A 144,179-nucleotide genomic window follows, 5' to 3' on the forward strand; every position below is an offset into this window, starting at 1 on the left:
GCCGGAGACTGAGGCAAGGCACAAAGCCCGGAGCTGCTCCCGATCCATGCAAGTGCTTGAGTTTGTGTCTCTCTCTGTGTGTTTCTTGTTCTCTTGCAGGGTACAATGTTAAAAAGCCACCGCTAGTCGCCCCCAGTGCTCCTACTCTCTGGGTCTTTTTGTCTCTAGTGCAGATTAAACGTCACGTCCGCACTTGAACTTGAATTTTATCCCATTGTACAGAGGCAGCCCCAGCCATAGAGAGACAGAGCGCTCCCAGAGAACCAGGACTCCGCCATCTTCACATTGCAATATATAATAGTAATAGCCAGCACCAGCCCAGCTGCACTGGGGGCTTCCTTCCTTCCAGTCCCAGTGCCAGGCGAGGGGGAGCAGTGCAAAGTGGTGCAGAGGCATTGGCAATCCAAAAGCACTAGGGCAAAGCAGTGCCACTTGAACTGGGAAAGAGGAGACACAGTTTTGGCTACCCCTTAAAAAACCCAGCAAGGGTCAATCTCTGAAAACAATTTTTGGGGGCATTTTTGTGTGTGTGGGCAATCCCCATTCTGTACTGAGAACAAAAATTCCTGATTTTTTTTTACCCTCCTGGTGGAAGAAGTGCACTTGCCAATTTGCCAAGCCCTCTGGAGAGAGAAAAAAAGTGTCACTGGTGGTGCAAATCCTCCTAAGTTCAAGAAGAGATTTGGAAGTCCAAGTGGCAGAAGCAGTGGAGAAAAGACAGTGAGAAAGAGAAAGAAAAAAAGAGCTTTTCCTGATGATGATGATGCTGTTTTTTTAATTCAAGGGGGACATCCCACCAAGTGCACCAGACCAACAAAAAAGAGGGGGTTTCTTGTCTCAATTTTATTTTTTTTAAAGAAGAAGAAATCAGTAAAGAAGAAGAAGAAAGAGTGAACGAAAAAAAAGAGGAGGAAGACCGCCCCCCATACATCCCCCCCAACTCAGTACAGCTCTCCGGGCGATGCCAGTGTAAATGCCAGGGCAATGTCCCGTCGCAAGCAGGGAAACCCGCAGCACTTGTCACAAAGAGAGATTATCACACGTAAGTTTGAATTTGAAACAAGAACGATCAGAAATCAAGGCTCAAAAGGGGGAAAGTGTCCAGGAAAAGCCAAGTCTAGTAAGTCACTTTAGAGCAAGAGGGGGGGGGGGAGGAGAGGAGAAGGGAATTAAAGGGGGAGGGGGTGTGGATGGGAGGAGGGGGAACTGGAGAAAAGCAAAGTTTGCAGCGAATTTGCAGGCTGTGACGGGGCGGGAGGGAGGCTGCAGGCGGCGTGGGGCAGAGAAGGGGCTGGGGAAGGAGCTGGGTGTTTTTGGTTTGCAAAGCGCGCGTGCTGGCGGCAGTGGGAAGCGCCGAGGAAAGTTGGCGAGCACACGCGGCCGTGTGTGACAGCCGGCCGGGGGAAATGCCGGCAAGGGGAGCCGGGGGGAAGGCGGGCAGTGGAGGAGAGCGGCGGGAGGACGGAGGAGGGGGGGCCCCACGGAGAGGGAACTGCCGGGGATGGGGGAAACCCCTCTCGGGCTCTGGCAGGCGAAGCTGGGACCGTCTCCTGCACCAGGCGGGCAGGATCGCCGGAGATCCGGGCAGCCCTCGGGATGGGGGGCGGCTGGGGGGGGGGGGGGGGAGAAGAGCAGGGAGGGAGACTTGCAGCGGCAGCAGCAGCGGGAGCTCGGGGCGCTTGCCAGGCTCCAGGTAGCTGGGCAGGCGGCTGCCTTCGCCTAGTCCCGGACAGAGGGACCTGCCCAGGTGCTTGGGGCTCCGGCCAAGGTACCGGGCGGAGAGGGGGCTCCTGCCTCTCCACCTAACAGGGCGAGGAAACCGGCCCCCGAGCCAGGCATGGCAGCCAGCGGCCGGTGCGTGCCGCTGGGAGCCGGGACCCCCTTTGCAAGCGTTACCCCACGAGGCGGCGGCTGCAGCAAATAATACTAATACCCAAGCACAATAAAGCAGGCGCTTGGGAGCCACACTGGGAGCCCAGCAGAAAGCCCGGGCAGGCGCGAGAGCTGCACTTTGCAAAAGCTCCCGTTGCAAATCAAAAGCAGCGAACGAGATGTCACAATCTCTGCGAAGATCCGAGGGACGGGGCAGTCGTGTGTGTGTGTGTGTGTGCGTGTGCGCGCGTGCTACAGAAGCGGCTGCAATTGCATCTTCTGTGTGCACGTTCCCTTCCCCCCACCCCCGCTCCTGGTTTTAGCGTTTATTTCCTTAATTCGCCCCGCGCAATTGTAGTGCACTGAACATCAAACCGTTTCTAAGCGCAACGAAGACTGCAGGCAGGTTTCACCCTTGCATGGCTCTCCGAAATCCTACCATCTGATGTGGGGGGGAAAAGGGAGCCCAATAACAAAACAAACAGCAACAGCAAACATAAGTCCCGAACTTGCTTTTATAGGTGTATTGCGCAGGGAGCAAGCCAGGGGCTGAGCGTGCAAAGCTGCAAATCCGAATATTGATGTTAGATTTTAAAAAATTTAAATAAATAAATAAATAAATATATACCAGAGTCTCCCCTCCCCTGAAAACCAAGAATAGAAGCCATCTGCCAGGAGCATTTGGTGGTTTGCTTTCTCTCCTTTGTTACAGCTGGTAAATTTTGTTTGTAAGAATTTGTTGGAAATACTTTTTTCCCCCCTCATTAGCTATGTTGGGTGGCATTTGCCTTCTGACATTCCAATTTTTAATTTTTTGTAGCTCATCTGGTTACTTTATTTTTTACCCCCATTAATCCCCCCCTCACCAGCATCTGGTGCAACACAAATGAAGATGCACCAGATATTTGACTCTTTTTTTGGGGGTGGGGGTGTTTTTCATTCATTCATTTAATTCAACCAGATTTGCATGCCCATAAAAAGGCGACTGTCTTCCCCTTTTGTTAACTGGATTTTTTTTTAAATATCTGGTTTGGAAATTGCATTCTCCTTTTCCTTTTTTATGAGGGGGTGGATGCTTATTGATTTTTAAAAACATCTGTATCATCTTCTGCAATTTCTCCTTATTTTCTCTCATTTGCAAGGAGATATTTGGTTTTGAAAGGGGCCGTGGACTGTGTGGATAATCTGGTTTGTTGCGCACGTTTGAATTTGTTTAAAAGGGCGAAACACATTTTTGGGGAGGGAAGGGAGCCAGGTAGGTTTGCTCTTCAATTTAATCTTGTTTTCTGATCGTTTTACTTTAAAGAATGTATCGAGGAGGGGAATCATTAAAATGGGGGTTCCAAGAGCAGCGGGCACAATGGGGTTGGAGGGGAGCCTGCGAGGAATGAAGGCAAAGCTGCATACAGTTTCCCTCCCTCCCCTCTTGTATTTATCTCTCCATCCTGAGCAAGCTGGCGGAGAAATCAGGATGCATACTGAACAGTGGCAGAAAAAAATAAAGGTATCAATTGGAGGAGGGGTGGGGGAGAAGCAGGAAATGCAGGCATTTTAGCACACATACACTGAGCCTAAGCTGCAGACTTTCAGAAGGGTGTTTTGCCAGACAGGAGTAGTCCTACCAGTTTTCAGGAGGCTTTAATTCATTATTAAAGAGCCACTGTCTGTCCTGTGAAAAGGGGAGTTTAGAGAGTAGCTGGAAAAAAAAATCTAAGCCAATAACCAAAACAACAGCAACCCAGAATAAACTTGATATTGTTTACTGAAATATGCATATATTTGATGTTTAGCTCTGGCTGTTTGGCATCTGTCAGGAGAATGCTTTGCAGGGCGGGTTGGCGTTCTGTGCCAGGCAAAAAAAAAAAAAAAAAAAAAAGATTTTCTGACATTGTTCCTCTGCTGTTGATTAGGTTTAACGTGCCATAGCGTTCAAAGAAACATTTAGACAGTGAATGTAAAACAAGAAAGCAGACTGCAGTATATACACATTTGTCTATTCCAGAAATGGAACAAATTTATTATTTAAAATCAGCAAAATTGAGTGGCCTATTTACTTCTCTCTAGGTTCCTCCTACCTAGAGGAATAGCTGTTGCAATAGATACACTTGCAATGAAGAAAAAAAAAAGTATTCCAGACCTTTATCCAGTGATGGAGACAAACCCCCCTACTTTGTACCTGTACTAGTTACCTTTATAGACAAAGCGAGAAAAGTGTTATATAGAAGAGGTGATGATATACTGCAGAACTGCTCCATACCAAGGAAGATTATTTTGGTTTAATTCAAATTGTTTTCCAGTGCAACATTTTTTAAAAATTAGGTAAATGTGTTTTCAAACTTGACTATATTTTGGAATTGAAGGAAATGTGAAAGGACAATTCACGCAAAAAGCATGCTTCCTATCTGTTTTGCAGAAGAAAGCAAAATAAGTAAAATCAATAAAACAGTAGGAAGTATGGAGCAGAAAAGCACAGTAACATGATAAAATTCCAGTTAGGGAGTTTGGGTTTCTCAATAAGATTTCTTGAGTAACTGGTCAACAGGTTCCCTCAAATGATTAATAATTTACCATATCAATTCATATATGTACAAAGTAATTTAAGCAAAATAAAAAAATGATAAAATTTCCAGTAAGTAAAAGTTTTGCAAATTGCTTTTCTAAGTGCAAAGAACTCCACTCAAAATGCGTTTAGATTTGCTGCAATTAATGCACTTTTTGCCATCAAAGAAAACAGTTTCACCTGGTGTCACTCATTGAGTATGTAAAATATTACTAAAGAATTAGCTAGGAAATGATTTTTCGAGCTGGCTGTCATTTTTTTAAAACCCGCATAGCTGTGCATACAAAAGCACAATGTGTTTTTTAAAGACATGTTGCATGACAGCTTTAAATAAGGCAATACAAACTATGTGTTCTTTGTCAGTCTCTGGGATGCATTTTATTTACATTTATTTGTAATTTGTTCATGAGATAAAAGCACATTTTCATATCCTTCCTGGCTTTAAAAGATGCCATATTTTAAAACGCCAACACTTTGTGGCTGTGTATTATGAATCTGCAATGCTTTCTAGTTTTTCCTTGATTGGCTTAGTGATTTAAATAGCTGTACAATGGATACGAAAGTGTTTCATGTTGTTTTATTGGTAGACAAATACGGAGAATATTTTGTCAAGCTTATTTAAACATTTAGCAAACAAGTCTAAGATTTCCCTATGTGGCTGTGTTTAATAGTAATGGTTTGTTGAATCCTTGTCTAGTGCAAAATGTGTCTTGCTACATTGAACAAAGGGATGTCTTGTGGCATATTTGACAATAATTACGACTTAGATGAGTGTGTGCTAGGTAAAATAGTACAAATTATAGATATCAATGACTGACTTCCGTTGACACCTATTCTGCTGTTTTTATCAGAACTGAGTTTGCTTTTAGCATTATCTTTTTGTTTAAAAATGCTCTGTACAAGGCATTTATTTCCCTTTCACATTTCCTATATAGATTGCTTTGCACTGTGGATTGTTTGTTGATATAAAATACTTTCCAAAATAAACTTTTCTGGCTTTTAGTTGAATTGTAAGTCTCAATTGTGCCCTCTGGCTTTAAGTGACATGTGTTGACAACTAGGGGGAGCTCATAGCCTGTATCATAGTAGATTATGGTTTGAATCATCCAGTAGTACTGGTGGGTGGAATACAATAGCTTGGGAAATAATAGCTGTATCTGAAGCAGTTTACGTTACTGCAAAATATTTTAAGTGTAAAGTTGTAATATTGATTTTCATGCAAAGATCTATCTGCTTCTAGATGAGTGGGAATGCAACTTAGATAAATCTGCTCTTAAAGAAATCATGACTGATTAACAGGCTTCTGCTAGTGGAAGTCTTTAATTAAAATTAGTTTTTTTTACAGTGTCTTTTATCATCAACATATAATCTTTAAATTCTCAGTTTGTTATTGTCAGATAGTGTCCAGGCTGATGACAGCCACAGGTATAGATTAATTTAAAAATACATGTGCATCTGTTTGTCTGCTTCCTGTGTATGAATAACATACAGCGAATGTTAGATAGAGAAGATTGTGTGCATTAAAAATGCATATGAATGTTCATACAATTGTATGTGCTTATGTGTCAGAAAGCTTGAAATCCCACTCGATTGTATCTGATTTTGGGTTGCTTATATTGTTTTTGATCCATGAGTCCTTTTAACATACAGGCTGCAGGTCCTGTAAATAAAAAAACGTGTTTCCCTAAATAAATAAACGTAAGTCATATACAATGTGTAAAACTTTCCTTGGAATGAGTGATAGGCTACTATATAGGGCTTTCACCATTCACTGTTTTAGTTTGCCTCTGCATTGTTGATAGACTCTAGTGGGACACTTTCTTGCACACACATAGCAAGCGTTGATCACTGGATCTCAGGCTATATTGTTTACCTCACCAAGTCCAAGAAATTTGTCAAGTTATAGTTTTATTAACATAGCAATGTCTTATTCTTATTTTAGGGCACATTATGTGGGTGGAGGTTATCCCGTGACAGGAAAGAGTGTTTTATTGTAACCTGAAAGAGAAATAAATTAGGTCAGACAAAAGATCAGGGCTGTCATCAACTGTAGAAAAAGCCTTCACTCTTGAGTACAGAGGGCCAGCAATTTATCTGATGATTTCTCTACTTCATTGAATGTTTGAATTGAGCTAGTTGGAAGCATATAGACAGCAGCCAGCTCATTTGACAGACCTGGAAGATGAAGAGCACCGTGGCTCAAACACTGATGATGCTAACATTCTCCAGCTATGGGAAAACCTTTTCTGCAGAAACCTCAAACTTCGTTGACTGTGGCTTTGCTTCAGTTCCACGACTAAATTTGTATTAAGAAACATAATACCTGCCCTCCCTCCCATAACAGTTGGGTTCAAGCTCTGTGAGATTGAAACCCGTTTTAAAAAGTCTCGCTGAAGAGACTTACTACAACCAAAATGGCTCTTCACTTCCGCCAACTATTTTCTTCTTTTGGTTGTTATTCCGTGGCACAGCAGTCGTCTTTGCTTCTTCGTGCCCACTACGCTGAGTTGGAATTTTCTGTAGAATTTAGTCTTTTGAGGTTAAGAGTAGGTGGTCTCAGAGAAGGCTAGAGGAAAAGTAAGCTGCCTTTAAGGGCCGAATCAGAATGCATAGCAAAGTTATGAGTGCCGTAAAAGTGCCTTGCGAAGTGTGTACCCACATTATATGCAGATAGATGTATATATATATTTTGGAACGGGGGGGTAAGACATCAATAAGCAAGTGTGAAGCATTGATAAAAGTATGATTCATTCAGCTGCTGCTACTACAGCACCTTCCTCTTTCAAGTTTATTTACTTTCATAAATTGTGTCTATGCAGGCAGCACACTGCGCACTGCTCCTTTGCACCCTCAAAGGCAGTTGTGTATTCATAGTAAGTTACAGCTTCTAAACATCAGTTAAATTTGCTCACTGCTTCCCTCCCCAAAAAGCTGTTGCCTACTCTATACTGTATCCCCTCGCTAAAGCTCTAAGCAGCAGCAGCTTTCCCCAAGGAATATATAAAAAATGCCTAAAGCAGGCTATTCGAAAACAAATTAAAGCAGAGGGACGCACTTCACGCATCGCAGGCACGCGCCAGTGGAGGGGGTTAGAAGAATACCATCATTTTACTGGCAAAAGTGACACCAGATCGGGGATTTGATTAATGGTATGGCATTCACAGGGACTGAGTTCTGTATTTTTGACATATGCAAGTCTTTTGTGTAGTTGCCTCAATGGAAGAAATTCAATTTTTTTTGTCTGAAGCAGCTGATAATTTGTGTGTGTGCTGTTATGTGACCAGGGTACTTTCCAGAGACTCAGAACTAGACAGCACATTATAAAAAAGGGAATCCAAAGTTAAGGGGGAGAAAAAAAATCACTAGTTTACTTAACTTTTTCATGACCCTTTCCACTAAGCCACTGGCATAAGCCATAAATTCATCAAATGTTATAATGAATATGCTTCCATGAAAGTCGAAAAAATGGCTCAAGAAAGTTGTATATGAATAACAGTGATTTATGCCTCATTCAGAACATACACTCTTTGGAGACTGAAATAAAAACAATATAGTTATGTGTTTAAATCAATACACTAATCAACACTAATTTCAATCATGCTTTTAAAATATTTAGCTAAGAGTTTGTAATTCAGGGATTCTTTTCCAATACAGTTAAAAGATTGTACCTCAGTACAGCTTTTGACACCTTTTGTGTATCCAGTATTTTTTTGTATGTGTATTTAGTTTTAAATAAAACAAATATATTCACTTGGGACTAAAGAATGCTTTTATATCACATCATCACAATCTCTGTTTTATCTGTGAAGATTTACAGCTTTTGTGGTCTATAAAAGAACTGATGCATTTTAGGCACTCAATAGCAGTAAATCTTTATCTTTTTTAAGAGCATCTAGTTTATTTAGGAAAACATACATCGCTCCTTTCTGTAACATTGTATGTGTAATTTCTGATTAAATAACATCTGAGAAATGCCCAGGATTCAAGTATACAATTGGATATGCCTGGCTTTTGTTTTGTTTGATATATACGTTCTTATTAGTATTTCATTTCCAAATCCATTTTTCTTATACTATAATCCTTATTGCATTCGCTGCAGTGGAGGAGAGGTTTGTTCCATCTCAGGTGTGGACTGAGGGTTAAACTGCATTTTGAGAGGTTTAGGATACTTCGAAAATAGGTGTTTGATATACTGTGTTGCAGAAGAGCCCTGAAACTCACAGCTGTGTGTTCTGTTTGCTAATGCATTTGATCTAAATGGGTTATCTCCCTCTCCCCTCCCTGCATCCTAGTCCCTGCGCTGTCTAGTGATCGAAAATCATTAACATCTGAAGGCTGTGCAGTGGACTATGTGAAGTGGTGGTCTCTGTCCAGTACCTTAGTAGACAGGTGTTCACATCCTAGCAAAAAACCCTTTCTCTACCACAACTGGAACTAACTGGTATGCTTGTACGACTGTCTTAGCAGAGTGAATGGGCTAAAGAGATAGTTCCTACAGGTCAAGGTTGAGGCACATCGTCCGGGCAGTTTGGGGAAACTCATATAGCTGCTGCCTGTGCTGTTCTGAGGATAAGTGGAGAATCTCAATCTCTTGGGCTGTCATCATGCACTTTTCACAAGCATGAGGTTCACTTAAAAGTAATATAAAAATATGAGTCTCCCTGTCACTAGAGCTTTCTTCCCGATCGCTGTTGTTTTGCTCTTTGCTAATTCATCCTCAGTTTTTTTTCATGAAGAATTGATTTTTAATCGTGCGGATCAGAAAAATTAAATATTGATGGCAACTAAAACCGGCCAAGGTTGTTGGGTGTGATGTTGGTGCAATTTAGACATAATACAATATCTACACACTGCAATTCACAGCAGTGAAGATGAAAAGACTCTGTATGCAGAATATTGCTAGTCTTTGGATGGTGAGGTGATGAAGCCCCCGGCATTCAAAAGTATTGGTTGTAAGCAGGTGAAATCAGAATACTGGATGCTTGTGATAATCTAGCCAGAGTGTGTGTTACCTGTGCTGTTTTTCTAAGAACATTAATATTACAATGAGTGTGACATGCATGTGCGTGTTGTTAGCACAGCATCATTGTAAAGTCTAGTTTGTCAGCAACACCCCAAGCAGTGATTTTCAACTGTTTTTTATTTGTGGACCCCTAAAAAAATTCAGATGGCATTGCAGACCCCTTGGGGGTATTTTAGACATAGGCTGTGGTTCCCTAGGGATCTGTGTACCACAGGCTGTTAACCACTGTTGTGTGGTAATGACTACTTTTTTTTAACCTCAAGTTGAGGTACACTGACCTGAGGGACCAGTCTTTTCTTTGTGCCCTTTTATTAGAAGGAGGGATAAAACATTAAAAGCAGAGATTTGGTTTCAAAGCACTGTGGAGTTGCCTGTGTTTCAATGCAGTGCCTGGCACATGGATAAGGGTGCCGGGTAACTCCAAGTGCATGGGACATAGGCGGGAGGGAGCGTTTGTCACATCCTTAAAGGTAGAATTTTCCTATAGTTGGGGGCAGCTGGCAAATGCTGCAAGATTCATCAGTTCGTCAGTACAAGATGCAGTCAGATCTGGTTAATCTGTGTTCTGCTTATTTGAGACTCTGGAAGATTTACATGGTAACCAGTCTCACAGTACCCATGGAAATTGGGACACCCGTTAGCGCCTCTATAGTTAAGGCTGTGGCAGTGTTTCCATCAACCTTAGTTTTTATGGATTTCCATAGGAATGGTACACGGGAAGAAATTTGATATGCAGAATCTTGATCCGTGATCAGGTTTTTCCCCCCTCACTTCCTTAAATGAATTAAAATATATTAATATTTCTTGTGTTTTATGCTGTATGATAAAAGAAGGCAGTTTATTGATTTAGGGCTCTTTTGTATTTTTAGTACTTCAGTAAAACTAAAACAGAGAATGAAATGTAACATTACCTGTTATAGACGTCACCTGAAGCTCATGGGAGTCTTTCCATTGAGTTCCCCAGACTTTGGATCTGGCCCAGAGTGTGCTAGCTGAAGCTTTCTTGGTATTATGAATGAGCTAGAAACACCTGAAAATCAGAAACCATTGCAGGCGTAGTAATTTTAATATTGTGTATGGATAATATACAGATATGCATAAATATTGCAATGGTGTCCCCATGCTAAGAATTGTAGTGTAAATGATCCTCTGACAGAGCCGTTATAGCCTTGGATGAAAAATCACTTGATTTTTAATGCAGATTGGTGCGATAGATAGTAACAGTGCTTAGGGATGCCACTAGGAGTCTGACAACTAAGAGTGCTTTGAATGAACATTGTCTAAATCCATTAAGCACATGAAACCATTGAATGACATCAGTTTCAGTTGGTGCCCACTTTGGACACTATCTGTGCTCCATGGATTGCAATATTCCCTGTGAGCAGTTATTGATGCATTGCTTGGAGAATGCATTGGGGTGTACTGAGAAGCTGGGTATATCTTGGACCACCTGGCTGGAAGCAGTTAGTTTTCACTTTGCCCTTCCCAACAGAAGAAAAACAGGCTTTTTTAGATTCTTTCTCTTTTTGGTGGTTCAACTTTTCTTCCTTTTTAACATTCTGTTTTAAATACATAATAATTAAAAAAAAAAAAAAAACCTCTAACGATGAAGCCCAGCAGCCCAGCAACAGAAATGAAACCACAGAAAGTGAAGTTCAAATAATGCGAAGGAGCCTCTCATTTGAAACCCACACGCACAAGGAAAGTCAGAGTTTGTATTCAGAGTCTGGCCTAAACTGCCCACTTGAAACTGCAGGGATCTCAAATGCTGGAGGTTTTTACCTGAGGTGTTATCCAAGCTTAGCACATGAGTTAAGGCTGGATTTTTAGCCTTTTCTATACTTTCTTTTGTGAATTTGCATCTGTGTCCTCTAATGCTGTTTTAATGTACATTTTCAGTAACTTAACTGAGTTGTTGAGAAGGAGCTTTTTCATCTTTTCAGAGTAAAAAAATAATATGCAAATTTATATGGATAAAATGCATTTGAAGATATAGTCATAATTTTGCCTGACATTATTTTATGACCATTTCCCAGGCCCTGGCAAAATCTGCGTGTGTGTGTATGTGTGTCTTACATAGTTTTGGATTGATAGATATCAGATCGATCCTTTTCTGGATGATTTGTTTAACTTAAATCAGAAATACAGTGAAGTGAAAATCTTTGAATACTTTGGAAACCAATTACTACTGAGCATAAGGGCTTAATGCACCTAGAAAATGAAAAGCTGATTTTCTGTTATGTCAAGACTACCAAAGTATGAAAGAATACCAGATGTTATTTGAAAAAATTCTAGTGCAGGATTCTTGGGAAAAAGAGACATATGTGGACGTAACTAATATTCAGATTAATTGTAGAATTGAAAAGAAGGAATTTTGAACAAATGTAGTAGCTATCATCTAAAAGATACTTCATTTCTTCTACCAGACATAGTCAGAAATCCTTATCCAATGCAGTTTTGCTACATTTTCTGAAACATCAGGGAAAAATAATCCTGTACATCAAAAAGATAATAGAGTTGAGATCTATATGTGTTTTTATTTATCAGTTACATATACATATAACAGAGTTAAACCTTTGTAATTTGAGAGGCATATTTAATCCGAAAGCTGAACAGGGATATTTTATGAACCTAATAACAAGCATTTTTTCCTCCCCTTCTACTTTTCTTTAGCTCAGTTTAGCTCTCGTTTTCATTTTATCTTTTCTAGGTCTTTGTCCCGTCTACTTTTAGTGTGTCTATGTTTTAATATTTTGACATTCTTCTCCCGCTGACTAGGAATTCTTTCCAGAACTGGTGCACACATTTCTTAAAGACCTTTTTCACAGTCCTTTTCGTTTGGCTCTAAAATTATGTATATGCAATTGGTAATTAAAGGTGCAACCTTTCTTCAATATCAACAGTATTGCTCAATGTTAGATCATTAATGGGAACAGAAGCACTAAATAATTACCTTTTGCATTCTGACACACTGTTCGCAGAAATTCACTCTCTCCCCAGCAATCTTTGTTCAGCACAGGGTTATGATTACATATTCACTATGGCAAAGCATCTTTTCAGAAAATAAATTGGTAAATTAATTATGTAGCATTGTCTTCAAACTCCTTTTAAACTTAGATTAAGGGGGGGAAGTAATTAATGGTTTTCAAAACATGTATTATGCTTAGAGTTTAGTTACCTTGTAGATTTATTTTGTTATAAGTTAGTAAATTCAAAGCTTTACAGTCTGTATCTTCTGTCGACTGGATGTGACTTGCTCAGACACTGGTTTCATGGGATGCGAGTCCCGTTCTTCCTACGGTAAATATAGGAAGCATGATATTTTTTCCTTACTTTGCATACTCTAGGCCAGTGGCTGTTAACCTTTTCAGACTACTGTACCCCTTTCAGGAGTTTGATTTGTTGTGTGTATCACCAAATTACATTTCATTTAAAAACTACTTGCTTACAAAATCAGTCATAAAACTACGGCAATGTCATAGCACATGATTACTGAAAAATTGCTTACTTTCTCATTTTTACCTGAATTGTAAAATCACTTGGAATATAAATATTTTCTGTACATTTTAGTATAGAGCAGTATAAAGTCATCTGTATGAAATTTAGTTTGTACCGACTTCACTAACGCCTTTTATGTAGCTTGTTGTAAAACGAGGCAAATATCTAGATGAGTTGATATACGAGAACCACTGCTCTAAGCTTACAGTGAGTACTGATGTAACTTGCAATACAGGTGATGGAGGTACTCATCAGCAGTTTATCTTAAAAGGAGAAGGCAGGGGAGAATCCTCCTCCAAACTTTTTCTGTGACTGAGAATGGTCAATAACTTCCTAGCTATAGAGTGTAGTGTATTTCTCCCATTTTCCATCCCTTTTTGTATATTTTTTCTGCAGTTTGCTATATATCTGGGCAAAACTCCCACTGACTTCAAGGGAGGAGGATCTAATTCTACATTACTACATGCTGTTTACCCACTGCTTTTGAGAACTTTGCATGCCTTCCTTTCTCCAGGAAACTGAAAAGTAGAACCACTGATGCGAATGTAGAACTCTTTCCATGCTTTTCCCTACACCAGATTCAGTCACCAGATTCAGTTGTCTCTCTACTCACTGATTTCCGTACAGGTTGTTCCCTGTGTACTGGTTGGGCCAAATACTATCATCCTTTCTTAGGTAAAACTCCCTCAGGTAAAAGTCAATGGAGATTTTGCCTGAGTAAAGACTTAGGTTTCTGAGATTTGTCAGTTTGGCTGTAGAAAAACAACAACAACAAACCAAAACATTTTGCTCTAGAAATGGCTTGTGAACTACAATTATTCTATATCTATATCTATTAATAGAATATTCATTTTTAACATAGAATACTTAGTGATTGATTATAAAATTTCCTTTGAAACTGACATGGGTGTTCTGATAAAGAAATATTTTCGGAGGATGAAGGTTTTAAGTTAATTATTAGAAACCCTTCATAAGAAAATATTCTATAATCTGTGGAATGATAACAACATTTGGTAGAAATAATGAGCAGAAGATTTAAAGTCTAGCTAATATTCCTGCATGGAAATAAGTGAGTCTCTCTCTCTCTCTCTCAATGCTTTTAAAAAGTCCCTGACTTCACACCACAAAACATATCATCTTACTCACATGAGTAGGTTAATGTAACTAGTGCTATTTTGTTGCCACTTAGTCTTGCTACTATATGTTTGTATAAGTGCTATTTTTGTGTGCCATATGAAACCCGACTATGCATTCCTCAAAGCACCAAAAACACCCATGGAAGTCAAATGAGAGTTTTGTGTGTGTAAGGATTGCTGGATCAGGTGTGTGCTGGATGGCAGTAAGAATGAGAAGATGGAATAAACTTTCCAAACGAAACTTGAGGACCGAGCATTGCGAAATGGCTCGTTGCTGGTATTATTGCAATCCTGGCAGCAGTTAGAAAGAGCTGTCAGGAAAGCTATGCCAGGTCAGCCTATCGTTTTGTTTCACAGACAGTCTTGGTTGCAAAATATATTGAAATCATTATGGGAAAGGGAGGAAGCCATGGAAAAGAAAAGAAAGATACAATCAGGCTGTTTTGGCTGACCTCATGGTACAACATTCAGATTCTGTGAACATTCAAACCAATCTCTCTCTCCTCCCCACCCCCTTTCCCTCTTTCTTCTTGTCCATGTAAAGCAGAGGCTGACCATGTGGAAACGGTGCTTGCCGATGAAGATGAGAGCCTGGCAATAGCGGAGCCGGGTGGCATCAGCATCGCCCCAGGTGGGACAGACCCCGATTTGTTAACCTGTGGACAGTGTCAGATGAACTTCCCCCTGGGAGACATCTTGGTTTTTATAGAGCACAAGAAGAAACAGTGCAATGGCACTGGTGGTGCCTGCTACGAAAAGAGCCTGGATAAGAGCAGCCCTCCCCCCTCCTCTCGCTCCGAGCTCAGGAAAGTGTCAGAGCCCGTGGAAATCGGGATCCAAGTCACACCCGATGAAGAAGACCGTCTCCTCACGCCTACAAAAGGAATTTGCCCCAAGCAGGAGAACATTGCAGGTACAGCATGTTTTACACTCACTCAACTGCCTAGGTAATCTTTTATAGCAAGCCCTCTAGAAAGTGCTGTGAAATAAAGTGTTCAATAGCAGGTCTTTATAGGAGCCATTTGCCTGGAGCAACCTTGCTAGTCAGAGCTGTGGCATAATATTGACCATTTTTTAATATAGTAGTACCTTTCTGTGACGGGCCAGATGTCAGTGAGTAATGGCTGTTTTCAGGGTTTGAAGCTGGTCTTGTGGGATATCTATAGGAATAGTCTGTACACACAAAAAAGCTCAAGGCTCAGAGTCAGAGGGGCCATTTTGATGGTGTCTTTCCCAAGTCATAGGGCAAATAGTTATCTAGGAAAGACAACAGAACATTATGCACTAGGAAAATTCATCCCTATACAGAGGCCCTATGCAACACTTAAAGCCCAAGGATAGGACCAAAACTTAATCCCATTGAAATCAGTGGCAATGTTGATTTTAATGTTAGGAGGATTTGGTCTTGAAGGATAAAGTGGAGCTCACCTAGTTTACGGGACCCTCTTTGCTCCCTCTACACTGAGGTGAATTTCAGTCTTATTTTCCAAATGACCAGTTGATGGGGCTGTGGTTACTGATGCCCTGTATATCTTGAATTTTCATACGTAGTCTGAAAGGAAAGAACCTGTTCAAAAGCATGCTCAGAAAGGGTGTTTTGAAAGTAGAGATGAACACAATCTGGCCTGGGTTAGTAGATTACAGGCCTTTTCTTTTTTAAAATGCTTGGATTTCTTGGAGAAATTGCATGTGTAGGTTAAAGCCGCCCCAAGGCCAAAACTTACTCAGTATATCTATCCCTAGTGGTCTCACTGACTGGGGCAATACAGGGGACCGTATCCAACTGGATGAGCTGTTCTGAAATCTTTTCTGCATGATACATGTCACAGATTGGTCTTCTGTAGTATCAAATATACAGTAAATTCCTTTGCTCTGCACCACTGCTTTCCCCTGTAATCAAGCACATGCTGCTTATGACAGTTGTCTGACTTGCTCCTTCTCTTACTGTGCGGGTTCCCTATACTCTCTCAACATCGACTCTTGAGTCAGACTTGTCAGTGGAATCCACTTTCTCCATGCAGGACTGAAGAGCAACAGGATGTGATGCTTGCTTTCAATATGCTGGTTTTTCATAGGAATTAGAATCATAGAACCATAAAGCTGGAAGAGACCTCAGGAGGTCATCAAGTCCAGCCCCCTGCCCAAGGCAGGACCAATCCCAACTGTCAAACTAGATCAGAGCCCCTAGTCCAGTATCCCTTCTCTGCTAGTGACCACAGTACAATCCACTGGTCAGTGAGTGTGACATGTCCTCAGCTGGCCAGATCTGCACAAAACATGTGTCGGTGGCATCCACTAGCTAGAGTGGCTGGCTATTGAGTTTGAGCTGCAAAGACTCATGCTGTTAGCAGTGGATGCTGCTGGTTTAGTCCCTGGTGTCTGCTGTTGCATAAGTGGAATTTGAACTGCTCTGGGCATCAGACGCTCCAGATGAGCTTCGTCTGTTGAGAGGAAGTATGTAACCACTACTGGTGTGTGCTCAGGCCCCTACCACCGCGTGACAGCATCTACCTTGGCTGACACACGAGAGAGAATCAGGAAACCTCCAGAGCTAAGTGCCTGAGTCTCTATCAGTTTATCTGAAGAGCCAGGTGCTGTAAAAGACACACGTCTTCCCCTCAGTTCATGCATTTAGCCCCCAAGTTTGATCTTGAGCAGGTACTATTCTGTCTTTCCTGTTGGAATGTGATTAGACAGAAGATGCCCTCGCCCCATTTCCTCACAAGAGAGCATTGGCTTTTGAAGTGGAGCAGTGGCAGTTTTCTGAGCGTCAGAAGTGGGAGCATCCTAAGCAGGCCTCTGTACAGGCATTTCCTGGCAGAGAGGGTGTTTTTGTGACCTCATACCTTATTAAAGAGCCAGATCCCATTGAAATCACTCCATTCAGGCACTGACTCTGACAGGAGCAAGAGAGAGCTCAAAGTATGCATGTGGCACCCGATTGTGCAACCACTGAACTCATATTGCAAGGTGCTGAGCACTCTCAACATTCACTGACTTCTGTGGGAGTCGGAGGAGTTTAGAACCTGGCAGGAGGTGCATTGCTTGACAGGATTGGCCTAAAGCTTTTTCTGTAGCTGTATGTTGCCAAATGCTGTGCCCAAACGTAAGCTGTAGTTACAACACAGCATTGGCCAACCCCAGACCAGAAGCTAGAGCACCATTTCATGATGTGTTGGCTATTTTTGGGGGCAAACTCAGGGCAGCTAGAGCGTTGCTACATGGAAGATCTGCAGAGGGAAAAATGCTCAAACATAAGTGAAAGAAGTTAAAAAAAAAATCCAGAGCTCCTAATCTCTGTCACACTAACCTGAAGAGATCAAATGGAAATGTGCATGAGATACTTTGAATTTACCAAAATGAGTTTATAGATTGATTGGGATTTTCTCTGCACTGCATGCAGATAGGGACTCATCACTAAATACTGCGGTAATAATGCTTTCTCAATTAGGAACTGAACTCTTAGATAAAAAGGTGGTGTCCTTCTATTTTTTTAAATAGCAGAGGATAGTTTTCAATAGTAGGATAAAAGCTTCACATTACAGCCATGGAGGGTAGCCATGAAAAACCCACAGAAGTCATTCACTGGAAAGGCTTTAGTGGGATATACCAGGCCCCTTATTTATATTTCAATAGAAAGGCTTTCTGCATTAGCCAAGAAAATCAGAATCTGCATTTAACATTAAAGGTATTTCCCAGTGAGAGGCTGTAGAGCATTGTTGTTAGATTTGTTAAAAAAAGAGGCTAAATACGATTTCATAAAAGGGAAACTTAATCTCTAAGGCAGCTTTCCGCCACCCCTGTCCCCTCACGTTATTTTATTTTATTTTTTTTGGTAATAATGCAGCAGCCTATAGTACTTTTACTTTATATGTGACGAAAGATATTCTTAGCCCTTCTGCGCTGTGACAGGAAGAATGAATTTTTTTATTCCACCAAGAAATATGTAAAATAATCCCTTAGAAGTATGGGGAGATATGTTTGTTCAAAGCATTTAAAATGCTATTTTAATCAAAGGCACAAAACATTCTACATGCTGTGTCAGCTAAAGGAGACCATTACATTTTAACAGCAAATCATGCTCCTTTTTTTCTCCTCTAAACCAACCCCCCCCACACACACTTTGAAACAAACTTTTTTTTTATTAAATAAAAAGGAAAATATTAAAGAATAAAAACTTCAGTGGCTCAAATGTATAAAGTAATTTAATATAGTGGAAGCATTAATTATTTTAGCTTAATTGAATTCTGAGGACTGCAGTAGTTGCATTTTTGTAGACAAGCTCTGTTTATTATTTCTTTGTGTAGATTAACAGTAAAGGAAACATAGATAACTTTCAGTTATTGTAAAATAAATGTGTCAATTCATGTGTAAAGCAAGTTGTTCAAAGATAACTGAGTCTTTATATTTGAAGAGGGAAACCAGAAATCACCCACTCGCCACTTGGCTCCCTGAAATATGCTGCCACCACTACGGCCCTCAAATAGGTTTCTGGACTTTCCTTAATCCCGTGTTGTTTTCGTAGACCTTCTTATTCAGTTGAAATGATTTGTGTAGCCTTCTGCTGTGTGACTAAGATGCACAATGTTACAGCCCCCATGGCTGAGAATAGCTAAGGTAAGTCAAGCGCTGAGCTTGGCTGAGCCATAGAACCCTTTTACTCTCTGGGTGCGAGGGTGTTTCCTCTGGTGTGCCGGAAAGTAGCACATTATAGAACTTTAATCCTAATTCAGGGTGCTCCGCAGTTGTAAGATTTTTTTTTCTTTTTTGGAATGGTTGGGTTATAAGGCTTCATATTGCAAATTCCCAGCTGGATTCATGACCTCAATTGCCAAAGCCCTGAATTTTGTTCTTTAACATTCCATGACTTAGCCAAGTTCTTCTTTGATAGACTCATGGATAGCTTTCTTTCATTCTTTCTTCACAGCCTTCATCTGAAGCCAGGTGTGACTCCACTTAATATGCTCAGTGACTCCTACCTGACCACATCATTGGTGGCTTTACAATATTTACATAACTAACAAGAGACAAGTGGATCTTGAGCTCTCTTTCTCTCTCTCTCTCTCTTTCTCTCTCTCTCTCTCTCTTTCTCTCTCTCTTTGTGTGTGTGTGTGTGTGTGTGTGTGTGTGTGTAAAAAACACAAATCCAGAACTGAAATTTCTAGACTTCAGTAGAAGAGGAGATAACTTTTCTCCGGAAGCAGGATTAGATTTTGAAAACCTTCTGACATTGAAGACCATAGTGTTCTCTTAACTTGTAATTTGCTAGGCCACACTTTGGCTGATCAAAGAACTTTCTTTTTGTTATTACTGTTTATAAGGTATGCTTTTTAATGTTACTTGGCCAGTGTAAAGTAATGACTTGACTGCGGGCAGTTTATTCTGCAAACTATTTGTTTATTTTAAATAGGCCATCCTGTTTGGAAACCCGTTCTCGTGCACCTCCAGAAAGCACTGTATTAACAGATGCTTCAAACTGAAAAAATGAAGCCAGACCAGTGAATTAGCTAAGAGTTGTCAATCACTGTTGCATGCATTTTATAAATATCAGTTGTTTTGGAAGAAGGAGGAGAAATACAGTGGCTTTTTGTAGCTTGTCTTACCTTCCATGGATAGGTTCTGTGAGCTTTGTCTCTCGTTCACAAGTGTAGACCAGGAGCTATATATTTGCAGCAGTGCGACCAAAACAACAGCAGAAATTCATTAAGCCAGAGAAGTTAATTTCTGCAAAGACAGTACTGTGAGTAGGAGTTAATTTGAATTCCTCATTCATTAAGATCAGGCCACCAGTGCTGCACTCTCTCCATTATGGACTTGAGCTAGATGTACATGGTGAAAAACCCCTCCCTGGCAAATGTAGGATTTAACTGTAACTCCTGGTCCATGAATGTGCATTCCAGGCTTTTAAATGGTAAAACTGCCTGTAGAGAAACTAAATAACCGGCATGTGCTGGAAGCCAGAGATAAACACTGCCGCAGGTTGCCATGAAATAGGCTATTTGATATATTTAGAATTGTTATTTTTCTCCAAATTAAGATTAGTTAAATCCATGTGTGTTGTGTGAGTGATTGTTAACTCAATGGCATGGATTATCCTTTTTTCAAATCATGACAGCTAATTATTATTGCTGTCTACTCTGAGACATTCCCTTACAATGTACCATTATGGGCCTGTGCACCCATATTAACTACAGGACTCAGCCAGTCATCACAATGCCTTAGTACACCAGCAAAGGAAAATACAAGCTGAGAAACCCTAGCTTGATTGCCGTGATGTCAGACAGGTTGGGAACAAGTGGTCTGAGCAATGCTGAGCTGGCAGACGGCACTGGAAACAAGTCAGCATTGGCTGATCTTCTCTTTAGGAAGTCTGCTGTGGCACCTGATCTTACCACCAATTGCTCTTCAATACAATAGCTGTAGCAGGGATAATTTATCAGAGTGAGGAAAGGAGATGGCTAGAAATAGTGTTAAACAGGAAGAAAAGGCTTTCTAAAGTAAATAATACGAGGGCCTAAGAAAACCTACCTTCAACAACCTGAAGGAGGGTTCCAAAAAGGATGGGGTGAGGCTGTTCCCAGTTGTGACAGATGACAGGATGAGGAGCAATGGCCTCAAGTTACAATGGGGGAGGTCTAGATTGGACATTAGAAAAGACTGTTTCACTAGGAGGGTGGTGAAGTACTGAAATGAGTTACCTAGCGAGGTGGTGGAATATCCATCCCTATCAGTTTTTAAGTCCCGGCTTGACAAAGCTCTGGCTGGGATGATTTAGTTGTGGTTGGATTTGATGAGCTCTTGAGATCTTGTCCAACCCATGATACTATGATTCTAAACTGCTTAGTGTAGGAACCTGTTCCGTAGGTGTCTAGAGAAAACATGGCAGGTTTGATCCTCCACTAATTTTTTGCTGTCCCCCCGGTGTGTTACCTTGATCTTCCCTCCTGTGAGATAAGAGCCAGGTGTTTCATTTTATCCAATATTTATCAATATATATGTGCTAATTTGCATATCTAACACTGGAAAACAGAAAAAAAAAAACCAAATTGAAAAAACAGTTAAACACCCCAACCCTATCAGCCCCAAACTCTCTGAGAGCAAGTGAGTGCAATGTAGTAATGGTACAATGAACCAGTCTTTTGCCTCCGTAGAAATCAGTTGAGGTTCTGTCTTGGGTTACATGGGGAAAAACAAAGAGGATGATCTCATCCCTGTTTGTGCACATCTCCAGATGAGTCCAAATAAAGCATGTCTCTCTTGTCCAGCATGGAGAAGAAAAAATCAGCCCTGAAGTGCATTGCTACAGAAAAGTGAGAAAGATTGCACAGTATCTGCCTGCATTATTCTTGGCTCTGCCCAACACCATTGGTTCACTTGTCCATAAGCTATACACACTAACTGGGTGGAGGATTTCTCTAGAATGAGGGGCAGTATGCTACAGCATTAAGGGGTTTTAAATCAATTTCTAATTCTAATTAGACCTATGTGAGAGGGCAAATTATCCCACTTCTGTCTGTTGTGGGGCTCTTGCACTTTTCTCCATAGTCTGGTGGTGGCCACTGTCAGAGAGAGAATACTGGGTTAGATGGACCTTGAGTTTGATCCAGCAAAGCAAGCCTTGTGATTCTAGTAGATTTCTTACTAGGTTATCTTTGGCAGGTTAGCTGCTTAACACTATAAAGAGTTTTGCCTGGGTCAGTTTCTGCTGCTGCTGGCTTGGTCGGGAATTGTAAACTTCCTGTTGGATGGGTCTCCACAACACAGAAGTTGTCCCTTGAGGGGACAGGATGGCTAATGGGGGAGGTTCAGAGATGCTCTTGAGCTACTTTCTGCTGTTGAAGTGGTGTGCTACGTTTGCCACAGCTTGTAAAGGAAAAGCTTATGGCTGGTAACAACAATCATGGTAGTGCTTATAGCATAGGAGTGCATTGTAACTTGGGGGTGGAAAGCTGTGTGACAGCAGAGGCACAGAGAGTGAGAGGTGGATTTAGCAGTGGACAAGGAAAGGGAAAAACAGGGGTGACAAATAAAAATATTAACCTACTGCTCCTTAATCCTAAATCTTCCAAGAAATATGCAGACAGATACACATCTAACAGTTAGCTAGGCACACATGTGCAGTTGCATGGTAGTGCTATAGGTGTAGTGCCTTGGACAGGTGTTTGTATGGGGAAATACATACACAGAACTCCAGGGAGCTCCAGCCCACATGATTACAGAAATAATTGCTCTTGTTTATTTGTCAGTATACAAAGTGTCCTGCAAAGTCACAACAGGCAGCATAGAAATCCTTTGAAGAGCTAAAGGTGAGAAACCCACTTATTGGGAAACCTTTTCTTTTCCCCTTTCTTGAACTTCTCTACACCCATTTGACACTATTCTGATAGGCTACGTCTACATTGCAGTGCTATTTCGGGATACCGGAGATACCCCGAAATAGCTATCCCACATCTTTCAAATGCATCTGTTACTTCAAAATATAATGGGCTCGCTATTCTGTTGTCCCTGTAAACCTCATTCCATGAGGAGTAAGGGATGTTTCAGAATACTGATTTATTTTGAAATAAGTGCTGTGTAGACAGCGCCAAATTTTTAAATAAACTATTTCAAAATTACCTCGAAATAAGCTATGCAATTTGCATAGCTCAAATTGTGTAGCTTATTTTGAGTTCTGGGTACAGTGTAGAGACACACATAAAGTCTTTGGTGGTTGTTTTTCGGCCATCCCATGGACAGATTAGACACCCTCTGCCCTGTGAATTGTGCTCAGTGGTCAGCAGTTTCACTGTGCTCAGTAGTCAGGAGTTTCACTGGTGTTTTTCCAGTAGTTCATCCAAACAAAGCAAAGAAGGAGGCCAAAGCGTGTTCACCTTACTCCTCAAGTTGACCTCTCTTGATATCGATAGGAGCTGCTGCTGAGTAAGATGAGGAGGATTTAACCTAGGTGGCTGAAATTTCATTATATAGATTCAGTATTTTGGAGGAAACAATTCTTTTTTTAAAAAAGGACACCGCTGTGTGCCAATTTGAAATCTAGACAAAATAAAAAGAATTTCAGTAGTTTCAGGTAAAACACCCTACCACTTTTTGTAGTTTTACAGTCACATTTTCCTATATTTCATAAATGTTTTTGTCTCCTGTTGCAACATGATAGACCACACAAATAAGAGGGGAAACTAGCTATTTAACTGACTGGGCAGGAGAAGCAATGATTACTCACAAAGGACCAGGTACATGGCTGCGTTACTCCACTTTCACAACAAGGTAACGCTGTTGAAACTGGTGGCGTTACACTGAACTGAGTGGGATAACAGAGCAATGACTCATGCCCAGCATGTTGCCAAATGCACAAAGTAAAAAAACCCCGGGAAAAACAGGAACAAATATAGTTTTCCCCTCCATCTCTTTCAGCTACAGTCATCTTGCAACAATACTTGTTAAAGCTTTTTCAGACAGAAATATGATGTTTCAAGTTGCAAGAAGGTTGTACTGTATAGGTGGTCAAATTCTCTTCTCATACTCATGTAAAGTCTTGAGTAAATCCTCTGACACAGATGCCAGAGAAGAATTTGCACATTCTTTTAAAAAGCAGTGGGCTTGAATCTCCCTAATTTACATCAGCTTTATACTGCTATTACTCTCTCGATTTCAGTGGAATTACTCCTGTTTTGCCCAGGCTTAAGCAAAAGCAAAATCTCCTCCATTAAAATGTGTCTCTGCCTTCGCTGGGACCTCTGTTGCAGTTACATAATATGTGTGTGAGTGAGACAAGTGAGCATGTCTGATAATTATTACTATTGACAGGCTGATAGATTTTTAATGAGAGTATGATGGCAAAAGATGAACAAGCACTGGTCATCTAATCATAAGTCATTTTCTTGATGTTCTTGAAAAACAAGTGCATTGAAAAATAAAAAAGAGTCCAGTAATTATTAAAAAAGCCTATTATGGCATTTGTTGCTGTGTGGAAAATAATAATAACAATACGTTGTATGATTAGTGGACTATTGATTGTAGAAGTGAATTTGCCTGGAACCTAGTTGGAAAAGATAGTTACATGCACATCTTCTATTGTGGAAAAGCCAGCCTGAGAGTACAGATTACTGGACCATTTGAGAATGATGGATGATCAATAAAAGTTACGGTTACGGCTTTACGATAAATACATAAAAATAGATGCTTCTTTGCAGGACAGAGCTGCCATACCATGAGAGTAGGCTCCCATTATGTCTTGTGAAAGATTGTTGTGATTTCTTGGCCCACGTTTGAACCTGTGCTGCCTAAACATACTGTGACCAAATCAGCTTGTGACACAGGTTGCCCTTGCTCAGGATGTGAGATTGGAACATTTTTCTATCATAGCTAAAAATCACAAAGTAATCATATATTTTGTACTAGAGAGATTTAAAGTTCTCTGTCTTGTCATCTCACAGAACTCAGAGGGCATTGATTTTTAGCTTGAATTTCAGATCCATGAGCATGTAGACAAGGAGGAAGCTGGGGGCAGAGAGGCAAGAAACACAAGGAAAAAAGTCATATATGTGAAATGGGGTTGCTTAATTGACAAGACTGGAAATAAATGAAGAACCCCAGAGAAATTTGGGAAGTTTGCAGTATAAGAGACATGCTCATTGACTTCAGCAACAGCATCATCTTCAGAATCACTTCTTGTCCACATTCCCTCCCACCTTCAGATCGGTAATTGGTGGGCTGTGCTGTATAAATTTCAAAAAAAAGAAAAGAAAAGAAAAGAAAAAGTGGGTGGGGTATCTGGGGACTTAGTGTCTAAGCTCAGGAGCTAAGCCGGAAATCCCAGAGATGTAATGAAAACAAAACGGACTTTTCACTCGCGCTGTGGCATTCTGGCAGTGAGAACGCTTTCGTGAGCCAATGTTTTCATTGTAGGTTTTCTCGAGAGAAGTAGTGGAAACGAATCGTTAACCCCTTAACAGGAATAAATGTGGTTGCAGCAGAAGCAAAGCATTCTTGGCTCTCACTTGGCATGTTGGAGGGCTCTGGGTGGATGAGGGAGTTGGGAGGAGACACCACTTGTAAGAAATTTAATATTCTTAACGGCAGATGTGAAGTAGTTTCTTGGTGGTTGCTGCTTTTCTTTTCATTTTGCATATTTGCTTTGCAGAATATTCGAACATGCTCAGCACAAACTGCTGCTGAGACAACATCTTGGAACCTTCAGTATTGTGTTCTTGTGCTTGTTAGCGTATTTCTTGAGTGAGAAGAGGTGGGGGCCGCTGCTTGTTGGTCTTTCAGCAGGGTCAGGAAAGTCACAGATGGAAAAGACCAAGCTGTTGATCCTTATCCCCTTTGCGAGAGCAGGATGTCTCTATCTATTGCATCCTTGACAAGATTACAGGACCAAGCACTTCTATAAGAACACATTAGCAAAAGAGAGGATTTTTTTTCCCAGTAATTAAGCTAATTTACCTTAGCAGCTGTTTTTTGTGAAGAAATCGTTCTCCCCTCCCCCCCTTAGCTGATTGTACTGCATTTTATTTTGATATTTTCTTTCACCTTTTGATCACGGGTGGTACTTACCATACTGCTCTCTCTCTCCAGTCTCTCATTAGGGTCTTTTATCTGCATTTATTCTTGCAAACAGTGTAGAGCATCAGACCCTTTTCTAGCTAGAGAGCATCTAATCTAGCCTTTAGAAACTTGCAGAGCAATTAAAATCATTAGACACCTCATTCCTGCTGTCCTAGATCCTCCTGTCCAACCTCGCCATGCAGGTTCTTGGAAGCGCAGTGCCATGCATAATTTGGGCATAATTGCACAGCTGCTGCAAGCGGACTGTGTCTCTGCAGCTGACCTTGGTCAGTGCGTCTGGCCTCTGAATAGATGTTCGCCTTCTTTTTTTCCACTTTGACAGCTCCCCTCTCCCTTTCCTTCTCCACACTCTTCCCCCAGCCCACTCCTTGTCTGTTCTCATTCTATAAACACCCCAGTGGAAAGGTATTCGTGAACAAAACGGCTTTTGCAATGCACAGGGGTGGCTGGCGCATGGAGAGTTTCAGCTTGCGCTCTCTCTCTCTGTACTTCCCTTTGGAACATTTTAAAAAAAGAATAAATGTTACTTAATAAATGACTCATTTGGATTTTTACAGCATGCTGATGTTTTTTACTGGTCATTTAAAAAGGGTGAGGTGATGACGGAGGAGCGGATACAGTACGATAACAAACAGGGGTTATTCTGCCTGTCTTCTTTTAAGACATTTTTTATTTTCAGAGTCAAACCCATAGCCAGCTAATATAACTGTAAAAGTTGTCATGTGAATTATTGGCTAGTAGAGTCCTGAAGCATTCTGTTATCGCTGTTATTATTCTGCCCAGAGAAATCCAGATTAGAAATGACCATTTACTTGTTTTGTTTTATGTATTAAAAAGACGCTGCTATTTTTTCCCCTCGTAGCCCCCCCTCCCATTTGCTCGAATGCCCTGTTACTAGCTCATACAAAGAGACTGAAACTGAAGCGAAGTTTCCTGAGCAAGATGGTTTTCTTTTTCTTTCTCCCCACCCACCCCCATGGTGGTAACTAGACTTGGCCTGGTGCCAGCTTGTCTTTCAACAAGGAAAGAGCCATTCCAAATTGAAATTTATAGAGCAGAGTCCAGCTTCAAGGGCTGAAGCCCGCCAACAGCTCCAGCCTCTTTTGTTACTGATTAATTCTGCAAGCAGTTCAGCTGGTTTGCTCACTTTTGCCTCCTCTTCACAGCCCTGCTGCATGGCTTCCTAGGCAGCAAGGCGGCTGCTGCTGCTTCCCTCCCCCCAACCTTTTTCAGCAGCGATTCCCCCTTCTCTGCTTCGCAGTTTTAACCAGTTGAGGGCTGAGTTGTGCAACAATGTCTTTTTATTAAAAAAACTAAATTATTTGCCTCCTCTTATTTTACCGCAGCTTGTTTTAAGTTTCTGGGGCTTCCCCTTTCCCATCAGCTCCCTTTAACAATTGCTTTTTGTCAGCATTTGAACCCAAAGTTCCCATGTTTTAATTAGTTTACTCAAACACACACAGGAGGTGGGGGTAGGGTGTGTGAGTGTGTGTGTGTGTGTGTGAAATGGTTTCTTTCAGCTTTACCTGCAAAGGATGTTTCCTGTCACAGCAAGCGGTTTCCTGCATGGTGGGGTTTTAAAGACGGGCCTCAAGGTGGGACAGGGGCATAGGTCAAAACAGCAGCAGCGGAAGGACAACTTCAGAAAGGTCGCTTATGGTTATGGCTTCCATTCTGCAATGAAAACCAGGCCCTTGTGAAGTCAATGAAAGCGTTGCCATCAGCTCCAGTGGGGCCTGAGTTTCATCCTTAGTGTGCACTTAGCTTTCTGAATGTGAGCAGCATCACTGAATTCAGTGCGATTACTCATGCATAAAGCTAAGCACATCCATTAAGTGCTTGCAGGATTTCTGGCCTGAGTTTGTATTTTCAGTCCAAGTGGACTGCATGTGGGAAATGCATAGGGAAAGATAAGGAAGGTATAGTGGGACTGCTATGTTTAAGTGCCTTGGGGAAAAACTTCTGCTGCTGTTACAAATATCCTTGGATTAATGTGTTGCTAATTGTGACACGATTAAGTCCTTAAAAGTGTCCCCAGAAAATAAAAGACAGAATGAATGGCTGGTGGTCATTTTTTCGTATGTCTTTATTACTTCCAGTCACAAAGTGTGTGTGTGTGTGTGGGTGTGGGGGGGGGGGTATTTTAAAATAGTTATTTAAGGAACTCAAAAGTCCTTAAAGAACCAAACCAAAAAAAGAAAACCCCCAAAACCCCACCATCCCATCCTCCAATCACCACCAATAAAATCAACAAAAAACTCAATCAAACAATAGTTTTCTGAATCCCCCGTGTATGTCTTTACAGTGAAACTCTTCAATTCTTGTTTAAACATTTCTCCAAAACTATTTCTTAGGAAAAAAGGTACGTTGTTTGCCTATCGCAGATTAAAAGCTTACCTTTAATGTGACAGCTACTTAAATCTAGTGTCGGAAGCATGTCTCCATTTTATGATATTGTGAAACAGGCCTGGACCAGCCACAGTGCACTTAACTATGAGAGAACAAGGTAGAATTTGTGGGCTTTTTTTTTCATTTTTATGGTTTATAACCAGAGACCTTTTCTGTGTATGTCTGTCTCTTAAAACTTTTAAGTTTACAAATGGCAAGCACATGTAAACCACACTTGGAAATTTATGAACAAATAGTTAACCTTAAAAATCTCAAGTTCACCAAAACTGAATGTTTTTTTTAAGTCTAAGGACTGTTCTTTTTAATGTCCTGGCAGAGAAATCTGAAGATGGATTTTTTTTACTTTATAAAACATTTATAATTTCAGCCCTGAAAACTCAAACACACACAAACTCTAAGAACGCTTTCACATCTGTCTCAGCCTGTGTGCTGATTCCCTGGGGTCCCATTTATAACAATCTAACAAGATAGTATCTGCCTTTGAATATCAGTAAATATGGCTAAAGATCACAAAACTGTACTCATAATTGTTCGAGACTAAAAGGAAGAATATAGTGTTTGATTAATGCTTATGGTACAGGATTTCTTTGCAGAAAAAGATAAATCACTTAACCAACCTCCCCTCCCCCATCCTCTCTCCCTCCAGACTCCACCGCAGAAACCCTATCCCATTTCTTCATCGTTCATCATTTATGGAGATGTGCTTTATTTTAGATTTTTAAGATGATCAAGGATGCCTAATTATATGGGGGATTTTTGCTTGAAATAGAGGCATTATGTGATTTCACTGATACCGTCCAGGATCTGGTTTATTAATTTGAATTTGTTTACCACCAAAAATTATCCATCAGTGTTTCCTCTGAGTCAGGGTACATTGGCAGAGGAAGCCTGCCCTGATGCTGTCCTTGCTGTATCTTCCCTGTGGATGTCTGTCTCCAGCGCTATAGACCAGACCCCTAAAATGCACTAAAAATATTAATTGGGGGAAAAATGCATAGAAATGGTCATAAGAGGTCATGGACAAGGACACTTGTTTATGTTTGAAGGGTTAGTGTTTGTTATCTGAGCACTTATATAGTTGCAGCCTGTACAGCTGCCATCAAAGGTTGTGATTGTTCAAAGGGATTGAGAACTGTAGCATTAGCTACTTGGGGTACTGTACCATCTTGCATTCTGTCTCTCCTCTGGCTTATTCAGTGTTTCTCTTGGGATACTTGGGAATTGATTTCCATTGTCTCCACTGATCATCTAAAATGTTGTATTATTTAGGGCAGAAATGCAAACTATCTATCTATCTATCTATCTATCTATCTATCTATCTATCTATCTATCTATCTATCTATCTATCTATCTATCTATCTATCTATCTATCTATCTATCTACCTCTGCTAGTTAGCTCTTCTGAAAGTGTTCTTTAAAATGGTAACTGAGACATTACAATAATAACTGTATTGGTGTTTAAAAAAATGTCATTTCACAGAGGGAATGAGGAGAGGACCCAGAACCCTGCTCCATTATAAATGCTGCTCTAGATTCCCTGGAACTGATTTGATGAAGTGGCAAAGATGGTTTGCCCTCCAGAGATGCTGTATAAGCCAAGGGTGGTGGTGGTGGTAGATTTGTGCAATAAGATGTGCTAATGTATATTTAGTGCTATTCTCTCTCACATGCTTCTGCCTGTGCAAACATAGGTGCGGGCCTTACCAGCAAAAAGTCTGCCTGGAGGAGGAGTCAGGGGCTTTAGCCTGGCACAGGCTAGAGGCTGCCTGTTCAGCCCAGGAAGCGGGAAGAGCCCGCTGGAGAGGGGTGATGAGGTTACCCAGCAAATGAGCAGACTGATCCATGATGAATTTAACAAAGAGGAAAGAGTGTTCTAGGGCTTAGGGTTAAGGGCAGAAGTAAAGCCTGCAGGGAAGAGGTGCACATTTCCCAGAAGAGATTTTCTCCAGTTAGGGTTGCCAGGTGTCTGATTTTGAATCGGACAGTCCAGTATTTGAGCTTTCTGTTCGGGAAACAAATTGAGAAAATATAAATGTCTGGTATTTTCTAAATAAGATGTAATGTAGATTGTGATGTAATGTCAAGTGTGTCCGGTATTTTTGTTGAAACCATTTGGCAACCATATTTCCAATAAAAAAAAAAAGTAGCCCTTACTGATGAAATGGTAACTAATATGCAGACCACCTTCATAGCAGAAACTCCTTCCCCAATATGCAATTATGTAGGAACCTTTGCATTTTGAAAATCATTCATGAATATCTCTGCTTAGCACTTGCGGCCATTAAGATATATTGGCCAGCTTTCCTCACTCTTGCTGCAACCCAGGCAGTTCCACTAGTACCAGTGTTGGAAGCTCTAGTGTAGAGAGCTTCATACAACCCAGTTTACTCTCAGAGAAGGATTATGTGGCCCTATGCTTTACAACGTGGGAGGCCACTGGTCCTTCTCCGCACTAGAGCTGTCCCTGGTAGAGCACGGGTGAGACGTTTTTGCAAGCATGACTTTACGGTGCTTCTTTCCGTCCATCTCTTTACAAACATTGACAAATAATCATGGCTGCCCACATGGGGAAAGTATTGGCATCCCCATTTTACAAATGAGACAGCAAGTTGTTAATTGCTTGACTTTCAGAGGTGCCCCCCTCCAGAGTGAAATTCAGTGGGAGCTGCAAGTACTCAGTAGCAAAATGTTCAAAGCCACAGAAGGCAGATGGTGTCAAAGACAGGATTAGACCTCAGGAGTTCCTGGCCTTCAGTTTGGTGCTCACACTGCTAGGCTTCTCTGCATGTTTTGCTATTTTTGAGCAGCAAGACCATATCCTCCAGACAAACGCACACACACGAACACACACACTCGCACTCAGGTGAAAAAAACACAAACTGAAGTTTAAGACCTTTTCTCTCCTCCCCCCCTTGCTGTCCCTCTGCTGGTTAAATGTGTAGGATGAATGCTGGAGGGTGCTCGATGTGTCACTTCTCAGTGGCACAGCATTGTTGCTTCTGTGGGCTCAAAGCCAAGAGATGGTTGCTGCTACTTAATTGAATAAGGATGTAAGTAAATTTCACTTGGCACCTTTTGCAATCAAAGGAAAAAGGAATACTTTGCCCGTATGCAATCATTTTTTCCTCTTGTAGCTGTGGGCTAGATTCTGCTTCCCTTGAAAACACTGGGAATTTAGCCATTAAGTTCAGCAGGGGCAGGACTGGATTCTCACCTCTGTCACATACACTGATACAGCACTTGAGTCAGGATTCCTGCACTGTGGATACTCACAATTCATGTGCTAAGGGAGAAAGTGAGGGTTGGGTGGGGGCGGGAGGGGGGGGGAGGGAGGAAAAGAAAAGATCGTGGCAAAATTGTGCGACGCCCACGTAAATATTGTTTGTATGAATTGGGTCCTTCATCTTTTGTTAGCAGCAGCTTGTTAATTAACAGCAGATTAGTGCTGCTTTCTTCTGACACATGAATATATTTTGGGTTAGAAAATACTTGTACTCAATAAAACTGTGACTGAACAATTCAGAAAGTACTAGTGAAACTCTGTAATGGATTCCCTTTTTATCCCTCCACAACTCCCCTCCTTCTTTAAATGCAAGCAGATTTCTGCAGTCTAGTGCAGCAGAGATACGTTAAACACAGCTAAATAAATCATGTATACTCTTGGCGTTCTTGGTAGTGAAAAATCTATTGGCTGCTTTTATTTCCTTATTTCTCAGCATTTGCTTCCTACCTGTTTTTGAGTGAGTGCCCAGAAATAGTAGTTTTGTCAAAGGAGTAGATTATGCCAGCCAGCAGTTCGCTCTGCCAAGTAAGCTGCTGGATTGAAAAACCCAGTGACTTTTTTTTTCCCAGTGACACTGAGCTGCCTCCCCCTCCCTAAATAAATGAGAATGTAGAATATGGGTATTAAAACCTGCAACATGGGGAGATGTAACTAGATACTAGCAGTTTGTGAGATTAGTTTAAGGAAATTAGAACATTAGAAAATTGGTAAACAAAATTAATTTATTTCTTTGCTTTACTTAGCCAAGGAATGATTGATCAGTTTCAGAACAGGAGGGAAAATAAAACAGAATCAAAATTTGCATGTTGCGATTCCTTCAAATTTTTTTAAAGTAAACTATTTTATGTGTGTGAAGGTGAAAGGATTGGCAATAACAGTAATAAAAACCAGACATTTTTTCCTTCTCTTGATCATTTCCACCCCTTAGATAGCCTCTGAGATGTGAGGATAAGGTGACTAATCCTTTATTTTAACTGAGTTTTGACTCTGTCCTCTCCTCATACGCTCCCCTGTTGCGGAGGAAGAGGGCTGTTTTTCTCTGTGCCTGTTAGCGTTATGAGTGGTAACTGCCGTTCCTTTCCTTCTGGATTCCAAATGTCAGGCCAAGGGCTCCTGTAGTCTGTCTTTATTTAGGCAACACTTCCAGTGATTTTGACAGGGGTTTCACCTGAGTAAGGACTGTAGAATGGACCCAGGGCTCACACCCCAGAAGTGGAAGGTAAATGGCTTTTTTTGAAAAGACATACAGAGCCATATTCATCATTCATGCTACTTCATTGTAGCTGGAGAAATGACATTCCGTAGAGGCCCTCAAACATGCCAATGTCTCCAGACGGTGGGTCCAAAGCTGAACAATCATTTTAGGCAAAGCTCCGACTGATTTGGAGTTGAGATAATTGAACTGCAGAGCATGATTCTGCATTCCTTTTATACCATCAAAGCCACTGTTGAAACCAAAGAGTGCTTCACATGAGCTTACTTGGGCTAGGCCTACACTACAAATGTACATTGGTATAATGATGTTTTTCAAGGGTGTGAAAAATCTCCCCTGGCTCCCTCACTGATACAGTTATACTGACCTCATCCCTGGTATAGATGTCACTGTATCTTGCTACTGTTAACTTAGCTATTGCCTCTCACAGACGGGGATTAACTACACTGTTGGAAGAAGCTCCCCATTAGTGTAATAGGATCTTCATTGAAGCAGTACAGTGGTGCAGGTGCAGCATTTTAAGTGTAGACTTACCCTCACTTGGATTGAAAAACTAGAAAAATATTCCTTTCCTTCCCACCAAAGCCTCAAATGCAATTCTTTGGTCATGCAGGCCGGGTCTGCCCCTTTGTCCCCACGGGAGCTGGTGGAAGTTTTACCTTTGGTTTTAATTGGAATGGGATCAGGCTCTCGATGAAAATAGTCCTTTCTGTGGTGTATCTAAAAATCCATCACTGTAACATTCACCCCAATATGGAGGTTCCAATAACATTCACTCCAATATGGAGGTTCCTATGAGGCCCTCTATACCCAACAAGCTTTTTGGGCAGAGAGCACAAGAGGAGTGGCTAATGCTTTTGGTGCATGCTGCATAATAACTCTGAACAGGCTGGTCGAGAATAGGGGTAATACTGAGAGCAAATTAGATTCAATGGCTGGGAACCCAACTCCATTGCTGAGAGACGGTGAATTCCTTATCCCCAGTTCCAACTCTGTTCCCTGCACAGTGCCTATTAACTCTGGCTTTGTTCTTACACCTTAACTGAGCTCATTATTCACAGTAGATTATTACTGTAAACAACCACATGTCCTGAGAAGCCAAATTAATTTCTTCCTTTGCTTTACTAAGTCCAGAAACACCTGATCAGTTTCAAAATGGGAGAAAAAATAAAACAGAATCAAAGTTTGTATATTATGATTCCTTCAAATTTCTGGTGGGAATACGCTGTGATCAAAATGATATTTCCATAGAGGCTTTTGCTGCCAGTTTGTTTAATTACATTAAACAGCGGTATAAACCTCAGCAGAACAGAAACCTCTCTTACAGCCAGGCACTAGAATATTAAATCATAAAGAATAATGATACTAGTGTTAACGGGTTATAACAATCTTTATCAAATTAGTGAGCTAAGGTGTTACTTTGTTTTACCAGTTCTGATATGCATACACATTTTGCCTTATCGCCTATTAAAAGACCGGAAAATGGATTGAGTTTTGTTACAAAAAAATCAAGAAGTTGTTTAGAATGATACATCGGAAGACTTTTTGTGATTTTGCGATCGTGATTCCACTCATCCATTCATCCTTTAGGGAAAGGTTTACAATACATATATTGAAATGCCATTTACATGCAGAAAATCAGGGTTAAAAACACTATCGTTGAAACTAATTATAGTTCAATTTTTTTTAGTCAATGACATTTCAGAAATTTGGCTTGAAAGCTAAGAGGCCATAGAGAGATATTGTTGCAATGTGATATAAAGCAATGAGCACCAGTTTGAGTGTACAGAAACTTTAATAAAAAACAAAACAAAAGCATCCACAAGCTTTTATTTTGCTAGGACAATCTAGATGAATTGACTATAACTTCCTAGTGCTGAACATGGCTAAAATGGTGGTCTTTTGCTTGCCCTCTGATGGCTGCTGTACTTCCGTCTTATTCTCAACTTGATTTTTTGTAAAACATCCTTTTTGAGAAATCAGTTTGGCTTCAGTTTCACACACACATACTAAGAAAGGGCCTGATTTGGCCTTACTGTCAGTGGGGCTACTTGTGGATTAAAGGCACTACTCATTATAACTAAATGAGGTAGAATCAGGCCCAAAGAGAATAAAAGTACAGCTGTTCTTGTTTTCTTGAGGCTGAATTTGCTGGTGTCCTTCTGCACTGGTTGCGAGGAAAAAGGGATTGTTTCTTCATTGTGCTTGTCTTTTACTTTCTTTTATAGAATTTGATTATTAGTCTTCATCTAGTCAACATTCCTCAAGAGCCTGATGGTGCTACAATTATGTAACACCAGAATTGGGTCCTTTTGCAAATAAAATGTGATTCAATCCTTGACTATTTCACCTTTCACAGTGACTATAATAGCCTTTTCATGCCTTTTTGGTCCACCTTAGATGGCTAATCAAAACCAAGCTGTTTCATTAATTTTCTTTCTATTCATGTATCATTCTGTTATTTATTCTGATTTATTGGTTGACCACTGAATTGATAATTAAGTTTAAGATCCTGCTAAAATCTTCAGGACTTTTAAAATTCTGTAGATTGTGTCACTTTACTGACTTCATTTGTACATTCATGGTATCAAACTTTGGCCCATTTAAGTCCTTACTAATGAGGTTTCTCCCCAGAGAGATACACAAAGTCCATCCTTATTTTTAAAATCTTTTCCCCTAACTACTTGCCACTCATTATTATGTTACAGTTTGCTTTTGTGAAATGTCATTGTGATTGTGTATAGTATTACATGGGGGTGGGGAATTGTGGTTACAAATTTGCATGTAAAAAGTCAGGAAAAGCAAAAGTGAAATTGCTAGTGATGTAATTGACTTATTCACATTGTATATGAAGCAGTTTTTGATGACTAGAGAAGCAACAAAATGTATAGCTTACTATCCAGTATTTTATAATGTAGGTAAGTTAACATTGCTATCAGCAGGAGACTAATTGTAAAAAGAAATATGTGGTACTCTCCCAGACTTTGTCCACAAACCAAGTTATGCCCATATGCTAAGTTGGTAGATATCAATTAGAGAGACTAGCACAGATCTTGTGTATGTGCCCTGCATACAGTGATATGAGCTGATTGTCCTCTCTCCACTTTCTTAAAGTAACAGTGAAACAGTTAATATGGTTGATATTTAAATAGTTATCATTAGTCTTCAGAGTTAACATTTGCTGAAATGAATAGGGCAGTTCACAGCTCTCAAACAAGTTCTGCATGAGGATGCTGGTGCGCACTGCAATATGAGTAGCCGAGAACAAATTTTGGTCCCAAATGGACAAGTGTAGAAGCCGCATGTTCAGCACAATTGAATACTGATTAGTCCAGGCTGCTCCTCTGCTCTATGCATGTCCCTTCATTTTTAGATCTTAAAACAAGATGAGCTACCAGCTACAGTCTCATATATGTTGTGTGTGTGTGTGTGTGTGTGTGTGTATGTGTGTGTGAGTATTTTTGTATCTTTGCCCACATGCAGTCCTGATTTCACCTCTTAATTCCCTTTGTTAATTCCAGGGCATGTTAAATTGCTCTGATCATCTATTGGGGTTATTATATGTTTTAATTATGATTCTATCAGGAATATTTGCTGAATTTTCAGGACTAAAAATTTCAATCCCCACAAGGATTTGTATAACCATTGAAAATCCTCAGGACTTAATTATGAGAGCTGGGGAATGAAACCAGGAGAAAATTCATGCATTGTTTTTTTGTCAATCCTGTATATATATATATAAAAAACAAACCTTCCAGAACTGGAGTGATTATTTTTGTTTATTTCTTTATTTCAGTAGCACCTACAGGCGCCAGCTGAGATCAGGGTGCCACTGTGCTAGACACTGTATGTGCACATAGTAAGAGACCCTGAAGAGTTTACAGTCTGAATAGACAAGACAGACAAAAGATGGGAGGGGAAACAGAAGCAGAGAGAGGTGAAGTGACTTGCCCAAGGTCACAGGAGGTTAGTGGCAGAGCTGGGAGTAGATCTCCACTATCCTGACTCCCAGTCCAATGCTTGCTTTCCTAGACCAGACCAGGTCAAATGAGAAATTGTTCTGATGTCCTGTTTGTTAATGCTAGATACTTGAGGCCTGATTCTGTCTTTACTTGTTCTCCTCTCTTTCCCTTCTGCCCCTTCCTGATATTTAATACACTTTTATGGAAAGGTAGGCAGATACCCATAATGCAGACACTTTTGTCTTGAGGCGGAGGGAGGATAGTGTAATTTGGACCATAATTGCCTTGGGTTTTGGTGAGTAATTATTTTCATATATTTAATGGCAGTTAAGTTTAAAATAGCAAATATTGGTTTATTTCTTAACTTCTTTGCATTTTAACCATGAGCAATTAAAATAACAAAGAGAAATTAGTGGGTTTGGTTCATTGACCCAGCTTTGACATTAGACAAAGCACTGTAAAGTGTTTGGCCTGGTTCTCTAGTCATGTCTCTTGATTGGGAAACAGGAGCCCCTGTATGAGATCCAGAGTGTCTTTTATATGGATACTGATGAGTGGCATACAAAATATGCAGTGTGATATCACCTGTTGCCAAATAGTGGGACAAATCAAAATTAACTTGCCTGTCTTCTAAAGGACAGGTTTTGGCAGTCCATAAGCAATCTTCAGGGATATTAGGGGTCATCTGTGAAAAGTCAGATGGTTTGCCAGGTAAGTAAAAATATCTTCCTCCTTCTCTTTATCCATCAACACCCAAAATAGAACACATAAGTATAAGGATGTTCAAAAACATAGAGGATTTGCATGCACAAAATGGATATTTTTGTTATTTAGTAACCTCACATGGGGTGTTTTAAGCTTAGTTTATTTATGTTTTTAAACTGTTTCCAGAGCCTTGTATGGAAGGCATTAGTGAAATGAAAGTTGTTTGTTTATTTATTTATTTATTTATTTATTTATTTATTTATTTATTTATTATTATTAATGACACATTAATTCCTTGTACTGAATGCATACTCGGCTGATCCATGAAAGATCATTTTCTATAAGTGAGTAAATAGGATGCCTTTTAAAGATAGCTTCAGTAAATCTTCACCTTACATATAAATATGTGGTCTTATGATACAACATAAAAGCTCCAAAGACAGGGCTGCAAAGGCACTGACTATATGAACTTAGTTGCTTCCATGTTTTTTTAAAGCTACCATTAAAACAAAACCAAAGAATTGTACAGACAAAAGACAATGTTTACATTGTGTTAAGGATATGACATAAACTAACAAAAGTCAGGAAGTGTAAAACTGAGCCTCACATTCACTCTTCTTAACCACTCTGTTGTGCTTAACCACTGCAGCATGCATATTATGTAACACAATACTTCAGGCTCATACAAATGCTTAGACACAACAGGGCATGTTAGGAAGATGATGGCATTGTTCTGAAGACAAAGTCTCAACTATAACTTTTCATTTCTGAAAAATGATGTTTAACCTCACTTTTTTATGTTTAGGCTCCCCCCCCTTACCGTATTTAAATAATATTTTTTTTTCCTCTTTAAAAATGGATCAGCTGTGGGAGAAAAGTCTCATCAGATACTTGCTCCATTTTTAGAAAGGCTTCATCTGTGACAGTTTTGTGCAGTTTATGCCTTCATCCTTGCTGTTTTTTTTAAAGTAGCATTGGAATGTTTCTGAAGACACCAGCTAATTCTTTAATGATTCCTAGAATATGGCTTTTCAAAGTTAAAATATGGAAATAATTAACCTCAGATTGTAAAAATCTGCAGAAAAGCCAAACAGACTCTGTGCAACCCTGGGATCTAATAACAAGGAAGGTGAGTCCTGTTTTTGGCTGTCCTAAGAGAGACCCAGGGAATGATGACCTACATGCCTTGTCCCTTGAGCACAGTTAAAGCTTAGCTATCTAGTGCTCAGATAAGGTGGCCCTCAATTTACCTGGAATTTGAAATTTCAAAACAGTAGAGACTATTGACTGTTAATTAGACATCTTTTAACTGCAAAATGATTTTAGCAGCTAATACTGTTTATTATGTGCTTCAGTGTGAATCTTAAGTAGAGCTATTAACATGTAAGAAGAGCCTGAACTTACCAGACATTTTGTAAAACTGCTGGATTTTTGCAGCATTGTTTAGAAATCCTGTCAGGAAGGGAGGACCTTTCTCACTTGGAGAATGTTGCATGCATATTTTCTATCAACTGATCAGTTGGATAGGACCATCTTGCACTCTTCTTTCCACCAGCTCCCCAATAGGCACGCTGCTTCTTACCTGGTACCTCTACCTAGTACTTTTACCTGGTACCTCACATACTGTTAAAAGGCTTGGTCTTATTAGTGAAAAGCATCCTTGACTCCTGCCTGAATCATATACAAGTCGAGGGCTTTCAGCATTTTGTAGGTTCTGTGCAATAGGCAGGAACAGATTCTTAAAAAGCAATGACCCAGAACAGACAGGGGAGTTATTCTATATTTTCCTATCACTTTGTCACTAGGAAACTCCCAACCTTTTGCAGGGTAGAGTTGACTAAAATGACTCTCACTTAATAAGCAAACATTTAATTATGGGGATATTTCTCCTTCCCCTGTCTTAATACATATAGTGCCCCCCCCTGCTTACAATTTAAAATAAAGTGGCTGGTTTAATATTGAGCCCATGAAAAGAAACAAGATTGTATTTTTTCTTTATTTGCTTGAATTTGAAATGGGTTATCTGCCTATCTTGTTTATGAAATTTTGTGCTGTCTTTGCTGCACAGACTGTGACTCCCAAATCTTCCACAGCTCCATTTCCATATTCCTGCGTGCTTGTTCTTTGTTAATCACTTGGCAAGCGCTTATTTGAATATTAAAAATTTCTTTAATCATCAAAGGCAGGAGCACAGCTTCATGAATATTCATATTTTTTTCCTCCTCAGACTGGATTCTAGTTCATTACCCTGCAGTAAAGCCAAACAGTCATCAATCGCGCTCATTACAGCCGCTGGCGTTTTGATTGGCTGCCTGCTGCTGGTAGCTTTCTCCCTCCTCCTGCCCCCCACCTCTCCCCTTCTCTTCTCTATGAGCTGTCGTGTACCTGCCAACAACAACAACAACAAAAATATCAACAATGTAAGAATAGATTTCTCTGGTTGAAAAACAACTTTGCAAACTTGTCAAACAATCCTCGTCACTTTTTTTTGTTTTATCCCCCTCCCCAAAATAAAAATTAGAAGGGAGAAACTTGAGCTTTAGAGATGAATATTTGTCAAGAGAGTTGACGTAAGTTTCATTTGCATAATGACTTTGTACTTCTGCATTAATAAAATTTGCATATGAAGCCATGTTAATTACTCCTGATCATGCTTTTTGCATTCATGCATAGTAATTTTCTCCGACTTGTGAGAATTAATGTCTTGGCATGGGGGGAAGAAGAGGGGGAGTTAGGGTACTGTCAAGTTTCTGTGCCAGTGTCCCTCACTCACACTCTTTTTCCTTCGTGATCATGTCGCTGTTCTTCTATGACTCATTTATGCATTATCAGTTGGAATCTTTGGGATAAAGAAACATATCTATTCTAAGGGAAACCTCGTTTGCAAAAAAAAAAACAAAAAAAAGCCCAAATATAACAACCCTCCATTACAATATTGCATTTCATATTTGCAGATAAAATAAAGTTTAGCTGGAGAAAGACTGTGAGGCAGTGTGTGAGTGTGATTAATCACAAATTGTTGTGTGTGCTTTGGCTTGTACTTTTATTTGTGTATGAACATGACTTTGTGTGTGCACGCGCATGTGCATATTTTATGTGGGTATCTGCAAATGCTTCTCTCTCTGTGTGGGAGAGGGGTATTTGCCTCTCCGTGTGTACATGCCATGGTATGTGTGATACCACTGAAAAGGTTAGGACATCTTTGTAAACCTCAGTACTGTACATACTATATGTGTGTGTTTGTGTGTGTGCATGCTTCCATGTGCCTGGGTGTGTTCCTATGCCTGTGTGTGCCCCCCCTCTCTGTCATCTCTGTGTGTAAGAGAGAAAGAGAGTATAGAATATCCATGTTAAGGAGATTATAATTGTGATGGGATACAGTCACAGAAAAACTCTTAGGATTGTTCTCTGGTGTGCTGATTATGCCACAGACACCCGCTTTCTTCCTTTCTGGGGCTCCCCACCACTCTGTCCTACTGGGCCAGATTCTCTGCTCTCCCCCAGACAAGTCACAGAGTTAGGGTTACCACTCCTTTGAAGAACAATGCAGCTAATGAACCACTCTAGCTCTGGGAGGACACAATTCTAGGACACAGCACCCAGGAAACCAATCCTCAAAAGGGATCAAAACCCCAAATAAATCTGTCTTTTTCTGAGTAAAAGTTTTACACAAAGAAAACTCATGAGGATATTCATCCACTTCATCAATGAAAGAGAGATATGCACAATGGTTGTTCCCCCCGCAGGAAACAATTATACTTGCACTGGGCCTGATAGTAAACAAAGTGTTTTTATTAAATACAAAGAGTAGGACTTAAGTATTGCAAGTGAAAACAGTTAGATCAAAGTAAGTTACTAAGTTAAAATGAAAACTAGTTAGTGCTAATTCATTAAAAAACATATTGCCAATGGATTCTTACCCTAATGATGACCATACTTTGCAGGTCAGAAAGTCTTTTATCCTGACCTCGGTCTCCAGCCCTTTGTACCCTTTCATGGTTTTTCTGAGCCATCCAAAGACAAAGAGATGATAACTTCCCATTGCTTAAATAGGCTTCCCCCAAGGGTGGGAACCTTTTGTTTTACATTCCCCCTTCCAAGGAAAACTACAAGGGTCAAAATGGAATTCCAGTACCAGGTGGTATGGTCATATGTATTACTAGTTCAATCACCTTTGGACTTATAGGAAAAGCAAGGCTGTTTACATGTCATTAAGATGATCAAGTCATTAAGGCTTCCAAAGGGGGCCACCATTCATGGCTCTCATTAGCACATTTAAAACTATAAACAGTCTCATACTTCATATTTCTAACTTTACATACAAGAATGATACATGCACCAAAATAAGATATTCAGATCTGGTAGATTGTAACTTTAAAATGGATAGGTTACATGAAGTATTTTGTCCAAAGCATCTCTGAGTTATGCATATTTATATTCATAAGCCAATTTTCATAAAGCATGGGGGGCCCATCACAATAATACTAGGTGGAAAAGGGCCGTGTGGTAATATGCAACACAGATGAAGCAACTCATTTTAGGAAAGGCTTTCAGATCAGTTGGAGAGATTATCAAATAGATGTTCATTGCACTGTCGGATATGTCTGGCTCATGACTGCTGCACAGTAAATACGGAATACCAGACTTCTCAGAAAGAGATGCAAGAGTGAACCTGAACATAATGGCCTGTGTAAGAATAGGTTTGCCACCTGCACTCTGAATTTCCTGCCTTGGACTAATATCTGCCCTTATTTTAAGAGCTATCTTATATGATTTAACTGAATCTGTTGGTCTGTCTATCTGTCCACATATTGGGGTAGAGAGAAGGAAGTAGGTACATACAGAGGCATGTTCACACTTGAAAGAGAAGCTTAAACACATGCATACACACAAACACAACACACTGAAAGGAATGCAAAAATACACATATATATATATACATGCACATTTGTCACAATATAATACATAAAGCAAGAGCTCTCTTAATCTGGTGTCTGCAGTACAAACTCTGATATATTATTGTGCTTCGTACTGTTCTGCAGATGCATCTGAAAGGTTCATTTTTTTCCCCATATACAATACAGTATGTCCAGTAGTGCCTAGGCTGGATGAAAGGCACACTGAATAGATAACATTTATGTCTGGGTGGTGACTTTCTAGGGGGTTATCATTTTTCACCAAGATAATTTTGATTTTGGGGGATTATATTTAATTTATCTTCATTTCATAGACTCAGAATCAGAAGGGACCATCATGATCATCTAGACTGACCTCCTGCACATGGCAGGCCACAGAACTTCATCCATTCACTCCTACATTAGATCCCAGACCTCTGGCTGAGTTACTGAATCCTCAAATCATGATGAAAAGACTTCAAGTTATCGAGAATCTACCATTTTACACTAGTTTAAACCTGTCACATGCTACAAACAAAGGCGAAAACACTGCAGGGTCTCTGCCAATCTTATATAGGAGAAAATTCCTTCCTGACCCCAAATATGGGATCAGTTGGACCCTGAGCAAAAATGACTCACAGATGTCTCTGGGAGTCAATTCAGCAGTGATGTATATGCAATCTAGAGCCTTTTTAAAATGCAAGGAAAAATGTCTCCACTCTCAAATGCATTGGAGCTCTTTTATCCAGACTGATCTCTCTAATATGTACTTCATGCTATTCTAACTACAAAACTCCCATTGACATCAGTGGGAGCTCCACATGCAGAATGAGTGTAAAATATACAATAGAAATCTGTACTGTGGGTGAGTGATTCATTCATACTGACTGCATAGGAGAATTATGCCTCAAACTTCTAGTCAGGGACTCTCTCTCTCTCTCAAATCAGTTTTTCCAAGGTAGGTTCTAAAATTGCGCCATTCTTTATTTTAAATCTATGCTTCCTAAAACCCAGATTGCACTTGTATGTGTTGGCTGAATGTCTAGATTTCTAAGCACATGATTTTCTTATGTAAATGTGATTTTTTCATCCTTGGTTGAGTTTTTATATGTACAAAATTTGGATGTGAAGAAGCATGGACAAAGTTTGACAGGCTAGTTATGGAACTGTCAAATTTTAGTTCAGGAACCTGAATACCAGCACATTCATCTAATTGGGCCAATTTGGAACTCTTTACACTGTTTCCATTTTAATCCAGTTCTGGCAAAATCTTGTGGTGATAAATGATTCTCCTTAGTTAGACTGGTGTCAATCCAGAGTAATTGCAAGCCGTTCATTAAGACTACTCTAGAATTGCAGTAGTGAGATGTGGTAGAGAATTTATCTCAGAGTATATTTACACTGCAGAGTTTTTTCAGAAAAATGGCCATTTTTATGGAAAAACTACATTTATATCCACACTGTAATTGTGTTCTTGTGACAGAAAGTTGAAAGAACACAGGAGTTTTTCCAAGAGTGGTATATCTCTGAGGGAGGAAAAGCTCAGTGGGTTTGAGCACTGGCCTGCTAAATCGAGGGTTGTGAGCTCAATCCTTAAGAGGACCATTTAGGGATGGGGCAAACCTGTCAGGGATGGTACTTGGTCTTGCTGCTAGGGCAGGGGACTGGACTTGATGACCTCTCAAAGTCCCTTCTAGTTCTATGAGATGGTATTTTTCCATATATTATTACAAGCCTTTTTCTGAAAGAGCTCTTTTGGAAAAAAGGTGTACGTGGACAGGGAAGAGAGTGTTTTTTCGAAAGAAGAGCCCTCCAGGAAAAAGCATAGGTGCTCTAGTGGCCACTCCATCCATAGTAATCACAACTTAAATGTGAGATAGTGTCCAATCAATGTGGATGCTATCTTTCAAATAAGCAGATCACTTTTTCGATGTGCTTTTGCTGTGTGAACACTCTCTTTCAAAAGAAGTTTTTCTGGAAGATCTCTTCCGGAAAAGCTTCTTCTGAAAGAAGCCTGCAGTCTAGACGTAGCCTCAGGGGGAGATTTGCTAACATAATGAATGGGTAAATATTGAGTAACTGATCTTTTGAATTAGGAGGAAGTTCATAGATTTTTAAGGCCAGAAGGAACCATTCTGAACATCCAGTTTGATCTCCTGGATAACACTGGCCATAGAATTCAATCCGGTAATTCCTTCATCTAGATCCATAACTTGTGGCTGAGTTGAGAGTGATCTATTAGTATTTCACAGCACTGTTTTAAAAGGGCAAATTTCTGCTTTGCTTGCATATGTCTATTCTTAAAGCAGTTAAACTGATGAGGCGATACCTAACTTTTGTTTCTATCTTTAAATACATTCTTTGGGCTAGGGCTGCCTGGTTCCCAATAGAAAAGGTCTGGATGGACAAAACCTGGACACATTCTTAATGAACTTACTGGGGCACTACCGGGCACCAACTCTGCAACATTTCTGCAACTAGAAGGAGGCTTTGTTTGTTTAAAAAAATGCCCTAATTTTCTCTGGCCACTTCCCTTGCACCCAGTTGATGAGGGCTCTCAGTTTATTTTCCAGGCAGCTTGCGTTTGCCAAGGTGCCACCTTGTCTGGTCCTCAGATGTTTCTGAATGTTATAAGAAAAGAAGGGAGAAATGGGGGTGGGTGTGGGGAGGAGAAGGGAGGGAAAGAAGGCACCACTTGTCTATAATTGCTGACAGAGGAAGCTCAGGCTTGTGTTGGTCTATCAGCCCTGGGAGTTTTCCTCTCCCACAACACCAATCCATGTAGTAAGACCTACCAGGTTATGCTTTATTGTTTTTTGCTTCTCTCCTCTTTTCCTGCTTTTGCCCCATTTTTGCTTTTTCACACCTCTTAGCAGTGGCCTTTTTGATCCTTGATTCCCTTCACTTATTGGAGCAGGATCTCTGGGACTAGAACTTGGATTGTATTGAATCTTTTCATGATTCTGAGGGCCATGGCTAAATGAAACAGCTTGAAGCCACCCTGATGTTTAAGAGAGAATTGTGGTCTGCTGAGATTTTAGGAAAGACTACTGTGCCTTATTTTGGTCCAGTCACCAGGTCATACTGCATGCTGGCATCTGTGCTCCTTTCAGGCCTCACCTCCATATTAAAGCTGAATTCACCCACAGGTATGCCCATAAAGTCCATAGGCAGAACTTTGACCCACCTAGTCTCCATTTCAGCTTTGATTCTGCTGAAAGGTGTAAATGACTGGCATACACATGACTTGTGTTCCTACTGTATGAGCCAGTCTGTCTCATAGAAACATTGTGCTGCAAAGGTTGTGGTGCTGCACATAGCTAGTTGGTGGTCTGACACTGGTTGCAGTATAATGTTGAATATTAACTCCCAGTACATAAACAATAGATTCAGATGACAAGCTCACAACTCCTCACAACAGACAAAGTTTCCCAGTAATCAAGTGGCTGAAGCAAGGCAACCGAGTGTAGCTCAGCATTATACTATTTTTTTCAAAATAAAAGTGCAATTATTCAACTGTTTTAGGATGCCTTGCTCCATTCTTAGGTCTTTACTGCTCAGTAAAAATGCTTAAGACCATAAGAACAGCTATACTAGTCAGATCAAAGGTCCATATAGCCCAGTATCCTGTCTTTCAACAGTGACCAGTGCTCGGTGCCCCAGAAGGAATGAACAGAACAGGTAATCATGAAGTAATTCCCTTCCCTTTTTACTGTGCTTTAAAATTATAATGAAGTGGCCCCAATATGTGTATGTCTGACATCTGTTTCTTTTTGCCTGGCACATAGTCATACTCAGAATGTAGTAGAACTACAGTCCAGTTAATGGTTATCTTTACCTGTTTGTGCAGCATTTTCAGTGAGATCAAACAGTTCCAAAAAACTGTCCCTTGAGCTGCAAAGATGGCTTCTATTTAAAAGCAGTCCTTGCGAAAGAGCACACATTTTTATCCTTGATGCTCGGAGCTCAAGTATTTACACAGGGAATTTAGACTCTTCACTTGTGGTTTTGGCAAAAGCTTCACACAAATGTTTTGCAGTGGTGGTCTCTTAGCCATTTAAGATAAACGACAAAATCAAATGCAGTCCTTGCAGACTAGCACTCTGGATGCGGTGCCAAGGATGAAGTAGCTCTGTTTGCCTCACATGTGTAACTGTCAGATCAACATGTAGCCATAGTTTTCGAATTGGGACTCTTGATTGGAGAGGATGCATTATAACATGCTGCTTGCAATGTCATAGGTCTTATGGCAGAATAGTTCTTGATGCCTGAGTGCGTAGGTGTTTATGCATGCACACACATGTACAGAGTTGTCACCATTTAAATAAACTAGCAAGAGCGCTTGTCAAAAGATACCCCACAATTAACACACTTATTTCCTGATCTAAATGTAGGGGAAAACCTGTGGTTTCTGAGATCCCACTGTGAGGTAATTGTTGGCAAATGCCAGCTTTTGAACGGCTACCACCACACCACATACCTTTATTTAGAAGCTACCCTTGATTAGTTACAGCTCCTTGTTGAGTAATTACATAAAAGTCGTGGCTTTAAATAAGCATATATTGCCAGATCCTCTGTGGGTGTAAATTTGTGTTGTTCCATGGGGAAGTTATGTTGATTTACAGTATTGTGTGTGTGTCTGCATGCATGTTTGTGCATAGGCGTGTGTGTATATGCATATTGTTAGTTTTATATTTTCTGTTTTAAGTCATATGGCTCCTTTCTGCCTTGTGTTAGGGGAAGAGAGGGTTTCCAGAGAAGCAGCAGAGGGTTCTAAATACAGCTTAAATAGCAGGACATTTCTAGATGCATTACAAATAAATAATATAGTTTGAGGTTAACAATATCATTTTTCAGCTATTAGAAAAAAGGTTTCTGCATACTTGATAGGCTTGATAGGGAAACAGAATGCATAAATGGGGCATGCAAAATACGTAACTGGCTGGAGCTCAAATGGGAAGGAAACACAGTGGCCCATGAATGCTTTATTCTGGGAGCTTGATTTCTGGCACCTCTGTGAATCCATTTGAGCTATGAGTCGCTGCACTTTGTCTGCGCTGGTGGCTTGAGCCTGTTTCAGCAGCAGCTCGGCAGAAAGCCTACCCAGTTTTGTGTCCATTAAATACATTAACATGCCATAAACCAAGAATCCCCCTTTTAATTCGGCTCCTAAACACGTGCTGGTGGGTCTGGTACTGCCTCTGGTTCTCATCTGTACCATCACAGACTTTTGCTAGCTTCCCTCACTGGTCACCTCATCCCCATTCACTCAGGTTCCCCTCCATTGGGCCCCTCTCCAGTCAGAGTTTGCTTCCAGAAAATTACCTATAGCAATCTGTGGTTTTGAAGCTCTACAGGTCTCCTCTTGCCTATTCATCCCCCAGCCTGGCTTCTCCTCCCTGACTTCCCAAGAAGCCACACTGGTCTCAGCCTGACATAAAAATTAATTAAAGAAAAGTATGTAGCCAGTTAGGCCTAGTCACCCTCCGCCCTCTTGTTTTCCCTGATGATGCCTCCTCTGTCCCTTCAAACTTAGATCCGACTGACAGTTTTTTCTATTGTTTTTTCTCCAGGGCCGTCCAGGCCTGCAAAGCTGCCGGGGGCTCCCATAGCTGCCTCCTCCCACCCTCACACATCAGTGATCACGTCACCTCTCCGCGCACTGGCCTCTCTCCCGCCCTGCCTTAGCCTGCCCTGCTGTGGTGCACGTGCAGTCTCAGTTGGCGGGACTCAGACTGAGACTCAGACTGAGACTTCAGGCACATTTGGATGTCATTGTCAGTTGTCAGGTAATAGAATTTTTTTTTTTTTTTTTTTTTTTTTTGCTATCTGAAGGTCAGTAGTTCTACCAAGTGATGTCATCTTTACTGTGGGAGAGTCGCCTTCGCTGGGTTGTGTGGGGGAGGCAGTGAAAACATCATCCATATTCCCTCCCATCACAGAGGACGGGGAGTGGGTCCATTCTTTTCCCCCCACAATCTACCCATTTTCAGATATCACCACCAGCCAGGGCTGGTCTGTTTATGCCACATTGTGAGCAAATGTCTGAGAATCTCACATAATGGGATACCCAGGTATCAAGATTTCATCTCTCTGGGCTGTTTATTCTAAACTTAATTGGATAACATTTAACATCGGAGGTCTTCTTTTTCTAATCATTGAGAAAGGTTAAGGGCTTTCCGCAGAGTCCATGTGCATGTAGGATATATGTGCTCTATGCACGCTTCTCCCTGGCTTTTGTGAAAATGTTCCTCGTTCACTTTTTTCCCTTCATTTTTTAAACCCTGACTCTTGTCACTTCCATGAAGGAAATGTGATATGTAGATTAGTGGAACCCAGGTGGCCAGGGAGGACCCTGACATGTGATTGACCACAGAGTTAATACCTGACCCTTCTTATTGGGCACAGAGATCTCTTTGCATTAGTGTGTGTGCTGAGTGCAGGTTAACTGAGGGTTCAGGCATGTGGTGAATTGTGGGGATTAGAGGTGGAAACAGGAAGGGCCTGAAAGAAAATTCAGCAGAGGCAAACTCCTAAAGTGCTTATACCTGCCTTACATAGGCCAAATTCTGCAGTCTGTATTCAGACAAACTTACTCAGAATACTTCTGAACAAATACTGCATACAAACGGCAGAATTTGGTCAGCCAGGAAGGACTGAACAGAGTAAAAAGTGGATGAAGCCTTCAAGATGGCCCCTGATGACCAATATAAGTTTCCTTGCATTCAGCTTTTCATTGTAGTGTGTGCAAACCCTACTACAGCACAACATTGACTGTAGATCCAAACTTGGTTCCTATGATTTAGTTTCTTTGGATAATGCTTGTATTTCATTAAATGCATGTGGTCTTTCCCTGGGGGATACTGAGGCTTTGGGGGAAAGTTAGGAAATTCAGATTTAACATGTTGAAAAGAGATTGAAAGTTTTGCAAGTATTTTAACCTGGTCTTCAAGGACAAAGAGTTTTCAAGAGGAAGTTTAAAAATACACAACAGAACCTCCTAGTGCCTGATCCAAAACTTAAAATCCACGGATAGACTCCAGCTGACTTCATCAGACCAATCAGTTGGATTGGGCCAATAGTCCAGTAAGTTTTCATTCACCAACTTTGATCTAAGCACAAACTCTCTGTAACCAGCATGACATGTTGCACAGTGCAAAACATTTAAATAATGTCTGCCAGCTATGTGTGAAGTTGCACTATATTCAAGTTGTTAAGCAGGTTGCATTCTCGGTGGGGCTGATTCTCTACTCTGTCAATCTGGCTTCAATTCATTGGCTTCAGTGGACTGACACTGTCATAAAACAATTATTATCAACCCCTTATAAACAGTCAACATAATGTTGGATGATAGGCAGGTACTCTTCTTCCCCCCATAACTAATAAAACATACTAGAGCATAGCTCATATTTTCTGTTCCTCTCTATTTTTTGGTATAGACTAGACCTAGGTGTCTTTGATATGTAAGTACAGTAAAACTCCAATAGTCCGGCATCCAATAGTCCGGCACTCCTGATAGTCCGGCATCAAAATGGCAAGAGCCTAGTGAGTGAGCTTCGGCAAAAAATGAGTTACAAGGTAACAGCGGCAGCAGCTGAACTGAGCAAAAAGGGTAAAAAAAGCTTAAAAAACCTAAAACATTACAGTATACTGTATACAGTATGTACAATAAAAAGGGTTAAGAACACTTTATATACAGTATATAATGTATACAGTATATATATATAACCATCTTATAGTACCTCCTGATAGTCCGGCATATTTGATAATCCGGCACCACCTAGGTCCCATAGGTTCCGGATTATCGGAAGTCTACTGTAGTTATAATAGTGAACTGATACACTGATGCCCTACTGCTTCTAAAGCAAACATAGACAGTTAATGGAGAGACAAGAAAGTAAAACTAAAATTAGAAAAGGAAGGAAAGACTAATTCATTACAGCACATTGGAACACAAGACTTTTCTATTTTACGTACTTTCATTTTATAGTTGTGTGCTGTTAGTGTTTGGAACGATCTATTTGCTAAAAGAGTGATGCCAGCTTTGTGGGGAGATAGACCTGTTATCATGGCTTTCTATAATTATTGCTACAGTCTATGGCACTTAGAGAATAGGTTATATCAAAGCACATGCTAAGTGTTTATGACAGTAGTTGGTCAAGTTCTGCTTGAAAGAAACATTTCTCCCCCTTGGAAAGGAGGCTCATTTCTACTTAACCCTTAATTGTCTTCCATGTATAACACTGAGAACATAGAGCAAGGTCTTACTTCTACCCAAAATGTTTTGTGGGAGTGAAACAAAAAGAAGTTTCTCTTTGTGTTGACTGTATGGGTATGTCTACACTAGTTCGAGCTAGGTAGGCAAATGAGGCGACTGGAGTTGCAAATGAAGTCGGGATTTAAATATCCCGGGCTTTATTTGTGTGTTCCCGTCCGGTCGCCATTTTGAAATTTCACTAGCCCGAACTCACTGCTGCGCGGCTCAACGCGGCAGTGAAACATTAATTCAAACTAAGTCCTTAGTTCGAATTAACTGTTACTCCTTGTGGAATGCGTGTAGCTGCGCGGCAGTGAGTTCGGGCTAGTGAAATTTCAAAATGGCGACCGGATGGAAACATGCAAATAAAGCCCAGGAAATTTAAATCCCGGACTTCATTTGCAACTCCAGTCGCCTCATTTGCCTACCTAGCTCGAATTAATGAGCTAGTGTAGACATACGCTATGATAATACCAGTGATAATTTCAGTGTTGTTTTCTTTCCTCTTCATGTAAGCATTTACACTGGAGAGTCACTTACTCCAGCTTTAGGGATCTGCCTGTCTCCTTGAATTGATTAGTTTTTTATTCTGTCAGCCTTGTTCCTGTTTCTGAGGAATTGTTTCATTCTTTGAACGAAAGCCATTAACATTTCCATTCTCTCTCTTCCCCCTCCTTTTCTCACCTTTTTGTATGTTTCAGCTCTTGCTTAAATGCTTAGTAGGGTCTTTACTTTTTTCAGTGTAGCCTCAACCTCTCTAAATCTGAGGGTTTTCAATTACTCGTGCGTCTGTGGGCAGCTATTATCTCTGTCTGTCACTCACAAATCAGGTCCTTCAGAGTCTGTGCAATTTGTGGTGGCATATCTAAGCTGTTGGCCGCGTATGGGCACCCACATGTCAAAGTTGCTGTTGAAAATTTGTCTTGCATACAGCACACTGTTAAGTTGTGCAAATGGGAATTCATTGCGTCATTTAGGACTGTTTGTGTTCTTTGGAAATTGTGATGCTGATAATATTCAGTAAAGTCAGTACAGTAAGAAGCACACCGAATGGATGCCAAAGAAGTTCTGCTGTGTTGGACCACTTTTTGGTTGCTTGTTGCATATTCTGTTAGGTTTTTGTTAAATTTGTGTATAAGTCAACACAGGCTGTAGAATTAGCAAGTTAGAGCCTGCATATTAAAATAATATTTTAATATCAACACATATCACTGTTGCAGTGTCTTTTGTCCCTGAGAGGTTTCTCTCTGTTGAATTGGGCTCTCTTGTTTTAAACATTTTTAGTGCCTATTTAATTAGAAGTTGGAACAGAGTCATGAAATTCATTGGTTGTGTAACTTGGATGTAAAATATAAATGGGCACAACATTCACTTTGCACTGCATCTTGCCAGATTAGGGGGCTTTTTAAATCTTTTTTTTTGTTTAAAATAATTCTGACAACTTAGCTTCACTGTAAAATACTTAACAAAGGCATGCAAATGATTATCGAGTGACATAATTATATGTAAAATATGTCTATTTGTGTGTACAGACACACTGGAGGACTTTCACTGAAGCCATTTTTCACAGTACATCTTCACTACAAATACTAACCTCTTTCTCAAGATCTGATTTAGAATATTGTACACTGAGGCTGAGATTTTCAAAGTGGCCTAACAAACTGGGATTCTCCATTCCCATTAAAATGAAAGAAAACTGGGCTACGAAAACCTCAGCCCAAGTCCCTGTCCTGAAAACAGCACAGTTCAAAGGCGCTATAAATGGAATGGCAATTGGTACATTGCAAGGCTCATTGAAACAACATGGGTCTTTAATTTACCCATTATACTTCTTATGGGCCTGATCTAAATCCACTGGCTTTGTGAACATGGGTTTTTTATTTATATTTATTTTATATATTGTTATTTATATTAATTAAATCTAATTAATTAAATCTAAGATACTTATATCTTGTCAATCAGTGAAACAGCTTCTTTCCCACACAGACACATCTGTAAAGAAGTAGAAAGCTATTTTAATACTTCAGTTGCATATTTAAAAACCAGCAAGTGGGCATCGACAGCAGTGATTAATGGGCAGGATTGTGAAGTTCAGGGTGTAACACAGAAGAAAACACGGGAGCTTCCTTCCTTTCAAGAAATTGACCATATTGGTCATTAGGACATTCTAATAATTTCCCAGTAATCTTGTAAAGCTAACATCAATTTAGTTCGCTGCTGAATTTTTGCTTACCGTATTATTTGTTTGATAGGTTAAAGTGACAATAAAGTTAAAAGTAAATAATAGGTTTTAATAGTAGAATATTTTTTCTTCCTTTACTTATATCACACTATTAGTTTGGTGTCAATTTATAACCTGAGTCAGCCAATGAGAAGTGCTAAGACAGACCTCCCTGCTATAAATAGCTTGATGCAATTAATGCAGTCTGTCTTGAAAGCAGTATTATTTCAAATACTCTTATGTTAATGATATGATATGCATTCTGCACATCTCATACTAGAGCAAGAAGCAAGCTTTTGTTTCATTCCAGACTGAGTTTTATTAACACTGGAAGATCAGTGGAAAACAAAACAATAATCAGAATGGAGAATGCAAACTCATCCTGCAAAGCCTCCTCACTCATCATGTCCCAGGATGACGATTGATATTTTACTCCTCCTTCTCTTACTGAGTGGAATCTGGAAAAAAATCCACCCAAATTAGCTTTCAGATCCACTCCCTACTCCCTTTTTTTGGGAGAGGAGAAAGAGGAGCAAAGTGTGTATGTGTGAGAATGCAGACAAAAGCTACAGCTACATTAAAATCATTTGCAAATGTTTCTTCCCATTATACTGTGAAAAAAATGCACAGGAAAAAAATGGTTCATGCTAGAGTAGAACTGACTAAAATTTGTGCTCAGGAGAGACATCTCTATTAGTCATTGATTACTTATATTTATATATGTCTTTTAAAAAAATATTTAATGTGTTTTGAAGAATTTACTTCATGCACAGTGTTTAAAGTGTGCATTAAAAATCTATCTATCTATCTATCTATCTATCTATCTATCTATCTATCTATCTATCTTATATTATCTCATATCCAGTTACACAGGAGATCTCATCATAAACTTATTTTTAATACATGTTATGTTTATCAAGAGACAAACACGAGCTTATAAAACAGCACAGAGGCAGCTAAAATTATGGTGCTTGCAGGGTGCAGGGCTGGCAATATAAGTGCGGCTTAGGCTTTTTTTTTCTAGAAAGATACCCTATTAGTATAACTTTGTAAGTCCTAATTATGTAATGTTAAGAACCAGCAGGGGCAAAAGGGATATTTAAAGTTGCTTTAAACTAGATGCCTGCAATTTCCAGACAACCAAGGAAAAAGAAAGGCGCTTAATTGCAATATTAACGGGTGGAACTGGATCCAGTAGTTGTCTCAAGACAAAGGGGTTCAAGGAAACATTGCCTTCAGTAGAGACAATGGCTCCAACATTTAGAGAGTTAACTGGATTTCATACCACTATGCCAAGCCCGAGAGTTTGAATTCTTCAAACGTTCCAAATGTAGAGCTAAATCAAAGAATTCTGTTTCAAATCCATACAAGATGTTGCTGTTTTTCTCCTCTGACAGGAGAGGCATTTGGAAGTGCAGTTTCTTTCTTTTTTTATAGCTGTCTTAAAAAGGAGTTTGGATGTTTAGCACAGCTGGTGCTCATTACATTATGCACTATCAATAAAATAGCATGTGTAATTAATTTTTAATGCAGTGCTATATGCAGCGCTTTAAAGCAGTTACTGTATGGGGAGAGCTGACACTGGTCACCGACATCAGAAATATTAAAGTAGAGGGCTAGATTTTGCATGTTTAAAAAGTGTGTGTGTGTGTTGTATGTGTTTGTGCACGTGTGTGTGTGTGTGTGTGTGTGTGTGAAAGAGAGAGAGAGAGAAAGAGAGCGAGGAAGGGCTAATTATTAACCAGCAGTGCTCTGGCAATGATTAAATTTAAAAATATTGGAACAAGATAGATGGAGATATTTTTTAATTTACTTATGGGAATGGATGAATTTCCCATTATTGAGGGGCTCAGTGTATGGTAAATGATGGCTTGCTTAGAAAAAATATTTTCAGAACAGGTAAACACCATTACGCTAAGCAGTAAGTTTGGTGGATTTATATGTTTTAGTGACCAGTCTTTCTTAAATCTTTATCACAGCTTGTGGGTAGTAAGTGAGAAGCCTATTGAAAAAGGCAAAGTAGGATGTGAGATTAAAAGAAACCAAATGAGACACATTTGAGTTCCTTCCAGACACTTTAAAAAAAAAAGAGAGTTCTTTATTGTGGCACCGCAACGGTTGGAATGAAAATAAATCCCAAATTTCTCCTCTTGAATCATTTCATATCGTCAGTTTGAATGAGAGTAAGTAGAAGGATTAAGAAGCAGCACCCTTGATTAGCTGCTCTGACAAAGGACCCACTCACAAACAAACCCATTTATTCTTCTGCTTTCTTCTCTGTAAATTGGGGCTCATGCCATACTTTTCAGGAAACCCAAAATAAAAAGAGGATGGTGCCCATGCCAATAGATATTGTAGGTGGAGTTTAGGTGAATACATAGTTGCACACAGAAATCATATCGGAAACACTTCTACTGCTGGTAGCAGGCGCAGACATATTTTCCTAGATGAAATATTGTGCACATTCTTAACAAAGAAGAGGGGGTCCACTTTATTTTCAGCAGGAGCAACAGGGTAACTACTGCTGATAATTTGTGCTGAAAGATCAACTGCTTGATCACACTATTTTCCACGTACCTCTTCACTCTTTCCTTAAATGCAGCCAGTTTTTTCGTAAACACTTCATAATAATATTAAAAACATGAAGAGGGGAAGGCTTGGGAGAAACAATGATCTTTTAGGAGATGAAGCACCAGTGTGTGTTAGGATTCACATTGCTTGTCTGCACTCAGAGGGATTGCCTTTTCGCTGTGCAGTGCACAGGATTGTTGGTTTTTTTAGCACGGAGATTTTTAGACACAGAAATACACACACAATACATAGACATTTGCAATTATTCTTTATTTCCCTCAATAAAATCCTATTCATTTGGATGTAGCATATGCCAAACCATTTGCTTGCATTGCTTCACCTGGCATGTGTGGCACTGAGTTGTTTCTGTCCCTTGTTTCTGTCTTTGCTTTTCTTGGCATTTTGATTTGAGGTTTGTATGTGTGTGTGTGTGTGCATGTGTGTGTTCTCTCACAGTCAAGGGCATGTGTGAGTGTGAGAGAGCTCTCACAATCAAGGGCAAGGAGTCTAATTTATGAAATATCATTTAGATAAATCTGATCAAGCCTGTGCCGTTTGGTCTCCAAACCAGTGAGAAAAGCATTGGGAAGCATACGTTTCTTTGTGAATCTTTTAGTATTTTAGAGGAGCTGAGCCAGATTCTCTACTGAAGTACCACAGCATAACTCCACTGAAGTCAAAGGAACTATGCAGATGCATGCTGCATCAGGCCCACTCGTGATCTGTGTGTAACTTATTGAGGTACCTACGACTCTTCTTTTGATAGATAAATGACTGTGTATATATTTGAAGCAGACATTTTTATATTCTTCTTTATTTGCTCTGTGGTTTCCATACATTATTTTGTAACATGTAAGTGTGTCTAGTGCACTGGAGTGTGGCATGGCCCTTATGTAATCCTCTTCTTTCTGCCCTGTGGATGTTGCGGTTTTTCTTGTTTTGTTTATAACCAATGTCCTTGCCTGTGTACTACTGACAAGGCCATTCACCATAGCAAGGGCTGGGGAAGGAAGGTCTAATGAATCAGTAAAATGTGTACTGGGAAAGAAATAGGCAAAAATCCCATATAAAGAAGGCTTACATTTTTTATGAATTCAGCTGTAAGAGTCAGAGGTTCTGGGACTTATGGAATGAGGTTAATGCAGGCGCTGAGTGAATATCTGAGGAGACAAGGGCATTTGGAAACTTTCCATAAAACTGCACTTTTAAAATGATTCTTTGCACTGGGGCTGACAGATTCGCTGGACCTCTGAGCAAGGTGTGGAGGGGGAGAGCAACTCTGTGCTCACGGAAGGGTAGGGCCTCAGGCAGAAGGGGTGGGATCTCAGGCAGAAGAGGGCGGGTCTGGCGCTAGCCTCCCTCAGTACTCAATGCCTCCCGGAGCGTACCATGTCTCCCCCACGGAGTTCGAAAGCGCTGCTGGCACAGCAGTTGCCCTCTTTGTCTCCAGTCAGTGGGCCTGATTCTTTGCTAATAAGAACATAAGGAAGCTGCGAGTAGAGAGAAGTCAGTGTATACGTCAGCGCTTTTTAGGCTTGTTTTAACATTACTTCCTCATTCTGGATCACATCCCACTTGGTTACTCACATAAACAGTCCTGCTGGAGTATAAGTGAAGCAGGGTTGATCCCTTTGTCTTTTTGTCCTTCAGTCCCACTTCTTCTGTGTGGGTGGTTGACTCTTTAACTTCCATATTATTGACAGCCTATTTTGTTTTCTTTGTCTCTGTCTTGAATTGCTTGCTTTGAGCAGTTATAATTCTTTCAGAGCACAAATGATCCATTTTGGCACAGAGCTGTTTCTTTAACCTATTTTTATAAAATACTCCAAAAACGATTTGGTGCTCACAAAAGCATACCCATGCCTTCTGTTTATTTCCTGGATTTTATTAAGCCTGTAAGTAATTCATCTTCAGGAGGATTCTGGGTAATTTTTGAATACCCACTTTCCTATCCTAATACCGGGCCATGCAGTAGCCTTCATGAGCCATGCAGAACAATGATCATACAGAGCCATCAATCTGTGTGTGAAATTCTTGTTGACAATAGGGGGAGAACATGTGGTACTTAACTTCAGTGATGTTACACCTCCTTATGTGAGCTGCGAATCTGGTCTGTGGAGCCCAGGGAAGTGGATAGCTTTAAATAAGAACCAGTGTATTGTTAAAAAGGGGCTGTCATTTTAAAATATTGACAATGAGTTATGTAAGAAATAAAAATTAACAGAACTGAATAGGCTCTTAAAATAGCAGTAAACCTGCTTATATATAATCCTGTTTTAAAAGAATTACTGTTATTTTAGTACATGTTTTCTAAAAGGTCTTGCTGGGTTTTTTTCTCCCTCTAGTTGAACAGGGAGCAAATAAGTGCTCGTATTATGACCTAGCCTTGTTTAATATTTAAAGGGTGTCTAAAAATTAGGTTTGAATGTTTACAGATTAATTAATCCAAATCCTTTATAAAAATATGTGAACCGTTGATTAAGCTGGGAACAGGATGTTTGTGGTTTTGCCTATAGCGAGGACAACGTTCAGATGAGTAATTTTACCTTTATGCAGAAGTCCTATAGAATTTAATAGAAAATAAACGCATTCTATGAATTTTTTAAACTTTTCCATTGTATTAAAATAATATCCCTGCTACAAAATTCTGTAATATGGTTTTAAAAAAACCCTATAGCATGGCTATAATTTTCTATTAAATTCAGTAGACTTGTAGAATAATTTTGATAGAACTGTGTTAAGTTTCTGAGGAAACTATCAGTTTTATCCTTTTTCATTCTGCAGGGCTTTTGCTATAACCAGTAGGGTAAAAGATGTTATTGATATGAGTGGCAATAGAGTTCTCTTATTCCTCCTCTTTATCCTAATGATCTTTGATGATGATGATGATGAAGTCAATGCATTCTTAAAAACACAATCCCTTGAAACATTCAGTGGCCAGCAAGTCTGCTGATAATGTTCTCTGCTTTTCAAGGAGCAGGCAGATGATCTGGGTTGGGAATGAGCAGCGGAGGGTAGGTTTTTTTGTGCGATTATATAATGCTACTACATAGCATCATCCAGCTCTTCGAGGGAAAATAAAGATGTACTGGGAAAAAAGCCATTGCCTTTTAATGTCGGGTTGAAAACTGCTTTGTATAATTTGCTCCCTCTCCTTTCCCAGTAAGTCTGCCAGTATCAGTGCACATCCCTCTGAGATGATAATCAATGAATAATTTTTTTATTATAATAGAATTGGCAAAAACAAATAAATCTTTTGTCTGTGGCTGTTTATATAGTTGGTAGCTCTTTTTCTTCACACTGCTCCTTTCTTCAAAGATTCCTCTGTTATCTCTGGTTAAACAATCTGGTCTGCTGAGATTGTTAGAGATTGTTGCCCATGTGGTTGTATTTCCCTGGGGGTAGCACTTCTCATCCAGCTCCTCTGTAGTTCTCTTGGGAATGCTGGAGCATATTGCACACACACAGACACACACACAGACAACCCCCCTCCCAAATAGCCCATAAGCAGTCAACATTTTGGTTGCTTTGATATATGATTAGAACAAGCTCTTCTGTCAATGGCCTATTTGACTTGTCATGAATGTCCCATACACTTAATCCACACCTAATTTTTAGTCAGAAATGTCCTATGTTAGGGGCCTATTTTAATTTTAAAAATGTATTCATGTCACTTTCTTTGATTTCTTTCACTTTAAGACATTTTCTCCTCCCTACCCCCAGAATCTCCTCTACAAAAAGTCAATCTTAAAGTGAAATTATATTAATTTTATTTTTATTTTTTAATGGAAGTATCAGCTGAAAGAAAACACAGCTCACAACATTCATTTATTGAGCCAGCATGAGCTTCTTTAATAAGATTTTAAAAAAAACAACAACCAAAAAACCCCCAAACCCAACAATCCTGGAATTGGAGCCCTGTCCCTTTAAATCTGAACTCAAACTTTACTGGATATTTTACAGAGCCTGGTTTCATTTATAGTGGAGCCAGACTTGCTGTGTGAGAGCCGTCCGCATGCTGGAATTAGTCTTAAGCTTGCTTCTGTGGCGTTGCCAAATTCCATGTTTGTGTTTTATTTAGAATTCTTTTCACGGCCAGTCGAATCTGTTCAGGCACACACAGGCACTGTTGCGCCCCATGGAGAAAATAAGCAAGCTTGCGTTTTCTTTGGCATAGGCCATGGCCACAAAAGACTGTGGTCTAAAAAAACATTTTTTAAAAGCTATTTTAACCCATAACAGATGTATAAACTAGGCACGCGCATGCCAGTTTCCTTAGTTTTAATTAAAAAATAATTACAGCTTTAATGGGATGCTAGTGACAAATTTGGATGAATGGTGGGTGACATTATCTCAAGGCTCACTTCAACTTATAAATTAGTGTATTTCTCTTGGCCGATGGTACAGATGAAATTAAGTGAAGGAACAGATTAATATTTTTTAAAGTCACATTTAACCAGGAAAAAACTCCAGCACCACATTGTCCCATGAGGTTGCAGTGTGGAGGGAAAACATTTTCCTCCTGCTGATGAATGGTTGGGATGGATTTGGGCTCTGCTTTGCAAGTTACCTGTCCCTTTCATAATTTCACTGGTAATCACATTGCCAAATTATTGTGATTAATGCCAGTAGGCAATTCTATTTATATCTGCATCTGACTAGCTGATACAGTTCCTCCAAGACAGGAAATTTTAAACATAAAACCATGCGTGAATTCTGTATGTTACGATGGTAATCCCTAGATACGGCTGCTTCCATGCTGGCCTTTTGGATTGTATTGCTTTGATTCTTCATACCTTTAGGCTATTTTCAATTTGGGGCTCTTAAGAAATACCAGATCAGTGCTGGACCAATCTTCAGGTACCAATGATTTTTATTTATGAAGCAACAAACAAGGGAGCAATAAATAGTAGACGGGCTAACCCCAAATCTTACTCCATTTGTTATTTCAGACATGTGTGCTGACATGTGAAAGCAGGAGGAAAGAATAGTTATGGGAGGTGACTGGACTAGTGGATATTTCAGGAAGAGGAGAGAATTAACTGCTTAATTCAAAAGGGTGTATTTCCCTCTCCCGGCCACGCCCAACTCTGTGTAGGTATTGCCAAGAGAGAAGACTCCAACATCAGCAAATTCCTTTACAGCAGAGGGCAACATTCCATTCTCAGAATTGCTTGACACATGGGCTTTCCTCCAATATTGTGCTCTTCTGGATAAAACTTTCCAGGTATAAGCACTACCAGGCATGGGGCTGACTTTCCAAATGGGAACACGAGGTCAGAATCATGGGTCATTTTGCCCATAGAGGACCAAATCATGTTTGCAGGACTCATAAGTATTCCCACTGTCAATAGTGGAATGGCTTGGATACACAATTTTGGTTTTTTGAAGTACATGTTAGTACAGGTAATAGGAGCACATAACTATAGTTTATCTAAGTCCATAAATTTCCTTCTTTCTGTAACTTTTCCTTATAGCTATATCCTGTGCTTTTTTTTTGTCATCTGGCAACCCTTGCACCGGCACTTTTTTTTTTAAAAAACAAAAAAGCACTGGATATATCTTATGTTTTTCTTGGTTAAAAAATCAGCAGGCTTTGTTTGTGATTTTTTATTAGCTCATCGTGACTGGCAAGCTACTGCATGCCTGACATTGGATTCACTTGGGCACCACCCTGTTCCTGTTGAAATCTGTGAAAGTTTCAGTGTTTATTAAAAAGAGAGTAGGGTTGGGTCTCCCATGTTCCCTGCTGATAGTAGCCTGCCATGTCAGACAAGACAAACTCAGCAGTAGGAATTTGCATCGACTGGTCTACTTTAAGAAATTTGAGTTAATCACAGGGATCTATCCCGCTTGGTGTTTCCACTCTAATAAAGGCAGATCCTGAATCTAAGCCAAAGCCAGATTCTCTAAAGATGTGATGTGATTTGACCACACTAAAAGAGAGATTTTCCTTTGTCAGTTGAATGAGTATTTCTGTAGCAATGTTTCCCTACCCTCGAATTCCTGAGAAGAAAAATTAAGTTCCAGTATTAAGAACGTGAGTCATACCAGTGCAGATGAGAATCATTTCAGCATTCCTGGAATTTTTGGAAGGGAAACATTATGTTCAAGTTAATCCTTTCAATTACACGTTATTGCTAAAATAATCCACCAGGCATTCTGCAATAGAACCCCTCTGCTATTTGATTACAGTTTAGGCTTTGAAAATAGCACCTGAAAATTTTCAGACTCTTGGGATTCAGTGTCTTAATTTTCTTTTTGTGTGGCTTGCCTTTTTTATTTACTTCTCAGGATTCTTTTTTTTTTTTTTTAATAAATAGGGCTAATTTGATGTGTTCTGATGTGTCTCAAGTATCTAATTGCTGCTGTTGAGAATGATTAATGTCCAGTTGAAAGGATTCCACATCCATAAATGAGAATTGAAAACAGATGCTAGTTTGATGAAAGTGTGCTCCCCATTCCTTGTCTGCAGAGGCTCATAGAGCAAGCTGCAGAGATACAGCTATCTATCAGTAGATAGATGTTAGATGCCAAATACAGTTCATAGTCACACACACATACGCATTAAGAGCTGAGCGAACAGTTAACAACAAACCATTTATCGAAGGACTTTAGTGTGAGCCATAAATGACTATCCTCAGATTGCCATTCAGAAGTACTTGACAAACTTTATTATCATTAAAAAAAACCTCTATGAATTGATTGCAAATAGTTCTCTGTAAGGATTTGATCTTCAGTATTCATTAATTGAGTTGTGCTGGTTAGTTGTCAAAAGTCAGACGAGTCCAATTTTCAGAGGTGCTCAGCACTCCCTGTCCTCGTGCTTACACCAGCACAAGCTGTGATAACTCATTGGAAATCAGGCTCATGTTGTTTGGATTTTACTGGTGGGTTGGACAAGCACACAAGCATGTTTGGCAAAGGAAGTCATGCACATTTCAGCGTTGGTTTCTGCAAATGAATGTGTCTGGGATTTTGGAATTTGGTAGTAAAACTGGACTGCATGCAAACTTGTGAAAAGAGACAGATCCTAGCAAAATTTTGTATAGCTTCCAACCAGTTTTGATACCTTTCTTGACATAGAATTACATTCCACTGTGGATGCTGTGCACATGATTACTACTCTCTAAATTAAGCTAGTAATACTCCATAAAGAGTTACATGCCTGTGAACTGTACTGGTCGGCTGTGTCTAGACTGGCCAGATTTTCCAGAAAATCAGCCACTTTTCCGGAAAAACTTGCCAGCTGTCTACACTGGCCACCTGAATTTCCACAAAAGCACTGACGATCTCATGTAAGATTGTCAGTGTTCTTGCGGAAATGCTATGCTGCTCCCGTTCGGGCAAAAGTCCCTTTTGCACAAAGCTTTTGCGCAAGAGGGCCAGTGTAGACAGCTCAGATTTGTTTTCAGCAAAAAACCCCGATCGCGAAAATGGCGATTGGGGCTTTTTTGCGGAAAAGTGCGTCTAGATTGGCATGGCTGCTTTTCCACAAAAAGTGCTTTTGCGGAAAAGCGTCTGTGCCAATCTAGACGCTCTGTTCCAAAAATGCTTTTAACGGAAAACTTTTCTGTTAAAAGCATTTCCGGAAAATCATGCCAGTCTAGACGTAGCCGTCATGTCTGCATTGTATGGGGGGAGCACTCACTAAATGCCCAGATCATATCGAAGTCAATGGCAAAACTCTCACTGTCTTTAATGGGACTAGAATTTTACTGTCAGAACCCTAGCATAGTGTCCATGGCACTGGGAGAATTCTTTTAAGAGGAGTATTGTGTTTGGTTGTCTGGTTTGGACTCCGTGTGAGATACTCTCAGGTCACTACCGAAGGAGCATGAGGAAAGAAAATGACCTTTTTGAGTTTGGCTCACTGGTCAGTTGGGCCAAACCAAGTCACCAGACACAAACAGTCTTTGAGGCGTTTCTTGATTCATATTCCAAATTTGGATCTAGAGTTGGCAAGGCAGGAACCATTGCTGGTTAGCATGCTGTTCCTGAGTGTGGTCAGTTGACTGTGTGCTGGTGTAGAATGAATCAGATCTTTTTGTTCCATCTCATGTTGTATTGCTCTCCAAAGCTTTTCTATGAATAGAGTATATATAATCCTCAGTGAATGCTGGTGGCAGTGTGAGTGGTGTAAGGCATCAGGAACTGCGTATAAGCACATAATAAGGTGGTGGCCACACCTACATGTGGTTCATTTACAGTTAAAGTGTGCACTACCAGACATGGGGGATGAGGTTGGGACATCTGCCTTGCAGCAGGATGGTGGGGGAGGGGCATATGCCCAGTGGGGCATATTTCTGTTCTTAGATCCACATGGGAGCTCCTGACTCCGATATTCTGGTCTTCTTGTATGTATGGGACCCAGGCCTGCCAATGGGTGGGGAGGGGAGGAGGGAGGGAGGAGCAAAGTGGGCAGTTGCCCCAGAGCCCAGCAATTCAAAGGGGCCTGAGCAGAGTCAATGAATATATTGCAGATATTGAGGTGCTCAAATACTGTGGTGATGGAGGTCATCTAAGTACTTAAGATAGACATGGAGAATTTTATTAGTTTGTTCTTGTGCTCTGTTGCATGTTATAGAAACAAGACTGAAGACCATTGATGAGACTGATTGGGATTGACATTTATTTCACTATGACTATTGTTTTATAATCTTCACAAGCATAAGAGAATTACAGCTGTTAGTCCCCTCTTCGTGAAAACAGTGGGTTGGATTCTGCTCTCAGGTATAGCAGCACAATCTCATTGCAAATGAAGCTCGTTGGAAATCAGTGGGGTTACACATTTGTAACTGAGACCAGAATTTGGCTTGGCAGTGCACTAGGTTTTCTTTGTTAATTCTAGCTTCCAAACTTGGAAGAAATGGCTTTTTTATTACAGCAGTGCTTTAAGAGACCCCAGGAAAGCAAGGTGTAAATATTTGAGGCTGCCAACGGCTAGTGGCAGTTTCGGCCTAATAAACTGCTAGTAAATAACTTGGTGATTAGCTGGAATTGGCAGGCCACTTAAACACAGTGCTGAGTAGGTAGATGGTTTTCCCTATCCACACCTTAATACTATTTAACAGCATGGATAGATGCCTGGAAGACATATGAGCCTCATTGGGGCAGTCACCTAAAACTAGTTCTGCAGTAACTGACACTCTAGTTGTTAATGATGATTATGATAATAATAATAATACATTTTTTTGCTCTTTTTCTCCGAAGAAACCCTGAGCATTTTCTGGTTGAAGTGTCTGTAAACAATATGTCAGAGTGAGGTATTATGGGAAAGACATTTTTGCAGCTGAGACACAAAGTAGAAGTGGAATTGTGCTCTCTTCTCATTTCTGCTATACTTTGCATGAGCTTGGTCAAGTCATTTCCCCCTCTGTGTCTGTCAGTTTGTACATCTACAGTGGGGAGAGTGTAAGGTAATAATGGCTGTCTCCTAGGCACGTGTGTCACAAGGCTTCATCCCAGATGCTTAGAGGCTGGGGCAATGAGAGCAGCATTAAGTAATTAAGTAATATTCAGAAAGTGCTTTGAGATTTGGATGCAAAAATTGTCACTAACAACAGGATAACGAAGGATCCAAAGCCCACTGAAATGGTCAGAAAGACTTCCATTGATTTCAGCCCCCCAGTCCATTTGCAGGATGCAGCATTCTATTGCAGGTGCTATTGATTTCACTGGGCTTGGGATCAGGCCCTTAATGCATTTGTAGTTCAGCAAACTTCACTTTTTTGGGGGGGGGGAGGGGGTGAAGAGTAGTTAAAGCAGATTCTGTTCAGTGTTTTAATTTCATTCGTGCCATTCCCCATTCTTCTCCTCCATGCTCCCTTACATCTCTGTCCATAATGACAGCCGTCCTGAGCGGTGAGACGGAGAGGGCTCCGCTGTAATTCTCTTTACAGCTTCTGTCAGTTGACGCCATTTCTTTGGCAGCCTGTGCATTAGGCTCTGTTGGACAAACTTGTTCTATATCCCTCCCTCTGTTGCTATTGGGCTTTTTTTTTTTTTTGCTCTTGATGCCTTTCCCTCAGGGAGATTGCTGCTTCAAGGAGCAATTCATCCCCCACCCCCCTCTAGTAAACTGAGATTGAGAAATGCTAATTACCAGAGCGGATTGGCGTTGTATTCCCGAAGAAACATGAGGCATAAAGAGCAGAAAACATTATCAGGCTCCCTAACAAGAATAATACTTGCCAGTAATGTCTTGCCTCTCTGGCAGCCATGGAGCGTAGTTCACTCATTCTTCTTAGTCATTTCATTAGTAAATATTTTTGGTAACGCATGGTGTGAGTTTGGTTTGTTTGGAAAACCGCAGACCAGTTTATTAGACATAGGCATTGGGCAGGTTTAGCATTCGTAAGTAATTAGCATTATGTTGATTTGTGAATTCTTTTGAAATTAAGTGCAGGGTGAGGGGAGATAGTTCTTTGTGTTTGCTCCATTTCTTTCCTTTTTTTCTTCTTTCAAATGTGGTCTTTAGGCTGCTCAGAAATGGGATCATGTCTCTTCAAAACCTCAGAACTTTTGTGAAAATATACAGGCAGGCCACCTTTGCTGATTCTGTATAATCAACCCTCACTACACCCCGGTGAGATGGGTAAGTAGGTTGATCACCATTTTACAGGTGGGGAAAGAGAGTTGCAGACTGATGTAAGCGACTTGCTCAGGGGCACAGACTTAGTAAATAGCAGAGCTGGTCTTAGAGCTGATGAATTCCCAGCTTGCAGGCCTTTGGCCAGACCACCTCTCTCTACACAGTAAAAGACACACACGGCAAAATATACAGAAGCAGAAACTGTTCCTGTTCCAGTGCGTGTGTGAGATACAATTTCTGCTTCAGCGGGTTAAAAAAAAGGAAATAAATAACATTATGTCCTACAGATGTGTTTCTAGTGGTGTTTATAGTCAAATCATAGCATCCATTCAGCTTTTATTCTCACTGACAGGGGGTATGTCTACACTACAAAGTTAATTCGAACTAACAGACGTTAGTTCGAATTAACTTTGATAGGCACTACACATACAAACCGCTAGTTCGAACTTAATTTGAACTAGTGGAGCGCTTAATTCGAACTAGGTAAACCTCATTTTACGAGGACTAACACCTAGTTCGAATTAGGCAGTTCGAATTAAGGGCTGTGTAGCCACTTAATACGAACTAGTGGGAGGCTAGCCCTCCCCAGCTTTCCCTGGTGGCCACTCTGGCCAACACCAGGGAAACTCGTCTGCCCCCCTTCTGGCCCCGGAGCCCTTAAAGGGGCACGGTCTGGCTACAGTGCCCGTGCCAGGTGCAAGCCTGCCAGCACCCAGCCAGCAGACCCTGCACCTGGCACAGCACGAACCAGCTACCCGCTGCCACCCAGCCCTCCGCCTCTTCCCGGGACCAGGCTGGCGGCTCCCGGGAGCCTGCCCGGGTCCGCAAGAGGCGGGCGCCCACCTGATCTAGTGCGGAGATTGTGGACCTCATCCACGACGTCCGCACTAAGCACAGGAAAGTGGCTGTCTAGGGCAGGATAGCTGCCAGCCTGGCCACCCAGGAGCAGGTTTGCATGAAAATCAGGGTGGTCCAGTGAGACCCCCGACCCTGAGCTTAGAATGGCCGTACTGGGTCAGACCAAAGGTCCATCTAGCCCAGTAGCCTGTCTGCCGACAGTAGCCAACACTAGGGACCCTGGAGGGGATGGACCGAAGACAATGACCAAGCCATTTGTCTCGTGCCATCCATCTCCAGCCTTCCACAAACAGAGGCCAGGGACACCATTCCTACCCCCTGGCTAATAGCACTCCATGGACCCAACCTCCATGAATTTATCTAACTTCTCTTTAAACTCTGTTATCGTTCTAGCCGTCACATCCTCCTGCAGCAAAGAGTTCCACAGGTTGACTATTTGCTTTGTGAAGAAGAACTTTCTGTTATTAGTTTGAAGCCTGCTACCCATGAATTTCATTTGGTGTCCTCTAGTCCTTCTATTATGGGAACTAATGAAGAACTTTTCTTTATGCACCCTCTCCACACCACTCATGCTTTTATAGACCTCTATCATATCCCCCCTCAGTCTCCTCTTTTCTAAGCTGAAAAGTCCCAGTCTCTTTAGCCTCTCTTTGTATGGGACCTGTTCCAAACCCCTGATCATTTTAGTTGCCCTCCGCTCTCCCACCCTCTCTCTTCCCCTCTCCCACCTCCTTTTCCCAGTCTCCGCAAGTTTTGTTCAATAAAGAGAGTTTCTATTTTTGAACACACGTGTCCTTTATTTTGTACATCAGGAAGGGGTGCTAGGGAGGGGTAAGTGGAAGGAGGTGAGGGAGGAATGGGGTACGAGCCCCCGATGGGGAGGACTGGGGTGGCTCTGCGGGTTCCTCGAGGTGGAAGCTCTCCTGCAGCCCCCCGATTGATCCCCCCCTCTATGGCAGCCCGGGGCAAGTGCAGCTGGGCTGATGGCCGAGTGCTGTGATGTGCTGAGTGTGGGCACTCAGGGCATTCCAAGCCAGGACTGCTTTGCAAGCGGGGAACCCCTGAGAACTGTCTGTCCGGGGTGGGGGTCGGGTCCCTTTAAGCACAGCCCTCGGCTAGCCTGAGACAGCAGCTCCACGCTCCAAGTCCTAATCTGATGCCCTGCCGGCACTGCTTCTGGCCAGCCTTAACCTCGGTTCAGGGTCCACTCAATGTGGACATGCTAGTTCGAATTAGCAAAATGCTAATTCGAACTAGTTTTTAGGTCTAGATGCACTAATTCGAATTATCTTATTTCGAATTAACTAATTCGAATTAAGTTAGTTCGAATCAGTGCTGTAGTGTAGACATACCCTAAATGAGAAGTCAGTAAAAAAAGGCCATTAAAGGTTTAAGTAGAGTTAGTTTTGCCTCACTGACACTGAGAACTAGTGAACTTACTCTGGTTGAAGAAGTAGCCTCCATGGGTTGCTTGAGTGTGTATTCCAGAGTGGTAGAAATGTAGCCGTGTAGAGTGTGTATTCCAGAGTGTGATTGTGAAGAGGTTAGTAATTCAGAACTCTTGATTTGCATGGTGTTTCTGCAGAGAACCAAGAATAAAAGTTTTGGCCCAATTCAGCAATAATTACCCATAGTGGATAGCACTTTTGGAAGCAATAAGTTACACCAAGGGAACTATTTGCAGTGTTACTCGTCTTGAGTAAAGGTTGCATAATCAGGACCTTTGTGTAATGCATAAACCTAGAAGTCTAGCCACTGACTTATCATTGCTAATATTTGGACTTATTTCTGTGGGCCTTTCCTCTCCCTTTGTGACTATCACTCACTTCCACGCTAGCTCTGCCAGTGCATAATTGCATCTGACTGCCCTAAAGTAACAGCTGACCCTGAGGCTCTCTAGCCTTTCCCATACCTTCTGCATAACACACACTTTCACCAGCACTCAGTCAGGGTTGGTTTGTAATCTGTCGACACTGCCCACTGTCTTTGCCTGGAAGAAATAAGGAGTGGCAATTTAAACACAGCCCTTGTTACTCAGAAGTGGGATATCTGTAATACTGATGTCCTTGGAAATATACTGGAAAGGGATGGTCCATGGTCAGAAATAAATAACCAAATAATCCAAGCATGGGGTCATGTGCTCTGGTGTGTTTCCAAGTTCTTTGACCTGTATTTGGTTTGTAGTGAAAAATATTCTAAGAATGTTGGAAATACGGATTTTCTTCTTCCCTTTTAGCATGTACTTCAATTAAAGTACTGACATCTCTTCCCTTTTGATTTCCAGTGGGGAGAAACTAGACATCATAGTGATGGGAAATTCAAATGGTTCAGAAAAACAATTTAGTTTGGAGAAACACCGCAATTACAGGTTAGACTTCCCTGGTCTGGCTCCCTCAGGACCTGACCCATCCCAGACAAGGGAGTTTTCTGGACTAGAGAAGGTGTGTGTGTGGGGGGGTGGGAGGAGTGGGGGAGTGAAGGCACCAGTCTCTCTGCTGGGCTCCACTCCTCAGCCACCTGGCATCACTGACCTCAGCCCCCTGGCTGTGGCAGACCTGCGGGCTCCACGGCCCTGCCAGCCCCACCAGCCTTAGGAGCTCTGGCGACCACGTGGGCACTCGTGGCCCTGCCAGCTGTGGGCTCTGCAGCCCCCCTTCCTGGCCCTGCCAGTTGTGAGCTGTGCTGCCTTCCTACCCTGCAGGATCTAGTGCCCCCATTGGCTTCTCAGCTTGGCTGGCTGTTGGCTTTGGCACTCCGTGGACTCTGGTGCCCTGCTGACCCCGCCGGTCAGTTCTGCTCTGAGCCGCCAGCAACCTCTATGCTGTGGCTCTCTAGTCCATCAACATCCATGGTCCTGCTGGACTACAGATGTTGCCAGACAAGAGAGTCCCAAACCACAGAGGTTCAACCTGTAGTCCTTATTCGTACTGTGGCTATACGTGTAGCCATAGTTCCTGCTAAGGTGTGCATCTGCACGGCCGCACACACCTGCATGGCCCCCACCCACCTCCTCTGGAGAGCTGTACAGCAGCACTTGCGTGGCAGGTGGCTGTTCTGGCGGGTGGTCCCAGCTGAGATGGCCTGGTGAGGGAGCCACTGGGCTGCGGCCACGTGGTGGGGAGGGGGAGCCGGAGGAAGCCTGCTCCAGTGGCCGGTGCTGCCACATGGTGTGTGTGTGTGGGGGGGCAGAGCCTGCTAAGGCACTGGGGCCAGGAACAGGACCTGCCGCATGGTGGGGAAGGACGAGGTGGGTCTGCTCCAGTGGCTGGGAATGGGACATGCTGCATGGCAGGGGAGGGGAGTTCTGCTCCAGCAGCCGAGTACATGTGTGTGTGTTAATAAACTGGGTGCCACGGTGGCACACATCCAAACCAGCATACACGACCTCAATATTGGTACCAAATCTCACTCTGAGCATGGTTGGAAAATCTTAGAGGGAGCACTGCATGTAGCCTACAGTCAGGGTAAGTATCCCATATTCTGGGCTCTGTTCAAACAAAAAGACACAACCTCTGCCCTAAGGAGTTTACAGTCAAAGTTTATCCAAACTGACTGAACTATCGACTCTGCATAATTGATTTGAAATTGTAGGTGAGGTCTCTTGTATTTTCTGGTACCATTAGAGTTAGTGATACATTTCTCACAGTATCTCAACATATCTATTTCTGGTCCTGGCCAGCCTCTGAAAGTTTGGAGAGTTAGGGGGAAAAATCATTTTAGCCTAAGAAAAGGTTTCATCAATTCTTCTGGGATTTATTTTAACCATTTCCAACAGTGTTAAAAAATGGAGAATGGAAGCAAACTTTCATGTAGTCCAAAGTCATCATCCAAGGGTTAGAAAAACTATTTTTTTTAAATTCAGTGCAGAGGAAGGAAGGTGCATATACATTTAAATTTACTGATAAAAAGCACTATATAAGGGTTTGTCTACACTACAGCACTAATTCAAACTAACTTAATTCGAATTAGATAATTTGAACTAAGCTAATTCGAATTAGTGCATCTAGACCTAAAAACTAATTCGAATTAGCGTTTTGCTAATTTGAAATAGCATGTCCACATTGAGTGGACCCTGAACCGAAGTTAAGGCTGGCCGGAACCAGTGCCGGCAGGGCAACAGGTTAGGACTTAGAGTGTGGAGCTGCTGCCTCAGGCTAGCCGAGGGCTGTGCTTAAAGGGACCCGACCCGCACCCCGGACAGACAGTTCTCAGGATTCCCCGCTTGCTTGTCTAACTTGATGAGGGACAGCAAAGCAGTCCTGTCTTAGAATGCCCTGAGTGCCCACACTAAGCACATCACAGCACTAGGCCATCAGCCTGGCTGCACTTGCCACAGGCTGCCATCCAGGGGGGTCAATTGGGGGGATGTCAGGATCCAGGAGGCCCTGCAGGAGAGCTTCCACCCCGAGGAGCCCGCAGAGCCACCCCAGTCCTCCCCATCGGGGACTAATGCCCCATTCTCCCTCACCTCCTTCCACTTACCCCTCCCTAGCCCCCCTTCCTGATGTAAAAAATAAAGGACACGTGTGTTCAAAAATAGAAACTCTTTATTTCACAAAACTGGGTGTGTGGGGAGGATTAACCTCTGGGGAGACTGGGAAAAGGAGATGGGAGAGGGAAAGAGAGAGGGTGGAAGAGGGAAGGGGGAAACCTGGGAGGATGGAGCTGGAAGGAGGAAGCCAGGGGAAGAAGGAGGAGGGAAAGTATAAAACTATGGTACGCCGTATCTTCAGTACTGTGTATAGATGTGGTCTCCTCACCTCAAAAAAGATATTTTGGCCTTGGGAAGGGCTCAGAAAAGGGCAACTACAATGATTAGGGGTTTGGAGCTGGTCCCATATGAAGAGAGGCTAAAGAGACTGGGACTTTTCAGCTTAGAAAAGAGGAGACTGAGGGGGGATATGATAGAGGTATATAGAATCATGAGTGGTGTGGAGAGGGTGAATAAAGAAAAGTTCTTCATTAATTCCCATAATAGAAGGACTAGAGGACACCAAATGAAATTAATGGGTAGCAGGCTTAAAACTAATAAAAGAAAGTTCTTCTTCACACAGCGCATAGTCAACCTGTGGAACTCCTTGCCATAGGAGGCTGTAAAGACTAGAACTATAACAGAGTTTAAAGAGAAGCTAGATAAATTCATGGAGGTTGGGTCCATGGAGTGCTATTAGCCAGGGGGTAGGAATGGCCTCTGTTTGTGGAAGGCTGGAGATGGATGGCACGAGACGAATGGCTTGGTCATTGTCTTCAGTCCATCCCCTCCAGGGTACCTGGTGTTGGTTGCTGTCGGCAGACAGGCTACTGGGCTAGATGGACCTTTGTTCTGACCCAGTATGGCCATTCTTATGTTCTTATGTTCTAAGCTCAGGGCTCAGGGTCGTGGGTCTCACTGGACCAACTTGATTTTCATGCACACCTGCTCCTGGGTTTGCATGTGGCCTCTGGTAGTTAGGCTGGCAGCTATCCTGCCCTAGATGCCCACTTTCCTGTGCCTAGTGTGGAGATCGTGGATGTTGGAGGCCTCCCCCCAAACCTTGATGAGGTCCACAATCTCCGCACTAGACCAGGCGGGCGCCCGCCTCTTGCAGCCCCGGGCAGGCTCTTGTGAGCCACTAGCCTGGTCCTCGGAAGAGGTGGAGGGCTGGGTGGCAGCGGGTGGCTGGCTCATGCTGTGCCAGGTACAGGGTCTGCTGGCTGGGTGCTGGCGGCTTGCAACTGGCACAAGTGCTGTAGCCAGACCGTGCCCCTTTAAGGGCTCCGGGGCCGGGAGGGGGGCAGAAGAGTTTCCCTGGTTTGGCTCAGAGTGGCCACCAGGACAACCTGGGAAGGGCTAGCCTGCAACTAGTTCGAATTAAGTGGCTACACAGCCCTTAATTCGAACTACTCTATTCAAACTAGGCGTTAGTCCTCGTAGAATGAGTTTTACCTAGTTCGAATTAAGCGCTCTGCTAGTTCTATTTAAATTCGAACTAGCAGTTTGTATGTGTCGCGCCTATCAAAGTTAATTCGAACTAACAGCTGTTAGTTCAAATTAACTTTGTAGTGTAGACATACCCTAAGTTAGGTATTATGGTTAATTTCCCCCATTGCTCCCCCTCAATGTCCCCGACCCCTCAAATTGTTCTGGAAAATACCCCTGGAGTGCATGCTTGTCACCTGTTATCCTACATGTAAATATGCCAGACCACTGAAGTGCCACTGGAGTGGAAGGCAATATCTTTCACAGCACTGTACCCAATACAGTGAGAGGAGATGCAGTTCTTGCTTAGGACATCTGGGCAAGCCCAATCCATTCTGAAAGGTTCTGTGGGAGTGCCATTGTCTACACAGAGCACAATCCCACCTAACTGTTTTAATACATCATCTAAACCCCAGTCAAGAATCAAAGTGAAAGAGCAGGTTACTGTCTCAAATTGATCAGGATTTGAATCTGTGGCTCCTCATGCTCATCTGTCCTAAACCAATCAATTGCTTTGCTACTAAACGTTTTGGGGCCAAATTAAAAGTCAGGGATCTGATAAGATTTTTTTAGTCTTGTGGAGAGTCCGCTGTCCCATGGAAATGAATGTGTAACTCCTCCTGCAGGCAACAGTAGTGACAGACAACCGAGCACTAGTCCTCAGGTTTTGCCTCCTCAATATTGACCGTTGAATAATTGAAGATGATCTGGATTTTCTTGTTTAGATAAAATACCTTTAAGATCTCAAATCACTAGCACAATATCTGTAAAGGCTTCAACAATGCAAATACATATTTAAAAAAAAGTCATTTGAAGAACATTTTCCTGTTCTACTTACTTGTCAATGCCTGAGTTCAAGATTTTGGGCTTCCCCTGCTACTTTTGATGTAACCTCTCAGACATAAACCAGGAATTCAGTTCCCTTCACTGATTCCGGTGTTTATGACGGAAATGACTGCTGTGGAGAAACACAGATGCGAGGGATACGATTCTGGTCCTACTGAAACCAATCCCTTTATTTCAGTCTGGTCAGGATTTCATCCCAGGGCTCTGGTCCTGGTGCCTAAGGAGGAGATGGGACTGGGGAACGGTATTTCTGTTTTGCAGCAACTTTTGCACGTGGAATTTTGTTTTCATTCTACTTTGGAACAAAACCAAACCATGTGAATGTTTTTTGCAAAAAATGAAATTGGCTTGAAATGTCAAGTTTTTGGATCATAACTTGATCTTTTTGATTTGTGGGGTCAGGGCCCTGCACTTCCTGATTCAGAGCTGAGTTTTTCATCCCAGAACACAACAAAGGAGGGACTTGAAGCATGGTTGGGTTTCCCACATCCCAGGTTAGTGCCTCACTCACCAGGCCGCAGAGTCATGGTGTCTCGCTCCTGCTCTCATCAATATGTCCAAGCCAATATGTCTCTGCAAAACATTTCAGCTTCAGCACAATGAAACTGCAACAAAAATGTTCTGATCAGCAATAGTAAGCAGCTTTCATGCTCTCCTTTAAAGAAAACTGTTTATTTGAACACAGAGTCAGGATCTCTGTGCATAACAGAATATAATAAAAGCTAGAAACGTGACGATTGCATTGCTTGCGTGATATAATTGCCCTGAAATACCTTTTTTTAACATGCTGAAAACAAGAGAATTATGCCATTTATCTTCCCCATGTCTTGCATATTTTAGCCAGATTCCAAATAGGATCTGAAAGTCCAGAACATGGGTCATTTATCCCTGAGCTGCTAAGGATGCCCTCTCAGACCTCGGAGGGAAATAGTGGAAACATACCTTGCAGAATGAATGCACTTGTCTGTTGGAAAGATGTAACTTCATTTGTCAGCATTCACAAAACACACTCTCATTTTATTTCCATTGCTGCACTTTTGGTTAGAACTGTTCAAACCCTGCAGCGTTCTATTCACAATGGCGTAAGTGAAGCGAACTCTGCTCTCAGGTTCATGAGGGGTTGATGGTGAACCAGACCCCTTGGGTTTGCCTGGAGGTTCAAGTCTGATAAATTTAGAACTTCAGACCTCTTCATCCCTTCTCACTCTCCCTACTCCCTCTTGCCTCCAGGACTTCTTACTTAGGGTTTGTTGTTATCAAGGAATTCCTGGCAATATTTTTTTCTGTCCTTCTACCTTTTGGGGTTTGGAAGGAAGAGAAAGAGGGGACTATAGTTAGCTGTTCCTCATATCTTCCTCACATCTTCTGTTCTTGATGGGACTTGAGTGGGCTTGCATGAAACTTAATTCATTAGTGTTTATAAAGTGCTCTGAGAGCCTCGGCTCCTGTACATAAATTGTCATCAGTCTCGTTTACATAGTAAATTCATAGTCTGAGGTCCTGCTACAAAATTTAAATTATATAATGGAAGATCTGGTTCTCCCTAGATAACACAAACTTGATTTAAAATTTTAAAAACTGCAATCCCTGGCTACATCTAGACTATATGCCTTTTTCTAAAGAGGCTTTTTCGAAAGATGCTTTCGAAAAAGCCTCTTTAGAAAAAGAGCATCTAGACTACAATCAGTACTTTTGAAAAAGCAAGCTGCTTTTTCGAAAGAGAGCACACAGACAGTCTGGATGCTCTCTTTCGAAAAAGCACAGTTTGCATTACATAGTGCTTTTTTTCGAAAGAGCACTTTCGAAAAAAGGCGTTCTTCCTCGTAAAACAAGGTTTTCTGCAGTTGAAAAAACTGCTGCATTCTTTCGATTGACTTTCGAAAGAATGCAGCAGCAGTCTAGACGCAGGGGAAGTTTTTTCGAAAAGAGGCCACTTTGTTTTTAAAAAACCCTGAAGTCTAGACACACCGCCTAAGTCCTCCTTCTCTTTCTCCTCTTCCTCTTCCTTTTCCTCTCTCTCTCTGTTACCAAGTTCATCAATTTTTATAATTTAAAACGTATGGAAAAAATTAAATAGGGATCCAGCAAACAAACATTGCAGTATAGACCATCAGTGACAATGTTGTGATCTGTAAATGGGTCCAAGAAATTGAAATGGGAGAATCTTGTCCATGCTCCACTGCTTCAAGGTCAGATTTCCAAGGATCTGGCGATAATTTGAAATCCTCTTTGTGAAAGGGCGGAATCAAGCCTCACAACAGTATCCTGACCAGTTTCCTCTGCTTGAATAACTTTGAGAGGTAATTCCTTCCTCAGCTACATATGGTAGGACATATCCTGCTCTCACTTGCACCCTGTTGACTTCAGTGGGAATTCACTCCTGGAGCTCAGTGTCCTATTAGGGCCGAGATAATAAAAGTACATAATTTTGTGTACACTCCTGACTTCCTTTGTGACTAATTCTCACTTCGGCTTTACGGATACCTTAAAATGTCTTGGCACAAAGCAGCTCCCGTCCTCTCTGCTGCCCTAAGGCATCATAAGAAAAAATGATAAAAAGCTGTGAGTGATTGAGCAGAGCAGTCTCTCTCTTTAGTTTTCCCACAGTGACAGTATCATTTCTCCATTAAAGTGCATTGTGGAATATGTGGCTTGATTTGGTGCAAACCAAACAGACACTCTCTCTCTCCTCCAATGTTATAGTGCCGAGAAGTCGAAATTGTGCGGGTCTAATTGAATTTGAAGAACATGTGTCTTGTGTGTTGTTATCGTTGCAGAAAAGAATCTCCCATCCTTGATGCATTTTTTGATGTTTCTGCTAACACACAAGGATGAAAAAGTAAGGGGGAGCTCTTCCACAACAAATATAACCACATGGCCCTGGGATCTTTTGGAAACAAAATCTTTTTTTTACATTTCTTTTCCAACTGTCCTTATTATTAAGATATTCATTCTTATAAGGGATGTTAAATAATTAAGCCTGTGGAGGGGGCAACATCAACAAATGCTGGAATATATTTAAATAATGAAGAACTTCTTTAATTTGTACATGTAAAATAATTGCAGGCCGGTGGCAGGTTAAGCATTCATATTTATTAAAATGTACTTTCCTCCCTATTTAGAAGAGGAAGATTGTCTTTTCTTTATTTTTACTCTGCACCAGCCCCCATCTCTTCAAGGCTTCCTTCTTTACAGTTAAAAATCAATTATACACTGTGGTTGCTTTGCAAAAAAAAACAACAACAAAAAAACCCCACACTTTGATTTTCTGATTTTCTTTCATCTGAAGGTGCTCCAGTCATTCTCCTAGAAGCAGGAAAGAGGAAAATAATAATAATAAAATGGTTCTGTAACCAAATATCTGGTGTTTCAGTATAGATTTGAAGCGATTCCGTATATTGACAGCAATCAGGATTCTCAAGCTGTTGAAACGTCCCCTCTAATTGAACTGGGAAAGGTAAACCAGTTTCAGTGCTCTGCACGCTGTAATTGCAATAATTTAATTTAGCTATTTAACCTGTAATTCAGTGGTATTTATTAAAGAGCATAGGAGAAAATGAGGCCATTAGGAGCCAGAGATGAATACATTGAAATGAAAATGAACACTTCTAACTGCTAGTTGACCTTCGTTTTGTAGCAGTTTTTATTAGGCTGGTCACGGTAATTACTGGGACGTGAATCATGGAGAAAAGTGAATAATTCTGTAATGAACATTTTTATTCATTATCTCACATTTTCAGGAACCAGGAAAGTATCGTGTAAAAGTATCGGCGATGTTCTCCTTTTGTTTGTTTTTCGACAAATAATGGTTTGTGGACAATAGCCCAGTGCAAAACATCATTCCACTGAGCGAATTTATGTCATGCTAAATTGATGGGCCAGCAGTGTTCAATATGCAGTGCACAGGGCTTCATGGCACACTTACGGAGACAGAGTTGTTTGTAAATTGAATGGGAAAAGCAATAGTAAACACAGGACAAGCAAGTTGCATATATTCAAAGCCAGAATAGGAAAATTTTTAGACATGATTTATCAGATTAAAATTTGAGTGATTCATGTTGAATAAGTAGAGCAGTTCCTACTGGGCCTGATGCCATCCCCTTGGCTCATGCTGAGTAGTTCTTTCCTTTATGAATAGTTCCATGGATATCCATGGGACTGCTTGTGAACTACTACACCGCATGAGTAGAGGTGTCTGAATTGGTCTTGTAGAATTTTGCTGCCATCTAACACAGCCTGGCAGGGTACTAGGAGGCAAGCAAAGTCTTTTCTGGGTGGTGTCTTTGGAGAGCAGAGGTGTTGCCCCTGGGAGCAACTGGGTGAGAAAAGGGTGGGTAAGAGGAGTCATGGCTCTGCCTCATGCACTGGTCAGGGGAGTTGGTAGCTGAGCAGGGTGGAAGTCAAGGAGAAAGGATATATAGTGTACACTATAAAGAGATGTTGCATAATATGTACTGCCCTCTTCTAGAGCCTGAATGCCAAAAGTACAGCATAATCTACCAAGCATCCTACTCTGTCATCCTTTTGAAATGTAATGTTTCTTTAAATCTTCTCCCTACAATGCAGCAAATTATTCAAGCCTTCAGCTTGAGTAAGGGTGAAAACTTGACACAGTTTTGTCAGTTGTGCTGTGATTTATACTTTGTTCATTGTTCTTGCAAATTCTGGTTTCTCTGCATCTCTCTCTCATTTTCTTGCCATTCCATTGCCATTTACCCAACAGAACTCCATTAGGAGCTAGTCTGCTTCACTTCTCATAGTTCACAAGATTTTTGTTATTATGATTATTGCCTGTTGTGACAGTGTAATCAGTGGGTGAGGCATTGTGGGGAAAGCTATGATATAAAAGACTGATAAAATGTTGAAATTTCTTCAGCATATCAGCATTATTTGTGACCACAAATAATTCTAACTTTGTTGGAGAGCTTGTACTTAATAATACAATAGCACTTGTGTACATGGGAATGATTACTAAACTTTTCAAACATGAATCAGCACACTCAGTAGCTGGTGTCTGCCTGCTAGACACCACAGTATCTTTTTACTTATCTCATACTAGATACCATGATGATGAACCTCAGTAGTTCTAACATTTCTTTTCCTGCATTGTATTTACTTAATGTAGTGTTTAGTTCATATGCTAACTTTTAAAAGGACTAATGATGTGTGTTTGGTTTAAAAACCCCAACAACACACAGTCCTGATATGATTTCCCTAGTTTCTCTCATTATATTTATTTTGAGCCATGTCCTGGTCCCACTGAAGTCACTGACCAGTTTCCCATTGATTTAATTGATGTTGGGATTTGTCAGTCAGTGCCCATGATTCTCTTATGAACAAGCATAGGTTACAGGCCACATTCTATGATGAACCATCATTGGTGTCAGACAAGTAACATAACTTGGAGAGGTTTGTCATTTGCTTGGGCATGGAAAATGAGTATAACTTAAGTGCTGAGGAGGCTGGAGAGGACTTCATATGGAATAGCAACCAACAAGATGGTGTAAGATAAAGGAAAGCTCTGCTTTTAGCTGACATTCTGCAGCAAGCTGCTTTTCCTCCCTTTTGATGTGTACTCTGCACTCACTCTGTACAACCTAGTGCACCAGCTTGGTGAAAACTAGACCACATGCACCCAATTTCTCATCACAAGAGTGCACACAGTGGCATGAAAACCAATAATCTCACAGCCAGTTCCTCTGTGAAGGGGTCTGTTACAGTCAGGACAGGCCGTTGAAAAAGCTGTAATTGTTTAAAATGTTTTAGGTTACTACATCTTTATGTCTGATATGTGATTTAACCCAAAGAGTATGGTCCAGAGACTTTCATGGGAGCTGAAGTCACTACTGTCAGTTTGGGAATAGGCTCCCTAAGTTCAGGGGCAGATGACTGTTTTGCGGGGCCCCGGGCAGCATAACTCCGTGGGGACCCTCCTTTGCCATGGCGCATGCGCTGTGACGCCATGCGCATGCGTGGTGGCGCCACGGCGCATGCGCGGGGCTTTTTTAAGCGCGGGGTCCGGGGCGGCTGCCCCGTTCGCCTTGCCCTATATCCGCCCCTGTCTAAGTTTCAAGTGCCTTGTCAGGACTTTCCTGTGAACTTTAGTTGTCATTGGCTGGAAGGATAATTTTTTTAGGATAACACCACATTCTATTGATTCTTTATAGTAGAACAGAAATGTACCATTGTAGATTCCCTTCATCTGCCCCCCTGCTTGCCCCATTTCAGTGATCAGCCGGAGAATTTCACTTCGCTCCAGCCTTATGGTTTCTATTTGTGTTATTAGCATTTTTCTACTATGGTGGCCAATTAACTACTAATTGTTATATATTAATGCTGACTTAATTTTGTTTGGATAGGCATGGATTTTAAAATGTTTAATATAACTCAGAATGCAAACCAGCAATACTGACACGGAACTGTATTTCAAAGCTCATTTAGTCAATCTGGATTTATTGGTCCAAATTAGTAAGGGAAACCTTTTGTGGTTTTAAGATTATCTATCTATCTATCTATCTATCTATCTATCTATCTATCTATCTATCTATCTATCTATCTATCTATCTATCTATCTATCTATCTATCTATCTATCTATCTATCTATCTATCTATCTTACTTATTAGTATGGGATATCTGTGCCTTGCTAGCATGGGATCTTTTTAAGCATCAGGCCCTGCTACTGGGGATGATGCTGTGAGATAATTGACCTCCATGGGAGTCGTGTCCTGAGATGACTACAAGAGTGCACATAGTGGCATGAAAATCAGTCATTTCACCATCAGTTCCCCTTTGAAGGGGCCTATTACGGTTAGGACAGGCCATTGAAAAAGCTGTAGTTGTTTAAAATGTTTTAGGTTACTATACCTTTAAAAATAACATTGATGGGGGATTAAACTGTGCCAAATACTATGAACATTCCCAGGGACTAAATAGGTGGCTGTGAATCTGATTGGTGGGTATACCTGAGGGTACACCTGGAGCAGTTCCATCGCTGCCATGCAGCTGACTGGCAAGCAGTTGCAACTCTACTTCATCAGCTGTATATAACAGGGAACAACAAAAGTAATAAATATGGGTTTTAAGGACAGAGAACCAGATTCTACCTTCACATTCCATGCAAACCTGCTAGGGTTGGATTAGGCTTAGAGAATGAGCCAAAATGCTCTCTGTGTGAATGGATTTAACACAGAAAATGAGTATGGCCCCCTTAGTCAGATCCTGATCACCCAAATGATAATAAGCTTAGCTATCGTGTGCTGGAACTTTGAAACTCTTCATCTGTCCGGTTGCTTGGTTACAGAATCATTTGTCATGTATTCTGGTAGAAGGACGGGAGGTGTGGGGGAGAAGATTACATGTGCTGTTGAAAATGCAATGAGCACATTCGATCATATCTAATTCCCATTTATATTACTGTGGACACCCCTACTGCCCAGCTGCCCTCTCAAAGACTCAGAGCTGTGGGATTTTTTGATGCATGAATGAAGACTGGGAAGTGGGCCAGAACTCTGTTCATAGGCTTCTTCATCATTTATTATCTTCTAATTTTAATTGTTTTCCTTCTTCTTTCCAGATATTTATCGGGGAAGAATTGTACTATGCAATGCAGATGCACAAGGTGGCAACTGCACATTGCTTGTTAGCCCCGAACACTATTCAATAGATACATCTTTAAAAATAGAGAAGACTATTAAAGGAAGAGGCCCATTTGTGAATCTTTTAAACATAAGTGCAGAAGTTTGACTTCTGCCTGTACATTACCAGGGGGTGGAATATATAATAATCACCATATAACTGTTACCTGCATCCTTGCAACCATCAAAAACTGTTGTTATTGTAAATGGAGGGCTAAATTTATCCTTGGAGTAAACCCACAGTCGGTTTAGACTGGGCAGAATTTGGTCCATTGTGCTTATGATTAGGGATGTAAATCCCATTTAATTGGCCTATTGTTTAACCAGTTATCTAATTAAAGGGGCTTAACCGGGGGGAGGCTCATGTCTGGCTGGAGCGGCCCTCCTGCCCACTGCTGGTCTGGAGTGTTCATCCCTCACCTAGGTGAGAGCTACTCCAGCGTCCTGGTCAAAGCAGCCCCTGCTTGTGGGGCACCTTGGCTTGCCGTGGGTAGAGGCTTCTCCAGTGCAGCCCCTGCTTGCAGGGTGCCCAGGCCCGCCACAGGGACGGACTGTGGTGGAGCAGCTCTTGCATCCAGTAAGCCTCACCTGTTAATTGGTTAAACCCTCACATCCTTACTTATGATGCCAGCTGAGGTTGAAGTAAAATAAAGAAAAGACAGCCAGAAAGACTCTGATTACGGGAGGTAACATAAAGAAGCATTTGAGAGATGGGAGGAATGCCATTTTACTTATATTCTGTAGGAATCAATAGGAAACCCCAAACTGAGTATGTTTGCAATAGATTTGTTTTTTAAATCTGCTCCATGCACTTGGATTTCCATGCATTTTCCTCAGAAAATTGCTTAATGTGCCTCCCCAATTTCCATTCATTTCAATGGGAATCAGGTGTCCAGTTCCTCTAGACACCTTGGAAATCTCACCTCTATGCCTTTTGGAGTCAGTGTCCACCCTATGCCCATTTGCTCACTCCTTAAGGAAAACCAGCTATTTGTTTCAGAATTTTCATGCATTTTCCTGGCTCAACTCTCTTCTGCTGCATTTCAGTATCATATTGACACTGCTTTCCCCCTCTATGAGTGTTGTAGATGAGAGTACAAGGTCTTTGGCAGGGTAGCAAGAGAACTGTAGTGATATTAGCCAGGTTCTAGCTCCTACTGTTGACCCAAGGAGTAGGCAGAACCCAGACACCAACAGGTAAAGGGATGGAATTGCAGGAAATGCAGCTCCAGCCTTCCCTGGTTATATCCCTTGACTATCAGTTTTTTTTTCACTGTGGAGAAAATATGAAAAAACTCTTAGAATCTTAGAGGTACATCAGGGCAGTTGACTGAAATAAGACAGACCACTTTGGTTTAAGTCCTCTTTGATAAAAAGATGTAAGACCACTTTTATTTCTTCTTAAAGGATGGAGAATTGGGGGATCGTTCATGGCACTGTCCCATTATAGTTTTCGGGAAGACAAGGTAGTTTTCGGCATGACATTTAGTTTCTTCTCTCATATATGTGTGCCACAGTGCATTTGTGCATTGTGGGTATGTCTATACTACAGGATAAGGTCCAATTAAAATACTCAACTTCAGCTACATTAATTGTGTAGCTGAAGTCAAAGTCCCTTAACCTGACTTTTGGGTGCTGTCCACACTGCAGGAAGTCAAAAGAGCTGAATAGTAAGTCTGTACTTAGATGTTGGGGAGACGGGCTGTATGGTTCAAGTGAAGGATGTGTTATTTTCATTTCTGTCTTGAGTGCTTATTGATTGTTACTGATAACTAGAATTTATCTAGTACCATAAAGGCCCTCTCATTGACTTCAGTGGAGCCAGGATTTTACCCTGCAGTGCCCTTGAGATAAGGTGCCTCTGGTCTGCCCTTTACTCTGGGCTTTGCCAGTATTCTTCAGGGACCCCATTCAGCAGATTACTTAAGCATGGTCTTAACTTTAAGCAGATGCTAATGGGTTAAATGGGATTACTCTGGTGCTTAATCTTAGGCACATGTTTAAGTATATGAATCAGGTCCATAAGTGAGAAAATTATAGACTCATAGATTCACAGAACACTAGAACTGGAAGGGACCTCCAGAGGTCATCGAGTCCAGTCCCCTGCCCTCATGGTAGAAAATGCCAATGAAATTATGCTGCCCACCTTCTGCCAATGTAAAAACAGGGTGGATAAAAATCAACAATTTAAAAAAAAATCTGATACTTTAATTTTTTAAATTAATAAAACACTAAATTTCTCATTTGAAAATAACAGTTGCAAATAAATCTTATCACAAACATGCTACAGCTACACTTAATGTCTCATAAAAATGAATTAATGGTTCTAGTCTGTCCATCTTAACAACTAGCTCTTGCTTCTTGAAAGTTCTCGGCTTCTCAATTTCTGTTTCTCAGCAGACTAATATGCAAAGACAAGATACACTCTGCATAGGATTGCTTTTGTTCTGTGCTTATGTGGTGGTGTACTTGGGCCAAGCACTACAAAGTTAAAGACATTGTCTAAAGACAGAGACATGAAATATAGGATAGGATGGAGGCAGCATAGCAAAGAACAGTGAAGTGAAAAGAAAAAGGGAAAATATTATTCAGGGCCTGTACATCTTCCTGTATTCCCCCACACTTTGGCCATAGAAAATCTGTCATGGCTTCTGGGTGTAAAAAAGACCCTATCTGGGAATATTTTGAAGAAGAAAAGGAAAATGTGTCACGTATAAGCATTGCATGAAGATGATGCAGGGCCTAGCTGCAACAATGAACATCATAAGGAAAACTGTTATTGGGAGAAAATGATGAGGATGAAGATGTGGATATTCAGAAGAACAATGTGGATCAACTTTGCAATGCCTCATTTTTAAAAACTATACTTTTTAGTATAAGAATGATTTGACAAGTAAATTCCCAAGCAGTTTGCTATGTTGGATGTTGCTAGAAAAGAAAAGTTTATCTTAGCTTATCCTTATGGATCATTTAATTAGTTAACTAGGTTTAGAATCTATCACCTAAATATACATTTAGAAAGCTTCAGTAAGAGAAATCTAGAGTTGCCAGTTGCAATTGAGTATATTTTCTTATATTATGTAATACATGCCTCTTATTTTGGAACATCATGGATATAGACTCTGAAGGTATGTCTACACAGCAATATTATTTTGAAATAACTTAGTCCACGTTTACACAGCAGACAGGCAAGCTGGAGGACTTCTTACTCCAGCCCCTGTACCCCTCATTGTATGAGGAGTAAGGGAAGTCAGAGAAAGAGTGTGCTATTTCGAAATAAGCTATGCAATTGATGTAGCTCAATTTGCGTAGCTTATTTTGAGTTAAGCCCTGCTGTGTAGATGCACCCTAATGGTGATGCAATAAGTCTATTTCCAATTTCATTCAGCATAACTAAGTTTTCCCAAAGGAACTCCATCCTATACTTGTTTTCAATGGAGTTTACTCCACAATTAAGTGCACTCTAAGCTTAGTCAGTCTTAGTTTTTTTGGTATCTTGGAATCAGTTCTGCATCAGAATGATAGTGGGAGTGGGGAATATGAGAGCTAGTTGTAGTTTTAAGGACACTGGATAGTTAGTGTTCTGAGGACTTGTTTGTTAGAGTTAATAAAATTTGAAAATAGAAAAAAAGTTTAAGGGCAGCCATCAGCCGGCAACTCAGGAGACAGCTGCAATTGCAGATGTGAAATACTTAAGATTTAGTTTAATAAAATGTTGTTGTGTTTGTGTCCATGATTAACTTACTATTCCTAATGTACTGCTGTAGCATCTGCAGCTTGACACACACAAGTAATGAGTATTATGTACCATTTCCTAAATTAATAAAAATCAAGTTATCTAAAAAAAAATCACACAAAGCATGCCCTCTTAAATGTTGTAAAGTGCCGTACTGAGCTGTAAATTAACATGTTTTAGTGATCAGATTTGCACCATTGTTTGAAGAAATATGTGAAGAAGTATCAGTGGGAAACTTGATTTAAAATGATGATTTATTTTTTGATAATTTAAATCGCCTTGATTTAAATCAATCCATCTTGTATAAGATTGTTGTCTACGGTGTATTCTAAAGTACTTTTTTCCAGTTTTGTTTTAAATGAGATAAATGGTAGGAATTCCATCAATTCATTTGGAAGGTTTATAGACCTTACCTATTGGTGTTAGGAAACAATTTCTGTCTTTTTCTTGATACAATTACCTCTAGTTGTACCCCCTTAAATCACCTGAAACAATTATTTATCATCCTTGCTATCTACCTCATTCAGATACCTATGGATATTTATCACATCTCTTCCACAATTGTTACCTAGCCAAGCTTTGGTCAAAAAAGGTTGTTTTTCACATTTATACCTGGTTCTTGTATGCTTCTGGGTTCTTCTTGCCGTTGCCTGCCTCTTACGATCATGGGTTTTATCTTTGTGAATCTGCTATACTATCACATCTTAGATGGGAAATAGCCTCTTCCTGTGGGATCATGTAGAGTTAAGCAACTGGCTCAAACTGACAACAGCAAGGCAAGTCAGAGTCAAGGTTGCCACTTAATTTTGCCTTCACTGTGGTGGCTAGCTGTTTAATTGTTGTAAAATAATGATCTCACTGCTTGATCTGGGAATAAAGGGATCGAGTTATGGACAGTACCCCTACCTCTGAATTTACATGCTTAGTTACACACTTTGGGAGAGAGCAGTGGTGAGCAATAATTTTTAAAAGGGGTCCACTTCACAAATTTCAGGGCGGGGCCCCAGACAGAGGCAGCAGAGCCAGGAGACTTCTCTGCTCCCCTGCCAACAGACCCTGATTGGCCTGGGAATAGGGGAATGCGTGAAGCCGGTGGTTCCCTCTAGGCACTGCAGTGGGAAGAGAACCCTGCACACTCTCACCGCCCTCAAGCCAATCAGGGCCTGGGGACAGCTGGGGTTTATCTCTAGCTGCCGTGTACCCTTGGCGGTGGGAGGAGTCTTTGTGTCTCGATCAGCCTGAAGACGGGGGAACGGCAGGGCAACTGTGGGTTGGATCCATCAGCTTGGCGGTCCAGATCTGTCTCACAGAGGCCCCTTTGCCACCTCTGGGCTAGAGTCTGCTGTCAATTACACCATGAAAATAATGAGAAGTCCTGTGTCACCTTAAAGACTATCAAATTTATGTGGGCATAAACAGTCATTTTTTCCTATGAAAATGTATACCAAATTAATCTATTAGTCTTTATGGTGACATGGTACTCCTCATTGTTTTCAATGTTAGCTACCGGCTAACACAGCTACTTCTCTGATAATTCATCATTATCATCAACAATCATGGGCTCAATGTCCATTGGTGTCCGATGCCTCCCTTACTATTTCTTTCCATCTTTTCCTGTCCAGTGTGGAGTGGCTTAGTTTCTGTAGACTAGCTCCATACCAATCTACAATATCATTCTCTGATAATTACATTATGGTAAATCCATTTTACTCAGGTGTTACTGAAATCTGAAATTGATCCATGATGTTACTTCAAACATTACTTTCTGTATTTAATTTTCTTTGGGTTTTGAGTAAATTGATTTGAAAAAATAATAGTAATTCAACATATTGTAAAATTCCACGCAAGAACTCCAGTATCTTTCAGGAACAATGGGTTGGACAAAACATCTTAAATTGAAGGGGAGAGTTGTATTTCCAATTTCTGTGAGCTAGATTCTCAAGTCCTTTCTTAATGTGACAAATCTCTCAAAGAATTTATTAGGAATTTTTCAAGTAAATTCTTGGTAAAAATAATATCGTAGTCCGATTCCACTGCCTTTTACTTACGTTGAGTAGTTCTTACCTATACAACCATTCACATTGAAGACAACATGCATGAGCATAGCAAATCTCATTGCTTTCAGCTTGGCCCTGAGTAGAGTTTGTGGATTTGACCAGTGACTCCATTATATCTCACAGTAACTTTGTGCATAGGCCAGGGCTTAATATTTCATTCCTTTGCACTAACAAAGTTGCATCGGGTTAACTAAAGAAGTCTTCAAACCGATTTAATTAATCCAGTGCAAGTTTGTGTGTGGACATTCTTAAATTGATGTAAACCTGGCTTACATTGGTCAAATTAGCCCCTACAACAAGCTATGCAGACAGAACCAGTTTTAAGCTGATGTGTCCACACAGAGATTTGCACTGGTTTAACTAAACACGTTTCAGTGAACTAACACATATCTGTGTGTAGACAAATCCTCTCTTTCCACTGACAATCCTGTCAAGCTGGTGAGTCCTTTGGGCCTGATCTAATACAAGTGGAATTTTACCATGGAAATCTTATTAACTAAAGTGCCAATGAAACTAATGGGATTTGGGGTAGTAAAAACCCTCTGGATGTGACATGAGTTTGGAATATAAATACACAGCAAAAAAAAAAAGGAAGTGGAGCTGCTGTTGCAAATGCTAAGTTTTGCCTTAAGCAAGGCCCTGGTCCTGTGAACCCTTGATTTCAATGGCAGCAGAAGGGTGCTAGGTACGAGGTGAGTGATACTGAATGCTACGCAGGCTGCAGACACACCAATACGTGTCTCATTTGTTTCAAAATATATTTGGAAGAAAAAGCAGAAATAAAAAAGTATACCAAATGCTCCCTTTCAAGGACAAACATCCAGAGGAATTTATATTTTTCCAAAGGGAACCATTTTTGCTGTGAAGGTCGGCAGAAAGCATCAGGCACACATGATACCTTTGGATGTGTTTTGACAATCCCTAGATCAAAAATGGCTGAACCTATTCAGATGAAATTTTGTTAAAATAAAATAAAATAATACCACAAAAAATCTCATGGCTCCAGGCTGTGAACCTGCATGGCATGTTTTGGGCTAAAGATACTGCACACAGATGCATTGTCAACCCCTGCAAAGCAAGGTTACTCACAGAAATACTGCAGTCCTTTTAACTGTATCAGTGCTACAGATGTGACTGGAACACAGTGCAAACCACAGAAGGTCCAATCCCAGCGTCCATATGCAGACAAAATTCCCATTGACTTTGCTGGGAGTTTGGTTTGTGGAAAGCTCGGTGAGGATTAGGCCTAAATCACATTTAAAAAAACCCCCAATACATTAAGCCCTCTTAAGGGTTATGACTGCTATTTGGTGTTTTGTCACCCTGGAAGTCAAGGTATAATAAATAATGCCTTTGTTTTTCATCATATTGAATGAAACAATAAAAAACACTTTAGAAAAGTGGAGGAAAGAGGAGGAGGTCAGGTAGAAACAACTGAAATTTGATGTTCGTTTTTATGGAGTTGATAGTTATTATTCCCAAAGAAAATATGTCCTTTTTTATTTGCTTTTAACATTCTGCCCTTGGCATCTGTTCCATCCATTGTGGACTAACCTATATCGTGTTCTGACAATGGGTTAAAGCGAGCACTTATTGAAGAGCATTCTCTACTTAATTACTTTTCTTTCTTCTGGAAGCTATTTTTTTATAATCACATGTTAATTGTGTATTAGCAGGCCTTTCTGATTAGTTGAAAACATAATGAAACCTTTGTAAACAACAGAGAGAATGGGGGGAGGGGAGGAGGAGACAGAGAAAGGGAAGAGAGAGAGGTGTGAAGTGGAGGCACTGGGGGGAGTTTTTAAAGCCAGAAATAATGTTGGGTGTTTAGATGCTATATACACTTTTGGACTTGGAAATTTGTTCTTTGAACGACATCTTTCCTTGACCAAATTAATCAATTTGCTTAAAGAGATTAAATGTATGTTGATCCTAATTACTGTCGATTTCCAAAAGCAAGGCAGCAAATGCAGCAAGGTGGGAAGTCATGTAGGGTATAGGACTGCAGCTGTTCTCTAACAAGTCAGTGCTCTTTGTAAAATGTATTCAGAATCACTGCTTGGTTTTATGTTCTTTTGTTTTTCTTCTTTCTCAATCTTAGCTGGAAATACAGCAGTTGAGTTTCTGACTGATGCAGATTTCTTCCTCTTGTACATTTTATGCCCGTTTGTTTTCAGCAGCTTGGTTCAGCTTTTCCAGTGCCCCCAAATTTCCCGCTCAGGTCAGTGGAAATTTTGGCTGTGTAAGGAATACAGGGTTGGACACCAGATCTGTAGCAGGTTAGAAAATCTCAGAAAGCACTGTATTGGCTGTTCTGTAAGAGAAGAACATTCCTGGTCCTTGAACTTGCTGAGCATACTCAACTTTCATTGATTTTGATGAAACAGCAGAATCAGGCCTTTTCAGGGAGTTGTTCCCTCTCTCTTTCTCTCTCATTATTTTTACTGAAAAACTGATCCTTAAATATATTTCACAATGACTGTTTTTAAAGGGTCCATCCTCCATCTGCAGCTCTCATTTTTGAAGGGGCAGAACTTTTCCCCACTCTCCTTTTCTGTTGTTGCTTTAAAGAACTATGCTTACAGGAATTTTGCAGCTCTCCGTGTGTTATTAGAAAACGACGTGTGGCTGGGACGGTTAAAATGGGAGTGCTACTGTGTGCAAGAGCAATATTCACTGTAAGCTATCCAAGGAAATCCTGCCAAGGCAGTATGTGAACAGCAGCCAAACAAAACACAGGCGCCTTTCCAGTGAAAACCAGCACACTTCTGCAAATAGAGGAAAAATTGACTTTCTGATTTGGAGTGTTTCTACAACTAAGAAGAATTACTACAGTGATTGTTCTAAAAATATTTTTAGGCAGAACATTCTCAGAGGGCTTGGGATACTTAGCATTCTTTAATTGTTTTCCTCTTAGGTGATCAATCTGGATTGTATAGAAATAAAATATGACGTTTGTAGGGTTTGTTTTTTTTTTAAAGCCTGAATAGGCATTTTTTTCCTGCTCTTTGTAACAGCATCAAACAGCAGTTTTAAGGAGCAGAAATTATATTTGTTATCTTTGCACTTCAGAAAATATATTTGTCTATTAATCTTTTGCAGCTACGCTCACATAGATCACATCTAAATTGCTTGATCTAGCGCAGCCCCCCCAAATCTCTATCTGTGTAACTGAACCTTTTTTTGTAGTCTATAGTATTTTACAGCATTTTTTCCTGTAATATTTATACTTCTCATGTTTCTGTTCATTCTGCTTCCCTGTTCATTCAGTCTGGGCTTTTTCTTTACAGAACTTACAGTCTTACAGGAGCAACTTTTCTATAAGATGAGGCTGCAGGCATTCTGGCATTCAAATAATTTCCATAATGATGGAAATTGACTGGGATTCCACAAGTTTGTTTATTGCCAAGTATATGTGTGTGTGTGTTTTTTGAAAAACTGTTTTGCTAGTCTCAGCTACAGTTCCTGCAAAGAATACTTAATACTGGCACTAAAGAGAGGAGTCAATTTATCTAAACTAGGCAAAAAAATAAGAGACACACAAAAAACATTTTTTCTCCTTTTAACCCCTGTTCCCCCATAATTGTGCAGTAAAAAAAGACAGAAAGTTTGTCAGGGACTGATACTCAGCTAACACATTTCCTGTTTTTCAACCTGTGCATTAACTGAAGAAACAAAAAGTACTTAACAGAGATGATCCAAATTAACCCTTAGTGTAACTTTAGCTGACTTCATTGTGCTTTTTGCAAAGATGAACTAAGTCCTGTATTCTTAACTAACTACCATGCAGCAGTCCAGATTTATCCTTGCATTGAAGTCGATGGCTTGCAAACGGCAATTTGCAACAAGAAAAAAGCCTGATCAAAAGCCCATTGAATCAGTGGAAAGACTCTTGGGGTATGTTTACACTACCCTCCTAATTCGAACTAGGAGGGTAATGTAGGCATACCGCACTTGCAAATGAAGCCCGGGATTTCAATTTCCCGGGCTTCATTTGCATAAGCGGGGAGCCGCCATTTTTAAAACCCCGCTGGTTCGAACCCCGTGCAGTGCGGCTACACGGGGCTCGAACTAGGTAGTTCGAACTAGGCTTCCTATTCCGAACTACCGGTACACGGGGTTCGAACCAGTGGGGTTTTAAAAATGGCGGCTCCCCGCTTATGCAAATGAAGCCCGGGAAATTCAAATCCCGGGCTTCATTTGCAAGTGCGGTATGCCTACATTACCCCACTAGTTCGAACTAGCGGGGTAGTGTAGACATACCCTTATTGACTTAAGTGGACAGTGGATCAAGCCATTAAAAATAAATAATTTTTTTGACCCTTTGAAATTAACAAATTGCATTGAAGGCAGTATTTTATCCTTAACAAAAAATAATTTATCAAAGTTTCCCTGGTTAGGCTCACAAAATAAACTTTCTACCAGTAGAGAGTTTGACCCTGAAATCCTCACTTGGGCAAAAACTTAGTCTGGAGTGAATAGACAGGATATAGAATGCCAGATCAGATCCCACATGTTTGAAAGGATAAGAGAAAAGACTAAGGAGGCCCATCTTTGCCCCCTGCTTTTCAGCTTCCCCTCCCCCCAGGAGTATTGCAACCCTGTTCACAGTGAGAAAAATGAAGATTAAAAAGTCATCATTCCAACCATGAATATAAGGATTGCTACCCACTGAGTTCAAATTAGAACATTTAATTTGTGTGACATATGCCATATCCACAGTAATAGTGTTCTGCATCTTTAAACGTTGACTCATAACAGTGGAACCAGGTGAGGCCTGGCCCCAGGTGCTGGCTTGTACATGCATTGCTGAACAATTTTCAAGGCATGTAGATTGTATGGTTGTAGAAGAGAAGGAAAAAACCTGAGCTTTTCCGCCCCATAAATGTTTGGGAGGGTTTATCACAACAGTGGGAAGCTGACAATGTAATTCAGTTCTGACCTGGATCCTCTTTCTTACCTTCCCAAACGGGGCTGCCCTTTGTTCAAACCCCTAGTTATTCCAGCGCTAGAGGATGGTTTGGTGCTATGGACAGCTGAGATCATGGAACTCCTTTCACTTGTGACCCTTCCATATTGAAATACTGAATTAACTAAAGTATCATTCATAGGGGGGAAGCCGTAGACTTGCTGAGGTAAAGAGTAAGGACTAAAAAATGGGAATTTTGTGGGTATAAATCCCAGTATCACCTTCCCTGCTACACAACTTGGCACCTGTATTACTATGAAAAAAACACCCAGCAGAGAAGGTCCTTTCCAATATAAAACCAAAGATTTAATTTTAACTGTTTCACATACAAGCCAGTTGGCCAAATTCTCCTTTCATTCATGCTGATGCAAAGCTATAAGTAGGCATTTTAAAGCCTGGGGCAAGCACAGATATTAGCACCCCCTGTAGGTTATTTCATAATTTTCTACCCCATTATTCTGCCCCATGGCTTTGCGCCCATGGTAGTTATCCTGCTCACTCTGGCCTGGTTATGCCCCTGTTCTGGTGTACTCCCATTTCAGTCAATAGGGTTGCACCAGGGTAAATTAGAAGAGAATTTGGCCCATGGTTTGAGCTGAAGGCGTGTGGTTTCTAATTCCAGTCAAAGCAGTCTGATATAGCAAAAATTACCAGTACATGAGGAAGGTTTTATTCAGAGACATCTGTAGGTTGGCAGCTGTGCCAGTCATGTCAGTTCTTCTAAATAACTGAAGCTATGAACTCGAGAATGTTAGCGTTTTTGTTGGTGACAGTGTTGTGAATAATGGTGCACAATGACAGATTTATTTTTTTTCCAAGCAAATTTGGGGGGGGGGGGATGTATGCATGTGTGTGTGTGTGTGCACGTGTGGAGGTTGGAGGGAGGCCTAATCTTATTTTTTTTAAATACCTCCTTAGCATTTTGCATATATCAGCAACCTAGCAGAGTGGTTTGCTAATCACACTAGAAGATCCACTTTAAATTCAGGAATACTGAAACTTTGAAACTGTAACATTTTGACTGGCGAGAATGACCAGTCTTCTTTTCTATTTTGCAGTGAGCTAGTTGAAGGAAGCTGGCATTGTCACACAGTGAAAGCTCTGCAGAAGTGCCGCAGGTTTTTCATATGGAAATGTGAAATAATGGGGTGATTAAATAGAGCTGTATATTAAAGTACATCTGACATTAGAATTAGCATAATGTGCTCTAGCCCTAGGCTGAGTACTTTATTTGCCATCTGCGTCGGACCAAAATCCCCTGGGGAAGCGCTAAAATATTCTGAATAAACTCAGCCCGAGTTCTTATTGAGAGTAAAATACCATTTGTGGCACGTCGTATTGATTCGTCTTAATTGCGGTGCAGAAAAGAACATTCAGTTGCTGATGACTTTTGTACTCTGTGACAAGTCGGCTGGAGTTATTCTAACACTGCAGTTGGTTAACCTGAACAGACTGTCATGCTCAGAGAAGGAGAAAACCTTATTTTCAGCAGCATAAACCGCAATATCATCTTTCTGCTTTACTACTTCTTATCTTGATGCAGCATCCTTTTTTATTTTTAAGAGTACAGCCATCAACTAAAGAAAAAAATGGGTCTTAGTTCAGTCAGTCCAAGGAAATTCAAATTCTTACCCCTCCTCATAGTCTCTTTCAAAAAAAAAAAAAAAAAAAAAAAACCACAAGAAACATCTGACCAGCTTTTCATCTAAGCGAGTGAAAATCAGTGGAACTTGTCCTTGAGGATACATCTCTGGAACCATTAGTTCAAGAGATTTATTATGTATATTTTGTAAAAGCCAAGGTTTCTCCTGTGCTTAAGCCCACGGTCTTAGTCTGTTGTAGTGGTTTGATTTTTGTCAACTCTCCACTCAAATAGGTTGCTGAATACCTTTGAAAAAGTGCTTATAGCATGCACAAAAGATAAATATTTCATCTGAAGGAAAATACTTTGATGCTTCATGCAATTCTGTAACATTCATAAGGTCCAGTTTTTACCCTGTAATTGCCTATCATTATACACAATTTACATATTCAAACATTCTCTACAAACCTTAGTCTAGCATGTTTTTATTACAAATTCAGATCAAGGGAATAACCTTTAACTTCAGAGACAAATGAGACAAATTTACAAGTGCATGTCTGCTGTTTTCTTGTGTTTTATAAATCCCTGTAGACGTGAACACTTTTGCTATAACGCCACTCAGAACAATATACATATATTACTACTTGTTTGTAGTGCTTCAGTAATGAGTCCCCTTTGTATTAGATAACCTATATAATTCAGCATCTAGGCTCTCCATAACGTCAATTATCTCCTCATAGCTAAATGTACATTCCATTAAAACAAGATTTACAGCCGTTATAATACTTCTTAGGATTGAACATGGAAATTTTGTGGATTTAAAGAAGCAGAGATGGGAGTTAGCATTTGTTAAAGAAGTAATGAATTAAAACAAAAGTGGTATTTCATTTACTAGCTATGAATAGATACCTAATACCCTAAAGAGATAGTTGCAATAAAACAGACACAAGCACCAAAGGAAAAAAAAGTGAATTTTGTTTTCACCCTTTGGCTTATTTTATTGTTTCCTAATTTACTCTTTATTTTTCCATTAAATGACATGGACAATTTCCTTTATGTCTGTCTTCGAGTTCCTGTTCGGGTTTCTGGCCTCACAATTGCTGCCTGAAAGATCAGAAAATGGCACCTCAGAAAAGTCTGCTGGGGGGAAAAAAAAGTGCTTGCCAGTTTTCAAACAAAGCTACTGTATAGGAAACAGATTTAAAGGGAAGCTGCTGGCATACTTCATACATTGCAGAAAAGACTGACATTATTTCAAATGTATTTGAATGCCTTATGCAAAGAAAAGCCCTAAAAATGTCCTTGAAAAGTACAGCGGTTTTTCATGAATGCTATAAATGGGTTTCTATATATAAACCGCCATTCCATAGATACGTCCGATAGACTTTTCATCTCTCTAATGGGTACATTTTTCCACCCAGTATTAAGGTACCGATGGTTTCCACTATTTTATAGACCATGTTTCTAATACATCCATCCATCCACTCTCTGCTAACTGATATGTAAGGTTCATAGAACCTACCCAAAAGAAGCAAAACTGCTTAGTTTCTGTGTAGATGGAGTCGGTTGAAACTGTTGTATCACAAAGAGCTAATTTAAAAGTTAACCCGTTTACTATTGATCTCTCAGTATTGATTTTCCTGTCCTCTCCTAACCTTTCACACCTCTCTCTTTCTCTATTTTATAAATTGCTTTGTATTTTAGAGTTTAACACCAATTAGAATAATATGTCCAGAGATGGCTAGCATGCTTTCCTCTTCTATTTTACACAATGCTTTCCATTCATGGAACACTGTTTTTATGAGGTCCAATTTTTGCTACACATTTTTTCTTCCCGCCCCCACTGACTAGGAGGGGAAATGTGTTTCTTATTCTTGAAAGTGTTGATCAGCCACCCTCTGTGAAATTCAGGTCCCTCCAAAATGTCACAAGTGGAGCAGCCAGAAATGGAGGCTCTCAAAGCCTCAAGCCACTTTTGGATGTACAACTCTGATTTTGTAGTTGCTGATGGGTGCTCCTTTCTAACCCTTCTCCTGGTAGAAATGGCAGATGGTGCTTGAGTGGGAAGGGGCCCATAAAAAATTAATCTGGTGCTGTGGGTGCTGAACACTCCCTACTTTTTTGTTGCGTGCTTGAGCCCCGGAACATCCATGGCATTGTCACTTATGACACTGTTATAAAGTGGTGTGATGAAAATTAAGCTAAAATGTACAGCTAAGGTTAAACATACTGGCCCCTGGATGTTCAAGCTTGAAGTTTGATTAGGGCATAACTGAAAATGAATTTTTGGAGTTATCATCCTTCTTTCTAGCAGAAGGTTGTCTACATCTACCGAGAAACAACATACACCTTGGTCCTGCCTTGAGGGCGGGGGGCTGGACTCGATGACCTCTTGAGGTCCCTTCCAGTCCTATGATTCTATGATTCTACCCATGTTATACACAGCTCTAGCTTGAGGTGTTAGCCACTATATTTTTTAATAAGTGTTAAATTTCATCAAACATATTCAACAATTTTTGGGAAAAAAGTTGTAAGAAAAAAAATCAATATCTATGTTTATTTGTATGCTCTGGGCCAGATTATGCTCTGTGTTATTCTGGTATAACTTAGCCTGTGTGATGAAGGTAAATGTAGTGACTTTGGATTTACAGCCCTGTAAGAGAAAGCAGAATCTGGCTCAGTATATCTTAGCGTACAGTCAGCTCCCTAGGATGCAAGCACTCTGTTTCAATTGATGTCAGCAGAAGATGGATTTGGGTATTTGAGAACATAACTTTGCTCACAATGACAGCTTAGATGTATAACTGTTTGTCCCTGTGTTGGGTAAAAGAGGGTGTTTTTTCCTCCCACCAGAACACAATGTTTATTATTGAGACAATGCTATACAGACACTTCACTGTCCTGCTAAACATTTACTCAGAATGGGCCTGATCCAATGCTTTTCAAAATCAATGGAAAACTCCATCTGACTTCAGTGAGCATAAAGAGCAGGCCTTGTATAGACTTGGCTTGTAGACTAGCTCTTGAACCTACTGAAGACAATATTTTCCCACTGGCACAGTGCATCAAGGGTTTGGATATTCATACAAGTTTTAGTATATATTGGAGCAAGAAGTCATGAAATTGGTTACTGCTATTGTAAATTTTCCACCTGTGAGGAATTTTTTTCAGAATATTTTCCTATTTATTAAAGTCCATGTTGGAAATGGGGAAGCCTGACTGCATTGGAGATTCTGGACATATAAAACTCGGAAAGCTTATCTGAAATCTTTCTAATCACAGCAGAGTAATTCATTATTATTATTATTATTATTATTATTATTATTACAATGCCTATGGACTAACCAATAATGGAACCTCCTTGTGCTAGGCCCTATATTCTCACAGAGTAGTAAACAGTCCATGCCGTGAAGAGATTACAGTCTATCTAGGAAAGACAGATGCAGGATGGGAGAAAGGAGTATAATATACACAAGTAGAATGAACAATGTGAGTACTGCAAATGTCATGTGGGCTCCATTATTATTTGGGGGGGAGGGTTAATTAGGAGGGTAGAAACAAATGAAAAGAAAAAGACAAATGACGGAAGAGGGGATATGGAAGAGAAGGGAGGTGAGGACAAGGCAAAGGAATAGAAGGTTGGAGGGTAAGTGTGGAATGAACCTGAAGGAAAGAGACTATAATGGATGGGGATGGAGAGCAAACAGCCTTGCCTTCTTTCTGCATGCATTCCCAGCATTTCCCCTCTCTTCTCCCAGATCAATCTGATCCTTCTCTATCACCATTTCTTCCCTTCACCTGACCTCATTCCAAAATGTTCTCTCCCATATTCCAGCAGGCTCCTTGGGCACTCATTTCTGCCTTCCTTCTCCTTTTTCTTCAACTGTCCTCTGACTTTCCAGTAGGCACATGTAGCAGGAAGAGTGGTTTATCAGGCATTCTTTGCCTTATTGAGGCCAGCTAGTGTAATTTTTTTGAGCCTCCCCCACAGGTGTTGAGGTTACCAGAGACAGGGACACCCTAGAATCCAAGTCCTCCCTTTCTGAATCCAAGAGCTTGCAAGATTGAAGACAGTCACCTGCTCAGGAGAATGCTAAATCTGTTGTGGTCTGAGGTGGATTTTAGCAAAGCAGCTAGATTAGTTGGGAGTCAGGAGAGGGAATGGAAATTTATCTGAGTGAGGAACTGAATGGTCCAGGAAAGTGATATTGGATCAGGAAGCATCCTGCCTGAGTCATTAGAGGCCAATTTTTTTGCCATCTGATGACTGATTTGAGGTCTGGGTAAAGAATTGGTGGTCTTAGTCCTGTTTTCAGCAGACAGGTGTCAATATCACAAGAAACATTAGTACTCACTAGAGAATGTAAGATTTAAATGGACACGAAGACTATTGCTTAGTAACACCAGAGAGCATCTTCAGAACAAGGCTGACATTGGTGGGGTCATGTAGGGAAGTATGCACTCTACTAGAAGTCTGTGATGGACTGAGCATATAGGGGTTGTGTCATTTTATCAGCTTTCACTGGAATAAAACTGGGCTATTATAAAGTAGTAAATATGTAAATATCAGTGGCTCAGTCTTGGTTTGTTTTAAAATTTGGGAGTCAGGGAAAACACTGGACTGGGCTGGCATTGGAAATCTATGTCCAAGTCTTGGCTTTCTCACATATCACTTCTCAGACTTTGAGAAAACCTCTCAGTGCCTCAGTTGTTCCTTTGTAAAACTGAGATTGTAATACTTGGGATACTGTGCGAAGAAATTCATTAATGAATGTTCATATATTATGGTGATGGGGGCATAGAAATAAGTAGATAGATATTCTAGTTTGCTGTGAATAGCTGAATTAATGGCACAAGCTGAATTAATGGCACAGTTTGTGGAATCATTTCTGGTAGAAAAGACTCTTGGGGCAATATCTTGCTCTTGGACCCATATTACAGAACTCTTTGGAATACCCTGTATAGCTGGCACATAGGTGAGGCAACAGAGACTCATTCTGTGGACCCATGGGAAGGATTTGGTCCCAGGCTCAATGAGCTGTCAACCATTATGTACCCATAGATATTGTTCATCGAGAAACACTAAATCTTTTTAGTGTTTAATGTCCTTCTCTTTAATGTCAGCTGATCTTATGAGGAGACTTGTTAAACCAGTGCTTTCAATTATGGCATTTTAATTTAATAATAATTCAATTAAAGGTGTGTTTTTATTGAGCATCTACGCTACATTTATAGGTATTATTAGAGAGTAACCAACTTAATAAGAGGGAGTAATTATTTAAATGCTCATTAAAAAAACCAAGTGGCAGAGTGTGAGTAACACTGGCAGAGTGATTGTAGGAACTGGATACATGTCTGTTCCTGAGTGTTACAGTTAATGGTGTCCTTTTTTTTAAAGCTTGCAAATTTCTACTTTTCTTGAACTTCTAAAGCAGCATTAAAATTCCAAACTTTTTATTGCTGCTGTCATAACTTTGTAAAGCACACCAGAAATATAACCTGGAATCTATTGCTAGAAGTAAAGAATGGCACTAGTTGTGCAGACCCAACCTTGTATATACCACAGTCTTAGTGAAGGTCATGGGTGGATGATTAAAAGGATGAGTTTATTCTCTTGTTACAGCTAATGGACTTATTTAGTCCTTCTGAGAAGAAGGTCCATGAGTCAGAGATTGTCTCCAAAGGCAAAACAGAAATCAGTGAATTTTCTCAAGTGCTTCTCTCATTGCGATTGTTGTTTAGTATGTCACAGAATAGCTCAAGGTGTTTAGGGGGAAATTCACCTCTGCTGCCGAAGGCCCAAAGTTGAGCTTATATGGGGAGGCTGCGAATTGATTGCACAGGTAAAGCCTCTGCATCACAAAACACAGTTGTGCATAGGTCACAAAGGCTATGTCTATATTAGGAAACTATTTCAAAATAACTAAATTCATCTTAATAACTCCCAATTTTACAAAATGGAAATAGCATGTCCCCATTATTTGGAAGCCTTGAAATTAGTCCAAGGCAGACTCTGTTAATGTGGATGTGCTACTCGACTTATAGCCCTAGGAAGCACTGCGGAGTAATTAGTTCAAATTACTCTGGTGAGTAGTTATTTCGAAATAACTATTTTGAAATTAGTGTTATTCCCCGAGGAAAACAGGAGTACAGATTTCAAAATATGTAGCCCCTTATTTTTAAATAACAGGCTTGGTAGTGTGGACACTCTGCTTATAAATTTGACCTAAGGGTGGTTATTTTGGAATAATGCTCTAGTTAAGACCAGGGCAAACAGGCCTGCAGAGGGCTAGTCGGGGGCTTCCATGGTATGCATTAGAGCAGCTGACCCACAAAATATAAATGTTCTAACACTAACCTGGACGTTAAGCAAAAGTTTGGATGGGTAGAATTTACTCCACCTACGTCTTTGCTAGGAATCCAACATAAAACCAGAATTTTATGGATAGGCAAGGGGAGGAATTTAGATTTGTTTTGCACCATTTATGAACAAGAAAAAAAAATCATGTTATCATTTTGACATTTTGAATGAAACATAATCAGTCACATAGCAAGAGAGAGAGCAAAAGTTAATATTTCTGGCAAAGATTACCTTTAGCTATAGAAACAACAGAAGTGTTCAATAAACTCATGGTCTATAATTACCAACTCACAGGAAGGGATATCTGAAACTAGAGAGCACTTTAATTTAACAGAGAAAGGTATAAGACGGTCTAGTGGCTGGAAATTGAACCCAGCAAAGTTCAAACTGGAAATAAGACACAAAATTTAAATGTGATGATAATGAACATTTGGAATAGTCTACCAAAGGATTTTGTAGATTCTCTATCGCTTGGAGTCTTTAAATAAACCTTACTGTCTTTCTAAAAGATGTGATCTAGTTTAACCATAAAGTGTTGGAGTAGGTGACCAAAGCACTAAGCTCTCTGACTTGCTTTATACATGAGGTCAGGTTGGCGGATCATGGCCAGTTCCCTTTGACCTTAAAATCTGTATGTCTGTGCACCTATAAACATATGCCCGAGGTCTAAACTCATGTTACTTTAGTATTTGTTTACATATAAAATAATCTGTAGATGCCCATTTTATGCTCTGGGTTCTCATTCTACCATATAAATTACAGTGTGGAAGACTGGTCATCTTATCATAAATAAATACCCACCAATTAATAAGGATAATAAAATAAACTCAAACCCTCTGTTTCGCCCCCAAAAGCCACTGAAATCAGAAATTTTGTCTGCTTGAATATGAGAGCGTCATGCCATTATTTTTGAAATATGTTCACTTATGCCCCATTTAATACAGTACTTAGCATATGCTTAACTTTAAGCATACGAGTAATTCCATCCCTGTTCAACAAAGCAGTTAAGCACTGAATGTGGCTTAAAACAAAGCACGTGCTTAAGAAATAGAGTGCATAGCATAGCCACTGTTGCCATTTGTTATCAAGTGGTTATTTAACTTCAGTGAAATGGGCCAGGGACTATGCCATATATCAAAAGTAGCATTACAACAAAGAGTTTTACAGTGTAGGTGCACTGCATTATTAAATATAAGGATCATTTTTTAGAAATACATGACTGTTCCTGGGCATGTTTAAAATATTTAGCAAGTTTTAGACTATAAAAATGTTCCGAGTGGATCTTCAAAGACTTTTTGACATTGTTCTGTACTTAAAAGTGAGCATCTACACTGCTTAGGGCAACTTCTAGGCAAGATAACCATGAAGTGATAATATGGAAATGAACATTTTATTTTATTTTTTATTTTTTTTAAAGAAGGCATCTAGGGAGAGCCTTTGAGGGTTGTGAACACATTAAAAAAAAAAGAAAAAAAAAAGCTGTGAGAGACACAGTAGCCAGGTAGCCTGCAGCCAGGTTTGCCATTGTGTAGGGGTCTCCCGAACTGAATGGTTTAGGGGCATAAAAGCCAAACAAACAAACCAAAAAAAGAATCCCATTTCTCTTATGACAGATATCTTATAAATCTTGTCTCAGCAATAAACACTAATTTGCTGTGCTTGAAAGAAAACTAAAAAGAAGTTGGGGAGAAAGAACTTTCTTCACTTGAATTTCACAGTGGTGAAGTTTTGGAGAACAAAACAGAACATCTGAGCTTCATATAACATGTAGTAGCAAGCTCTTAGCCAGCTGCCATTTTGAGGCTAATTTTTTTAATCAGCCATTTCAGTTTTAGATTAGCCTTGATCCTCAGCCTGCCCAGGAATTCTTTTTCTTACATGTGTGCCTTTTCTGAAGCGAACTTTTTTTTTTAATCTACAGCTGTTTTTTTGTTTTGTTTTTGTTTAGCTTTTGTCAGTTTTTTTTACTAGATGAACAAGCTTCTAAGAACACACGCTCACTCACACACACGCGTGTGCACACATACACAAAATTAAAAACAGAATAAAATCTAATGCCTAGTGTGACTTTTAAAACTGAAATAATTGAAAAGTGGTGGGTTAGAAATTGAATAATTAGCATGGATAAAATGGAGGTGAAGGGTGCAGAACACTCAGCATTTGAAGATAGATGACCTTGTAAAATGCTGTACTTCGTGTGTTATTGGATCACACTTGAGAAGGGGCTTTATTAAAATCCATTCTAGGGTGAGCTGAGGTAAAACATATTGTTAAAAAAAAGCTTTTGACAGAATATGTTATATACTTCAGTGTGCTTCAGTGATTTCTGTCACTTTTTATACTACACATGTTGCTGTGCAAGAAAAGTTAAAAGTCTAGACATTTTCATCATATTTCTGTAAGAAACAGAAATGTAAATAGTTGGAGTAATAATGGGAGCATTTAGTGTTCGACTTCACAGTTGATGTAAAACCCCATAACTGCCTCATCACTAAGTAGATTTTAAAGGATACTGTATCTGCTTCATTTGGTGTGTACATGCAGCTCTTATTAATGTCAATAGAAGTTATGTATGCGTGTTAAAAGGAAAATATAACCCCAGCACTTTTATTTACATAGCTATTGTTGGATTAATCTAAAAAATTTAGCATATTACTATAACTATGTTTGGCATATTACTCTTTGTTATCTCCCCTCAGAGCACAAAATAAGAACTGGTAGGTAAAGAACATGTCAATCAAACAAAAGTGCATACTGTATTCCATTACAGGTTTGGTTTTTGTAAAGGGTCTGATTCTACTACCTTGACTCACGTGAACAGACTACAGTATTAAAATCAGCAGCAGTGCTTGTGGAGTAAGGAACAACTCCCCCCAAAATATTCTATTAACTATGTAGATAAAAATAGATTTATTCATGTGAGTCAAGGTGGTAGAATCAGGTGTAATTTTCTCTGTTCTCCCTCAAATGCTGTGATGATATGGCTAGATAGATAAATTGGTTAATCGATATCCACCATCTTCCGTCTAAGGTTTTCTCATCAGTAGCCATTTTTGGAAGATTAAAACTGTGGAATATTATCCATGACAGATATTCTGGTTAAGAATAACTTGATGGCAGTTATTCATGATGTATTCTGGCTTAAGTTTTCTTGGTTCTTATAGGCATGTCTGCACTGTAACACCTGTAGCTAGCCCATGTCAGTTAAATAAGGCTCACTGGGCTTGGGTCTGCAGGGCTATAAAAGTGTAGACTTTCAGGCTTGGACTGGTGCTCAGACTCTGGAAACCCCTTGTCTATTCTACAATTTATAATGTCTGCGCTACAATTTATAGCCTCAAAGCCAGAGTCAGCTGACACAAGCCATCCATGGATGCTTTATTGCAGTGTAGATATCCTGTGAGTTGCTTAACTTTAAAAAGGCACTTTTGACAGTACAGTTGACTTGCCTGTAAACATGTTTGTTTTCAAGCATAATGACTGAGCCACAGGTTTTTGCATAACTTAATACCTGTGACTGAATTTCAGTTCAGTTCATTATGCACAGGGCAAGACAGGAAGTTCAGAACTGGTTTTGATCTGCAAAAAGTTTAACACATTTGGTTTCTGGACTCTAGTGTAGGCCCATCACTGCTCAGAATAGATAAAGTCATAGAAAGAAATCCAAGAATTCAATTTTAGCTTTTCCTTAAAAGGGAGCTACTTTCAAAGAGATGTTGCTAAAAAATGTCCTGCAGAATGATTTTCAAGCTGACGTGTGTTTATGCATTTGTCGGAGTGAGACTGCTGTAGGAGTACTAAAAGGAAAATGACCATGTTTTTGAAGATAGTGAAAAGTTTATATTGTGTCCAGGTTTATATTTGTGCTAGTAAAATTATGATTGTAGTACAGACTTGTCCACACCTGTCTTTTTTGTAGAGATGAATCAGGGTTAAAGAATGCTTCCTACCTTTATACAGTTGTTCAAAGGAGGCTAGAAAGGCAAATAGCCATGTTTTTGGCTCTGGTTACCAGAGGACAGGCTCAGGCTCAGAAATTCTTGGGATCCAGTTCAAGCACTGCCCGACATTTGTTACTGTTAATTGCAACAGTGCTGTCAGCTTTGATTGCCGGATATTTCACTTGAGCAGCTTCTTGGTGTTTTGGCAAAGAAAATGTTGAAGTGGTTTATACAGTGATACGTTTTCCAAGCTCCTGTTGACATTAATGGGACTTGTGCAGATAAATACCCACATACTGCTTTAAAAAGTTAGGGGGCAGCATGACTAAAGCATGTATATATTAAATACATCAAATATCTGGAGTGACTGTGTTGAGTGAAGTGTATACAAATAGAACATTAAAAGATTGGACATGATAACAAAGCCTATTCAGGTGCCATAAACCAGAACTACCTACCATTCAACATTTTCTTTTGACTTTTTAAATAGCATTAAATCCCTCCAAAAAGTATTTTTACAGGGAATAAATGTGTGCAGCACATTTCATCCTTATATGCCAAACAAGTATGTGTAATGTATGTCACATATATATACACAATGAATAAGCATGTTAGATGAGTAAATATGCTTATATCAATCAGTACATTGCAATTAAATCCCTCTTTCAGAAATTCCAAGGGCTAAATCTGTTAACAAAATAAAGTACATGCCAGTGGTATTTATATATTCTCCACTGTATTGTTTTTGAGTGTTTTCTCTGTTTTTCTTTTTTAGGTAAAGATGAGCCTTCAAGCTATATTTGCACAACATGCAAGCAGCCTTTTAATAGCGCTTGGTTCTTGCTTCAGCATGCCCAGAACACCCATGGATTCCGCATCTACCTGGAAACCAGCCCTTCAAACAGTTCCCTTACTCCACGCATCACCATCCCTCCTCCTCTGGGACCAGAGACTGTTGCACAGTCCCCGCTGATGAATTTCCTTGGAGACAACAACCCTTTTAGTCTTTTGCGGATGACAGGCCCCATCCTACGTGATCACCCTGGCTTTGGTGAGGGTCGGCTCCCCAACACACCTCCACTGTTCAGCCCCCCTCCTCGCCATCATCTGGATCCACATCGCCTTAGTGCCGAAGAAATGGGGTTAGTTGCCCAGCATCCCAGTGCCTTTGACAGAGTTATGCGTTTAAACCCCATGGCAATTGAGTCTCCAGCGATGGATTTCTCCAGAAGGCTTCGAGAACTGGCAGGAAACAATTCCACCCCTCCTCCAGTCTCACCGAATCGTACCAACCCTATGCATCGCTTATTGAATCCTTTCCAGCCAAGTCCTAAATCACCTTTTTTGAGCACCCCACCATTGCCACCAATGCCCCCAAGCAGCACTACGCCTCCGCAGCCTCAGGCTAAGAGTAAGTCCTGTGAATTCTGTGGGAAAACATTCAAGTTCCAGAGTAATCTTATTGTGCACCGACGCAGTCATACAGGAGAAAAGCCCTACAAATGTCAACTCTGTGATCATGCTTGCTCCCAGGCCAGCAAGCTAAAACGTCATATGAAAACACATATGCACAAAGCAGGCTCCATGACAGGCAGGTCAGATGATGGACTCTCCACCACAAGTTCTCCTGAGCCAGGCACAAGTGAGCTCACTGGAGAGGGACTAAAATCCAGTGAGACGGATTTCAGGAATGAGAGTGATCCCTCCCTGGGCCATGACAATGAAGAAGAGGAAGAAGAAGAGGAGGAGGAAGAGGAGCTTGAAAATGAGAGTAGGCCAGAGTCAAGCTTCAGCATGGACTCAGAGCTCAGTCGGAACCGAGAGAATGGTTCTAAATCGCTACCAGATGAAAAATCCCTTGTCCTTGGGAAAGTTATAGAGAATGTAAGTCTTGGTGCCATCCAGCAATATAATGACATGTTAGCTGAAAAACAGAAAAGGAGTAGCTTCATGAAAAGGTCCTCTGATCAACGAGACCTGTGTCCTCGAGACCTCTGTCAGAGAGACACAGGTGATGAAGACTCGGTGGCAGGAGAACTTGACCGCACTGAGGAAGGGACAGTCAATGGAAGAAACTTTGGCCCAGGTGAACCTTTCCCAGGCTTGTTCCCTCGCAAGCCAACACCTATTACGAGTCCCAGTTTAAACAACTCTTCTAAGAGAATAAAAATAGAGAAAGATTTGGACTTACCACCAGCAACAATAATACCTTCTGAAAATGTTTACTCTCAGTGGCTGGTAGGGTATGCAGCATCAAGGCACTTCATGAAGGATCCATTTCTAGGATTCACAGACTCCCGACAATCCCCCTTTGCAACATCTTCTGAGCATTCTTCAGAGAATGGAAGCCTGCGTTTCTCCACTCCACCAGGTGACATGTTAGATGGGGGTCTCTCAGGGCGCAGTGGGACAGCGAGCGGAGGCAGCACTCCCCACATTAGTGGACCTGGTCCCGGTCGACCCAGTTCAAAGGAAGGACGAAGGAGTGATACATGCGAGTACTGTGGCAAGGTCTTTAAGAACTGCAGTAACTTAACGGTGCACCGCCGGAGCCACACTGGGGAGCGGCCTTACAAATGCGAGCTCTGCAACTATGCATGTGCCCAGAGCAGTAAGCTGACACGTCATATGAAAACGCATGGCCAGATAGGAAAGGAGGTCTACCGTTGCGACATTTGCCAGATGCCCTTCAGTGTTTATAGCACCCTGGAGAAACACATGAAAAAGTGGCATGGAGAACATTTGCTGACAAATGACGTCAAAATTGAGCAGGCAGAAAGAAGCTAAGACCCCCACTGGGTTAAATCAGGGGTCTAGGTAACATTTAATTTGTACAGTTTAACTATTGCCAACTGAGAAAATCTGACCTAACTTGCCTCCGTAAACATAACTTAGCATAACTATAGTAGGTGCCAGACCGTGGCACTTAAATATAACCTGTGTCTACAAAGTTCTATTAAACCTGAGGGTTGATTAAGGCAGTAAAATTGTGGAGCCTTTTAACTGTGCAATAATTTCTGTATTTATTGGGTTTTTGTAATTTTTTGGCATGTGCAGGTACTTTTTTTTATTCTTTCTGTTCAAATTTCTTTTAAAATTTTGTTGGGTATCCCTTTTTGATTTTACCCAGTGGTAGCCTGAGATTACTTGCATTGTAGGGGGAGAAGCATATCTTTGTAAATTATAATTTTGGGGCCACTGCTTTGTTGAAATTTAAGCTAAGCATGTGTAATTTCTTGTGAAGAAGCCAACATTTTAACTGAATTTCTTCTTCTTCTTCTTCTTCTTCTTCTTCTTCTTCTTCTTCTTCTTCTTCTTCTTCTTCAAATAACCTTGGAGATTAGGGAAAATAAAATTGTACAGCGGATAACAATCTTTAAAATTAGCACTTTCTTTTGGAATTGGATCTGATATGTAGCACTGACAATGTCGCTAAAGATAGAGGCCTTTTCTATGTAGACTTCAACATTAAAGTTCTGTCAACTAAAAAGACATGAGTGCAGGTGTTTTTTGAAGGCAGCTACATTAAACAAAGCAATAGCATTCCTAATTGTGGATTATTATCAGATAGTTTATTTGGGTTGTTAATGATATGTACTGAGATGCCGCCATTTTGTCACTTGTTTCAGGTTCAAAAGTAATTAAGATAACTGAAAAAAATCCTCACAGCTGTAATGAAAACTCGTTTAAGATATTGTAGTATCCTTTTCCACCCTTTATTGAACAAAATGCCATACTTTTTGTTTCCACACATACATAAATCTGAGTTTAGATATAAAAACCCCTTACTTAGCTCAGTCATATACTGCAGCTAGAATAGCTGTAGTTAAAGCAATTCCAATGAGGGCTGATTGGTAGTTTCTCAATCTAATAGAATAGAATTTATAAAGTTTTTGGATGGCAAGTAAAAATATCAGGATTATCTCATATAATGCACAACGATGTTATTGTAAGGAAGGATTAAAATATAGAAACTAGTCATAATACCTGTATTGGTCTGATGCTGTATTGGTCTGATGCTTAAGTCAATAAAGCCTGGTCTAGGCTATAGTGGAAGGTTGAAATAAGATACGCAACTCCCGCTATATTAATTACGTAGCTGGAGTTGACATATCTTAAATTGCGTTTCCATGCCATCCACACAATGGGAGACCGAAAGGAGCAAATGCTCCTGTCAGCTTCCCTTGCTCCTTACAAAAGGAGGAGTACTGGATGCCAGCTGGAGCTGTCCTCAGTGGTCGATTTATGGGTTCATACTTGACCTACTAAATCGAATGCCAGAAGATCGACCTCTAGAGTGTCGATCTTCCACGTAGTGTAGACGTGGCCTGAGAGTTTTCTTATTGACTTAATTAGGAGCAGGGTCAGGCCCTGTATGAGCAAAGCATTATAGGAAAAAATGCAGCTGCTCTATTTTCCAATTGTTTTATTTTTTTAGCATATTAGAACTGATTAATAATAACAAAGAGTGGACAATTAAGGTTAGACATTTTAATTATGTTGACCCGCACTTTAAAACCTTTGTTTGTGTTTAAAAGAAAATGGCTTCTGAACAAGAAATTATAGCATATTCTTCTCCATGGCCCTACGGTGGGTTAAACTGTAAGGGAACAGCTGAGATTAAGTGTCAGTGTTGCAAAGCATGGCATTCACAATACTGGCACTATAAAGAAAAATAAAATAAAAATAATTTATTGGACAGTTTTTCTACTGCCATTCAATTTGACGTGAGTGCCTTGAAAACTGATCTTCCTATCTGAGTCTCTTGAGACAAATGCAAAACATTTTTGTGAAATGAAAAGACTTTTAAAAAAAGTAAAACAAGAAAAGTACATTCTTTAAGGGGGAAAAAAAAAGAGCCACATTTACTTAAAAAATTACTGGTTGAAGATAGTGGACATGAAAATGCCATAAGACCCAATCCAATGAAGATGCATACCCAGCACAACTTCGGACATCCATTAGCTGAATTATTCTCAGCCCTTTTTTTTTCAGGACAACGCTGCTTAGGAAATGGAATGGAAATGATTTACTGCTGAATTAAAACTCATATGACACAAATTACAAGTTATCATTGAATGAGAAAAAACAATTCAGGAACAATGGCTAATTTTTTTTAAAAGTTAAATTTAGTGCACTCTGTCTTAAAATACGTTTACAGTATTGAATACATACAAGGGTAAAAAAATTGTGTGTATGTGTGTTTGAGCAATCTTTTTTTTTTCAAAGTTTGCTTAATAGGTTATTAAAAATGCCATGATGGCCATGTGTATATTGTTTTCTTTTGGTGACGGGGTTTTAGTATATATTATATATATTAAAATTTCTTGATTACTGTAAAAGTGGACCAGTATTTGTAATAATGGAGAATGCCTGGGCATTTTACAAAACCAGAAAGAAAAAACAAAAAAACAAAAAACAACAAAAAAAATTTTTTTCTTTTTTCCTTGAAAATGTTGCAGTAAAATTTAAATGGTGGGTCTATAAATTTGTTCTTGTCACTGTAACTGTAAAGTCTTGAGTTTTAGTAAATTTTTTTCTGCCTTGGGTGTTGAATTTTTATTTCAAAAAATGTATAGAAACTTGTATTTGGGGATTAAAAGGTGATTGCTACACCATGTAGAAAAAGTATGTAGAAAAAAGTGCTTAATATTGTTATTGCTTTGCAGAAAAAAAATCACGTTTCTGACCTATACCTATTTTTCTCTTCCCCCTCTCCCCCTTCTGGAATGGATATTGATATTGGTTGATTCATATGATGTAGGCACTCGCTGTATTTTTACTGAAGCTTGTAATTTTTTAACTGTACGCTTGTCCTTTTAAAGGGATTTAATGTACCTTTTTGTTAGTGAATTTGGAAATAAAAATAAAAACAAACAAACAGGCTGCCAATAATATATTTTTTTAATTTGGCAGGATAAAATATTGCAAAAAAATTTGTATGTTAAGTCCTTATTGTACAGGAAAAAAGGGGGGTGTTGTTAGACAACCTTTAAGTAAAAGAAACAAAACAAAATTACTTTTTTCATTTTCTTTTCTTTTGTTCACAAATAATTTTTAGTTATATATATCTTTTTTGTCAGAAATGGCCTACAAAAAAAAAAGTGCTGTTCCCACAGGGCTCTAATGTCTTCAAAGTTGCCTGGACCCCTTGCATCAAGGTTTTACCAGGTATGGGTGAACCAAGCTGGATGGTTATTGCCTATTCATGTTAAGGGAAGTTCAGTTTTTGTAAAGATGTTTGAAGTAACATTCCACAGATTCCCCTTCTAGAGAGAGAGAGGAGATTTTCCCTCCCCTTTGCAAATGATAAGCTGTTTATAGCATCTTCTACCACCACCACCTCCCACTCACTCACCTAACTCCCACCCTCCAGAATAAAGTAAGTTTACTCTTTAAATGAGAGAGCTGTTGCTTCTGCTTTGACACAGGTAAACTGACCTGCTGTTGGTACAATTGTAATTTGGATTGAAGTAAAATTGGTCCAGGCACAGCCCTCATTTTCCCCTGTCAGAACAGGACCTATTCCATGTACAGGTCTTGCCAGTCCATGTTATTATCTGCTTTGCTGCTGTATTCCTAATTGTACATTCCATGAATTTCTGAATGTTTGAGGGACTGGGATGAAATTCTGTGCCTCTTTTCTATTTTCTCTCTCTTTTATTTGGCCAGGATGGGGACAAGTAGCAGAAGCGGTGATGGCATTCTATTGATTATTTTACGGTGGGAGAAAAGGAGGAAATCGCATTGTTTCAGAAAAAGGTGGTAAAAAAAATACCATGCCAATTCTTCCTTCACTTTTGTCTGTGCAATGCAGTTGAAGACAGTGGAGTGGCATGGTTGTAACAGAGAGGAGAATTTGACCTAGCTAAGTTGCAGATGCTGCCTTTTTGCTTGACTACACCCAGGCCTACCGACAGGGAAACGGGGGTGGGACAGAGAGAGGCAAGGAAAGGGCACAGTTGCTGGGGGGCCAGGTGATTCAAAAAAGCCTGGGACTCTCAGCCACCACCACTGCTACCATAGGAGTGGTGGTACCGGAGCCCCAAGGTCTTTAAATCACTGCTGGAGCACCATGCAGTGTGCTCCAGATGTCTATGAGGGCTGCTTGGGAGAAGGAGGAGAGGTGATGTGGCATACTTCAAGCAAGCAGCATGCCCCCAGCCCTGCCCCTTCAGGGAACAAGGAACTGCCCCCACACCTTGCTCAGGGGCCTGGCAAGCCTGTCAGCACACCAGACTGCACCCTACCTTAAGATTTATCCATTGGGTGAAGTTTATATTTCAGTTACATTGGTGTAAATCAGGATACATTTGTAAGATGCACTCCTGATTTACAGCAGTGTAACGGAGAGCAGAATCTGCTCTCTTAAAGGCATATTCCACTTTATGGCAACAGCTCTTATCTTTGTTACACTGGTGTACATCTTCGGTCACTTCATGGAATTCACTGGAGTACCCCTGAATATACCAGTCTAATGAAAATCAGCATTGAATCCTAGGTTTCCAAAGTAAGACAAATTCCTTGAAAGAAAGAAAAAAATCAACTTTCATTTTAATGCAAATAGTTTGGGAGCACAACCAGTCCCATTGTTTCTTACTAGCTAAGGTAGTTACACCAGCAGTTGTTTAATTGCGTGACTTAAATCATTCACAAACCAACAGTGAGTCACCCAAAAAGCACAAGGAATATGTTTCTACAGAATGTAGTGACAATGGAGACCCTCTTCTTCCTGTTTAGGAGAATCATACTTTACTAGGCCATAAGCACAATATTACACAGACATGCTGTAGCTATTATGCTGCCAGAATTATATTCACAATTCAGTTGAACTTTTTTAAGTTGAAATTTATTACCACTGTCCACTTCTGTTTCTATTGAAGTCAAGAACAAAACTTTAGTTGACTTCCATGGGAACAGGACTGGGACCCATTATCTTATTTTTGGGAAGGAAAATATCTATATTTTAAAAAGGGGCTCAAAATCAGCATTTCATCCCAGTCCTGAGTACTAGACAGTCCAAGGTTTTGTTTATCACAGGCAAACTCATTTTTATGGTGCTCTTTGTATCTTAGAACTGCAAAGCAAAGTAATGTTGATTTAAGTTGTTTGCATTTGTATCGGCAAGGCAAAATATTTTTATTACCTTTTTCTATTACTTATTGTATGAGCTTTTGTTGTTTACTTGGAGGTTTTGTCTTTTACTACAAGTTTGGAACTATTTATTATTGCTTGGTATTTGTGCTCTGTTTAAAAAACAAGGGCACTTTTTTTTATTATGGATAAAATGTTGAGATGGCTGGAGGTCATTTCAATATGGCTTAGTGAAATATTTATTGTTCCTTTTATTCTCTGTACAAGATTTTTGGCCTCTTTTTTCCCTTATTGTCACAACGTTGAGTTCAGCATGTGTCTACCATTTCATTTGTACGCTCGTTCAAAACAACGTTTGTTCCAGTTTCAAGTTATAAAAATAAATTGGACATTTGACTTGATCTCCAAATCTTGTCTTTCCTGTTTATTTTAAATTTGTGAGGACCTAAAAAACTGAGGATCATTATGGTTCATTAGACATATGGAATATCTTTGAATCAGTACAGTTATTTACTCAGAAAAGCATCTCTATTCAGGAAGGGTGCTTTAGCACTTGTTTAACTTTAAGCATGTGCTTAAATCCCACTAAAGCCAATGAGACTTAGATGAATACTTAAAGTTAAAAATGTCCTTAAAGGCTTTTCTGAATTGGAGCCTTAAGCAATGCAAGCTGGAGCAATGTTTTAAACACTTAAAATGTCGCAGAACAAGTAGCTTTAAGTACTGGAAGGTAAACATCCCTGGCTTCTGTTTTTTTCTGAGCCAAACTTTGCTCTCAAGCCTCTAAGGATTCACTCCACTTTCAGCATGTGAACAGTCCCAGTGGTTTAAATTTGTTTAGGAACTTCTCTGGATCACGGGCCTCTGTTGCGCTGATGTAAATATGGAGTAAAACAATTCATTATTGACTTGACTTGACTTGATTTGGCCCACACTGTATGTGCTTCCAAGCAATATTGTGTATACATCAACATTTGCCTTAAGATACATATATGGCCTTGTCACTGAGTGAAGGGGGAGTTACATATACCACCAAAAGGCAGACTTAGGCTCAATTTGGAGAGTATTAAAAGGAGACAGACAATTATAGCTCAACAGAATCCACCATCATCTTTTCCCCTATCAACCCAACACTTTTAACAACTGTTAGAAAACCTTGACTGGGATGCTTGTATTCAGAACTGCTATTAGACAATCCAAGTTTTAATTGTGAAGCTTTATCTCACTTAGGTCCTGACATAGCAAAACATGTAAGCAGGTGCCATATTTCTAAGCTTGTGAGTAGTCAAACAGATTATTGGTCTCAACACAGGTATAACTGGGTGAAAAATAATAGCAAAAATAATGGCCTGTAATATATAGGACATCAGACTATATGGTGTAATGGCCTCTTGTTCCCTTACTCTCTATGGATCTATTAAAGTTACATGTGTTTAAGCACATGTGTTTGCTGAATCAGGGCAAGACTGATACAGGCAGTCCCCGGGTTACGTACAAGATAGGGACTGTAGGTTTGTTCTTAATTTGAATTTGTATGTAAGTCGGAACTGGTACATATTGTAGGGGAAACTCTAGCCAAACATTTCTCCAGAGCTCAGTTTTATTCTCCCACACCTCACTTCCCTCAGTCCTTTATTCTCAAGCTGAGGTGTCTGCTGAGAAAAGCTGCTCCGCGTCTCCCTGGTCTGCTGGGTGGGAAGCAGCTAATGCCGGGTTGCCTCACCACGTTTGTAAGTAGGGATCCGATGTAAGTCGGATCCATGTAACCCGGGGACTGCTTGTATGACAGTAACAGTGTTGTAACAGTTATGCCACTGTAGGATGAGAATCCCTGCTCTTATAATTTCCAAAATTCCAAATAAGATGCATTGTAAAGGCAGCCTGCACCAGACAAATTTCTTTAACAGACACTATATTTTGTTTTTAAATTTCATCAATTTTTTCATTTCAATGTGCATTTACCCTAAACAATAAGGCTTGATTCTGATCTCACTTTCTACTGTTTTATATCACTACATAGCTGTACTGGCTTGAACAGAATGATTCTACAGATATGCTGGTGTGAATGAAAGATCAGAATTGGGACTGTTTGTTAGATTATTAATGAAAAGTGAAACAACAAATGCTAGCAAAGCAAATGTATTCACAAATTCAGATGAATATTTGCAGAATATTTTTCTTAGCATTTGCTAAACCTTGATCCATATTCTGAGTTTTCTTGTGCATAGATAAAAATCAGAAAAAATTATATTGAAATCAGTGGATTTACACCAGTTTAGTAAAACTGTTGTGAACTCAGATTCAGGTCCCTAGTGTTCAAGGCCTGATTCACAATGAGCTGAAAAATATTTTAAACTTACAAACAAAAAAACTTTTAATTTGATTTTTCTTTTCAGAATCCCTTTAAACAATTGTTTCCTTAGCATAATTGTAATAAGGGAACATAATGTTATAAAGCCAATTTACTTTTGATGGGCCTGATTCTTATTTATACTAATTTTAGACCAGTGTAGCTTTATGGATTTAATAGGCTTACTCCTGATTTACATAAATATCCTGGGATCAGAATCTGAACCAGAGAATTTACTGGCAGGAAATTTATATAAATTTTAGGTCCAGATAGCAGAATATTAGCAGAAAATATAATTACTAATATTCTCAGAATAAAGTAGATTCTAAGGGTTACATTGCATCCTAAGGCTTGTCAGGAAACAGAAATTTACATGTCATCTATGCATCCAGTCAAAATAGTTTGAAGACTGAAACTCACAAGAAGAGACTTGCGAACATACCAAACATTTGTTTCAGAAATCATTCAAAAAGAATTTTGAATAACAGATGCATTTAAGAAAATATGATCAATTTGGAAAGCAGAAAAAGAAAAGAGGAAATATTTATGTTGTGTATGATTTTCTATGAATTATTCTCTCAGCTCAGCTAAAAACTGACCGTTACTTATTCAATGACAATGTGTATTCCATTTTCTGTCAGATGACAGACGGTTCTTTCCTAGAAAGAATCAGACATATTAGAGAAGGAAAAGACCTATTCATTCATATTGTCCATCCCGTATCAAATGCAAGGTTTGTTTCCTACTATCTATTTCCTAGATACTACTGTAGGCAGAATAGGATAAAATATTTCAAATTTTAATGAAAATATATAGGAATGTTAAAAAAGATGTGCAACCCTATTCTGTCCCTGATACTCTTCTTGTAGGTTTTATCATGGCAAATTACAATATAGGGCTACTGTGCTGGTCAAAGTAATGCAATCTTTGAGTACTTAGGTGGATTGAATTTTGGGGATGAAAATTAGTGCAGGAAAATGCAATTCTAATTATTCTTTCCAATGAACTGCTGGTCGATGAAATACCCATTGCAGACTTCCTTTTGTTCACACAGCTTAGACATGTGTTTGGATTTAGGTGGCGCTCTGTGTGTGTGTGTGTCTGTGTTTGTGTGTGTGTGTGTGCACGCACATGCCCAGATACTTGAGGCTATCTCCTGAAGCAAGTGAAGGCCATTTAGTGTATGTCTACACTGTACGGCAATTTTGGTATCCCAAAATAGCTACCCTGTTTCTACACAAGCCTCCCATTATTTTGAAATATTTTTTGAAATAATGGGTGCGCTACTTCACCATCCTGGTAAATCTTGTTCCATGAGGGTTAAGCGATGGCTCAAAATAGCATGTTTTTTCAAAATCTGGTGCAAAATTTCACAATAAGCTATTTTGAAATATATTCAAAATAAGATACACAATTTGTGTAGCGAAAATTGCGTATCTTATTTCGAGTTTAGGATATTGTGTAGACACATCCTTAGATATTTTCATGTGGAGCTGTTCAGCTACCGCACTGATTGAGGTTGAAGTCTGGTATATTAGAGCACATCAAAGCTAATGAAAAAGGGGAGGAAAGCAATCATAATGATACATATATCAACACACAGAGTCACAATCTATTAAAATAGCTTCAAAATATATACAATGCTCTTTTTAAAAAAGGTTTTATCATTGAGAATTACTGTCTATCAGTGTAGCCTGTGCTGTACAGTGTGTGTGATAGTTGTATTTGCATGTATAATATATAAAATCAGGTTCAGATCTCAGGTACTCTACTGAAAATCTAAAATACTGAGTTCACTTGAGTTACTCCTGATTTTCAGCTGTGTATCTCAGATCAGATTTTTATCCACACATTGTAGTTCTGGCTCATTCCTGTGTTATCCAATTTTATGCTGCTGTAACTCCACTGAAATTGATTATTACTGAATAATGGCATGGTGAATGTCCATGGATGTATTTGCAACCCCTTATAGAAACCCCACTTTGCACAATGATTGTCAGGGTGTAAATCCATCCCTGCTGAACTATCCTATGGCCACCATTAAAATCCTTCAGCTGTTGGTTTCTACTGGGAGAAACAGGCTCCCCAGCAAGCTGAAATTCAAGGAACCAGTACACCAGGAGTTTTCAAACTTAATTGCACCACAACTCCCTTCTAACACCATAAATTACTAAATAAACCCAGGAGGAGGGACCAAATCCTGAGCCCATCCGAGCCCTGCCATTGCAGGTGAGACGACCAAAACCAAAGCCCAAAGGCTTCTGCTCCAGGTATGGTGGGTAAGCCCTACTCCCCAAGGCTGATGCCGAAGACTGAGCTGCCCAGGGCAGTGGGATTCAGATTTGGCTTTGGCTTTGGCTTCGGACAGTGGGGCTTGGGCTTCAGCGCCAGCCCAAGACCACAGATCCCAGGAAGTTTCATCCCACAGTTTGAGAACCGCTGTAGCAGACCAATAGTTCTGTTCCTCAGCTCCAAAACTTAGTGAGCAGCTGGAGACAGAATCTAGCTGAAAACTGTGGACTGGGATTCCCAGTAGGCTGCAGGTATAAGGCCCAGTGGTGGTATAAGTGAAGCTTTCCCTCCTGCAGAACTTAATATGTTCGAGCTTACAGTGGAGAAGGTCTTTTTGTGAACCCCTCTGATCTGATGTTCAGTGCTGCCCTTCTGTTCTTTTCTTAAAGACATGATTCTATAAATAGTTTTCTCTAATATGCATGTAATTAAAATACATAATTAAACTACTATAGCAATTTCATTCCTTTGGGGGAAAGGGAGGGGGAGTTTATATTTCTCTTTCACTACCTTTTTCTTGTTTGGGTCTGTCTACACTTGCACCCTAGTTCGAACTAGGGATGCAAATGTAGGCATTCGAAATAGTCAATGAAGCGGCGATTTAAATATCCTGCACTTCATTAGCATGATCTCGCCGGCGCGTTACTCCGATCAACAGCTGTTTCGAAAGTGAAAGTGTGCACCGGGATCCGTTAGTTCGAACCAAACCCCTTGGTTCGAACTAATGTTACTCCTCATTTTTTGAGAAGCATTTCTGGAGTGTGGCAGATGGTACAGGGAGCAAACTCTTTGTGCAATGCCTCCCATTGTGAATCAAGGACAATCCCACCAGCAGAACCAGGGAAGGCTGATACTATATTAAAGATAGTTTTGCCAGCGTAAGGATGTCAGTGGTTGGATAAACAAACTAACCAGAAACCAAGTACTCTTCAGTAAATGACTTGAATGTTTATTACAAATGCAAGACAATGTACTTTATTGAGCCAAGAATTATTCTTGCAAACTATCCCAACATGATCTGTAGAGTGAAATAATACAATGGCAGATTTAAATACAAAAATAAGCGCAAAGGGAGGGAGATGTTAAGAGATATAAGTAAAGGAGAAAATGTGTTTTCAGGTGAAATTTGTAACCAGATGGAGCATTGATGAAGCAAGGCTGGTAGACGGTGGGTACAATTTTCAAAAATAGCTAATTGATTTAGGCATCTAAATCCCATTTACAAAGTGACTGAAGCCCAGTGGCAGTTAGATGCTTAAATATCTTTGAAGATCTGAGCCTGAAGTACTTAGGAGCCCACATCCCATTTACTTTCTCTCTGTCTCTCTGGGAGAGATTGAGAAAGAGAGAGAATGAACTTTGAAGCCTTACTACTTAATATACTGCAAAACGGACAAGGACAAGCATAAGGAGAAAGCGTATGCTCCACTGTGGTCTATAACGTGCCACAGGACTCCTTGTCGCTTTTGCAGATCCAGACTAACACAGCTACCCCCTGATACTTAATATACTGTTTCTATAGTGAAAGATACATAGGTGGATTCCCGAGCTAGCATGGAGTCAGTTTTAGAACTGGTGTCTAATGGGTTGACCCTCTCTCATTAAAGTCAATGGCCGAAGTCCCACAGATCTCAGGATTCAGGATGAAGTTGTAAAGCACACAGAAATCTAGAAATTTAATAATAATAATTTCAATCGTATATGAAGAGAAAATCACGGAGAATAAAACCAGATATAACACCCACCTCCCCTTCAACATTTGGGGAAGTTCCAATCTCTATCAATACTTTAGGCCAATCTCCTTAAACGTCTGAGGGAATAAGTTGTAGGTTATACACAAAAGCATGAAAATGACGCAAGTACACTCTAAAGGCAAAACAACCAGATGGCTAATAAAAAGAAGTCAACATTTATTTTAAAAAGTCTCATGATTTTTCAGACAATCTCTTGATGGACTCATGACTAATCTTTCTCATTGGGAGTACTGTATGTCTTCCCCATCTCTGATTTCTGTGATACTCTCAAACAAGTTCTGGAAAACGGATCCTTGCATTGCAGTCTGTAGGACACCAAAACACATTGGGATTAGATTCTCAGCAGAGTTCTGTGATAGCCAATGGGGTTAGCCTGATTTATGTGGTCAGCAGAGGTTATGACCCAATATCTGTAGTTAATTTAAGATTTAGTGTTAATTGTGCTTTATCTATGGATGTTTAATACTTGACCAAGAATCCTGCATGGATTGTTCCAAAGGATTGATTTGGTGTAATAACCTCTGAAGGTTCTGACGACAGTCTGAAGTTACCTTACACTGTTTTGTCAGGCTGAGCTCAGCTTCTGAAATAGGTTTGTCCTCAAAGGCACAGCAAAGAAACAACAGTGTCAAACAGATTTTGTCTATCTTCTTGACCTTCTGTGATACATGCATATGATCAGACTTAAGCAGTTTTCATGTCGGTTCAGTCCAATGTAATTTTCAAAACAATTTTTACCCAAAGATATGTTCTTGTTTTGAGTGCAGGGCTGTGGCCACACAACTCAGAAAAAGTGACATATCTATCCCCACTCTAAAAATGCAGGGGTAGTGTTTTGTTAGTTACCAGCATGCAAGGACATGATTCCACATCAGATGTTTCATTCAAATAATGAGTGATTTTTTAATGCAAAGGCAATTCATTTTTCTTTCCTATTGTGTTTTTCTAAGCATAGCACCTTGGTAATTTCCTCCTCTAGCCAAACAAAAGAAGACTTTGTCCACTCCTAAGCCTGTTAATGGCATTCTGTGAATCACATAGGCTGTGTCTAGACTGGCAAGTTTTTCCGGAAAATCAGCTGCTTTTCCGGAAAAACTTGCCAGCTGTCTACACTGGCCGCTTGAATTTCCGGAAAAGCACTGACGATCTCATGTAAGATCGTCAGTGATTTTCCAGAAATACTATGCTGCTCCCGTTTGGGCAAAAGTCTTTTTCCGAAAGACTTTTGTGCAAAAGGGCGAAAATGGCGATCGGGGTTTTTTTGCGGAAAAGCGCGTCTAGATTGACCACGGACGCTTTTCTGCAAAAAGTGCTTTTCCGGAAAAGCGTCCTGCCAATCTAGACGTGCTTTTCCGAAAATGCTTTTAACGGAAAACTTTTCTGTTAAAAGCATTTCCGGAAAAACATGCCAGTGTAGACGTAGCCATAGAGGGGAATTTCTTAGTTATGCACGCCAGACCTTGGGTCTGGATGTTCTGGCCCATATTTTTAAAGATACTTAGGCAACTAAACTCCCATTGATCTCAGTGGACACATTTCCACCACCTTATACCAATCAGTAGAAGCAGTGCTGTCCCTCTGTACATTACTACCTCTGAGGACCAAGTGTCTCTTGCTTTACTCAAGCAAGTACTTCAATTACTGCCAGCAGCAAGCAAGGCTGGATGGACTGAGCCTAATCGTGTCAATGTACAAGTATTGCTCAGCGGCAGTTAGCTAATGTGATTGCAAGATGGGCAGGTAGGCACTGCCACTCTTGCAAAATAGAAAGTTGACACCAACATGATTGCTCAGCTGGGACAGGCAGAGAAAAAAAGCCACTTAGCACTTAAACCAGGGATTTTTAAAGGAGACCAAAAGGAGTTGAGACCCCCATCACACATTTAACTGCAGTGGGAATTGGGTACTTAACTTCCGTTGGCTCCTTTGAAAATTCAAGCCTAAAAGATCTGAAATCTCAATAGGGATCTAGCAAAAACAAACAAACAAAACCCCCAAACTCCAACCAAAAGAAAATGGTGGGTCTGAATTCAGTGCTACATTACTGCTCTTCAGGGTTTCTGCACATAACGGAATTTCACTAGTAAATGAATTGGATTGTAATAGTTAAAATAAATGTTTGCTGTGGAAAATAAAGAGGTGGATTCATCAGATGCATGGATGAAATGAAAGAAAATTCTGTGTGTGGCTTTAATATGAGAGATGTCATTCAAGAATTGTTTGTTTCCTTGTATGAGTTAAGACCCTAAAATCTAGCTGGGGCCAGTCATATTTATGAATAGTTTGCTGTGAAAGTTCATTTGAAAGCCTACTCTAATGGGTGGGATTCAGAGCCCAAACTCCAGACCTAATCAATGCACTGTCCAAACAACTATTTTTAGAGTGCTAGCACAATCCTTGCTAGCCCAACTCTATTGGCTCTCTGTCATGAGCCATCTAGACAACTTGTAAGAATCCCACTGATTCTCTTTGTACTCGGAAAGTTTTTAATCACAATGGACTTTTTCATACAGGTGTGTTTGCTTTATTTTGCTGTGATGTTATGTGTCTTTTTGGCTTAGTTTATTTAAAAATTGTTTCAGACTTGCAGGCTTTCTGGCCTTTCAAGTTGCCATTGGGGTGAATGCAGATCCAATGTTACGTGTTCCATAGGGTGGAGTGCATTCTGGGTGAAACATCATACAAAGTGTTTATTCTGTTAGTACTAGTAGGTCATCTGAGGGGCATTGTTAATTTTGGCCTGAGGGCAGGCCTGCCAACAGGATAGAGGTAAAAGAGGCAACTGCCCCACGGGCTAGGGATTCCAAGGCGCTCTGAGCCCTTCAAATTGCTACTGGAATGCCACAAAGCATGCTACGGATGGCTCTTAGGACTGGCTTTTCCATTTCCCACTGGGTGCCGTGCAGTGGGAAATGGAAAAAACTTCCAGGAGTGCAAAGCTGGAGTCCAACTCTTCTTTGCTCAGGGGCCAGGTGTGGCTGTCAGCTCCCCTGCCTGAGGGCCAGAGAGTTTTAAGGGCAAATTCTACCCTCATCTTCCCAAGCACAGAATATTCCTGACCAAGGTCAAAGGAAAGTTCTGCTGCATGGGATAAAGCGGGGAAGAGCAAAGCAAAACTTCATCTCTTCCTACTGCACATGGACCTGGCCACAGTGATATATTTGGTACCTTCACTCTGGTTTATATTAATCGTCTGTACCTGAAGGTGAAGACAATGTACAGTGAAGTACAGACCCTCTTCCAGGGTCTAAGCCACTGGGAGCACATCAGGCCCATGTACAAGTCCTTCTCCTGGTTCCCAGTCAATTTTAGATGCTAGTTTAGAGAGCAATTAATGGCTTAAACAGTAGCTACATCAAAGACCAAATATCAAGCTATGAACCACCATGAGATCTGTACAAACTGCATGGCTGCATCTAGATTGGCATGATTTTGTGGAAATACTTTTAACGGAAAAGTTTTTCTATTAAAAGTATTTCCGCAAAAGCGCGTCTAAATTGGCAAGTGGAAGAAAATAGTCACAACCATATATACCAAAGGATACAATTAAAAAAAAGTGAACACATATGAAAAGGACAAATCACATTTCAGAACAGAAGAGGGATGCGGGGGTGGGGAGAGAGGAGGGTAAATGTCTGTGAGTTAATGATATTAGAGGTGGGGAAAGGTTAATGTCTATGAGCTAATGGTGTTAGAGGTGATAATTGGGGAAGCTATCTTTGTAATGGGTAAGGTAGTTGGTGTCTTTGTTGAGCCCCCCTTGAAGAGTGTCAATTTTTTAAAATTGTATCCTTTGGTATATATGGTTGTGACTATTTTCTTCCACTATTTGATCTGAGGAAGAGGGTCTGGCCCACGAAAGCTCATCATCTAATAAACCATCTTGTTAGTCTTTAAAGTGCTACATAGTCCTGTATTTTGTTTTAGATTGGCAAGGATGCTTTTGCGCAAAAAGTGCGCATCCGTAGCCAGTCTAGAGGCGATTTTGCGCAAGAAAGCCCCGATCGCCATTTTAGCCATTGGGGCTTTTTTGAGCAAAACAATTCTTCCCTGTCTACACTGGCCCTCTTGAGCAAGTATTCTTGCTCAAGAGGGCTTTTTCCCAAGCGGGAACGTGAAAGTATTTGTGCAAGAAGTACTGATTTTGTACATTACAAAGTCAATGCTCTTGCGCAAATTCAAGCAGCCAGTGTAGACAGCTGGCAAGTTTTTGTGCAAAAGCGGCCACTTTTGTGCAAAATCTTGCCAGTCCAGATGCACACCATGAGAATGGGTACAAAGCATTCTCAGCAGACTGCATTAGTTAGAAACAATCTTCAAGAGAGGATTAAGGGAATCCAGAGTTTATTCATCTATACGAAACACTGCAAAACCTTTCTCTTTGAAATTGCCTTTTCCTTATAGTAAGAATCACATTCACAACACTTTACACTCCCAGCTACTAAACATGCCCTCCAAAAACTCCAGCCTGAAGCAAACAAATCAACCAACCAAAAAAATCCAAACAAACAAACTACCACTTCATAATTGAAGTAGAGATTTTATCTTGAAAAGGAAGCCATATCAGAGATGCCTTTTCTGTTAATAAACAGATGCTATAGTGATAAGCAGCAGGATAAAAATGCTAAAATGGATAGAGCCTTATTTAGTGAAGTGGGTACTGGCTCCTGTGTGGTCTTGCTCAGATCTTGCTCAGATCTTGCTCAGCAGTGAGTGGAGGATGTTAATGAGCAAAGTGGGGCTAGATGGTGCTGGATAATGTGTCACTATATGATTCTACTGTCCCTTCTCACCTTCCTGAGAAGGGCGTGTACAGTAATTGAAAATTATCCAAAGTATATGGAAATAAATTCTTCATGTCTTCTGTGACAGAGTCTATCTGGCCTTCTCTGCTCCTGCTAGAGATGTTAGTGCTCTGACACTCAGGATGGACTACCAACAAGACTTATTCCACCAGAAGCCTAGAAGGGCCAGAAGGATAGATTGACTGATAGAGAGCCAGTAGGTCAGTTATGAAGGTTTGCCTGCTTTGAAAGTTGGGTGAAGCATGATGCTGAGTGACCCGTGAGAGGAGCTCAGTTCACCTCAGCTCAGCTCAACACTACTCCTGAATTCCAAAAGACTGGCAAGGGGCTGATCCAGTCATAGAATCATAGAATAATAGGACTGGAAGGGACCTCAAGAGGTCATCGAGTCCAGCCCCCCACCCTCAAGGCAGGATCAAGCTCCGTCTACACCATCCCTGACAGATGTCTGTCTAACCTGTTCTTAAATATCTCCAGAGAGGGAGATTCCACCACCTCCCTTGGCAATTTATTCCAATATTTGACCACCCTGACAGTTAGGAATTTTTTCCTAATGTCCAATCTAAACCTCCCCTGCTGCACTTTAAGCCCATTACTCCTTGTCCTGTCCTCAGAAACCAAGAGGAACAAATTTTCGCCTTCCTCCTTGTGACACCCTTTTAGATATTTGAAAACCACTATCATGTCCCCCTTAATCTTCTTTTTTCCAAACTAAACAAGCCCAGTTCATGAAGCCTGGCTTCATAGGTCATGTTCTCTAAACCTTTAATCATTCTTGTCACTCTTCTCTGCACCCTTTCCAATTTCTCCACATCTTTCTTGAAATGTGGCGCCCAGAACTGGACACAGTACTCCAGCTGAGGCCTAACTAGTGCAGAGTAGAGCGGCAGAATGACTTCACGAGTTTTGCTTACAACACACCTGTTGATACAACCTAGAATCATATTTGCTTTTTTTGCAACAGCATCACACTGTTGACTCATATTCAACTTGTGGTCCACTATGACCCCTAGATCCCTTTCTGCTGTGCTCCTTCCTAGACAGTCGCTTCCCATCTTGTATGTATGGAACTGATTGTTCCTTCCTAAGTGGAGCACTTTGCATTTCTCTTTATTAAACCTCATCCTGTTTACCTCTGACCATTTCTCTAACTTTCTAAGGTCATTTTGAATTATGTCCCTATCCTCCAAAGAAGTTGCAACCCCACCCAGTTTGGTATCATCTGCAAACTTAATAAGCGTACTCTCTATCCCAATATCTACATCATTGGCGAGCGGTGAGGGCTGGCGCTGGCACTGGCTGCGTGGCTCATGCTGGGGCCACTGGGTCAGGTGCAGCAACTGCTGGCTCTGGGCTGGCAGGCTTGGAGCTGGCACAGTCACGGTGGCCAGAGTCTACCCCTTTAAGGGCTCCGGGGACAGGGGGAGGGAGAGGAGTTTTCTTGGTTGTGCCCAGAGTGGCCACCAGGTCACCCTGGGAAGGGCTGGAGGCCCCCTATTTTGAAATAAGTGTCTACACAATGCTTATTTCTAAATAGCAAGTTCGAAATTGGTGCTATTCCTCATGGAATGAGGTTTACCAATTTTGAAATAAGCCCTCCGCTATTTGTGTCTTGTTGGCATTCAAGCAAAGTTTGGTCGTGAAGAGGGTTTTGAAGGAGGAAATTATGGATTAATTCAGGGAGAACACTCCATAAGATATTCCATATATAAGAGTCCACATGAAATATAGCATGTTGAGGAAAAGGTTGAGAAATGGGGCATGAAGCTGCAATTATTGACAGAGCAGAGCAGGTGTAGAGGGAGGGAGAGAGGAAGGGTGACAAGGCTAGAGAAAAAAAGAGAGAAAGGCCAATTTGTGAGGAGCCTTGAAGCTTGAACTTGCTGTGGTGTAAAGAGTTGATCCTGTTGGGACATGGGATCAGAGAGACACAAAAGGAAGATGATCCTAGGACTGTGGTTCTCAAACTTCACTGCACCCCAGTCCTCTTCTGACAGCAAAATTACTGCAGGACCCTAGAAGGGGGGACTGAAGTCTGAGACTGCCTGAACCTCAGCTACCCAGGCAAGGGGGGTGGGGTTCAGGCCTAAGCCCCACTACCTCCACTGGAGAGTGTGGAAAGCTGAGGCTCAATTATAGCGTCAGCCATGGCTGCAGGGCCTGCTTTGTTTCCTGGCCTGGGTCTCGGAAAGTCTAATGCCAGCCCTGGCAACCCCATTAAAATGCAGTTGCAACCCTCTTTGGGTCCCAGTCCACAGTGTGAGAACTACTGTCCTGGCATATTTTCCAAATGAATACATACTACTGTGTCTTAACTGTGCGATGGAAAGTCACCAGAGAAGTAATGCTCAGTAGTGATCATAGCAGTATAGTTTACAAATAACCAATACATTTAAACAGCCATTTGTCTATGAATTTGTGACCTTTCAATGGTTTTTCTGGAGCTGTGGAGCTTCTTTGTCGCTTGAACTTGATTTGTAGTTCAGGTTTTTCAGAAAGCTGTATAATACCTCTCAGGGGCCAGCCTAGCACAATTTAGGATTGTTTTAGTTACAACCACTATTTTAAATTTAGATTATAAAAGAGATGCAAGGTCATTGCAGTGTTCTTTTGTATATTTCTCCAGTTGCAAATTTACACATCCCCAAACCTGGTATTTTCTTCTCAGAAGTTTTTAATGCTATATGAGTTTTTAAGAAGAATAATTTATGTCAGCTCCATTTAATGATGCACCTTTAACCAAAGATGAAACACTACCCATATTGCTTTTGATTTAGCCCTTTTGGCCTGGTTGCTGCAGATCATTTTAGCAAAGAAAAGGTTGTCTGCAGTATGAATCCCCCAACCAGTGAAACTATTTTGTCTTAATTACCTCAGGACGAGAGAGTGCCCCTGAAGCAATCATCTTTGTTTGTTAACACACCCTATCTGCTGCACTGTTCCCCATAAATAAAACATGACCAAGATTACAATGTCATGTTCCTATGGACTTCAGACCCTAGTAACTGCTCAAGTAGAATGCACAAAAGCATCCCACAGCAACCTGGTGCATATCAGAGGGCATCGAGAAATGTTTTTCATTCCTAAGCAACCACATGCGTACTGGTTTCTAATATTAAATACAATGTTTGCTCAAATGCTAACGGGAAATGTAGGAAATACAGTTTGTTTCTCCTTTGTCAATGGTAAACTACAGATCACAGGCCAGCTCAAATCAGCAGAGGTCCACTATCTGTTACAAGTTTTTACTGTTTCAAATGGTCTAATTACCATGCCAAAGGTGTTAGTAATTGCTGCAAAGTTTTAAGGAGTATATTACGGGTAACATTAGAAGAGGGTGTATGAATTTACAAGCATTTTTTGTTGCTATAAACATTGTTAAGGCTGTGCCAGTGTTGTGTTGTCCAGGAGGAAGCTTAGTCTGGGAACAAATGTTCTCACATAATCTGCTTTAAAACACGCCATTTGGCCTTTTAAAAAGTAATAGGGGTGGAGTGAGAAAGCACCTGTTGTGAAATATTCTACCCTGGCTTTGATTCTTAAAGGAAATTAGGCAGGTAGGGCCAGATTGTGCCATCTTTATGCATCCTGACTAATTCAGTGGGCATTGCAGACTACTTAGGAGTATGTATCACAGAATTGGCTCCTTAATGAATGTCTGTTAGGCGCAGCCCAGAGGAGGGGGCTGGGTGAAGTTGTCTGATTCTGGGATAGCTTGGGAATACCTCACTGACCCTTTTGGTGCACAGTGAGGAATGTGTTTGCTACTAGTATGCTACTATACCCCTTCAGGGAGCAGAGCTTAGTCTTCACCCACATGCTGGTCCTGTTCTGTGGGTCAGTGTGGAAGAGGGCTGGGATTGTGGGTCTGCATTTCCTCTGTTTGTCTCTCTGTGCCCTATGGGCGGGGCACCAGGCACCTCAAAGGAATTAAGATAAAGGCTAGGTCTACACTGCAGGCTTCTTGTGCAAGGACTTTTTGCGGAAAAGATCTTCTGCAAAAACTTCTTGGCTGTGTCTACACTAGGCCACTTATTCCAGAAAATCAGCCGCTTTTCTGGAATAAGCTGCGAGCTGTCTACACTGGCCCTTGAATTTCCGGAAAAGCAACGACGCTCTACTGTACAAAATCAGCCGCTATTCCGGAAAAGCTACGCTGCTCCCGCTCGGGCATAAATCCCTATTCCGGAACACTGTTCCGGAAAAGGGCTAGTGTGGACAGCCCAGTAGTCTTTTCTGGAAAAAAGCCCCGATCGCAAAAATGGCAATCGGGGCTCTTTTCTGGAAAAGCGTGTCTACATTGGCCACAGATGCTTTTCTGGAAAAAGGGCTTTTCCGGAAAAGCAGCCTGCCAATGTAGACACTCTTTTTCCGGAAATACTTATAACGAAAACTATTCTGTTTTAAGCATTTCCGGAAATTCATGCCAGTGTAGACACAGCCCTTGTGTAAGAGTGCTTCCACATTGCCATGTGCTTTTGTGCAAGAGATGCACTTTTGCACGAGAGAGCATCCACACTGCCATGGATGCTCTTGTGCAAGAAAGCTCTGATAGCCATTCACAGAATGGCCATCAGAGCACCTGTGCTTTTTCCTCTAGGGATTTCTTGCGCAAGAAACCCCTGTTGTCTGTCCACACATGACTTTTTGCACAAGAGCTCTTGCGCAAAAGGGCTTATTCCTCCTAGAAAGAGGAATAACTCTTGCACAAAAATCCCTGTCTTCTGATGATCTACTGTACTTTTTCTTGCACAAAAATGCACTTGTAGTGTGAACGCTCGATGGCTACGTCTAGATTGCATCCCTTTTTTGTAAAAGGGATGCAAATTAGACGTATCGCAATTGCTAATGAAGTGGGGATTTAAATCCCCTCCCCCGCTTCATTAGCATAAAAATGGCTGCAGCTTTTTTTCGGCACGGAGCTTTGACGGAAAAAAGCGCCAGTCTAGACGCGGATCTTTTGCAAAATATAGCCTTTTCCGAAAGATCCCTTCTCCCTCAATAAGGGAGAAGGGATCTTTCGGAAAAGGCTTTATTTTCCGAAAGATCCGCGTCTAGACTGGCGCTTTTTCCGTCAAAGCTCCGTGCCGAAAAAAAGCTGCAGCCATTTTTATGCTAATGAAGCGGGGGAGGGGATTTAAATCCCCACTTCATTAGCAATTGCGATACGTCTAATTTGTATCCCTTTTACAAAAAAGGGATGCAGTCTAGACGTAGCCCATGAGTTTTTGCGCAAAACTCTGCAGTGTAGATGTAGCCTTTAAAGTGTCCCTTTGCTCCTACCTGGTCCTTATATTGAATATGCAAGTTCCTCCCTCTTACTCCTTAAGCCCCTCATTGCACATTTACAGAAGTGCCAGGCACAATTTGGCATTAAGCAAGTCATTTCCGGTCCCCTCTCTCTCTCCCGTTCAGTCGTGAAAGTTACTTAAAATTTCTTCCAGGTACTGTCAGCTCTTTAAATAGCTCCCTGCTGTCTTTTGCTGCAGCTCATCCAGCTCTTGCCAGTGCTGTGCATCTGGGCGCCCCTGCTTACTTTCACCTTACTTTTACTCACAGAAGCAAAACAAAAACAAACCCAAAATGCAAATGCACTTATCACAGAAAGATGCCAGATTGTCTGCTCTGGAAAATGAAGCTGTCTTCTATTTGCCCACAGAATAGGCACAATATGGGCTGCAGCAATACCTACCTACTAGAGCTGGAAGGGATCTTGAGAGGTCATTGACTCCAGTCTGCTGCCCTCACAGCAGGGCCAAGTACCATCCCTGACAAATTTGCCCCAGATCCTTAAATGGCCCCCTTAAGGATTGAACTCACAGTTTAGCAGACCAATGCTCAAACCACTGAGGTATTCTTCCCACCCCACAGCTTCATCTGCCTTACCAATTTACTTCAGACCTGTCCTTGGCCAGGCCATCAGGAAGAATGAAACCATCATGCAGTTTCCACATTCATTCAGCCCTAGAGCGTGTCTTAGTCCCTGTGGGTATGTCTACACTACCCTCCTAGTTCGAACTAGGAGGGTAATGTATGCATACCGCACTTGCTAATGAAGCCCGGGATTTGAATTTCCCGGGCTTCATTAGCATAAGCGGGGAGCCGCCATTTTTAAATCCCCGCTGCTTCGAACCCCGTGTAGCGCGGCTACACGGGGCTCGAACTAGGTAGTTCGGACTAGGGTGCCTATTCCGAACTACCGGTACACCTCGTTTCACGAGGAGTACCGGTAGTTCGGAATAGGACCCTAGTCCGAACTACCTAGTTCGAGCCCCGTGTAGCCGCGCTACACGGGGTTCGAAGCAGCGGGGATTTAAAAATGGCGGCTCCCCGCTTATGCTAATGAAGCCCGGGAAATTCAAATCCCGGGCTTCATTAGCAAGTGCGGTATGCATACATTACCCCGCTAGTTCGAACTAGCGGGGTAGTGTAGACATACCCTGGGTCTCTTCATTATGTGAAGTTCTTGACTTTTCTGATTAGAGAAGAAATTTGTACCAACTAGGCTGATTTTTGTGATAGACAAAGCTCCTTTGAGAACTGGGACCCATAACTCATCTTATTCAAGACACCAATCATGCATCAAAAGAGGTTCTCTACTATCAGCTGAATATTCCACAGAACATGGAAGGCAGCTCCTGACACTTTGCCTTACTGATTGCTTTATGTAGGCCATGCAGTTTATTCGGTAATGATTTCAATTTCAAAGGTGCTTTTTGATGACAAGGACAGATTTCTTGGCCATTGGCACTAAATGCAGGACTCTAAGTCTCCTGCAGAATTCATCAGTCTTTTTAATTATTTTGGCTCCATCATTTTTTCAGTTCAATTTTTTTGTACTATAATAAAAAGATGTGACCCTGTCCTGTACTTTTTCCCAACTACTGTACTTCCAAATTTTGGGTTTGTTTGTTCATTGTTGTCTTGAAAAGTTCAATATTGTTATTCCTGGCTTACTCTCTCATCTTTGTTTTTATAGCTTTATACAGATTTACAAAAATCTTCCTTTTTTCTTGTGTTTAAATCTCTTTATATCTCAATCCTTATCTGTAGCAGTTTCCTTGTTTCCTCAGATACAACCTTGTCTTTTATCTGGCATCTTCATTTCAGCCTCCCTTGGCAACCGTCTGCAAAACCTCTGCCATTTCTTCATTTGTGGCACTGACATTGGGATTAGTCTGAGCTTGAGACTTCCTGGCTTTTGCCAGTTAGCACTGCAGCCTTGATATTATGTACACATAATGTTTTGTATTTAAAACAGATCTGGTTCAGTTGTAGAATAAGGAGAGGTGGGGTTTTTTTTGGGTGGAGGGGGGGAGGTTTCCAAAGTAATAGCTTCTTCGCCAAAGTTTTGTGTCTTAAACATCTGCTGGACAATGGCTTCAGTACTGAAAATAAATATGAAAATCTTTGGGCTGATTTACACTTCCTGGTGTATGCTTGAATAGCACCATTGATTTTAATGGAAATATGCTGACATAGAATCATAGAATTAGAACTGGAAGGAACCTTGAGAGGTCATCAAGTCCAGTCCCCTGCACTCATGTCAGGACCAAGCACCATCTTTTAGACCATCCCTGACAGGTGTTTGTCTAACCTGCTCTTAAAAATTTCCAGTGATGGAAATTCAGCAACCTCCCTAGGCAATTTATTCCAGTGCTTAGACACCTAGCCAGTTAGGAACTTACAAATGGGTTATTTGTTTTAAGGTATTTATCAAATGAAAAGACAAGTCTCTGGGTTTTGTTTTTTTAAGTTAAGTTTAGTAAATTATTTTCCCTCATGCTGTTTCCACACACCACATAGAGTTTGCTGTAGCAGATGATGTTCCAAGTGAATGAGTAATGAACCAAGTAGTCCAATTCCCTATCCTCACACAGTAGCTAGGACAAGATAACTCAGAGAAAGGTATGAGACCCCATAAATGCCACTATTTGTTAAGGAGGGACAATCTTATTTATTACTTCAGCTAAAAATTTGCTTATGTCCTGAAGTAAGAAGATAGATAAATGTAATTTTCTTTATTCTTGATAGTATAATTGCAGATTGTTATTTCATTCATTTGTCTATCTTAAGGCTTAATATTAAGGATGTTAAGTATCATGTAACTGACTAATCAAATAGTCGATGCATTTTTGCATCGACTATTTGATTGATAGGGCGGTGCTGTCCCTTTTAAATGCCGCTGCCCGGGGTTGCTTTGAAGTATCCCTATTTCCCCCTCCTTTGCTGCCTCTATTTGATGGGGGCGGGGGGAGGAGGAGGAAGCCACCTGTTGACTATCCTGTTGACTAGTCCTTAACATTCCTACTTAATACTGCTACTCATCACTACAGTATAGGTATGTTAAAAGCTGGTTAAATAGGTAACAGTGTAACCACTGAAAATCTCAGCAGTTACATGCTGCAGGTTCTGCAATACAAAGCCCCCAAAAAGCTAATTTAAACTTTATACTGAAGAGCCTTCAGCAAAGCCTTCCTAGGAGCCCCTGCCAGCTCCACTCTCAAGGAGATGGCATCTGTGCCACAGAGAAGCTTCTCTGGAGCAGAGCTGGCACACAGCTGAGCCTAACTGACACCATCAACTGACAAGCCTCAGTCTGACAGTTAAACGGTTAGTCGGTTACAGTCTAACATCCCTACTTTAATATTAAGCATTTTCCATGTAAAAAACCTGAAACAGTAGCAAATTCCCTAATGCACTTAATTGAGTCCCTAGGACTTCACCATTCTGTGGCAAACACTCTGCGTAGGTAGGGTTTTTAATGTATTACTAATGAAAAGAAGAAATGTAGTGGTTTATGCGATAGAAGGGGGACATTGGTGTTATGTCATTCTTACAGTGAAAAGAATTTAGTGGCGAAGAAGGTTTTAAAGCATTTCCTAAAGAAGATCAGATTCTGGATTCACCTCATCTCTCGAGAAGTCTGTTTCAAAGTTGTAACCTGCCTCACTTGCTAGGTCAAAGCTTTGTGATCTGCACTGTTCCAGAGGAGTGTGGTCAATCAAATGTCGTCTTTTGATCCTGCTTTGAAAGTTTAGGGCCAAAGATTTAAATTGGCATTAGCAACCAACTGGGAGGTAAGGGAGGGATTTGAGCAAGAGCCTAATACGCTCCTGTATGCAAGAGCCTGTGACACTATGCTCCCATATGTTTTTGAATATGAATGGCATAGCTCAAATATGCTTTATGCAAAACATGGCATGTAATCTATCATTGCAGAGATTGTAATCCCCTGAATGTGTATATTCTATTTGTGTGAATGTATCACTCCTGTATTTGGAGTTAGAAATATGAAGTATAACTCTGTTTAGATAGCTAGATGTGCTAGATATCCCAGCTGAGAATCTGGGCCTTGTTAATTTGATTTTCTTTATGCAGAGCCACTATGTGTAGAACATTTCAGTCAATTTTAAAGTGAGGAAGAGGAATCTTATAGGACTAGAATGTGACCTGGACTCTATGTCCATGTAGGAAAGTCAAAGCCCTCTTTATACTGCACCATGGGATCCTTTGAGACTTTGGGGTCAGGCATGGAGGAATAGGTGGGAATTGTGCATTTGTCTAATTTGCCCATAGATCAGGTGAGTGGCCGCTGTAACAAATAACAAGCGGTCTGGAGAAAGGTGGCATGGAGGAGAAAGGTGGCATGGCTGAACCAGGGGACCTATGAAGCAGTAGCAGTCCTTTCTAGGGAAAGAGGGAGCTGCATGGCATGCGGTGGTGGGGCAGTGTGTGGCATGGTGGCTGGAAACTGCACACCACTGGAAGACGGCCCAGCTGGCCTCCGGCAAAGCTCCAATGGAGTTTCCTATGTGCTCTGCTGGGCAGGGAGGGAAGGAGGCTGCTGTACCACACAAGGACCAATGGCACGGAGCCATTTCTTAGTCTCTTCTTCCCTGAAAGCTGGTGTCCCCATCAAGTAGTGAAATGTCTGGTGGAACTTTCCAGGACATTTCACTACTTGATAGGGACACTGGGACAGAGTATTTAAATTTGGGACTGTCCTGGAAAATTTGGGACGTATGGTCAGCGTAGCTATGAGGGAAGCTTGAAAGAACTGGCCTTGTTTAGTTTAGAAAAGAGAAGACTGAGAGGAGCCATGATGGCGGTTTTCAAATATCTAAAAGGGTGTTACAAGGAGGAGGGAGAAAAATTGTTCTCCTTGGCCTCTGATGTTAGGAGAAGAAGCAATGGGCTTAAATTGCAGCAAGGGAGATTTAGGTTGGACATTAGTAAAATCTTCCTAATCATCAGGGTGATTAAAACTGGAATAAATTGCTTAGGGAGGTTGTGGAATCTCCATCGCTAGAGATATTTAAGAGCAGTTTGGATTGGCATCTATCATGGATGATCTAGATGGTGCTTGGTCCTGCTGTGAGGGCAGGGGACTGGACTTGATGATCTGTCGAGGTCCCTCCCAGTTCTAGGATTCTATGATTCCATGATTCCTTGTAATGTAGAACAAAAAGCTTGCACCTGTACTAATGAAAAAATGCAGGACAGATGGTTTCACTGATAATGCATCAGCTATAAAAGATGCTAGACTGAGCCCTCATTTGCAGAACATTGTGGGTATTGTATCATCAAACTATCCCTGTTTGGTCCAGATCTAGGAAAATATTCTTTTGTAGCTCTTCAACTATCTCATTAACATTTCTAAAGAAAATATTTGTGTATGAGCAAAATCAGGTTACTTTATATTTCTTGATAGAATTTCCCTCTGATAACATTAAAAACCTTGATATGCATATGCTACAAATGTTATTCAGTGTTGTACTGCCATGGCCTGAAGTTGTTTTCATTGTCTTAATTGTCAGCTTTCTTGATCCAAATTCAAGGAGAGCCACAGAGGAATTAATAGGATCATTTTGTAAAAGTTCCCTCAGTTCTCTTAACTGCTCTTATAACAATACATTGGCAACACCACACTTTGTGCGTCAGCCGTGGGGATCTTCACATGCATTAGTCACTTTGGGTAACTGTCAAAGGAATAAAAAAAGAAGCAAAGGAAAAACAAAGATGCCTTCATGCCAGTTAACCATAGACTTTGGTGTTGTACCTTCAACCGTAAATGATGGCTTGTCTCTATTTGTTCTTTAACCATTAAAATGCATATAGTTGATGGGTATGTTCCATTCTAATCTCATCTCCATTCATATCCAGCATTTTCACAATCCTTTTTTCATTCCCAATTGGCTGAGCCTCTCACAGCTCAGGCACTCTTTAATCCAGCTGCAATTTCCCTGATGAATATTCAAAGTTTCAAACTTGTCCTTCCCAGCTGCTAACCAATCTGATTACAACCAGGACGAGGGTTTGGATGCTACGTTCCATTTTCTATGTGCTCAGTTCCTTAATTCACACCCATCCTTCCTTTAAGTAGATACCACAGCTTAGCCCATGTTCTCAGATTCTTAAGGTTCACAATTTTAAGATGTCATCCACCTGGGCTTTTCCATAGCGTTCTGGACCTGATGCAGCCAAGCATGACCCTAACTTCAAGCACCGTGTGTAACCCCACTGATTTCAATGTGGCTACCTACAGGGTTTATTTAATCCTGATTAGAAATGCTCCTGAAACAAAACTCAGTCTGAACCCTGCCTGGGGAAATTCCAATGTCAGTCTTCAAATTTGCAGTGTGATGCAAGGGAAAAACTGATTTTACAGAAGAACATTGTGAGTACTTAGAAGTTATGAAAGGTTTGCTCCTCTGGCTCGCTGGATCTCTCTACAGTGAGGTTAAAGCGTCTCTGTGTAGGATAGAGAAACTTCTGTGGGAGAGACCACAGAAAGAACACTTCCAGGAACTGAGAGCTATTGTAAACCATGTCACCTTTCACTGTATTGCTTGACCTTACCTTATCTAAAAAATACATAGTTTAAAACACGTGTATAAAACCAGCTTCAAACCCTAAATCCTACCAAACAAGAAAATCCACTCCCCACTTCTCTCCTTGGGTAAAAGGATGAAAGAATGAACAACCTGTGACAGATTTTAGTCATGTCACTTAATACTCTGTCGGAAGGGTTTAAGATATTATGATGATAAGCATGTTATAAGAACCCACATGGAATACAATGAAGTTTCCTAAGATACCTGCATGAGTCTCCAATGGAAAGTAAAGATGCTGGGTGAGTACACAAGTGTCATTTTATTGGGCTTGCTGGAATGCTCATGGATCACCAAAGTAGCTAGTATAGACATGTATTCCTCTGGACATGTCATAGCGTTCTTGCTTTATTAAAATAATGTGTGCTGTTGTCCTAAGCTGACTGCTGGTCTGCTGGCTATTTTCCAGGAAAACTGTTTTGTAACAGTTGGCCCAAGTTCCTTGACTCTTGCTCATAGTTCAAATACTGCCTGCAATCATGTAAAGGAGATAGCATGTTTTCAGCTTGCCGAGTGCAGCTGTGGCTGAACCAGCAAATGTCATTTTCCCTGCAGAGAAAGCTGTAGATAGCTGTTGTGACTGCTTACTGGTGGGAGATGATATTCTCATGCAAGGATAATAATGATCAGTTTAAATACTTTCTGAAAGATGGCACTCATTTTGGAAAAGAGCAAGCAACTTAGTGTATGTCTACACTGAAGAATTTTTCTGGAAAAAAGCCCATATTTCTGGAAAAACTAAACTTAGGTCCACATTACAACTGTGTTCTTGTCGAAAGCATGCAGGGGCTTTTCCAACAGTGATAAACCTCATTCTACGAGGAAGAAGCCTTTTTCCAAAAGAGCTCTTTCGGAAAAAGGCATGTGTGGACGAGGACGAGGGTTTTTTTTGAAAGAAGAGGCCTCTAGGAAAAAGCACAGGTGCCCTAGTGGCCACTCCATTCATAGTAATCACAACTTAAATGTGAGATAGCATCCAATCAATGTAGACACTATCTTTCGAAAAAGCAGATTGCTTTTTTGACATGCTTTTGCTGTGTGGACGTTCTCTTTTGAAAGAAGCTTTTCCAGAAGATCTCTTCTGGAAAAGCTTCTTCTGAAAGAAGCCTGCAGTCTAGATGTAACCTTAATGAGTTTGAAAAAAAAACCTATCCAAAAATTAAAATAAATTCAAAATAACCCAACTGTCATCATTTAATCCAATGCTCCCTCACTGCAAGTAGAACTGTAGCAGAGCTCAAATGATAAAAGAGACTAGGATTTTCCCAACAATTGCTGCAATAAATACTGGGTCAGATCAAGTGTAACTGGTAGATTTGTTGTAACTTAAAATCATTTATTGAGAACTTCAGTAACTCAGCCAGAGGTCAGGGGTCCACACAGGAGGGGGTAGGTAAGGTTCTGTGGTCTGAAATGTACAGGAGGTCAGACTAAATTATCATGATTATCCCTTCTGGCCTTAAAGTCTCTTAGGCGTGTGAGATCCTGAGCTGATGGAGAACAGCGTAGCTTCAATTGAGCTACACTGATTTATAGCAGCTGAGAATCAGGTCCATTGAGTTTTAAAGAGAGTAGAGGAAAGATGTGCTTGTTGAAACGAAGATGACTTTGACAAATATACTAGAAAAATCTGTGAAAAATATTCACCCTTTCAACACTGAGTCAGCTAGCTTTGGGATGATGTATAGCATAAGTGCCTGTCAGACTTACTACCTAGAATAAGAGCTGCTTCTGGGCTCTTTTAACTCTGATTTTGCGCAAGATTGAAATGGTTTTAGAGACAGTATGAAAATTCTGACTGTGGGTGTGGATGGCCAGTTTCCATTTGAGTCAGATGTCCTACATGCAGTAAGTAGGTGGGATCGGACAAACTCCAACCTCAGATGTGCACATCTGGCTCCTTTTGCCATTCCATTGCTCTGGAGCCCTTTATCAGAGGCCCGTTATTTAGTTACTCTGGTGCTCTGCTCACATCATGCATAATAGAATTAGGCCCACGGTGTTTACCTTGCTTTTTTGGATTGGGTCTTCCACACATTTATCGTTAATCTGTTTAGGCCCCTGGAACAAGGGTACCTTTCTGACATGAAATGGAGAGTTTTGTAAGAAGTGCGCTTGCATTCTAGCAGAGCAAATATCACTTTGAAAGAGAGAAGCCATGGTGGCACCAGCTTGTTACTCAAATTATGTGAGGGTGATAGACATTCAGGTAAGGGTAGCAGCAGTACAAGGGTATAGAGCTGTGATGCATGCTACTGAGTGCACTTTGTGAAAGTGCATCCCGTATGAGCCTGGGTAACGCTGTCTGTCACCTACACTGTTAACACACTGGCACTTAGCCAGCAGATCATGGAGCACGAGTGGGCACTAGGGGGACAGCCTCCCTTTTCTAACTCTCAGAATTTAGGCAGTGACCTTGCCTAACACTGCATGAACATGCTTGCAGGGGAAACTAGTTCATTAGTAAGAAGTGATATAGCAGGCCAGGTTCTAGGAAAGCAATCTCTATTAAGCATGCTGTTCTATATGAATGGTTAGTGCTACATATGAAGGTGCTACAGCTGGAGAGTGGGCATTTTCCAGGTCCTATCCTATTATAGGGACAATGGGCTTTGCCCGCTGTCTCCCCAGCAATGACAAACATGTAAAAGTTCTATTGAAAGTAACATGGGGCTAGGGCTGGATTATGAAAGGGGCTTTAGGGGCTGCATCTCAGGACCCTGGGATGCAGCCCCTAAAGCCTCGGCATGCTGTGCCTGTGCCTGATAGTGGTGGTGGTGGGGAAGTGGCTCTGCATGCTGCTGTTCCCCCTTTTCCTCCTTGGCTGGAGCCTTGTGCATTGCTGCTAGTGGTGCTTCAGTCTCTACCCTCCACCACTCCCATTGGCTGGGAATCATGGCCAATGGAAATGGGGAGGGGGAGATGCCTACAGGGCCAAGTGAAGCCACCTGTTTCCCTCTGGGATCTGTACCAGGTAACCACCCCAATCCTCTGCTCCCTCTCACACTCCTCCTTCTCTCCATCCGAGATCCCACAACCCCACCCCCAGCTGGCTCCTGCACCCTACCCTCTGCCCTGCCCCTGCACCCACCCCCAGCCCACTCTTGCACCCTATCTTCTGCCAGATCTTGCACCCTGTACTCCCATCTCACTCCCAGGCAGCATCCTCCTGCACACCGAATCCATTATTTTTGGCCCCAGCCCCCACCCTTGAGTCTAGCAGGCCCTACATAATCTATTAACCCTGGGCTCCCAAAAAGGTTAGTTTAGACCTGCATGGCCACAAGTAGAGAGGAACCTTCAACTCAGTATAATTCAGTAAGTGTTAGGAGCACTCACAGTCTTGCAAGAAGCACCTTATAGTTCAGACCTTGCGTGTAACATATATGTTCACACCCTGGGCAGGATTTGGCCCTCACTTCATCAAAGTGATTTAAAATATCAAAAGGCTTAGGTCATTGTGGATAATCAGAAATAGAAGGATTTAGCTGTTGGATCACTGTGAACAAGAACTATGGGATAAAAGGATGTGCATTGTCTCTGTAGATAATAAAGAAGAAGAAGAAGAAGAAAGAAGGAAGAAAACAAAACAAACCTCCTCAGAAGCTATGGAAACTTTTAAAGAAAAATGTGAAACACTTAAAAAAGAAAGAAATGAAGTCAGCACTGAACTAACTAATAGCACATAAGGTGACAGGTAACAGGTTTCTTCAGAACCCCAGACAATGCCTGCTCCTTCACAGTTGTTGTCATTTCATTTGAAAGACATTAGTAACTTCACTCTTGCTGTACTCATGGGAAGAAAGGAGAAGAGACAATACCTAGAAATTATTCCTCCCTAAACGTAAGTGTTAGAGGTTATAGTATAAGTTAAAGCAGGCACACTAAAAGTGAAATGATGTCCTTGGTGTTAAAATGAGAGAGAGCCAAGCTGGAACTATATTCAGGCTTTATTCCTTCCTTCATGTATACTGTCCTCTCTCTTCAAATGCTTCCTGAAAGGAGACTATTCTAGACGTTACCCTAGACGTTACCCTATACATAAGCATACTGTCATACATATAATGCTCCCTACTGCAAAGCTATCTTTCGTAACAACACTTTTGGCAAATTTGAGACAGAAAAATTAAACATGAATACCAGAACTGGCTTACATATTTAACATTCTATTACATTCCCTTAAAATCTGTCTCACTGTATATATTAATTTAATGCTACTTATCAATAGAATATTATTTTTATTATTATTAATTACTATTATTATTGAAGAGAGATTTAAAATACTTGGAATTTTCATCTTAGAAAAGAGGAGACTAAGGGGGGATATGATAGAGGTCTATAAAATCATGATTGGTATGGAAAAAGTGAATAAGGAAAAGTTATTTACTTATTCCCACAATATAAGAACTAGGGGTCACCAAATGAAATTAATAGGCAGAAGGTTTAAAAAAAAACAAAAGGAAGTTTTTCTTCTCCCAGCGCACAACCTGTGGAACTCCTTTGTGAGAAGATGCGGTGACGGCTAGAACTTTAACAGGGTAGATTCATGGAGGTTAGCTATTATCCAGGATGGGTAGGAATGGTATCCCTAGCTTCTGTTTCTCTGGAAGCGGGAGACAGGGGAGGGATCATTTGAGGATTACCTGTTGTTATCCCTCTGTCTTGGGCATCTGGTATTGACCACTGTTGGCAGACAAGATACTGGGCTAGATGGACCTTTGGTCTGACTCAGTATGGCCAATCTTATGTTCTTATTAGTTTTTATGAATCATCTCTTAACCTGCTTGGGAACCAAAGCATTTTCCTCTGGGCTTAGCAGGATTATTCTTTCATGCCTTAATATTGTACGAAGTCTTGTGTGTTCCTTGCAGTTGGTTTGATGTAGGTAAGAATGAAAGTCTTTCTCCCTGATAAAAGCAGGCTTTCTTGCACTTGGTTGTTCTGGTGGGGTGATGGTGTTTTGTGAGTCTGTGCCAATATTTATTGGCTGCTTGTTGGTTTGTGGCAACAGTTCTGAAACTGTGGATCTGGACCCGAAAGTGGATCCCAATTTGAATGGGATCATGAGGGCCAGCATTATACTCGCTGGAATCTAAGGCTGAAGCTCAGGCTGTAGCTCCCTTTGCTCCCACACAGGCTGGTGGCGCTCAGGTTCCACTCCCTCTGCCAGGTCATGTAGTAACTTTCTTGTCAGAAAGGGGTCACTGTGCAATAAAGTTTGAGAACTCCTGGCATACGGTCTTCCCATGTCTTGTAGCTCAAGCCTCAGTAGAATGCAAATTTTTACCATTCTGCACATCCACGTTTGTGTCTTGTGTTCTTAATGGGCACTGTATTTGCAAATTTGGTCAAATATATGCCTAGTCTTTGTTATATGAATGAAGATTTATCTGTTCAACACATGTAACTTGTTTCTAAACACATGATTGTCTTGAGGAAATGATGTGATCTTAACAGGGTGTCTGGATTGCAAATCTAAGAGTTCTTTAGCTTGTTAGTAAGCTGTAGCTTTGTTTTTGTTTGTTTGTCTTTCTGTAATAGCGTTAGTAATTTCTACTGCTAATTTATCTTTGCCATTGGATTGGTCTAGTGATGATGGGACATGAATGAATTCCCATTCTTGGGCAAATTGCACAAACTAACTTGCAAGTAAACTGGTCTCCATTGTTTGACATGACATGATTTGGGATACTTTTCTGGTACATAAGAATGACTATACTGGGTCAGACCAATGATCCATCAAGTCCAGTATCCTTGTCTCTGGCACTTAGAGGTTAGGGACACGGAGAGCAAAGGCTACCATCCCGGACCAGCTTAGCTAAGAGCTATTGATAGCTTAGTGAAGTGCCTCCATAAACTTATCTTTTTAAGCCACTTATACTTTTGGTCTTCACAGCATCACATTGCAATGAATTCCACAGGTTGACTGCACTGTGTGAAGAAGTACTTCCTTTTGTTTGTTTTAGATATGCTGCCTATTAATTTCATTGGCTGACCCCCTAGGCTATAGCCTTTTTGAGGAAAAACATTTGCAAATGAGGCTAAGCGTGGAATATCACTGCACCTCATTTGCATAATTAATGAGTGCCCATTTTTGCTGTCTATACTGCTCCTTTTTGCGCAACCTCCCCTCTTCCCATTCTTCGTCATTTTTTCCCCATTTTGTGTTTAAACTTGGGGTTATGTTTTCCAATGGGCACTTTCTTCCACTTACCAACATGGAATTTCATCTCCTATTTTATTGCATTGTCATCCAGTTTTGTGAGGTCACTTTGTAGTTCTGCATGGCCAACTATGAACTTAACTATCTCAAGTATTGTACCAACTACATATTTTGCCACCTTACTCTTCACTCTTTTATCCAGATATGATTCATTGCTTTGTCTGCGATAATCACTGCAGAAGTGTCTGACAACTCATCTAGTTCCCAGAAATCTTAATAATCTACAGTAATGAGGTAGTTTGTAATAAAAAGGTCCATTTTTTAATTTTGCTTCTAGGTCAGATGAGGATGCTGTGTTGTTGGTTTTTTTTGGTTTGGTTGGGTTTTTTTGCTAGTTGGTATGCATTTTCCTACATGTATTACCTCTGTTCATAAGATCTTTAATATATGTAGCTATGCCTGGCTAGTGTGTGGTATCTCTGGCTTTATAGCTATATACTCCTATTCTAAAATACTTCTAGTGTTTTCTTGAGAGAGCTTCTGTTCTAACTGATGTGGGCATTATTGTTCAACTGTCTTTTTTATATGATGCACCCTAAGGGTACGTCTACACTACAGCGCTAGTTCGAACTAACTTAGTTCGAATTAGTTAATTCGAACTAAGCTAATTCGAACTAACGCATCTAGAACTAAAAACTAGTTCGAACTAGCGTTTTGCTAATTCAAACTAGCAAGTCCACATTGAGTGGACTCTGAACAGGGCTTAAGGATGGCCGGAAGCAGTGCAGGCAGGGCATAAAAGGAGGACTTAGAGCATGGAGATGCTGTCTCAGGCTAGCAGAGGGCTGCGCTTAAAGGGTCCCGACCCCCACCCCGGACACACAGTTCTAAGGGGTGCCCCGCTTGCAAAGAAGTTCTGGCTTGGAGTGCCCGGAGTACCCACACTGGGCACATCACACCACTCGGCCATCAGCCCGGCTGCACTTGCCGCAGGCTACCATCTGGGGAGAGGGGACAATTGGGGGGCTGCAGGAGAGCTTCCACCCCCAGAAGCCCGCAGAGCCAGCCCAGTCGTCCCCATCGGGGGCTCGTACCCCATTCCTCCCTCACCTCCTTCCACTTACCCTTCCCTAGCCCCCCTTCTTATTGATGTACAAAATAAAGATAACGTTTCTTCCAACATTGACTCTGTCTTTATTGAACAAAACTGGGGGAGACTGGGAAAAGGAGGTGGGAGAGGGGAAAAGAAAGGCTGGGAGAGGGGAGGGCAACTAACATGATCAGGGGTTGGGAACAGGTCCCAGATGAAGAAAGGCTACAGAGACTGGGACTGTTCAGCTTAGAAAAGAGGAGACGGAGGGGGGACAGGATAGAGGTCTCTAAAAGCAGGGGTTGGGTGGAGAGGGTGCATTCAGAAAAGTTCTTCCTGAGTTCCCATAAAGAAGGACTAGAGGACACCAAAGGAAAGGAATGGGTATCAGGCTTCAAACTAGTAAGAGAAAGTTGTTCTTGACAAAGCAAATAGTTAACCTGCGGAACTCCTTGCTGCAGGAGGCAGTGAAGGCTACAACTAGAACAGAGTTTAAAGGGAAGTGAGATCAAGTCATGGAGGTTGGGTCCATGGAGTGGTATTAGCCAGGGGGTAGGAGTGGTGTCCCTGCCCAAAGTTTGTGGAAGGCTGGAGAGGGATGGCACGAGACAAATGGCTTGGTCACTGTCTTCGGTCCATCCCCTCCAGGGTTCCTAGGGTTGGCCGCTGTCGGCAGACAGGCTACTGGGCTAGATGGACCTTTGGTCTGACCCAGGACGGCCATTGTAAGCTCAGGGCTCAGGGTCGGGGGTCTCAGTGGACCCCCTTGATTTTCATGCACACCTGCTCCTAGGTGGCCAGGCTGGCAGCTCTCCTGCCCTAGCCGGCCACTTTCCTGTGCCTAGTGCGGAGATCGTGGACGAGGTCCACGATGTCTGCACTAGCCCAGGAAGGTGCCCGCCTCTTGCGGTCCAGGGCAAGCTCCCGGGAGCCGCCAGCCTGGTCCCGGGAAGAGGGGGTGGGCTGGGGGGCATCGGGTGGGTGGCTCTGTGCCGTGCCAGGTGCAGGGTCTGCTAGCTGGGTGCTGGCAGGCTTGCACCTGGCACCGGCACCGTAGCCAGCCCGTGCCCCTTTAAGGGGTCCGGGGCCGGGAGGGGGGCATAGAGTTTTCCTGGTGTTGGCCAGAGTGGCCACCAGGGAAACCTGGGGAGGGCTAGCCTCCCACTAGTTCGAACTAAAGGGCTACACAGCCCTTAGTTCGAACTAGCTAGTTCGAACTAGGCGTTAGTCCTCGTAAAATGAGGTTTACCTAGTTCGAACTAAGCGCTCCGTTAGTTCGAATTAAGTTCGAACTAACGGAGCGCTAGTGTAGCGCCTAGGAAAGTTAGTTCGAACTAACGTCCGTTAGTTCGAACTAACTTTGTAGTGTAGACATACCCTTATATACTGAGTTCATCTCAAGCTTGCCAATATTTTTGAGTTGCAGATGAGATTTCTTCCCTGGATCTGGCCATTCAGACAAGAAGATGGATGTGAGCAGTTGCAAATCTTTGTCCTGTGTGGGTTATTCTCATGAAAACAGTGTCTTCATCCAGTATAAATTATTATGTGATTGTGTGGATTTTTTCCAGTCCCTGCTTGAAACTGGCACAGAACTGGCTTGGTAGATGCTTTCTATCTTTCTGTGTTTTCTGGATTTCTATCATATTCTGGTTCTGTTGCCTTATTTTCAAACACAAAACTCTGGATAAGAAGTCCGCTACATGCATCAAAATCCCATTCTTTTAGTTTCAGTAGCATGTACTGAAGGCATTTTGGGGCCTCTCTAGCAGTGTTTTTTAAGAAAGCTTTTTAGTGGTATATGGTCATTTTATATTCAAATTCATTCCTGTCCTTGAACATACTAATCAAATTGTTCACATGCGAACTCTGTTGCAAGACATTTCTTTTTAATTTGGGTGTGCCCTGCTGCTAATGCTACCATCTTTCCCTTTTATTAGAATCATTCTCCAACCCTTATCTTGCTGGCATTGTGTTTTATGATTGCCTCTTCATGCACAGACAGGATGAGTAGTTGGTCCTTGAT

General features: G+C 40.9%; 1 protein-coding gene across 7 annotated transcripts; it reads left to right on the top strand.

Annotated features, from left to right (window-relative positions):
• The first annotated feature begins 210 nt into the window (after positions 1-210).
• Positions 211-112,206, top strand: BCL11B (BCL11 transcription factor B). 7 transcript variants are annotated; one of them, XM_075926605.2, is made up of 4 exons: positions 212-1,120; positions 14,637-15,002; positions 47,698-47,913; positions 104,487-112,206. In XM_075926605.2, the coding sequence occupies exons 1-4, from the start codon at positions 985-987 to the stop codon at positions 106,496-106,498; spliced, it is 2,730 nt and encodes a 909-aa protein (XP_075782720.1). In that variant the 5' UTR covers positions 212-984; the 3' UTR covers positions 106,499-112,206. The 7 variants fall into 7 exon arrangements, with proteins under 7 accessions (XP_075782721.1, XP_075782720.1, XP_014429407.1 ...); XM_014573920.4 differs by having other exon boundaries at positions 213-1,042; positions 14,634-15,002; XM_006123756.5 differs by having other exon boundaries at positions 215-1,042.
• Positions 112,207-144,179: the final 31,973 nt, after the last annotated feature.

The sequence above is a fragment of the Pelodiscus sinensis genome, chromosome 5 (assembly GCF_052426305.1).
Source record: "Pelodiscus sinensis isolate ZL-2025 chromosome 5, ASM5242630v1, whole genome shotgun sequence".
Lineage (NCBI taxonomy): Eukaryota > Metazoa > Chordata > Testudines > Trionychidae > Pelodiscus > Pelodiscus sinensis.

Coding starts and splice junctions, on each gene's coding strand:
- BCL11B (XM_075926605.2), top strand. CDS start 985: ATGTCCCGTCGCAAGCAGGGAAACCCGCAGCACTTGTCACAAAGAGAG. Junction 1,121..14,636: donor TCCAGGAAAAGCCAAGTCTA/GTAAGTCACTTT, acceptor CATGTAAAGCAG/AGGCTGACCATGTGGAAACG. Junction 15,003..47,697: donor CAAGCAGGAGAACATTGCAG/GTACAGCATGTT, acceptor TTTTTTCTCCAG/GGCCGTCCAGGCCTGCAAAG.